General features: G+C 37.3%; 1 protein-coding gene across 2 annotated transcripts; it reads left to right on the forward strand.

The window, feature by feature from the left end:
- Positions 1–11,601: 11,601 nt before the first annotated feature.
- DBX2 (developing brain homeobox 2) lies at positions 11,602–61,982 on the forward strand. Of its 2 annotated transcripts, XM_037846615.1 has the most exons (4): positions 11,602–12,301; positions 26,409–26,504; positions 42,509–42,696; positions 59,406–61,982. In XM_037846615.1, the coding sequence occupies exons 1-4, from the start codon at positions 11,899–11,901 to the stop codon at positions 59,736–59,738; spliced, it is 1,020 nt and encodes a 339-aa protein (XP_037702543.1). In that variant the 5' UTR covers positions 11,602–11,898; the 3' UTR covers positions 59,739–61,982. The 2 variants fall into 2 exon arrangements, with proteins under 2 accessions (XP_037702543.1, XP_037702544.1); XM_037846616.1 differs by lacking the exon at positions 26,409–26,504.
- Positions 61,983–144,179: the final 82,197 nt, after the last annotated feature.

Consider the following 144,179-nt stretch of genomic DNA (forward strand, 5'->3'; position numbering starts at 1 on the left):
TCTCTAACAGTTCCCTCTTTCTCTTTTTTTCTTTGCCATGTATTTATAGATGAAATCAGTTATTTGCTGTCTATCCATAGAGATTTCAGGGGTCCTTCAGCAGGCCTGTCATCAGCCACTTTTTCTGCCATGTGTAGGAAGGCGGTTTGACATCCTTGGTAACTTCAGGGTCTGTGTGGCTATTCCACCTTGGCCTCAGATGTCTCTAACCTTCTCAAGCTCACTGACTCTGAATTCCTGCCACTTTAGCCTCTCATTCCCATGGCCCTAATCTTGGAATGTTTCATCAATGGGAACTCCTCTGTCTCTGAAACCTTAACTCTCATAGCCCTCTCACTGATCACAATTCTTTCTTTCATAGTACTTACTATGGTATTCTTCATAAATGTTTTCATACACTATTGAGATTACTGATCTCCTAACCTCTGATTTAATACACCTCCAGGTATACTAACTTCCTCCTATGTTCCCTCTCCAGCCTAAACCACAAGATCCATATTCTGAGCCACAACTATTGCTCCTTGTTCCTTTCCCCAGTCTACCTGCAGAACTATCATTTATCAGTCCAAATATTTTCCTTCTACTCCAAGATCCTTCTGGAGAGTATTAGATCTCAGCTTCAATGCCACCTGGCACTTTACTCTCCTATTCCTTCTATGGCTATTCCAAATCTTCCCCTAATTCCTCTTCTCAAGCCCTGACTCAACTCTCTTGCCCTCATTCCCAGTAGGCCTCATTTGAAAAAAATTTTAATGCATTTTTATTGAGCTATATTTGCATAACATACAATCCTTCAAAGTGTACAATCAATTGTTCATAGTTGTGCATTGATCACCACAATCTTTGAACATTTTCATCACTCCAAAAAATGAAACAAAAATTAGAATAAAAAAGAACATCCAAAATATTCCATTCTCATCTTCCCCCCATTGTTCATTTACTTTTTTTCCCACGCTCATTCATTGTTTTTTAACTTTATCAAAAAATTAAAACAGAACAATAAAAAAACATTTCAAACAAAACCAAAACAAAGGAGTAAGAAAAAATAAATAACCTAAAATTGCTATATTGCTTCCAACATGTTCCTACCCTACCCCAAGAAAATAAACAGACTATAACCCAAAAAAAAGGAATAATAAAAACACAAGTAACTTAAAATGACTACATTTCTGTGAACTTGTTCCTATCATATCCCCAGAAATTAACAAACCATAGTCAATCCTGAGCACTCCCGGAACATTAAGTTTACCCTCCATAACTTACCCGTTCTTATTAGATTATCGTTCCCCCTTCACTATTTGCTGTCTATCACTAGGTCCCCTATATTCTACAATATAAACCATTTATTTTACATTTTTCACAGTGTTCACATAAGTGGTAACATACAATATTTCTCTTTTTGTGCCTGGCTTATTTCACTCAGCATTATGTCTTCAAGGTTCATCCACATCGTCATATGTTTCACGACATTGTTTCTTCTTACTGCCGCATAGTATTCCATCGTGTGTGTAAACACATTTTGTTTATCAATGCATCTATTGAAGGACATCTGGGTTGTTTCCCTCTTTTGGCAACTGTGAATACTGCTGCTATGAACATTGGTGTACAGATGTTTGTTCATGTCACTGCTTTCAGATCTTCCAGGTATATACCAAGAAGTGCAACTGCTAGATTGAAGGGTAACTCTACATCTAATTTTCTAAGGAACCACCAGACTGACTTCCAGGGTGTCTGTACCATTATATAGTGCCACCAACAATGAATAAGAGTTCTAATTTCTCCACAACCTCTCCAGCATTTGTAGTTTCCTGTTTGTTTAACGGTAGCCAATCTAATTGGTTAAGATGATATCTCATTGTGGTCTTAATTTGCATCTCCCTAATAGCTAATGAAGATGAACATTTCCCTGTGTTTTTTGGCCATTCATATTTCCTCTTCAGAGAACTGTCTTTTCATATATTTTGCCCATTTTATAATTGGGCTGTCTGTACTACTGTCGTTGAGTTGTAGGATTTCCTTATGTATGCAAGATATCAGTCTTTTGTCAGATACACGGTTTCCAAAAATTCTTTCCCATTGAGTTGGCTGCCTCTTCACCTTTTTGACAAATTCCTTTGAGGTACAGAAACTTCTAAGCTTGAGGAATTCCCATTTATCTATTTTTTCTTTTATTGCCTATGCTTTGGGTGTAAGGTCTAGAAAGTGACCTCCTAATACAAGGCCTTGAAGATGTTTCCTTACGTTATCCTCCAGAGGTTTTATGGTACTGTCTCTTACATTGAGGTCTTTAATCCATTTTGAGTTAATTTTTGTGTAGGGTGTGAGGTAGGGGTCCTCTTTCATTCTTTTGGATATGATTATCCAGCTCTCCCAGCCCCATTTGTTGAATAGACTGTTATGCCCCAGTTCAGTGGTTTTGGGGGCCTTATCAAAAATCAGTTGAAAGTAGATTTGGAGGTATATCTCTGAATCTCAATTCGATTCCATTGATCAATATGTCTATCTTTGTGCCAGGACCATGCTGTTTTGACTACTATGGCTTTATAATAAACTTCAAAGTCAGGGAGTGTAAGTCCTCCCACTTCATTTTTCTTTTTTTAGAATGTTTTTAGCAATTCAAGGCATCCCTTCCAAATAAATTTGATATTTAGCTTTTCCAAGTCTGCAAAGTAGGTTGCTGGAATTTTGACAGGAATTGCACTGAATCTGTAGATGAGTTTGGGTAGAATTGACATCTTAATGACATTTAGCCTTTCTATTGATGAACAAGGAATATTTTCCCATCTTTTTAGGTCCCCTTCTATTTCTTTTAGTAAAGTTATGTAGTTTTCTAGATATAGGTCTTTTACATCCTTGGTTACGTTTATTCCTAGGTACTTGATTTTTAGTTCCTATTGAGAATGGTATCTTTTTCTTAAGTGTCTTTTCAGTTAGGTTATTTCTAGCGTATAGGAACATTACTGACTTATGTGCATTAATCTTGTATCCTGCTACTTTGCTGAATTTGCTTATAAGCTCAAGTAGCTGTGTCATCAATTTCTCAGGGTTTTCCAGACATAGGATAATATCATCTGCAAATAATGACAGTTTTAATTCTTCCCTTCCAATTTGGATGCCTTTTACTTCTTTGTCTTGCCAGATTGCTCTGGCTAGCACTTCTAGCACAATGTTGAATAATAGTGGTGACAGTGGGCATCCTTGTCTCATTCCTGATCTTAGAGGAAAGGCTTTCAGTCTCTCACCATTGAGTACCATACTGGCTGTGGGTTGTTCATATATGCCCTTGATCATACTGAGAAAATGTCCTTCAATTCCTACCTTTTGAAGTGTTTTTATCAAAAAAATGATGCTGGATTTTGTCAAATGTTTTTTGAGCATCCACTGAGATGATCATTTGATTTTTCCCTTTTGCCTTGTTAATGTGTTGTATTTCATTGATTGATTTTCTTATGTTGAACCACCCTTGCATGCCTGGAATGAACCCCACTTGGTCATGGTGTATGATTTTTTTAATTTCTTTGGATTTGATTTGCACATATTTTGTTGAGAATTTTTGTATCTATATTCGTTAGGGAGATTGGCCTATAGTTTTCCTTTCCTGTAGCATCTTAACCTGGTTTTGGTATTACAGTGATGTTAGCTTCATAAAATGAGTTAGGCAGTGTTCCATTTTTTTCAGTGTTTTGAAAGAGTTTAAGTAAGATTGGTGTCAGTTCTTTTTGGAAAGTTTGATAGAATTCCTCTGTGAAGCCATCTGGCCCTGGGCATTTACTTTTGGGAAGCTTTTTGATGACTGATTGGATCACTTTGCTTATGATTGGTTGGTTGAGGTCCTCTATTTCTTCCCTGGTCAGTCTAGGTTGTTCATGTGTTTCCAGGAAATTGTCCATTTCCTCTACATTATCTGGTTTGTTGGCATACAGTTGTTCATAGTATCCTCCTATATATATATTTTTTAATTTCATCTGGATCTGCAGGAATGTTGCCTCTTTCTATTATTTTATTTATTTGGGTCTTCCCTCTTTTTGATCTTGTCAGTCTAGCTAGGGGCTTGTCAATCTTGTTGATCTTCTCAAAGAATCCAGCTTTGGTTTTACTTATTCTATGATCTTTTTGTTGTCTATATCATTTATTTCTGCTTTAATCCTTGTTATTTATTTTCTTCTACTTGGTTTAGGATTAGTTTGCTGTCCATTTTCTAGCTTCTTCAGTTGCTCCATTATTTCTTTGATTTTAGCTCTTTCTTCCTTTTTAGAGCTTCCATTTAGAGCTATAAATTTCCCCCTCAATTCTGCTGTTGCTGCATCCCATAAGTTTTGATATGTTGTGTTCTCATTTTCATTCATCTCTATATATTTAGCAATTTCTCTTGCTACTTCCTCTTTAACCCACTGATTGTTCAGGAGTGTGTTGTTTAGCCTCCAGATATTTGTGAACTTTCTAAGTCTTTGATGGTTATTGAATCCTAATTGTATTCCACTGTGATCAGAAAATGTGCTTTGAATAATTTCAATCATCTTAAATTTATTGAGGCTTGTTTTATGGCCCAGAATTTGATCTATTCTGGAGAAAGTTCCATGAGCACTAGAGAAGAATGTGTATCCTGGTGATCTGGGATGTAATGTTCTATATATGTCTGTTAAGTCAAATCCATTTATCAGATTGTTTAGGTTTTCAATTTCCTTATTGGTCCTCTGTCTGCCTGATCTATCTAGAGGAGACAGTGATGTATTGAAGTCTCCCACAATTATTGTAGAAACATCTATTGCTTCCTTCAGTTTTGCCAATGTTTGTCCCATGTACTTTGGTGAACCTTGATTGGGTGCATAGACATTTATGACTGTTATCTCTTCTTGTTGAATTGTCCCTTTTATTAGTACATAGTGACCTTCTTTGTCTCCTTTAAAGGCTATTTTATCTGAAATTAATATTGCTACTCCTACTTTCTTTTGGGTGTAGCTTGGATGGAATACTTTTTTCCCATCCTTTCACTTTCAATTTCTTTGTGTCTCTGGGTCTAAGATAAATCTCTTGTAAGCAACATATTGATGGTTCAGACTTTTTAATCCATTCTGCCAATCTGTATCTTTTAATTGGGGAGTTTAATTCATTCACATTCAATGTTATTACTATAAAGGCATTTCTTGAATCAGTCATCCTATCCCTTGGTTTTTATTTGTCACATATATTTTTTCCCTCTCTCTTTATATCCTTTAACATATCCTTACTAAAACTCTTCAGTTCTGAGCCTTTCTCCATACCTCTCTCTCTTTTCTTTGTTTCTCTGCTGGTAGGGCTCCCTTTAGTATCTCTTGTAGGGCAGGTCTCTTGTTAGCAAATTCTCTCAGCATTTGTTTATCTGTGAAGATTTAAGCTCTCCCTCAAATATGAAGGAGAGCTTCGCTGGATAAAGAATTCTTGGTTGGCAATTTTTCATTTTCATAATTTTAAATATGTCATACCACTGCCTTCTTGCCTCCATGGTGGCCACTGAGTAGTCACTACTTAGGCTTATCTTGTTTCCTTTGTATGTGGTGAATTGCTTCTCTCTTGCTGCTTTCAGAACTTGCTCCTTCTCTTCAGCATTTGACAATCTGATCAGAATATGTCTTGGAGTGTGTTTATTTGGATTTATTCTGTTTGGAGTTCATTGGGCATGTATGACTTGCATATTTATGTTGTTTAGAAAGGCTGGGAAGTTTGCCCCAATAATTTCTTTTAATACTCCTCCTAGACCTTTACCCTACTCTTCCCTTCTGAAACACCAGTGATTCTTATATTTGTTTGCTTCAGATTGTCCATCATATCCCTGAGATCCATTTCAAATTTTTTTGAGTTTTTTCTCCATTCTTTCTTTCATACTTTCACTTTCAAGCCTTCACTCTTCCAGTTCACTTATTCTTTCCTCCACTTCCTCTAATCTAGTACTGTGTATATCTTTTTAGTTTGATCAACAGTTTCTTTTATTTCCATAACATCATCTATTTTTTTATTTACTCTTGCAAATTCTTCTTTATGCTCTTCTAGGCTCTTCTTCATGTCCTTTATATCCTGTGCCATGATCTCATTGTTTGTGATTACTTCTTTGATTAAGTGTGTCTCCTCTGATTTTTTGATTTGGGTGTTTGAGTTTGGGTTATCCATATCTTCTGGTTTCTTCATATGCTTTAAAATTTTCTGTTGTTTTTGATCTCTTGGCATTTGCTTATATTGATAGGGTTCTTTTAGGGTATGCAGACTTATTTGAACAATTATCTACAACTTGTTAGAGCTACAGCTTCGTGAAGTGCACTTTCCCTAACTTACCAGCATATGGGTTCCCCAAGTGACCTATTATCCTCAACCCAGTTTTCCCCAACTTCGTCTATGCAGCAAGTGGGGGTCTGAATCTTGTGGGTGTCCAATAAATGCACCAAATTTCTGCGTGCAGTTGGTGCAGCCATCCCTGAGCGTGGGGGATGTGCCCTGTGCTTTTAGGGAGGGAAGCTGGCTTTAAGACTCAGATCTCCCAGCTGCTCTTTGAGACTTAAAGCTGTTGCAAGAGTTCAACACTTCGGCTCAGATTCCCCACAGTCTCTCTCGCTGTGGACACACAAGTCCCTGGGACTGGTGTAGGGCCCTTGGGACTTCTGTGTGGGACCACCTCCAAGGAATGTCCTCCACGGGCCTCCGCAGGAGGAAGACTGTACAATGTCACCAGCAAGCGGAATCTGCAAGGGTAGCTCTGGGCCGCGGTGCTGCACAGGGGCAATCCCAGCCCACTGAAAAGATGGCTGTATGGGGAGTGGTAATTTCCCACTCCCATGGACCTCCACCTTCCCTGCTCTAGGACAATTAGCTGCATGTGTGTACACGGCTATTGTCCATGCCAGATACTGAGGCGGGTGCCCGGGGTGTGGAAGGCACTCCCCAGTACGCTCAACTGTGCAGCTCTTGCTGTCATATCGCAGCTGCTTTTGGGGTTTTTAAACTAACTCGCCTCCAAATGCCGACCCCAGTTTTCTCCCCATGGCAGTGTGGCTGCCGTTTCCCCAGCAGCTTCACTCACTCATTTCCGAACACAGACTCTAGGTTTCACCAAGTGCACAGTCACTGTGGATGTAGCAGACCTTGTCCAGCTAGTACAACCGTGGAACTGGTATTCTGGAGCACTTTCTGTCTTTTATCTAGTATTTTTCATGGGGAAGTATTTTGCTCTGTCTTTCCTAATCCACCATCTTGGATCGTCCCTTAGACCTCATTTTTAACTTTGTGTTAATAATGATTCTAATCTGATTCCCTATTAAGTGCTAGGCACTAAGCAAGATGCTTTGAATACATTATCTCATTTACATGTCATAATAGCTCTATGAGTTAGGGATAAAATTATCCCATTTTGCCAAGGAGGAAACTGATTCTGAGAGGTTAAATGATTTATCCATGATTGTCTAGTGTGTGAGTTATTATTTTTGAATAACAAGCTATCCCGTCTCACCGCTTTAAAAATAACAATTATTTTCTATTTTTCATGAGTTTTGGGTCCATCGGCTGGTACTGCAGTTCTGTCATGGGTTTGCTCAAGCTTCTGTTATCAGCTGGCAAGTCAGCAGGGATCTGGCTCATCTAGGATGGCCTGGTTGGAACAATTCAGCTGTGTTCCTTGTGGTCTTTCTTTGGCTATCCTAAGTTTATTCTCATGGGGACTGTAGGAGTTCAAGAAAGGAAATGTAAACACCTATGCACATTTTTAAGACTCTGTTTGCTGTCCCATAGGGCAAAGGAAGTCACATGTCTGAGTCCAGTGTCAGAGTAGGAAGGGACTACAAAGTTGCAGGGCAAAGGGAACCCATTAATTTGGGCTAAAAATGGAACCTATCTACCACATATAACTAATAAGCAGTAGAGATGAGTTTCAAACCTAGATCTCCCTTAACACAGAGTCCATTTTCTTTTCTCTATTCTCCACAGCCTCTTCACCAAGAAAACAAGCAAAAACGCTATGACTTTTCCTCCTCTCACCAACAAATCTGTATCCTTCTATTCTTACTTCTTTTCCTCTCATTTCAGGAAAAAAGTTGTCTCTTCAGTTTTAGTTGTCCCATTTGGACTCTGGGTCATACTTCCCCCTGTCTAATCAAATCAAGGACTTTGATCCTTCAGCCACCTCCATCTCTCCTTTATCTTTAGCCTGCTCTTTGTAGCAGTACTTCTTTTCTCTCATCATATAAATACACTCATCTTTTCTTTTAACCCTTTGATTCTCTTTAGTTTTTCCCATTTCTTCAACTTCTACTTCCCCACTTTCTTACCATCTATTGACCTTCAATCCTGCACAAACTGGTTTCTGCCTCCCTTGCCTCCCATGAAAAGGTTCTTGTCCAAGTCACTAATGATCAAGTTGCTTTTTTTTTTTTTTTTGGTCTGAAGCATTTAAAGAATTAGTAAATTCATTGAGGTAGGTAACAATGAACTATGGAATCCAATTTCTAAATCTCAGTGGCATACCCAATGAAAAGTTTAGTTTTGCCTGTACGTCATGATCTAATAATGCACTTGTTTTTTGGCATTCCATGTGATGATTCATGGCTTTGCACCCCTTTCATTTTGTGGATCCACTGCCCCTAGGAACTTAGGGTCCTCCATGGGACCCCTGCATCTAGCAGCTGAAGAGAAGTGTGTGGAGGACTGTATGGATTGTTAGTAGAGGAGGGATATAGATTTCACGTCTGCTCTAATCCCATTCGCCAGAAGAGAGTTTGCAAGGGAGTCTGGAAAATGCATTGTTGCTGTCTGTTCAGTTGGGTAAAAACTGCTGAGTATTTAGCAAACTGCAAACTGCTCATTCTTTTCAACATGGATTGCCATCCCTCCTTTCTGAAACTCTCTCCTCTCTCTTCCATGACATCATTCTTTCTTGGTTTCCTTCTCATCTTAGGTGCTTGTTTCCCTTCTCCTTCATAGTTCCTCCTTCTTTTCTCCATCCCCTTAACTGTTGTTGTTTCCTAGCATCCTGTTCTTGACTCATTTCTCTGGAACTAGAGCATCTCTTTCTTTCCGTTTGCACCCCCATGTAAAACCTGCTCCTTTTCCTGTAAGTCTCCTTCTGAGGAAATGGCATTACTATCTATCCAGTTACTAAACTAGAAAACTGGAAATGATCCTACATTCCGCCCCCGTCCTCTACAAATGAAGTTTCTCAACCTTGGCACTAATGACATTTGGGGCTGGATAACTGTGGTAGGGAGCTGTCCCTGTGCATAGCAGGATGTTTAGCAGCTTTCATGGCTTCTACTTACTAAATGCCAGTAGCACATCCTCCAGTTGTGACAACCAAAAATGTCACCAGACATTGCCAGATATCCCCTGGCTGGGGTGGGGGTTGGGTGGCAGGGATCACTTCTAGTTGAGAATGACCACTCTATATCATCATCTAGTCCTAGAGATGTGACTTTCTCAACATCTATCCCCTCCATTTCATCATTCTTGTTGCTAATTTTATTAAATCTCTCATCATTTTGCTTTGGATTTCTCCAACAGCCTCCTATCTGGCTGTGGCAGACCCCACAGTCATTCCCAACTCACACAATCCTTGCCACCTTCCACTAAGGAAAAGTGGAATTCTTGTTTTTCAGCCTCCCTTGCATCTAGGGATCGCCAGATGACACAATTTAGCATGGCAAACCCAGGTTCTTGAAAAGGGAGAAAACTGTACTTTAAAGCTAAGAGCAAAATGTTTGGAATCATCCAGCCTGGGTTTTATCTTAGCCTCACTACTTTCAAAGCTGTGTAGCCTTAGGAAGGTTACTTAAACTATGCCCTGTTATTGACGTTAGGATAACATAACAGTGCCTACCTTATAGGATTACTGTGAAGATTATATGACATATAAAGTGTTTAGTACTGTGCATGGCTGAACATACACAGTGGACAAATGGTGGCCATGATGATGGGGATGGCAGTGATATCTCATATCCTGTCCCCAACAACCACTCACCTTTTAAGACTCAGTTCAGGGGAGACATCCTCTGGGAAGTTTTCTCTCACTTTTCCTTCCAAATAAGAAGCCAGGTGTTCCTTGTTTTTCTCCCCCATCTTTCTTCTCTCTCTATATTTCAAGTAGCACAGTACAGTGACCAATCAATATGAAATGCTAAGTAAGTGTTGACTAAATGAGTAAGTGAATGATAGTAGTAGTATACATCAGCCTTGAAAATAACTTCCCTTCCAATTAGCTGGAAGTGATATAATTGTACATCAAATTAGAAAAGAATTCTAACTTTATCAGTTTAGCTACCCATGCTCATCTTTGGGGAAGGTGGACCTTTAAAAAGCTTTAGACAGAGTTAATGTAAATTAAAATTCACCAAAAGATGATTTTTTAAAAAGGAAATTTATTTCATTTGAAAGCATCTATTCCTTACTAGCCTGGCAACTCCAGCCAGCTTTTAAGTAAATTGAAGCCAAGGACCAAATCATTCTTAGTCTATAGAGGAAAAAGATACATTCTTCCAAACTTTGCAGCATCCTTAAAAAAAAAAAAAAAAACTTATTCTAAATAAAATCGTCTAAATTTGGAGAGGAGAGTGACAATTGGGAGCGTTAACTGACAGAGTTAGTTTTAACACTCCATTGATACAGACAGTTTCCAAAAGGAGGAGTTTTCAAAGTTGTTTTGTGGTTAAAGGACTTTTAATTGCATGCACAGGCACATGCACATGCAATCTTATGCTTTTCATCCATCTAGTCTCCATTTAATAAACTTAATAATATTGAAAAATACTTAAATTACCAGAAAAAACAAAGAGCATCTGTAATCTTAATACACTATTTCCATCCCCATCTCTCTGAGGAGGAAGGAGTACCCAACCTCAGCTGGTTAGGAGGACTTGGTGGGGCTTTTCTTCCCGGATTTTGGACCCAACCCAACTCTGATTAAGAAGCCCCTTCTCTAGATCAGAATTTATTGGATCACCTCTTTTGGAGTGAAGGAGTTGTAGGTATCTCTCCAGATTCCTAAAAGAATTATTCTTGAAAGATGACCGGAAATAAATCACTGGAAATTGAGAAATTTCTTATAAGGTCTCCAAGAGAAACCCAAGTCCATTAATCATTAAAAAAAAGGGGGGGGGGCTCGTCTAAGATGCAAACAACCCAGTCTTTAACAGGTACTTTTCACTGGTCCGATCCCATAGTCTCAATGACACTTGGGACTTTCCCTGATGACAACAGCCATTCAAATTATTATCGACTCTCTTCACTTTCTGTGAATCCCCGTCGGTTTGGGAAGGATTGAAACCAACGCGGTAGGGCAAGGGTCGCCCAACAGGCGGTAAGTGGAGCGATCTTCCTAAGCGAGCGTCGCCCTCCCGCATAGCGCTCCATCCCGGCGTCCACCCAACCTCGCGCTTCGGAAGCTGCCCGGGCTCCAGAATGAGCGCCACGGCTCGGCTCGGCCTCTGAGAGCCGGCAAGCGCGCCTCCTTTCCGTCGCCTCCACGCCCACCTCCTCCCGCTATGAATCCCCTCCCCTTGCCAAAGCACGGACTCTCGGGGCCGCACTTATTGTTGGCCGCGTCTATCACTTTGTGGGCCGGCTGACAGGAATGGATGGGCTTGACACACCTTCCAGCCTCCTAGAAGAAAGCCGTCCGGATCTGCATAGAGGGAGGGAGAAACTACCCCGCCGTCCCCAGAACCTACGCCCCGTGGGCCGGAGCAACGCACAGCTTCCCCCTCCTACCCTCACTCCTCCCATCCCTTCAAAAAACGCCCAATCCAAATAAATAATATCGTTCCAACCTCCCATCGTCCTTGGTCCCCTCTCCTCCCCTCTGGCTCAGTGCGCTGCAGCCCTGGGTGAAGAGGCGTCGAGAAGCTGCCGCGCTAGCTGGGTGCAAACCGAACCCGCAAGCGCCGCACTATGTTCCCCAGCGCTGTAGCCGCCCACGCCGGCGCGTACTGGGACGTGCTGGCTTCCTCCGCACTTCTTAACTTCCCCGCAGCGCCGGGCTTTGGCAATCTGGGTAAGAGTTTCCTCATCGAGAACTTGCTGCGGGTAGGCGGCGCCCCGCCGCACGGGCTGCAGCCGCCCCCGCCCCACGGTTCGGCAACCGCGGTAGCAGCCGCCTGCGCGCAGGTTCGGGCCCTGCCTGCTAGCCCCGTTCCCCTCAAGCTGTGCCCTGCGTCCGAACAAGTCAGCCCCGCTGGGGCGCCCTACGGCACGCGGTGGGCTTTTCAAGTGCTCAGCCCCACGGCGGATAGTGCGAGGCTGCCTGGCCGGGCGCCGGGGGACCGAGACTGTACCTTCCAGCCTTCAGCTCCAGGTGAGCCATCTTCTCTCATCTCTAGCCCGCCGGCCCACTTTGGCTCCTCGGCCCCGGGATTTACGCGCGCGGCCGTGCGTAATGCGCCGAAGGCGCCCAAGAACCTGCGCCGCGATTTCAGAGCCGAGGTGGGATGCGCCGAGAGCATCTCGAGCTTTAGTGGAGGTGCCGCTTTGGGAGTAAGGAGGGCACCCCAACTTTTTGTAATTATTTCCCCCCGTTTCATACCACCAGCTTCCAGCTTCCTTCCTATTTCTTTCTTTCGACAAATGGCAGGGCTACCTTGACTTTCTGGCCTTTCTGGGGAAACCCAAAAGGCACCCCTGTGTGGGTCGGAAAAGCCGCTCCAGACCCGAGATCTCTGGGCTCCCCGCACCAGTTTCACGGCAGTTCCCAAGTTCTGCATTTCTGGCCCGCCAGCTGCTGTTCCGCAGGCCGCGAGACCCCGGCTCCCTGGAAAGCTCTTGCTAGGGAGAGCTTAGGCGCAGCGCTGGGTTTTGCCTTTCTAGCTGTTGAGACCATCTGGGCCAGTCAGGAAAACACGCAAAGATCTTCGGAAGGAGAGTTGCGCAAAGTTCTGGTTCCATCTCTCTTACATTTTGGATTGCTTAAAGCTCAAAGAAATCAAGGCAGACTTTTTCTCGTGCAGAGTTGAGACAGCCGACTTGGCAACTGGAATAGGAAGTACACCAAGAGGGTTTGTTTTAAATAAATAGGAATTTATCAAAAGAGGGGTAGTTTTGTTTGTTTTAATTACTGCGTAAAACCTAACTAGAGAGAAGAAGGATGCTGACCGTTTAGTCAAATATTAGCCAAAGCTTATGGAGGGACTGCTGAAGTTGGCTATGATAAAACGGAAGAGTCCTTAGAGACTCAGAAACTGAGATCCAATAGGAATCCTTTTTGTTTTTTTTTTCCTTTTGCTGTGTCCTTAGACGATCTTAACTCATTCACTTAATCCCTATGGATTTGTCCAGAATGACTAATAGACGCTTTTTCAGCAGATTCCATTATCCAAGCAAGCTGCCGAATCAAATTTATTGCTAATGACTTTATAGAATTTAACGTGTTTAAAACCTGTCCTGGTCTTTCGGTTTGAAGTGGTTACTAGTAGAATGGAACAAATATAATCTAATTATATGAGCACCAGTCTCATTCACATAGTGTAAAACTTAAATTCTACAAACCCTTTCGCACCCTGGGAGAGGAAAAAAGACAATTAAGGGAAAATTTCTGTACCTGGGAAATTTTGGCTATTTGGCTCTTTTGGAAGTATTAGGAAAATTAAAAGTCTAAAAAACAGGTTCATGTAGAGAAGCTAGTAAATACTGTCTCATAAAAATAACATTTTAAAGACAATTTGGGGATTTGCATATATTTTGGTTACTTGGCACCGTGTTCATGGAGTTTATTTTTCAAGAATTCTTAAGTTGTAACTGATAGGGATTTTGGTTACTCAACAGTGAGAAGTTTTAGCCGTTGTAGATTTTACGGATTAAATTTAACTAAACTAAAGGTGAATCAAATGTAGATGTTTCAGTAACCCTCGAAAATAGTTTCATACACCTATTCATTTCATTCAAAATGCTTAATGGGCAAAGTGTTTCCTAACTGCAGTCTTTATTTTCAAGAACATATTCATTCTTATATATTTATTAAAGACGGTTTCTTGGAATAATTAGGAGGGTATAATAATTTATATTATTTTATTAAATACCTGAAGATTTAATGTTCTCCTGGGTTCTCCGAGGATATTTAATTTTCATTTGAACAGCCTTTTATTTTTTTAAAAAAACAATCTTGTAAAAATGTATTTGATTTTTGAAACTGGAAAAATATCTAAGGGAGAAAATTAAAAGCTTGTACTACTTCAGAGTTTACCAAGGATTTCACAATTGCCAGCTCCTTTAGGCCTCATAATAGGTAGGTGAGGTAGCTATTGATATCCCAGTTTTTTCTTTAAAGATTATTTCACTTGCCAATTTTGTGCCCACAAATATGTTAGTTAAAACCAGCCTTTACATTCATTTATTTTTATAATTGGACAAAAAACTATTTTTTGAGCGTTACTCCAGTTTCATTTGTGATAAATTCTTGCCTTACCAAATGTTGTGGGAATTCTTTACACATTCTAGAATTATGAATTTATAATGAGTGCCAACAGTTTTAGCTGTCACCTGGAAATTAGGTGAAGATGAAATAGTGATTGATGTGCTATAGAAATTATAAAAGAGATAGAAAAGCTATGTTATATAAATAATCTCTCTGAAATGTTTATGAACCATCAGTTCTGATCTTTTAAGTGTTAACTTGGGAAAGCATCACAAAGTGAGATTTTTAATAATTTTGGCATATCGACCACCCATTTTTTCCACTTTAATTTGTTGAGTGCACCAGTCTAAATGTTGAGTAAGAGATATAAGAAAACCTCAGACCAATGATTTATTTTTAGGTGCTTTGCTTAAATATAGCACTATTTAACTGGGGTTTTTGTGCCTCTACATGGCATTTCAAGTTTATTTTTTCTTATCCACTATTAATTATATCCTATATTTCATTCAGTCAGCAAATGCTTACTGAGTGTCTCTTATGTGTAAGGCTCTGTTTTAAGCCTCATGATAATATGTGATCGAAACATACTTTCCCTGCCCTTGTGGAATTTACATCCCATGTTCTGTACTACTTCAGAGTTTACCAAGTATTTCACAATTGCTAACTCCTTTAGGCTTCATAATAGGCAGGTGAGGTAGCTATTGATATCCCAGTTTTTTCTTTAAAGATTATTTCATCTGCCAATTTTGTTTCTCAGAAGTGTCAGTTTAAACTTCTGTGGACATATGATAGAGAAAAGAATTGCCCCATATCTTCATGCTCCTACCTTAGTCTTTCTCTGAATGTGAGAAACTAATGAGGGATAATGGATAACCAATTACATATTATCACAATAACAAGGCAGATTGTGACTTGTATCTCAGCTCATAAAGAAAGAAATTAGCTCTCCCCTTCAATCGTGCTATAAGACGTGTCTGAAAAGTGGTGACAGTTAAAACAGTAACACAGATTTACAGGTCATGAATGAAAGTATAGCTGTCAGTACTTCATCCCTAAAATTGGCAAGTCTGACTATTTAGAGCAAGAAAAGAAACATTTCATAGTTATATGTTCTCAAGTTTTTTCTTTATGTAGTCTAGTTGAAGAATTTTACTTTAAAAATCAAAGGGCATTTTAGGGCTTGAAAGAGGTACATTTAGCACAGTTGTGGGTAGTAAGCAGGTTCACCTCCAGGGATTGTATCTGAAAAAAAAAAAAAAAAGTTTTTGGATCTATTAGAGTTTATTAATGGAAACCAGGAGGTTTTGCCTGTAAATTGCAATCATTGGAGATTCTTCCTGAGAAGTTTGTTAATTTGTTATTAGGCAAATCTTGGGGTAGATTAAAATATTTATATGTTTTTATATATAAAAGAGGGTCTTGAATTTTGATCAAATATTAACTGAGTAAATGTACAAAGCTGAATAAATATAAATTTCTCTTGGCTATGCCATCAATTTTCTTCAAAATAAGTAGAACAAATAGTCTTGCTTTTTAAATAATATTTTTTATTGTAAACATGTTAGAAAATGTTTGACATAAAAATAATTTCCTGAAAATAACTTCTTTTATTGCCTATTAAATGTACTCCTCATGCTACATATTGGTTTTTTAGGTCAAAATAAAAGGATTGGAAAGCAGATGTTCATTCTGGATGGGCAAGTTGTACTGTACTTTTTTAAAAAAGTAATTTTGTCAAGTAAATTGTACCGTGTAGCGTGGAAGTGGAACCAGATCCATAGTATTTTTTCTTGGAACTCAGGTTGTCACCATTAATATCTAACGTGCATTCTAGTTTTCTTGTCCATCGCCCAGTCCTGGTTATTGTTTACCTAATAATCCTTGACTCTCTTTTGAACTACTTGCACTTAATGTTTTGGGTTCCAATTGGTAGTTTTCTCCTTCTTCATTGAGATATACTGAAAGTGTGCAATAAAAGAGGTTCTCTTACCCTTTAGGGACTAGGGAAATGAGAGGGGTGGCTCAAAGGAGGATTCCAGTTTGACCAAAGACTTTGTGATCTGATTTATTATGCCAAGATTTGTTGTTTTTGTTGCTAGCACCGTGCTGCAGATTTGGTTTGGCAGATGAAAATCACAGAATCTTAAATGTTGATGCTGCTGGTCAGAACCAGGAGGACAAGAATGGGAGATTCAGGGCAGGACACTGATGGAAACCATTAGTGATTCCCTGCTCAGGCCATCACCCCAGCCTTGCTTTGGTGGAATTTGTAGATCGTACCAAATCCATGTTTGTATTATATCTGTATATTCCTTGTAATCTGTTTAACATGCTTTATGTTTAAATTAACATATTAAAAACATTTACATAGTTCATGAGTATCCATCTCTGATCAAATTGTTTTATGGTCTTTAAGTTAAGAAACTTAAAAGTTCTTGGAATGAACAAAACCAGTAGAACTTGCTGACAGTCCTTTTCTGGTACTGATTGAATAGGCCACAGTCCTTACAAAATGATATCTAAGCTGGAACTACATTAGGGTAGCGACTGCTGAGCATTTAACTTAACTCTGACTTTAAAACCTATTCCTCCTCCACCCAGCAACATACACTTCTCTGCATCACTTCAAGAACAAGCGAATCTGAATCTGTTAACAGGTATTGAAGCTATTGAGGCTTAATAGTAAAACAGGAGTAAATCCCACAGACAAGTAGGAACATTTTAGAACATTCCACTTATTTCTTATTCACTTTAGGAATTTGAGGGTTATTTTAAGAGGCACAGTGGTTTGAATGCCCAGAAATGTGAGTATGGATTTATGCAGATTTAGATTTAGGATTCAGAGAGTTCAGGGTTAGATACACGAAATCAAAGAATGTCATATGGATGGGCAATTTAAAGGGATTATCAAGGATGATTTTAGGTACACTTGTTTGTCAATAAATGTGACCCAGATGTTGTAACCTAATCTCTGCGCTAGACTCCTTTGTATTCCTCTTTGGGTGTGCCACCCTACCTGTACTTGTGTCCACCAGAAAAAACCTCTCTTTGCTGTAAGAAGACATTTTTACAGTTAGGTTTGTTGCTGAACAATAGGGATGGTAGCAACTCAAAAGTAAGGGAAACACCTTCCTTGTGTTATTTCTATTTAATAGTTGTGTTCATAAAATGCTTTGAGGTACTTAGCGATGAGAAGTTTTTACAGAAGTGAAATGTTATCATCTTAAAAATATTTAAACAAATATGTCCTTATGTTAGAGCAGATGGTAAGTACTTCATTTAGTCTGAACTCAATCTATTTTCTACCACCATATTTCTGTTATTGACATTGTCCATAACTTCAGATCCATCTTATACCTTTTCAAGGGACTTGATTTGTGACCCTTAATACAGTGTTTGTCCTCTTAATCTTGGGATAACAGAGGATCTATATAAAGTTTTTTATTTTTAATTACAATGATTTTTTTCTCCATAATGAAAGTACAAAACTTTGAAGTCAATTTGAGTAACTTCAAGTTTTCATTCAGCTGCACCTGGAGTCTGTCAAGAATTAAAAGGCAAATTATAAAAAGAAACAATATGATTTTTATCTAGGAACGCTTGTTAGAATCCTCATTAGAGCATGTTTCTATTTTATTCTTTCTTGGTAAGAAATTGGATTTTTGCCTTAACGCATAACATGCTTACCAGACCCTTGTATATTTTATTCCAAAATATTTTGTTTTACTTTCAGTAATGTTTCCACTTTTAATGAAATCTCTGCCTTTCATTCTTTTTAGCCTCCAGTCAATACTTGATTTGGCAATGCTGATTGATTCATCACTTTACATACAGTTACCTTAACTGATTTCATTTTTAATAGCATTATTCATTTTGTCAACCAGCTATTCGTTTGGAATATGTCAGGGGCACACTTTTGTGAGTTATGTGAATAGTAAATTTAAGGGACTAAAATTCTCTCTGAAGTCTAAGATCAAAAAGGCTCTATAAGTTTTTAGACTTTTCTTTTAGTACCAAAGCATCCAGAAAAAGAAAAAAAAAAAAAAAAGCTCACTCAGTCCTCTGGATGTCTTTTTCCATATATTGCTACGCCTTTATTTATAAATATCTCAAGGATCAACTAGGATTTCCAATTTTCTGTTGTGTCTTCAGGCAGCATGCCTTGACAACCTTAATTATATTAATTCTAAGCCATTATCAGAAATAGATATACAGTATATACATTTTGTAGTCCTCTTGAAAAGAGAAAATTTCTTCTTTAAATCTCTAAAATATTTAAAAAATTAAAACATGTAAAGGAGTTAGTAAGTTATTCTTTGGGAAATTTTATGTCCATTAAGAACAGAGTAAAATCCATGCCTGCTGGCAAAATTTTTAATAGACTAACCTAACTCTAGATTGAGTTTAGGTGCCTTGAACAATTCTTCAGTCATATTGGATCTGAAATGAAAAGACAGTGTGATTCTTCAAAGCAGGAACACAGCCTCGCCTATTTGTTTACATATTTCCTATAGCTGCTTTTGTACTATGGTTGCAGAGTTGAGTAGTTGCCACAGAGATTGTATGGCTTGCAAAGCCTAAAGTATTTATTACCTGGCCCTTTATAATGAAAGTGTGCCAAGGCCTGCTCCAAAACCAAATGGCAAATTGGGTAAGTTTTAAAATACTTTGTAGTCTTCTAAAATACTGTCTAAGCTTTAGCAGCATTTCTATAATTTTAAAGTTTAAAGTGTAAAGTCTTTGTATTACTAATTGCATAACCCTAAGCAACTCATATAACTTCTTTGAGCTCTCTGTTTCCTCATTTCAAAATGAGAGCAGATCTTAGTATGAGCATTTGACTTCTAAGTACATACTTTGAAAATCCTATTAATAAGATACAACAAAATCTGTGAAAGGTTCCCTTCTACCATTCCCCCACAGGTAAAATATTGGGGAAAGGGGTTTGGCAGTGTAAGAAACCATCCTGAAACTTAGTGGCTTAAAGGAACAACTTATTTTTTTCTCTCTCAGTTTTGTGGGTTAACTGGGCTCAGCTGGGAGGTTCTCACTTGGACTCTCACACCTTCGTAGTTAGCTGCTGGACTGGGCTCGCTGTCCAAGGTGGTACACTCATATGGCTGGTAGGTAATGCTGGCTGTGATGCTGGATGCTCATCTAGAGCTGGTCATTGCAACAGCCACTGTTGGCCTCTCCATGGGAGGAGTGCCAAATAATTTGCATCCATTTTAGATATGCCGAAGGGTGAAATCACAGTAACCACCACTGGACACAATTCCAGCTAGGTCTGTCTCCTGCTGGAGTAGACTAAGGCAGAAATAACCACATAGAGTGGTACAGCTAGGAGCTTGTTGCTGTTTGCTAATGCTGCCATTATGCAAAATACCAGAAATGGACTGGTTTTTATAAAAGGGTTTTATTTGGTTACAACTTTAGAGTTCCAACGCCATAAAAGTGTCTAAACTAAGGCATCAACAAGAGGATACTTTTACTGAAGAACAGCCAATGGCATCCGGAACACCTCTGTCAGCTGGGAAGGCACATGGCTGGCATCTGCTGTTCCTTTGTTCCCAGGTTGCGTTTCAAAATGGCTTTCTCCAATACATCTCTGAGTCTCTCTTAGCTTCTCCAGGGCAAACTCTGGGCTTCATCTCTTAGCTTAGCCTCCCCAAACGTCCTTCTGTCTGCATCTCCAATCATCTCTAAGTGTCAGCAAGCATCTGGGTCTGTGTTGGCTCTTAGCTTCTCTCTTAAATACTCCAGTGAACTAATCAGGACCCACCCTGAATGGGTGGGGCCACACCTCCATGGAAATAATCTAATCAGAATTATTGCCCACACTTGGGTGAGTCACATCTCCATGGAAACAGTCAAAAGTTTACACCCTAATCAAAAGACTAATAAGTCTGCCCCCACAAGATTGCATTAAAGAAAATGGCTTTTGGGGGGCATAATATATCCAAACTGGCACAGAGCTCAAGGAGCCTCCACAAAGTTTTGAGAGTGGTAGGTACTATTCTGTCATGATATTCTCTTCTGTGACATAGTCTTTATAATAAAAAGAGCAAGGGATTTCCCCAAATTGAAATTTTTTTTCAGAACCAGCTTCTTGAGGCTCCTCGAAGACAGCAGAGGTGCAGACCCTGAGCACCTCTGATGGTTACAATGAACAAGGGTCCCCAGCTTGGGGAGAAGTTCCTGAATGCTGGCCAGACCCCATTCTCCTGTTGCTGTCGTCATGAGAATATATAGAAGATACTGGTGGAAGCATCAAACAAACAAATTACCTATCAGCAGATCATTACTGCAGTAGCAGCCTACCCTTTAGCCCCTCCTTATTCTGCTACATCTCATCCAACACTGCCAGGAGAATTTCCCCCCCAAAATTCTTGTCATATTACCAAGCTACTCAGGAAAACCTTAATGTTTCCCATTTATCAGATCAAATAAAAATACTAAATTTGGCCTTCAAGACCATTCCATCAGCCGCTTTGAACTCTTCTCACTTCATCACTAAAGTTCACCATTTAGACATCCCCCCAGCAGCCAGGCTGGTCGCCTTAACGTGCACCAGATGCCACCACTATCTTTGTCTCCTTTTTTTTGTTCATGGGATCTTTCCTTCCTTTGCCATATACCTTCCAAGTACTTTCCAGGTCAAGATCCAGATTAAGATTTTTCTCCTGCTTAAAGCCTTCTTTGACCAAGACTTCTTAACAATATTATTTTCTTTTACTTGCTTCTATATCTTAGAGAAGTCTGTACCATACTGCTTTTTTCTGTGCTGTCATAGAGTTGGTCTCAAATTATATAGTAATGATGGTAGTAAAGGCTAATATGTATTGAGTGCTTGCTATATATGGCATTTTTTTGTGTGTGTTTTCAGTGGTCTAATCCTGGTTACACATTATAATCTCCCATGGAGCTTTTGAAAAAAATGCTGTGCTCAGGACCCCATTCCTGGCCATCCTGATTTAGCCCAACTGGGGTGTAGCCTAGGCAGATGTAGCTTTAAAAGCCCCCAGATGATTCTAGTGTGCATTCAGAGTTGAGAACCATTGGTTAAGGAAACTGGCATTGGGAATATTTTCAGATCTCATCTCCTTCTTGGGGAATGCCTGGGATTTGACAGAACAGAGTTGGACTTGGAGTACTGAAGAGTACTGAGGAATTTACGTTTCATTTCTTAGCCTGCAGATTTGAATCTGTATGTTAAGGAACATTAAAATATAAATTCCTCCAAGAAGAGAAACAATCCTTTGTATCCTCGTCTTTATAGTCCCAGCACATAGTGCAATACTTGGCACTTTAATAGATATGCAACAAATATTATTTGTATAGAATTAAAAGGACAGACTCAAACAAGGAGACACTACACTTGATTTATCCTCCCATGAGCTGTACTTTGGTTTTCTGTCTCTAAACTTCTCTTGAGGTTAAAAAAAAAAAAAAAAAAAAAATGCTGGCTTTTGTTGTTTTCTAATAAGCAGAAGAGTAAGGATAAATTTACCTAACTTGCTTCGCCTTGTGATTGAAAGCAAGGTTTGCAATTGGATCACATAAATGAAAATTTAACTTCCATACTTACTGAGTGATAAAGTAAAACTCCATTAGATAATTCATACTTCTTAGGGCCAACCACTCAAGACAGGTGATTTCCATACCACAAAGTCTCGTTTTTTGGTCCAACCTGTTCCAGACAAACTCTGTTCATTTTTGTGCTCTTTTCAGGTCATAAGTTTAGAGTGTTTTTTTTTTTTTTTATTCCCATTGACCATGTACCCAACACCTGAAGGAGATTATTAAAACCATACCTCTGAAATTATTTAATTCCCTGTTACTCTTCCCCAGAGGTATTTTTTGACAGTTTGGTTTGCCATAGTAAAACATCTTGAAATCTTCTCTCATTCCTCCTCATCTGTCTTAAAATGTGCTGCCCGATCTTCATAGCATTGCAGTAAGGAAGTTCTTGAAATTTGTTCTAAGGTTTTATTGGTGGTCTTTAGTATTCTTTCTTTGCAATATCAGCTCAAGTCAGTTAGTACCATGGTTTACATTGACAATAAAAAGAATTTCATCCCATTCAGACACCTCTTATTCTGCCCCATCAGTAAAGAAGGGCAAAAAAGACAAAAAAAAAAAAAAAAAAAAAAAAAAAAAAAATCAATTATTGTTTTCTGGACAACAGAATTTTGAAATTAACGTTTCTGTCTTTATGCTTGTAACCATCCTTGGCTTTGGATCTAGTTGTTTTACCTCAGAACCATCTAATTAGTTAAGCTGAGAAACATGAGGCCAGTCCTCCATTAGGCTGGCTGCAAGGTTCCCCTCTTGTATATATTCACAATAATTGTTAGATACTTTGATTCTGTGTCTTCAGATAAACCAAAATGTCTGATGAAGAAGTGGAAAGTTCATGAAGTTTTCTGTGAATACGTGATTTTAGTTATTTGGACTCCCAGTTTAGTGCCAAAAATTTTAAGTCATTTGTTTGTAACTTGTAACAGTTTCCCAGGGAAACTGAAAGTGAGATTTGTTGGCAGTGCACAAAATTTGGAATATCCTGAAGTGTTATGTACTAATAGAACATAACATCATGCTGTAGAACCTGACCAGGGTGCATTTTTCCTTAGGAAAAGCTATTTGTTTTTCTCTTTTGGAAAGCTTGGAAGATTCGTCCCCCAGAAAGGGCTCCAGCTCTTACTGAATAACTGGCAAAGTGACATCCTGTCACTCACAGCTAATTACTAAATATTAAAAACCTTTATTGTTTCCCCTGCCTTTCTTTTTGAAGTTAGTTAAAAGCTGTCATCATAATCACTTTCCAGATGCATGCCCACTGGAGGCTGAATGTTAAAGAAAGATGAGCTATTATGTGTTAAACACTTAGTCCACTGCCTGACACATACTAGGCAATCCCTAAATATTATTATCCTTACAAATGTTGTTTGGTAAGCTTACAATGTATCAGTCCTAACATGATGAATGATGAAGTAACCTCATCTAGATTGTATTCATGTGTTTTGAAATGCATGTCATCCAGAATGAAATTGCCTTGTTGTCTGCCTTTTTCAGAGCATCTTCAAAGTAGTTCTTAATGGCTTGCAAAAGTTTTAAACATCTGTCAACCTGTCACTTTGTTTTCATCAAATTTGAGTTTCTACTTTTGCTCATTGCTTTAAAAAGTATGTGGTTTGCAAACGTTTAAAAATATAATGCACACATATATAGGAATAAATGTAAATATATATATCAAAATATTTTAAAAAATATTTTAATGCATTGCACTGTGTTAAATGGTTACTTCCTGAGGCCATTCAGCACTCCTGCAATCACGAGCTCAGCTGGATTAGCATTTGATTTATGTCAAAGTTGGAGCACATAAAAAAAAAATGGAGCACTTAATTGGAATTTCACAGTGATTTCCACATAAACCAGCTTAAACAAGGTGTATTTGTGTATAGCAATCAGGAATTGACTAATCGCCTGTGTAAATATATGTGTGTCAAAGAGGTGATTTAGAATGGTGAAGAGATTCTGCACAATAGAACTTCAAGCCTGGATTTGTCACAAAATATAACAAACAGTAATTTAGCCAAAATGGATTGTTACTGTATGTAGCATGATACTTTGATTACAGTGCTACTATATTAAGATAGGGTAAATTGTGTAATGTTCAATTAATAATGTTTTTCTGGTTAAATTTAACATTAAGATCATACATTTCAGAACCTCATTTATCACAAACTATTTTACATTTTTATCCTTTATCTTTCCATTTATAAGTCCATTGGGCTAGACTCTGAAAAACATTTTGGCTAGAATAGGAAAATTTGCAAATTAAACATATCCTGTATCCTTATTTCTGTGGTATCACTAGGGTACTATCTTAGTTTCTATGCTCTGTATTTAGCAAAAATGGTTCTCTATTTGTATTTTTAGCTATCATGGTAAATGTTTAATTTTCTGTGGATCCATGTAAATGCAACATTGCTGAGTCTTTTTCTTTTTTCTTCTACCTTAATTTTAAAAATGCCAAACAGCACAGCAGCCATAATTTCATTATCTCTGGAGTGCTTATTTTGGAAGTAAGTTAACTAACAGAGATGCTTGAGAATAAACGTAATGAAGTGAATTTTATACTTAGAAATGTGTTTCCATATATCCATGGAAATAATGAAAAATATAAACCTGCCTAAATAATGCTGAATTCTTGTAATATAATTTAAATTCAATGAAATAATTTATCATTTCTATGATGGTTTTATAATCAGTGTAAAACAACTTATGATAAACCAAACTTTTTGAAAAATCATGGAACTTTTTGAACACAAAAATGGGTCTCCTTTTCACACCATTGCTTAGTTGTCAAATTTAAAAAGCAGCATTGAAACAGTTTGCTCTTTAAAAATCAAGATATTAGAAGACTATAAACATTAATACTGACAACTTCAGTTTTTTTTCATAAGAAGAAAACTATATTTATCATTTATTTGTAATTCCAAGGCATTCAGAACCCTTAGACACTGTAAAATTATTATTGGGTGATACATGTATTTTGAATATCCTTCAATGATATGGGTGAAATACATGCTTGTTAGTTAGGTAAAATAACAAGCCTGAAATTACTGCATTCTTGAAAAAGGTATGTATTCATATTGAAACAGTGTTTACTGTATGTGCTTAAGAAAAGGAAGAAGGTGCCACTTGAATATGAAGAGGAAGTAATAAAAATATTTATTTTCAAGTCATGTTCTGTATTTCAAGGTCATCTGTTATGGAAGCAGTCAGGAGACAAGGAGCAGGTGAGGAGTTAGTTCCTGATCTTTATTCTTTACCTCAGAAGAACAATAGCTAGCTTAGTTTGCAAATCATTTGTTCATTTACCAAAAATGTATTGACTGTTTAGAATGTGCCAGGCACTCTGCTGGGTATGTTATGGTAAAAGCAAGTGCCTACTTTCAAGAAATCTCAACCCATATTTATATTGTATTAAACCCATCATATTAAAGGACATGGTGTATTTAAGGTACTTAACCAAAGTCTGGCATATAGTAAGTGTGCAATAAGGGAGAACTTTTATTAATGTTCTGTGCCATCCTTCCTAATTATTTTTCATCTATTGAGAAAAGAAGTTTAAAATTTCACTTGCTGTATTTACAAGAGTAATGATAATTATTCCATGTGCATCCACTGAAAATTTTATTAATTGCATTCTTTAATAAAATGAGCAGAACAAAATTACATGGTAACTCCCTATGCTATAAACACAAATGCTTTCAGGTTAACTAGATTCGTTTGAGATAAAATGTTATTTCTAAATACTTTTAACATGTAAGTGTGATCAAAACTATGTTTGTAAAATACCACTTTTTGTTTATGAGGTTGCTTTTTAAAGAAACTGTTGCCATCTTTGGGATCCAGCCAACTATACGTTCCAAAGAACTTCTGAAAAAGAAACGATAGAGTGATATCTCTCTAAAAAAAATTAAACATAAGCACGTAATACTCAGATTTTTTCTTGGTAAGCATAATACCCAGAGCTGCACTGTTCAGTATGTTAGGCCTTGTCACATGAATCTATTTAAATTTAATTTAATTGAAAATTTTATTTACCCAGTCACACTAGCCATATTTCCAGTGCTTAGGAGCCACATGTGGCTAGTGGATATCATATTGGACAGTGCTGATATAGAACATTTCCATCATCGCAGTTAGTTTTATTTGACAGTGCCGACTTAAGAGTATTTTAAGTAAAGGAATATTTGATATTTATAATTATGGCCATACAGAAAATGAAGTAGTAAGTCTGGTGTTTGATTCTTTGAGTCTTTCTACCACATATTCCAAATCTTGATAAAATTATTTGGCAAGCTCTTTGTTAGAGCCTATTTAAGATGATTTTAACTTCAGTAAAATTATAGCTAACTAGCCAACTAACTGACTAACGACTGAGAAAATGAAGTGCTTTTCCTTAATGGCTTTTAGGGAACTGGAGTTTTGAATATTGTCTAAAAGAAATGGATAATCAATGAGATCAATGCTTTTTCTGCAGCGCCTTCCAAACCTTTTTTTCTGAGTGCCCCGCCATTCTGCTCGGCTTGCTGCGGTGGGTCCTGTCGGCGCCCTGCATCCCCCACTGCTTTTTCAAGTAAGTTTTTATGCTTCATCAGCAATGCCTCAGTTATTCTGTAAACCAAAGCAGCAGGATTTAATGTGCTCTGGAAAACTAATTGGTAATGCAATGGCAAGGAGCTAATTTCTCACTAAAAATCACAGCAATCCTATTCAGGAGGTTTGCAGAGATTTATCAGACCTCGGCACACTGAGCAATTGTGAGTGATTTCTAATGGCATTGAAAACCCAGGGCTGACACACCAAGGAAAGCTACTTGTTTTCCATTTGATATAAAAGATCTTGGAGGCACCAGTTTGGCTCTTTTTGAAACATGTAGCAATACTTGTTTAAAGAAGAGAAAAGAAAGGAAAGAAAGGCTAAGAAGTTGTGCTGTGTAAAATTTCCATTCAGCTTAAAATATGACATTGAAAATCACTAGGAGTCTCTTGAGAATAATTTAACATTGTCAAGATTTGAAAAGGAGATACACATCTCCTCTTTATTATCTTGAAGAAAGTCATCCATAACTTAGAGCCTTAGGAATTATTTTCACGAGAACTCTTCTCCAAACGTTATAAAAGCAAAATCGTAACATCTGAAGGGGTGGAGTGAGAATGACAAACTTTCAGATACTGGTGGAGCACGCACATGCATACACCCCCAAAGAAATACGTATTTAGCTAAAACGTAAATAAAGTTCACCATAGTCTTGAGATTTCTAGGTCAGATAAGAATTTATAGGCAGAGAATTTTAGTTTATGATAAGGAAGTCCAGTGGAGAGGAATCTGTTTGTTTCAGTTGCCCAAGAGAAAACATGTATTCAGGTTAACAGCTCTGTCAGGTGAAAAGTGAAAGAGGAGTGAGTCATTCTGAAGTACGGGGCTCTATCACGGTTGAATTCAGATCCCTGCTGCCTCTGTGCATGTGTTTTATGAACGTTTCAGGAGAACAGTTGCTCCACAGAATGATTCCTGACAAGTGAGGCAGCAAATGCTGGCCGTTTAATGAGCTGCAGGCCTCTGAGCGTCTTTTTAGGGGGCTGATACTTTCCCACAGAGAATTTCACATGGCTGGGACCGGTCACAATGGACGGCAGACCCGTGACCAATCGTCACTTTCACTTGACTCATCCACACGCGACCTCACCACGATTTTTCACTGTGCAGATGAACTTTAGGAACCATTTCACATGGAAAAGGCTTGGGCAAGGGTCAGTTGCCCTTTTGTATGGTCATAAAGCAAGGCTCTGTGTGTCAGTCTTTTCTCCTGTCTCACATTCCAAGTGAATTTCTGGAGACCATTTAAAGCACTTGACTGAAAAATAAAGCAGTGAATGAAACTGACTTTTATAGACTCATTCTAGCTCATCTTCCCATATAACCCTGTCCACCTGAAAAGGGATTTAGTGGATGAGCTGAGTGTATACAGGGACTTGCTGAATACATAGGGTCCATTGTCAACAGCAGGGATTGTTTATTAACCAGGACTGATACACTGCTATTTTGGAAGTGACCTATTAATTGTCCATTTAACTTGAATGTATTGAATTCAAATAGAAAAATAGAAACCATGACTAAACCTTTTACTCGCTCCTTCAAGGTGGTCTCTGATGAGGGCAATTGAAAGCCGTTGTGCAAATTAAAGAGACACTTATCAACATGCATGAGGGTATCAGGAAAAGACTTCTGGTGTGAAGATTCAAAATCCAGATATCTGATGCCTCGTCATAGTGGCATCTGCACAGAATTAAATCTTTTGGTTTTAAATTCCAGCAGTGGAGATTAAAAGAGGTCCCACAGTTATTTTCAGTTATTTCATCCTGATATAATAAGTGGTCTTTTACTTTAGAAAGTCTCTGGCAATGTAGTTCAGGTAAATGGAAATGGAAAAAAAAAACTTCCATGTAACAGGTGGACTTTCATGTGTGTGTGTGTATGTATTTTTATAGTGGTGTTTTAAGAGTCACTATGACATAAAAGTATACTAATATGTGGATCAGCTTAGTAAACAGAGAAACATCTAGAGATAAATTTCCTAGATAACTTGATCTTCTCAACTGCTTGAATAATTACTTTAACCAGGTCTCATTTTCCTCCATCTGCTTCTTAGTTCTTCTGTTTTGTGCCTTTTGCATAACTGGTATAAATTGTGGTGTCTGTCCCTGCACTGCAGGCTTATAAAGTTCTCCATTTTTCTTTTTTTTTTTTTTAATAAAATGTACAAGCTGAAAATCAGCACAGCTGAGATAAGGATAGAAAATGCCATGTCTGGTTTGTCTCCATTCAGAAGTTGGCATTTACAAATACTTTAGAGATGCCATGAGTGTATTTCAAAAACTGTGGTGTCTCATGTTATTAGTTATACGTCTAAAATGAATTTCTGATTTTCTTCTTTACAATCTTCATTCTTATTGGCATCAAATAATAAAGAAATGGCAGAATGATGTTGTCAATAAAAAACAATTAGTAAGAACAGTTAAGAACATTTATAACTATACTGTAATCCTTTTTACTTAAGGCATTTACTAGATTTTTTTCATTTCCTTTTGTAATAAGAATGATTTTTATGCCTAAGCATTTAAATTTTTTTCCATTGTACAAAAGAAGGAAAAATGAACTGTCCAAATAAACTGGCATTAGGTTTCAGCATGGACAACCATGTAGAATCAGATCAACAGGTCTGTAACTGTGCAAATGAAATACCACTTTGACTCTTTTAACATGATTCATTGGTTTAATGTTGATTTAGTTTTCCTTGTTAACATCTTACATTTATAATTGACTCGTTGCAATGTGGAAACAATCATTCATCCAGTGCGCTTCTCACATGTAGTAAATAGTTTAACAGGCTGTTTAAGCACAATTCTTACAGTGGGGAAAAATTAAAAGGCAGTGGTAAAAGTCTTCCCAACTCCCCCAAAACAGGGTATGGAAAGCCTTTGAAATTACATCCATAAGGTTCTTTTCAATATAACACTTTTCTCCTTGGCTAAAGTGAAATGGAATTTATGCAGATAATAATAACCTTGCAAAAGCTACCTGAAAAAGGATAGGAGTCTTAAGTACGTAAACCAGCTAATTGGATTAATCAGATAGTTCTTTCCGTTTATCTTTGAATGCCCAACTTGAATCTGATGTTTCGAGGATTTTATATCTAAAAAGCCAAAGCTTAAATCTGGACCATTATTGTTAACCTCTGAGCATGGAAAATATTCTTCTGGGACAAACTGCGTGACCTTTTTCTAAGGAGGTGGACTTAATATTCTACATTTTGAAATCATGTCTTCCCTTCTTTGTTAAAACTTAAAAGAGCATAATATATAGTCCAAGCTTGGATTTAGGATTTCTGTTGAAGAAATCAGGGGAAAGTCATCATTTTTATGATTGTAAATCTGGATTGTTCCTGTGAGTTTCATTGTCAAAGGTGGGTAATGATGGGATTAGTTTTCTTGCCACCTGGCCTCCCTGAATTTCTTTTATTGCTCTAACTAGAGTGGTGAGTCAGCTGAAGAAGTTGACCAAGACGTGTGGAAATTCATAAAAGTTTCTTTATGCAGATTTAACTTTATCACTCTAAGATCTTCAGGGGACGGCAGCATTTTGCTCTAATAGAGAAAGAAGCCTAATTATATTGTCTAAAATGTTAATGGAGTTTGTGCAGTAAATTGAAAACAGGTATTGACTTCTCAGTAGTGAAGGGAGGGGTGTTTCCTAGATAAATGACATTTGGTCAACCAGGAGGAGTGTTTAAAGGAGTCAGAGACTCAATGACAATAGGTTTTCTAAGTTGATGGCTCTATTCAGCAGCTCTAAAGAGACAGTAATGTTGCCAGTATGGAGTTCCCTTTCTCCCTAAATGTTCATAAACAGTTGGGCTGGGGGACTTCTTAGTGATACATGGTGCTTGTCCCCGAGCTTGTCTATAGCCCTTGTCTGAATTTAACATGAAATCTAATAGGGCTGCTTATAAAGTCCTGATTTTAGGTTCCCAAAACCAAATGCACAAGTACAGGATAGGAGAGAATTGGCTGAATAGAACAAAGGAAAGGGATGTACTGCCATCCCAGTATGCTTCTACTGAGTGATATGGGATATTGCGTTGTGCTTTTAAAAATAGAAGATCCAGAACAAGGGCGATCATAGTCTCACTGGACTCTGTAATGGTCAGACTGCCTACACCGTTTGGTTCTGGAGGCCCACTTTAAAAGACACATTAAACAAATTGCAATATAAAAACCAGGTCAGGAGGTAGGCAGCAACTGAAACGGTGAAAGATCTGTTTGATCACGAATGTTTGAAAGAAATTGAATATGTTTACTCTGGAGAAGAAAAATATTAGGGATAACATGAGCATTATGTTAAAATTAGATATTCTGTATGTAATATAGATACAGTGGGTAGAATTAGTGGAGTTTAGGGGAAGTTAAATTTAGGATCAAAATAGGGAAAAGATTTCTAGTACATCAAGTTGTATAACAATGAAATATTATCACATAGGATTCCCCAATACTAGATTTATATAGAGATTGGAGGGTAGACTTCTAGAGTATCTTCTCTCTCCAAACTTCAGATCCACAGAAATTACACAAAAATACATAAACACACACAGACATTCACACACATACACCATCCCCATACCACATCCCACACTTGAAAATAAGAAATGTAGCAAAGCTTTTCATAGAAGAGAAATTGAAAAACCCCTAAAAGATAGGAGACAGGAAGTTGTAGCTGTTGAGAGTTTTGCTGCAAAAAAGAATGAACACACAGACAAGAACCATTCCGTATTTGAAGAAAGCTGACCCCAGGTAGGAGAGACACAGACTCAAGGTTTGAAATAACTAATATTTGAAGAAGTAGTTAATGGATGCTAATAGAGTTTCAGCTGGCCTGTTGGAGAGGCCTGGAATAAACAGATGGCCACTCATGTCTTCTAGCTCTGAGATGCCATTGAATTTACATAAAAGGATGAAAGAATTCTATTTCTGAAAGGTTTGTTGGTAACCTCTAGCTGAGTTCTCATTAAATAATCTTGAGAGATTTAGATTTGGTGGTGCTTATGGACTTGTGCTGTAGCCGGTCTTACAACATCAGAAGGACATTGGGCTATAGATTAGCTTTTATTACAGAAAGACCAGGTAAACTCAGCAGTAAAGTCTTAAGCAAGATGGCTTATTAGAAGTGACCTTCATAAAGTGCTACTCCTTTGTCGGCTGTGACTCCAATGTAGCCCAGATTGGAAGTAGAGGCTGAGCAGGAGAACATTAACCTGAGGGCAAGGACAGTCCCATGACGAGGCCTAGAGACCACAATGGAACACAGGGTTGCACTGGGCATGCATGGTCCAGAAGCCTTTACAGAGCTCCCTGAAGCAATAAGGTGAATGGGGGATATGGGACAAAGGAAGCTGCCTAAATGGGATCAGTAATCCAGAGATTGCAATGAATCAAGACAAATCTAAACATCACACACATAACTTGCCTACTGTTCATGAGGCAAGACTCTGTAGGACAGCAGTGGTAGCAACACTGGGCAGAGATATAGCTATTTGCTCTTGGATCAGTGTCCAGAAAGTGACTTTATCAGGTCTCCCTTTGTTCTCTAGGACTTCCTGGCTGCTGTAAATGGCAGTGCCCTCTGGCTTCAGAATTAAGACATGCTTTCTGGAGGTCAAGGCAACAGAGAGGGGTAGAAGCTTCCATGAGTTTATCTAATGCTGTGTTTCTCTCCCTTTGCCCCAATATTATTCACCCATAGCAGACTTAAATTAGTAACATCTCTCACTAGGCCCCTTACACACAAGGAATCTCTGGGGGGATGGGATTTGGAGGAACATCTCAGGATCCAGGGAATTAGGCCTTTGAAACAATTTCTATCCCAGGTCATTCTGACATTTTAATATGTCTCTCTCCCTGACTCTCGTCCCTTTCCCAGCTCATTCATAACTTTGATGGTCTTCGGTGTCATTTTCTAGAGCATTGGCCTCACTCTGCTTTGATATGTGACCACAGTAGCACTAGTTAACTTTCTGGAGCCTCAGTTTTCTTCCCATGGAAAATGGGTGGCATATCTACTTCTGAGTGTTGTTGTAAGGATTACATGAGATGAGTTATGAACTTGGCATGTACATCAGTATGTGTTGAGCCTCTAATATATACATAAGCTGTATTGTAAACTAATAATAATAACGATATCCCCAAATTGGTTGAGCCTGTAGCTCCTTGAACCGGTGGCCTCAGCTATTTATTTATTTATTTATTTATTTATTTAACATTTTATTCTGAAATACCTTTAAATTTACAGGACAGTTACAAAAATAATACAAACTCCATGCAGAAAACTCCAACATGCTCCCCGCCAATACCTAGATCCACCAATTTTAACTTTTGCCACATTTGCCACATCACTCGATCTCTCTATCTATCCATTTTTCTGAACACTTGAGGGTAGGTTTTATACAGTTTGCTCCTTGAACACTTAATACAGCCATGTACATTTCCTAAGAACAAAGATCCTCACTTATGTAACCATCTTAAGTATAATTATCAAATTCAAGCGATTTAACATTGATATAAAGCTTATAGTCTATTCCAGTTTTTTTCTACATGGCCCAATAATGTCATGTTTTTGTTTTTTCTCCCCTTTATTAGAGAAGTTGACTTTTTTCCTCCCTTCCTAGATCCTAGTCAGTATCTGGTATTGCATTTAATTGTCATTGTCTCTTTAGTTGCTCTTTCTCTTTTCATAATTGTGGGCACATATATACAATATAAACTTCCCAGCTCGAGCACTGCCAGGCATATCACTTAATGGAATTAATCACATTTACAATATCGTGGTACCCTCACCACCTTCCATTACAAGCTTTCCCATGTCCCCAAACAGAAGCCCTATACCTATTATGAATTAAATCCCTATTCCCCCTTCACCCCCTGTAACTCTAATTTCTGGCTCTATGAGCATGCATAGTCTCTGATATTTTCTTTGTAGTTACCATGGGGCTTAACTTTAACTTCCTAAATCTATAATAATCAACTTAACTTCAATAGTAAACACAAACTATGTTTCTATACCTCACCCCCCCCACAATACTTTCATGTAGTTCTTGTTACAAATTACATGTTTATTTATTATGTATATAATATATAATATAGTACACACTGATTTATCATTACATTTTATGCATTTGCCTTTCAGATCCTGGAGGAATTAAAAGTAGAGTTACAAACCAAAAATACAATAGTACTGGGATTTATATTTACACATGTCATTACCCTCACTGGAGATCTTTATTTCTTCATGTGTCTTCGATCTCTTCTCTCTTGTCCTTTCCTTTCAACGTGCAGAACTCTCTTTAGCATCTCTTGTAGGGCTGGTATAGTGGTGATGAACTGCCTCAGCTTTTGTTTATCTGGGATTGTCTTAATATCTCCCTAATTTTTGAAAAGCCCTATAGTCCTTTTAATTATAAGAAATTATCACTATTCATATGGCATCTTGATATATACTGTGACATAACACATTAACACATTCATCTTATTCCAAAGGAGACATTTGTTAAAATAATAGGTTCAAAGGTAACCTTCAAGCCAAGCTGATAATCCAACTTTCCCAGGCTAGGTGTGCATAGTTAAGAAAACTAGTAGGACAGAGAAAACAGCACTTACGTATTAAAACGTAGTTTGTGAGAACAAATCCAATGTATGAATGCCGGCTACCTGGGACACATTTAGTATTCATATTTTATACAGGATGTTTTATGCAAATTTGTCAACTATTCTTTTCAAGCTCAGGTTTTCTTTGGAATTTAGGTAAGAACTGACACTTATATTAGACAAATATGTTATATAATAATTCAGTTGTTTCAACTGAAACACCACTTTTTAAGGATAATCTTAATACTGTCCTAGGAGAAAAAAAACTGTAGATGAAGACTGAAGAAGCCAAGTAGCAATATAAATCAGATTAAGAGAAGGCAGACTTCAGTTTAGTACCTGAAATAGTTCATATCTCACAAAATAAGTCTGTATTTTTTAAAGCAATTCTCCTAAGCTGGCATTTATTCTGCTGTGTATTCAGGTCTCTTAAATCACACTAAAGGGGAGAAAGATAAAACAAGTCTTACCAAAAATTTTCCACTTCAGTAGCCAGCTCTCCGCAGTTTTAGTTCTTCCTTATGTAACCAGAAGTTTTTGAGGCTCCCTGGCATGTGATCCATTGCTTCTTTCTTGTAGTTTTCAGAATTTCTATTTATCTTTGACATTTGACCATTTGTTATAATATGCTGTGGCGTGGGGCTGTTTGGGTTTATCCTGTTTGGGGTTCATTGAGCATCTAGGATGTGCATATTCATGTCTTTTGTTAAATTTGGTAAGTTTTCAGCATTATTTCTTTGACCCTTCTCTCTGCCCCTTTCTCTCTCTCTTTTCTCCTTCTGCATGTATTGGTACTCTTGATGGTGTCCTACAGGTTCCTCAAGCTGTTTGCTTTTCTTCATTCTTTTCCTTTCTGCTCTTTAGACTGAATGATTTCAATTGTTTTATCTTCAAGTTCTCTGATTCTTTCTTCTGCCAGCTCCAATCTGCTGTTGAACCCCTCTAAGGAATTTTTAATTCCCGTTACTGTCGTCTTTACCTCTGTTTGGTTCCTTTTCATAATTTCCATCTCTCTATTAATATTCTGTTTGTGTTCATCTATCATTTTCTTGATCATCTTCAGTTCTTTGTCCATGTTTCTCTTTAACTCTTTGAACCTATTTAGGACTGTGGTGGTTTAGAGCTATGTACCCCGTAAAAGCATGTTCTTAAACTTAATGTATTCCTGTGGATGTGAACCCATTGTAAATAAGATCTTTTGATGAAGTTACTTCATTTAAGATATGGCCCTCCTCAATCAATATGGGGCTTAATCCTTCTACTGCAGTCCTTTTTAAGTGGAATGAAATTCAGACAGAGAAAAAGCCACTGGAAGAAAGAAGCTGAAGGTCAGTGGAACCTGGAAGACAAGGGAGAGGCTAGGAGAGGCCGCCATGTGCACTGCCATGCGACAGAGGATCATTCATAGGATCTCCGGCAGCCAGCACCAGAATGCCAGTATTTGCAAAGAAAACATTACCTTAATGAAGACTTCATTTGGACTTTTTCCTAGCCTCAAGCCCATGAACCACTAAATTCCCATTGCTTAAGCCAACCTATTGCATGGTATTTACATGAGCAGCCTGGGAAAACTGAAGCAAGGAGCATTTTTTAGAAGTCTTGGATGGTGTGTCCCAGTTCTGATCCTCTTCAGTGGTGGTGTTTAATGCTTTATTTAACCTTCTCCTTTCCGTGGGCCATCGCTTCCTGTTTTTTTTTGTTTGTTTTGTTTTGTATGTTTTATACCCTCTTCTTGAAATGTGGACACTTTGATGTTTAATATCTTACTACTGAAATTTAGACTCTGCATCTGTTCCTTATGCTTTTATCCAGCTAGTGGTATGACCAAATTTTTCTTGGATGCCAGGAGCTAACCAAAAAAAGGAAGAAAGAAAAAAAGAAAACACCTTTTCCAGTCTTTGCAGATTGACCTGTGCAAGTGTTTTCCTTCAGTGTTACCATACAATGGGTTATATGAGAATAGCTCTGGTCAAAATGTAAGGGCCTTCCTGCTACTTTCTGCACATGTATTTTGTGTTGGGCATGTGCTTGTGGCCTTAGGAATTCCTCCATTTACATGGTTCTTAATGTCCCCTCTTCCCCATGGAAACAGTTTCCTCAGAGTCCAGGGCACTGTATGTCCTGCAGCAGCAGCTGTACAATCCCTTGCCCCAGGCATATGACTTGACTTTTCTCCCACAGCATTCTGTAGGAGAGTTCCGTGAGCTGCCTTCTACTTGCAGGGCAAGTTCTGGGATGGTGTGTTCCTCAGACAAGTACCAGACAGATTGGACCAACTTACGTGCTCCCAGCACATGCATGAGGGCAACTCTGCTCTTTCTGGAACAGGGACCAGGGATGCTCATTGGGAACATGCACAGAGCTGGTGATGGGTGTGGGAGGGGCCAACCATTTTTAAAAAGAACACTTTTTCTTGATTCAGCCCTCACCCTATTACTGCAGTCCTTTATCTGTTTAATGGAGCCCTAAGAAAAATGTTTTGGCCAGTTTTTGCTGGTTGTTCAAAGTTTCTTTTAGGAGACAGAGCCCTGAAGCATCTCACTCCCCCATCTTGATCGTGGCAATCCTTGTCCCACCTTTTGAAATTTCTTTCTTGATCTATGCGTTAAACTCTACATCTGTTTATTTATTTGTTTGTTGTTTGTTTGTTCTTGCCACCTGGGTGTTTCCAAACAAATCAGACGTTTGTCTTGAATTCAGGAATAGTTGGAGGTGTTTTTTTTACTAAGAGCTAATTAATAGCTTGTGAGATGTTTTCAAGTCACCAGCAAGTTCTCAAGGTCCGTATGCGTGTTTTGCAGGTATAAATCTGAGCATTTATTCATATACTTAGAAAATACAATAAATAATATAGATTCATCAGTTTCATGGATAGATCCAGAGATGGCTCCCAAAAGACACATGGTTGAGACATGGGGAGGAGCCCCAGTGGTATGATAGTAGTATCTAATAAGCTTTCTGGAGGAGCCTGAGGCAAATTGCTTTATGAAAATAAGCATGGTTTGTGTATTGAGAGCAGTGCTAAGGGAAACCAGACAGCTTCCAAAGAAAGAAAGAATTTAATATTCTTTACCATTGTAATTTTTTTTTGTTGTTGTTGTTTTTTTTGCTTGTGCTTTGGGTGTGTTCATGTGCTTGTTATAGGGCACTGGAATCTGAGGGTCAGATCTGGGAGTTAACCCTTTGGCCCCCATAACTGCTCCAGGTCTCTACCTTAGAGATTGAGATCTAGTTTGAGTCCATGACTCCCAAAATATTAGTATTACTACACTGGGGAGAATAATATATTTTTAATTTCCCCTGATGGGAGTCTTCTCTTTCTCTTTTCTTAAAAATAACTCTTTACGAAAACCTGTTGGTTTCTACTAAAAATTTTAGGGGCATTTATGTGTTTTATTTCCCTATTGTTTCATTTTAATGCGTGGATCTTGGTGAAGAAGGGGCTAAAAAGAGTGAAGTCATAAACCCTATCTATAAAACCTCTACTTAAAAAGATATATGTAGATTTTTTTGCCTATCTTTATAGGTACATAGTTTGTTTTGGGATTTCTATATAGATACAAAAAGTTTCGTTAGCTCAAAAAATATTTGCCTTTCTCAAATGCTGCATTGGTCAGGTCTTTCTTAAAAGGCTTCCCACTGTGACACGTTATAATCTAAAATAGTTGCAGTCATCACTGACCCTGTTCTACTTTTTCAGCTTATCTGTGGCCATCTTCCCACTTCTACCCTGCAATCAGGAAATACCAGACTGTAAGCGATTTCTAGATCCACCATGTTGCACACAGTCTTCACTGTACCTCATGCTGCTGCAGATGTTATATCCTTGGCTCTCCGTTTCCCTAGGTCGCCAGCCAGAGAAACTGCTACTCTTTCAGCTACTGCTGTCTTTCAGGTCCTATCTATTGGCCTCCCAGACTCAGCAGACTCTTATCTGGTGGCATAAATGCCCTCTGTGCGTTGGTCTGCTGATTATGGCTGTCTGTGCTCTTCTCAGGCATCTTATCAACTGGCAGCACCTTTCAGATGGGTTGGCTTCACCTGACGGTCATGTAGCAGCAACCCAACCACTCAGCCCACTGCCAGATTGTTTCTAAAAAGGCGGTTATAATACTTGTTTGTTTTCATTAGAAAATAGCACTAGATTTAAAATGTTGACATTGGAGGGGAATCATTTGTCCGTAATTGTACAGCAATAGCCCATCTTAGTGTTTATTTTTGTCTTTTCAATCTGGTTTTTCTCTGCAGTTTTGCTTAGTTGTAAGCATAGTGTTTATCTTATGTACCATGTTTTAAAAAATTATAGTATTTGTATATTTGCTGCTACTTGATCTCCATAGTCCTTATCTTAAAGGGTCCTTTAAAAGTTCACTGGATTTATACGGTGTTCCGGTTTGCTTATGCTGCCGTCCTGCAAAATACCAGAAATGGATTGACTTTTATAAAGGGGGTTTATTCGGTTTCAAATTTACAGTCCTATAGGGCATAAAAGTGTCCAAAGTAAGGCATCAACAAGATGATACCTTCACTGAAGAATGGCCGGGGGCGTCCGGAACACCTCTGTCAGCTGGGAAGGCTCATGGCTGGCTTCTGCTGTTCCTTTGCTCCCGAGTTGTGCTTCAAGATGACTTTCTCCAAAATGTCTCTGGGTTTCTCTTAGCTTAGCATCTCCAAGCATCTCTAAGCATCAGCCAGCATCTGGATCTCCTGGCTTAGCATATCCTCTTTTAGCTTTTCCAGAGCAAACTCTGGGCTAGCATCTCAAAGTGTCAGCAAGCGTCTGGGACTGTGTCGGCTCTTTTTACAGGACTCCAGTAAACTAATCAAGATCTACTCTAAATGGGCGTGGTCAAATATCCATGGAAACATTCAATCAAAAGGTCATACCCTAATCAGAAAGATTAATAAGCCTGCCCCCACAATATTGCATTAAAGAATATGGCTTTTCTGGGGGACATAATGTATCTAAACTGGCACATACAATATAATTTATTTATGCATTTCTTTACCTTTGGGGACTCAGGGTTTTTTCCCCCTAATTTTTAATACTTATGGCTGTAATAATGGTAGGTTGCATACATTTACACATTTACAGATTAAAAATGCCAGAATTAAAACATCAAGGATAAAGGACACTCTGGATTTGAGGACATGATTACCAGGCTATATAGCAAATGCCATTTAGTCCGGGCTCATAGACTGAACTAGGACAGGGTGCAGAAATCTGTAATCACAGACTGGAAACCCAGCTGTGTTTATCAGTATTTCTTCTTTCCCTTTCTTGCCAGTCATGCTTGGGGAAAGCAGTGTGAAGCAGAGGAAAGAACCCAGAGTTTTGATTCAGAAGGTCTTAGTACCAGTTGAGTTCTGTGACCTTTGGTAGCTTTGGACCTCAACTGCTCTCTACACTTCTCCATTTGCAGTGAAGGATGTTTTGTTGCATATGATTATTGAAGGATCACATGAAATCCATTAAGAGGAAGTAAAATAGACTTGTGGGATACTTACTATGAGCCAAGCACTGACATTTTCTCAGGCTATGTTACTGAATTCTTAGAGCAACCCTATAAAATAAGCTCAGAGAGGCTCAGCAACTTGCTCCAAGTCACACAGGTAAGCGCCAAGATCCAAACCAAGTTCTTCCATCCTCCAAAGTCCTTTGTCCTGAGGCTTTCCAGGGAGACATAATCTCAGTAGGTGACTCCATCCTCTGAAATAATGCAAAAGAGCCAATTCTAAATCTCCATCACAAAGTTCAGAGAAGAAAAGTATTTAGAAATAGATGAACATACCAAGATAGTCAGAATTTTTAAAATTATTGACCATTATTTCATAAAAACTACTTTCATCTCTGATAAAGAAACAGTGGATCCATTTGTCAAAGCCTGACTTCAAAATATGGTCTTGGCACAAGACAGGCAAAAAGAATCGGTACAATAGATGGGAAAATAAGCAAGATCCCTTTGAGGATGAATGGAAAGGGCTTCAAAGAAAGGAGACCTTTGTAAAGAATTGGGCTTGATTACCTCTCACAGGATATGGCACATGTAAGATGATGCAAAGGTTACAGAGCTAGGAGGAAGGAGGTCAGTCTTTTTTCGAAGTGTGAGGATGAATTGGAATGAGGTGTAACCCAAGGCTGAGTGATTAGCCAGATGTTTGCAGTCTTCTAGACAAATAAGAAAGGAGGTTTTAATATTACAGATGTAGAATTGACAAGGCTTGTTCATTTATTGGCATTTTCTTTCTAAAACACAAATTGGGTCATGTCAGTATTGTGTAGGCTTAAGAGCATTTGTTTTGAAGTTGGTTTTCCTGGGTTTACAACCCTAGCCATGTGACCTTGGACAAGTTACTTAACCTCTCTGAGCTTCATTTATTCATTTGTGAAATGGGGAGAATAATAGAGCATTCGTGGGTTAGATTTGTAGGCAATAATGCACACCAAGGTTTGACAAAGGGCATGGTGCAGAGTAAGTGCTCAGTATGTTTATTATCATGCTTCTTAAGTATCTTCTGTTGATCTCCATTCCTTGCAGTCCTTATCCTTTATGATCTGCTTCCTTTCCAACCTAATCTCTGTAACAGAGCTCCAAATGCTTTCAATAGCATGGCAGGTGAAAAGCATGCTAGGAGGGGCCTATGGCAACCTGGGGCCCCATGCCCTACCTAAAGGGGCCCTTGCTACACACCTCTCTTTTCTTTGTGATAAAGTGAGCCCAGTGTGGTTACCTTCAAAGAGATGTTGGAAATCTGGACTTCACATGAAATCTCCCAATTGTTAAATATGGACAACCAAATCAGAATTCTTAACCAACATTCTAAGACCAAACAAAGCCCGCCTACAGGTTGGTTGTAGTTGTGCAACCTCTGCTTCATGCCTGTCCCCAGCCTTACAGACTGCTTGCTCTTCCTTGGATAGACTTAATTCTTTTGCACCTTAATGTGTTTAGACATGCCAGTCACTCTGCCTGGAATGGCCTTGCTTCTTTCTGTCTCTAACTGGATCATTCTTTTCGACTTGGCTCAACCTGACCTCACTAAATTCATCGTTTCCTTCTTTGTGATACTGGAGCATCTTATAGCTCATTCTGTTCTAGTATTTAAGACATTGATTTATTTGTTCATTCAGCAAATAATTATTTGGCACCTAAATGCTACCAGCCATGACCGTGACCTAAACATGTCCCTGCTCTCCTGGCACCTACATTCTGGAGTGAACGTTTGTGCCCTCCCCTGCGAAGGTGAGCTCCTGTGGTGGAGGGATCGTGTGCTCCTTCTCTGGCTTCCTCAGTGATTACTGCAGTGAGCCTGGTACCCAGTGTATTAGTTTTCTATTGTTGCTGTAACAGTAGAATTTTGTGGCTTAAAATAACACAGATTTATTCTCTTACAGTTCTGGAGGTCAGAAGCCTGAAATGGATCTTACGGGGCTAAAATCAATTAGTAGGGCTTTTTTTGGGGGCTCAAGGGGAGGATCTGCTTCTTCGCCTTTTCCAGCTTCCAGAGGCTGGCCAACATTCTTTGTTTGTGACTCTTTCCTCCATCTTCAAAACCAGCAGGGGAACAACTTCAGATCTCTCTTAACTATCACCTCTTCTTCTGCCTCTCTTACACTTTGAAGGACCCCTGTGACTACAGGAGGCATACCTGGATAATTCAGAATAATCCCTTTATCTCACATCAGCTGACTAGCAACCTTAGTCACTGTTGCGCTGTAGCCTAACATATGCACAGGTTCTGAGGATTAGGACATTGGGGAGGGGGGACTATTTTCCTGCCTGCCATACCAAGAGGCAGAATGAATGAATGAGTGAATGAATCCATGAATGCATGTAAACTCCCAGAGGGTGGGAGCCAGTACTACCAGACACATAAAGGCTGAAATGGTAGTAAGTGTCTCTGACCTTATGGGGGTCAATTGAATTGAGGGAGTGGTAATTGGAACTACTCCAGCTCTCCCTTCATTTCTAGATTCAACATCTCTGACTCTTGCAAGCTTTCCTTTACGTCCCAAATTAAGATAGGACTCCTTATTTTGTGCTCCCAAAGCACCCCCCTTAGGTGTACTCATCAAACTTGTGATGCTAGTTCAGTAAATACCCTTTACTAGATTTTATAGGTGATAAGGGCAGTAAACCAGGCTTGTTTTATTTTTCACTGTGTAATGTTGAGCAGAGTGCCTGACATAAGGTAAATGTTGAAATATTTGTTGAAAGAATGAATGAATAAGCAAATGAAAAATTAGAGATAAGTGTGCAGATTTCAGAGAAGAGACAAGTTGTCCATGGTATACAGTAGAAGCATACTGTCCTGGGAAAGAAAAATAATTTTCTCCTTTCTCAATCTGATTACTGGGCTATGAATCTTTTCCCTCCTCTAGGAGAAGAAACCGTGCTGCCTCTCCTGACACAGGACTCTAATTCCAAAGCTCGCAGGGGCATTTTAAGAAGAGCTGTCTTTTCTGAAGACCAGAGAAAGGCTCTGGAGAAAATGTTTCAGAAGCAGAAATATATCAGCAAAACAGACCGAAAGAAACTTGCCATCAGTTTGGGACTAAAGGAATCACAGGTACTAATAAGCAGGAAGATGTCTACTGTTCCTAATTTCTGAACGAATATACTGAAATCTGTTCATTTGCTTATTGTACTGGGCACTGTGTTGGTCCCTTAGATGATATTGAAATGATTTTCATAATATAATAATGGGTGGGAATGTATGTCACAATTCCTATTTGGAAATAGTTCCATTTGATGATAGGCCTAGGTTTTTTGCTATTGGGCTGATTAATTCTTTCCAAATGAAGAGAAATACTAAGGATTTGACACTTACATTATTAAATTGTTTGCTCTGTATTGAGAGCAGCAGGCTAAATAATCCCTTACAAAAGCAGGAACCAATTTTCCTGTCTTTCTCTTAGTTTCCAATCCAAAATCGAAGCGTGAATGGATGACTCTCATAATTACCTCTTAATGGACTTCATTATTTTGGCTTTGGTTTTTATCAAGTACAATTAAGTTCACGTTTGCAAACTTTTCTTGTACAATGATGTTTCATATAATTTTGAGAGAGACTTTTTTGGGCCATTTAAATGTTGGCCTACTTATAAATAATTTACACTGTAAAGCATGAGCATTTTCCTATTTAATTTTTAATATCACCATATGAAATAAGCACTATAGTTAGTCCCATTTTCTAGATGAGGAAATGTAGAGACGTGAACACAGATCCAGTGACACATAGTGACGCTCCTTTGGAACTGGGCTCCTAAACTCTGCAGCCTGACTCTGGGGTTTGTGCTCTCAACCTAGAGCCACCATCACAGTTGTGGGATGTTCTCTGCACAAGGGCACCTAGTCAAGGAAGCCGGCAGCTGCTGAAATGCAGAAGGTCCTTTGCTTGCCAAACTGGATATCCTTGGGCAGGGCTATATCATCTGAATTTTTAGAATTAGCTTAAAGGCATTGAAGGGCTAGCTATTCTTTCCTCTCTACACATGGCCTGGTTTCTGTATTTGGACCTTATTAAACCAGTTATTATTGGATGAAGGTTTCCTTATCCTTGCTTCCTTTCCAGAGGGAAGTTATTTGCCCTGTCCTCCTCCCCTCATTATTGAGTATGTAGCAGTGTACAGTGTGGTAAAGGGTAATTGGCCATGATCAGTCAGTCTGTGCTCTCCTCCCTGTGTAGTACTAATGATTCCATAATGCTAATTAAGGCAATTGACTGTTCTCTGCTTCAGTTTCTCACTTAAAAAAAATGGGAACAAATTTAGGTATACTGTCTATATCACAGAGCAGCTTTTTTTGTATATAGTAGATGAATTAGTAGCTATATCTTGATGGTTGACTGTGTGCAAGACTACACTTGATAGGCACTTAGAGGGAATATTGATAAGTACTGATTAAGATACCCGCACCCAAGGAACTTATACACCCAATTGGAGAAGTTAATGAAAAGTTAAATAACAATATACAACCATAATACAAGGTGGGGGGGGGTGTGTGTGTGTGTCACATAGTAGGTTAGATTTTCTGTCACCTAAGGGAGGTAGATCAATGGTCCTCAGTGCTATGTGTCTCTCTGAAGCCTTATGTTAATCTCCATCTCTAGAAAGGACAGCTGTGGACTGGGCTATATAAGCCCATAAGTCAGGTGCTAGAACCATGTGATGCCCAGAGTAGCTGTTGGGCCAGAGTGAGGACTACACGAAGGCTCAGTAGACCTGGCCTGAATCCCATCGACATGGACAGGAACTCCCATGGTCCAGGAGAAAATGCAAGGTTGGGAGATTGGGGAGCCTACAGCTGAGTCAGAACTTAAAGTAGGTGTTAAAAGAAAGATGGAAACTGGCTAGGTTACATCTAAAAGCCCTCTGAAAAAGTGTGAAAATCTCTGTTAGTATTTATCATGTTCTTAAAAATAGAATTCTTAAAAATATTACATTGAAAAGATAATGCAACAGCCTATTTAAGAAAATATTTATAGAGGTAACCAAATCTCACCACCTCAAGAAAACCAACTATTTTCCTATTTATATGTTATCTTCCAATTCTTATCCACAGGCATATAGTTTTATAGAGTCAGTTATATTGTTTTTTAAAGTTTAAGTGGCTCAGGAATGAATTCTTTTTTATCTTATTGAATTTGGTGGAAAATCTCAGAAGTAATTTTAAATTTTCTTATTTTCACATATATTGAATTACGTATGGTAAATTCAAACAAAAGAAAAATCAGTAAAGTTAAAAATGTAAACTCATCTACTCCCCTTCTAATAAATGCCTTGATTAGCAACATCTTTTATAAGCATCTCTTATTTGAATTTATTGAAATATCATGTATTACTTTTCAATTAAATATATACATATATGCACAAACATGTAATAATACAAACACTTGCAAAATGCATTTGTGTCCTTAACATTTAGTAAGCCACTTAACTCTTACAATGACAAAGAGGTTTAAGTACTTTGATTATCTGTATTTTACAAATGAGGAAACTGAAATAGAGAATTGTGTGCGTGTGTATATATATATATAAATCATACTATGCATATATATGTATTAACATTTTATTTTGAAATAAATTCAGTCATACAAGAAAGTTGCAAGAATAATACAGACACAACATACAGGACTCCAATGTAACCCTCACCCAGATACCAAGATTTACCAACTATTATCAGCTCACTTTTTGCTGGTCAGGCAGGGAACACAGTACCTTGCACTTTTTTTGGAAATACTTTCAAACTTCAGGACACTTAGAAAAATATGCAGTCCCCACACAGAGAGCTCCAAAATACTCACACCCTCTCAGACACCCAGATCCACCAATTTTAACATTTTGAATCATTTACAGTATCATTTTATCTATCCGTCTGTCTGTCTATTTATCAATCCATTTCTGAACATTTAAATGTAGTTGTATACATCATGCTTCTTGAACACTTAATACTGCCATGTACGTATCCTAGAAGAAGGATATTTACTTATATATTCACCTTAAGTGCAGTTACCAAGTTCAAGAAGTTTAACATTGATATAAAGCTTATAGTCTGTTTTCCAATTTTTCCTGTGTCCCAGGAATGTCTCTGAGCCTTTTCTCCTTCCTTGCTAGACCCCATTCAGTATCTGGTATTGCACTTAATTGTTATTTAATTGTCACTGTCTCTTTAGTTGCTTTTTCTTTTTCTTTTTCTCAAATTGTGAGAATATGTGTACAATATAAATGTTCCTATCTCAAGCATACCATTCAGTGGGATTAATCACGTTCACAGTGTTGTGGTTGCCTCACCACCTTCCATTACTAAAGCTTTCCCATCTCCCCAAACAGAAACCCTGTCCTGTTATGAAGTAACTCCCTATTCCCCCTGCCCCCCACCTCTGGCAGCCGGTACTCTAATTTCTGTCTCTGTAAGCTTTTACATATTCTCTGGTATTTTCTTTGTAGTTACCATGGGGCTTACATTTAAATTTCTAAATCTGTAAAATTCTTGTTTGTTTTCATGGCAATGTAACTTCAATAGTATATACAAACTATGTTCCTATATTCCTCCATCTCCCCACCTTTATTTAATTATTGTTACAAATTACATTTTTATATATTATGAGTCTAAGACCACTGATTTATCATTACGTTTTATGCATTTGCCTTTTAGATGCTGTAGGAAGTGAAAAATGGAGTTACAAACCAAACATAACAATGGTTCCAGAATTTGTATTTACCCATTTCATTACCCTCGCTGAGATCTTTATTTCTTCCTGTGACTTTGATCTCTTGTCTATTGTCCTTTCTTTTCAACCCGCAGAACTCTTTTTAGTATCTCTTATGGGGCTGGTCTAGTGGTGACAATTCCCTTAGTTCTGTATTATCTGAGAATGTCTTAATCTTTTCCTCATTTTTGAAAGGCAGTTTTGCCAGATATAGAGTTCTTAGTTGGCAGTTTTTGCTTTCAGCACTTTAAATATGTCATGACATTGCCTACTTTTTTTTTTATTTTATTGAGATATATTCACACACCATACAAACCATCCAAAGTGTATAATCACTGGCTCATAGGATCATCACATAGTTGTGCATACATCCCCATGATCAATTTTGGAACATTTTCATTACTCTAGAACAGAAATAAGAGTAAAAAATGAAACCCATATCCTCCTCTATTCCTTATCCACCCCCCATTGTTGACCTATAGTATTGGTATAGTAAATGTGTTACTGTTGATGAAAGAGTATTAAAATATTACTATTAACTATAGTCCATAGTTTGCAATAGCTGTGTTTTCCCCATATACCCCTCTATTTTTTTTCAATTTGTAGTCTTTCATGCAAGAACTTACTTATATTTGTAGTGTTAATCAATGACATACATTACTTTAAACAACCACTTTCAATCAAATTAACTACCATATGGCACTATTACTTATAACCCAATAACGAGCTACCATCATCTCTATCCATTCCCAAAGATTTAACTTCAAACTCATTGACAATTCTGTACATATTAGATAACCACTCCCCCTTCTCTAGTTTCTGTCTATCTCTAGGCACTCTGTATTCTACATTTTAAGACTGAGTTTACATGTTCTAGTTAGTTCGTATTAGTGAAATCATACAATATCTGTCCTTTTGTGTCTGGCTTATTCCACTCAGCATTGTATCTTCAAGGTTCATCCATGTTGTCACATGCTTCAGAACCTCATTCCTTCTTACTGCTGCATGATATCCCATCAGATGTATGTACCACATTTTGTTTATCCACTCATCTGTTGAAGGACTCTTGGATTGTTTCCATCTTTTGGCATTTATGAATAATGCCACTATGAACATTGGTGTGCAAATGTCTGTTTGTGTCCCTGCTTTCAGATCTTCTGGGTATATACTGAGTAGCAGAATTGCTGGGTCATAGGGCAACTCAATATTTAGTTTTCTGAGGAGCCGCTAAACTGTCTTCCACAGTGGCTGAACCATTTTACATTCCCACCAGCAGTGGAGAAGTGTTGCTATTTCTCCACATCCTCTCCAACATTTGTAGTTACTTGTTTGTTTAATAGCAGCCATTCTTACAGGTGTGAGATGATATCTCATTGTCATTTTGTTTTGCATTTTCCTAATAGCTGTGAAGATGAGCATCTTCATGTGCTTTTTAGCCATTGGTATTTCCTCTTTGGGAAAATGTCTATTCATGTATTTTGCCCATTTTATAATTGGGTTGTTTGTCCTTTTATTGTTGTGTTGTAGGATATACTGAATATTAAACCCTTATCAGATGTATGGTTACCAAATATTCTCTCCCATCGAGTTGGCTGCCTGTTTACAATTTTGACGAAGTCCTTTGAGAAACCGAAGTGTTCAGAACAGTCTTGAGGAGTTTCCATTTATCTATCTTTTCTTTCGTTGCTTTTGCTTTGGGTATAGTTTCTTTTTGCTACCTCCTATTACTAAGTCTTGAAGATGTTTCCCTATATTTTCTCCCATTGCCTTCTTGCCTCCATAGTTTCTGATGAGAAATTGGCACTTAATATGTTGAGGTTCTCTTCTACGTGACATGTTACTTTTCTCTTGCATCTTCAGAATTTCTATTTATCTTTGCATTTGGCTGTTGATTATAATATGCTGCGGTATGGGTTTGTATTGGTTTTATCTCAACCTTTCCAACTGAGATTCTTGGATGTGTATGTTCATAACTTCTGTTAAATATGGGAAGTTTTCAGCCATTATTTCCTGGAATATTCTCTCTGCTCTTTCTTTTCCTCTGGTATTCTTATAATGCATATATTGGTGTGCTTGGTTGTGTCCCACAGGTTCCTCAGGCTCTCTTCACTTCTCTTCATTTTTTCCTTTCTGCTCTTCAGACTAAGTGAATCCAGTTGTTTTATCTTCAAATTCTCTGATTCTTTCTTCTGCCAGCTAAAATATTCTGTTGACCCCCTCTAGGAAATTTTTTATTTCTGTTACTGTGGTCTACAACTCCGTCTCTATTTGGTTCCTTTTCATAATTTCCATCTCTCTATTGATATTCTTTTTGTGTAAACCTGTTGATTTCCTGATATCCCTTAGCTCTCTGAGCATATTTAGGACAATTTATTTGAAGTCTTTGGTATGTCCCAGTTCTGGTCCTCCTTATTGATGTTTTCTAATGCTTCAATCTTTTCCTTTGTTTGGGCCATCACTCCCTGTTTCTTTGTATTGTAACTTTTTGTTGAAACTTAGACATTTTCATTTCTTGTCTTTATTCTTTTTTTACTGTTTTTAGAGAAGTTATGGGTTTATTGAACAATCATGCATAAAATACAGTTTTCCCATGTATCACGCTGTTATTAACACCTTTCATTGATGTGGAACATTTGTTACAATTGATGAAGGCATACTTTTATAATTGTACTATTAATTATATATTAACTATGGTCCATGGTTTAACTTAGGATTCACTGTATAGTGCAGCCCCAAGGTTTTTTTTTTTTTAATTTTTATTCTGTTACTATATATATATAAAACCTTACATTTCCCCCTTTTAACTACATTCAGATTTTATTTCCGTTACAGCCACAATGTATTGTGGTGTTACATCACCACCATCCGTTACCAAAACATTTCCATCGTTCCAGACAGGAACCCTGTACATTTTGAGTCTTAAGTTCCCATTCCCTATCCACACCCTGTCCCCTGGTAACCTATATTCTAGGTTCTGACCCTATGAGTTTGCTTATTCTAATTATTTCATAAGAGTGAGATCATACTTTAATGTGATATCATTGGAATTTAGACTTTGAGGTATCTGTTCCTTAAGCTTGTATCCAGCTAGTGTTATGACAGAGCTTTCTTTGATTGCCAGAGCTAACAGAAAAACAGCCTTTCCCGATCTTTGTAGATTGATCTTTGCAACTGCTCTCCTCCGGGGCTTATCCATACAATGAGTTTAGAGAATGGCCAAAGTGTAGGGTCCTCCCTGATCCTTTCTGCACATGTATCTTGTCTTAGGCATGCACATGTGGCCTTAGGAATCCCCCATTTACATGGTTCTGAATGTTCCCCTTTTCCTAGGAAACAGTTTCCTCATAGTCCAGGGCACTGTACTATATATGCTAAAGTCCCTTGCCCCAGTGCATATCTTGATGACTCTCCCACAGCTGTCTGAAGTAATGTTCTGTGAGCTGCCTTCATCATGCAGGGCAAGTTCTGGATTGGTGAGTTCCTCAGGCCACCAGTGGACAGATAGGGACAGACATATATGCTCCAAAATGAGCAGGAGAGTTAACTTGCACCCTCTGGAACTGTGACCAGGGATCCACACAAAGGAGCATGAGCCAGCTCTGCTATGCATATATTTTGACATTTTTCTGAAATACAGTACAGATCACCTGTATAATTAGTACTCGGATCAAGAAGTAGAACATTATTACCAGGCCAAAGCCCTCTGTATTCCTCCTCCCAGTCACTGCTCACTCCTTCCAAAGGTATCTACTACACTGAACTTTGAACAGCATAGATTAATTTGCCTGCATTTGTACTTTATATAAACAGAATAATTAGTACATATTCTTTTTTAAATAAATGGTCTTTTTTTGCTTAACATTATGTTTGTGAGATTCCTTTAGGTTGTTGTATATGGAAATAGCTTATTCATACTCATTGCTAAATAGTATTCCATTATGTGGTATGCTACATTGTATCCATTCTACTGAAGATGGATGTTTGGAATATTTCCAACTGGCTGTTACGAACAGTGCTTCTAACTGTGCCTGTGATTTGCACTTCGCTTTCTTTTTCATTCACTCGAAATTTCATGCCCATGTTTCGATGTCAGTACATCCAGATCTACCTCCTTCTTTTTAGTAAATGCCTCATAATAGACCGAGACATGGATATATCATAATTCATTTAGCTATCCTCAAGTTTAAGTTACCTCCAATTTATATGATTACATATCTTTATAAGCTTTTTTTTTTACTTTTTATTTTGCAATAAATTCTAACTTACAGGAACAGTTGCAAAAGTAATACAAACCCCATACACAGAACTCCAGCATACATACACCAACCCCCCTCCACCGATACCCAGATCAACCATCTTTAATATTTTGTCACTTTACCATTTCTTTCTTTCCCTCCCTCTCTCCTTCCCTCCCTATCATCCATCATCTATTGCTGTCTTCTGAACATATGAGAGCAAGTTGCACACATCCTTGAACAAATAATATAATTCACATGTACATTTCCTATGAACAAGAATATTAATTTATGTAATCACATTAAGTGTAGTTAAGTTCAAGAAATTTAACATTGATATAAAGCTTACATTCTGTATTTCATTTTTTCTTATGTCCCAATTGTGTCCTTTTGAGTCTTTTCTCCTCTATTCTTAGATCTCATCCAGGATCATCTATGGCATTTAATTGTCATTATCTATTTAGACTGTCTTTTTTTTTTTTTCATTTGTGGAAACTTATATACAGCATAAATCTTCCCTTTCCAGCCACTCCCAAGCATTTCATTTAGTGGGATTAATCACATTCACAATGTTGCAATGCCATCACCTTCCCACCATCCATTACTAGAAATTTCCCTTCACCCCAAACTGAAACCTTACACTCATTTCTTATTAACTCCCCCTTGCCCCTTCCCCCACTTCTTGTAAACCATGCCCTACTTTTCATCTCTATGATCATATTCTCTGATACTTTCTTTATGTTTACCATGGGGCTTAAATTTAACATCCTAAATCTATAACAATCTTGTTTTCTTTGATACCAACTTAACTTCAATAGGGCACATAAACTATGTTTTTATACTGCTCCATTCCTCCACCTTTATGTAGTTCTTGTCAAAAATCACATATTTTACATTGAGTCCAAAACCACTGATTTATCATTACAGTTTATGTATTTTAGATCCTGTAGGAAGTAAATAGTGGAGTTACAGATCAAAAATACCATAGTATTGGTATTTATATTTACCATACGATCTTTCCTGGAAATCTTTATTTCTTCATGTGGTTTCAGTCAATTGTTTAGTGTCCCTTCCTTTCAGCCTGCACATTTCCCTTTAGCATTTCTTATAGGACTGATCTATTGGTGATGAAGTCCCTCAGCTTTTGATTATCCGGGAATGTTTTCATCTCCCCTCATTTTTAACCCTCAGGTGTTTGTGAATTTTCTAAGTCTCTGATGGTTATTGACTTCTAATTGTATTCCATTGTGGTCAGAGAATGTGCTTTGACTAATTTCAGTTTTTTTAAAATTTATTAAGGCTTGTTTTATGTCCCAGCATATGGTCTATTCTGGAGAAAGTTCCGTGATCACCGAAGAAGAATGCGTATTCTGGTGATTTGTGATGTAATGTTCTATATACGTCTGTTAAATCCAATTCATTTATCAGATTGTTTTGGTTTTCAGTTTCATTATTGGTCTTCTGTCTGGTTGATCTATCTATAGGAGAGAGTGATGTGTTGAAATCTCCCGCAATTATTGCAGAAACATCCATTGCTTCCTTTAGTTTTGCCAGTGTTTGTCTCATGTGTTTTGTGGCACCATGATTGGGTGCATAAACATTTATGATTGTTATTTATTCTTGTTGAATTGCTCCTTTTATTAGTATGTAGTTGCCTTCTTTGTTTCTCATAACATCCTTGCATTTAAAGTCTATTTTATCTGAGATTAATATTGCTACTCCTGCTTTCTTTTGACTCTAGCTTGCATGAAATATTTTTTCCATCCTTTCACTTTCAATTTCTTTGTGTCCCTGTGTCTATGATGAGTCCTTGCATGCAGCATATTGATGGTTCATATTTTTTGATCCATTCTGCCAATCTATAATATCTTTTAATTGGGGAGCTTAATCCATTTACATTCAAAGTTATTACTGTGAAGGCATTTCTTGAATCAGCCATCCTATCCTTTGGTTTATGTTTGTCAGATATATTTTTCCCTTCTCTTTCTTATTGTCCTTTAATGAGCCAATATTGAATCTCTTTAATACTGAACCTTTCTCTATACCTCTTTCTCCTTTCTTTATTTCTCTGTCTGTAGGGCTCTCTTTAGTATCTGAAGTAGGGCAGGTCTTTTATTAGCAAAATCTCTCAGCATTTGTTTGTCTGTGAAAAATTTAAGCTCTCCCTCAAATTTGAAGGAGGGCTTTACTGGATAAAGTATTCTTGGTTGGAAGTTTTTCTCACTCAGAATTTTAAATATGTCATGCCACTGCCTTCTCTCCTCCATGGTGGCCACTGAGTAGTCACTGCTTAGTCTTATGTTGTTTCCTTTGTATGTGGTTAATTGCTTTTTTCTTACTGCTTTCAGAACTTGCTCCTTCTCTTCAGTATTTGACAGTGTGATCAGAATATGTCTTGGAGTGGGTTTATTTGGATTTATTCTATTTGGAGTTCGCTGGGCATTTATGCTTTGTGTATTTATATTGTGCAGAAGGTTTGGGAAGTTTTCCCCAACAATTTCTTTGAATACTCTTTCTAGACCTTTACCCTTCTCTTCCCCTTCTGGGACACCAATGAGTCTTTATATTTGGACATTTTATTTTATCTATCATATCCCTGAGGTCCATTTCGATTTTTTCTATTTTTTCCCCATTCTTTCTTTTGTTCTTTCATTTTCCATTTTGTCATACTCCAGGTCACTGATTCATTGTTCAGCTTCCACTAGTCTTGCTCTATGAGTATCCAGAATCTTTTTAATTTGGTCAACAGTTTCTTTTATTTCCATAAGAGCATCTATTTTTTAATTTACTCTTGCCATTTCTTGTTTATGCTCTCTAGGGTCTTTTTCATGTCCTTTATATCCTGTGCCATGCTCTCATTTTTTGTCTTTAGTTCTTTGATTAATTGCTCCATGTTCTGTGTCTCCTGTGATCCTTTGATTTGTGTGTTTGGGTTTGGGTTATCCATATTGTCTGGGTTTTTCATATGCTTTAAAATTTTCTATTGTTTTTGGCCTCTTGGCATTTGCTTAAATTGATAGTTCTTTTAGGATATGTAGGATTATTCAGACACCAATCTCTAATTTGTCAGATCTGCAGCTTGGTGGTGTACACTTTCTCTAACTAACCAGCAGATGGCATCCGCGAGTCACCTATTCCCCTCAAGTCAGTTCTTCCCAACTTTGTGTTGTGTGGGGGGTCTGAATCTTCTGGGGTCCAGTTGGTGCACAAAGTTTGGGTGTGTTGTTGGTGCTTTCCGCCTTGAATGTGGGGCATGTGTCTGGATGGTTAGGGAGGGAGGGCAGATTTAATAATGAAACCTCCCAGGTGTTCCTGGAGATTTAAGGCTGTTGCAAGAGTCTAAGCCTTCATTTCAGTCTCACCACAGATTGTCTCTGCCACTAACCCACAAGTCCTTGGTATTAGCGTATGGTCCCTGGGATTTCCAAGTGGGTCCCTCTTCCAAGCCATGCCCTTCTCAGGCCTCTGCTGAGGGAAGGCTGTGCTATGTCACAAGTGCGTGCCGTCCCTCAAGGAAAGTTCTGGGCCACTGGGCTGTGTAGGGGTGTTCCCAGCCTGCTGTAAAGATGGCTGCATGGGGCATGTTAATTTCCCCCTTTTCTCACAGCTCCATCTTCCCAGCTCCAAGACAATTAGCTGTGGGTGCGCAAAAGGCTATTGTCCACACCCGATATTGTAGCGTGTGCCACGATGCTGGAAATACTTCCTGTCACACTTGGTTTTTTGACGCAGCTCTGGGTTGTGGCACCTGCGCTGGACAGGAGCGTTCCCAGCCCGCTGGGAAGATGGCTGCAAGGGGCGTTGTTATTTTCCCCTTTTGGCTCACCTCTGTCTTCCTCGCTCCAAGACAATTAGCAGCAGGAGTGCAAAAGGCTATCTTGCATGCCAGATATTGAGGCGTTCGCGCAGCTCTTTCCTGCCATGCTTCACTGTGCGGTTCTCTCTGCCATATCTGTGGCCACTTTTGGGTTTTTTTAAAAGGGTACTAGTCTGCCTCCAAACACCAACCCACAGTTTCCCCACACTGCAGTGTGGCTGCTGGACATTCAGCAGACTTACTCACTCGTTTCAGAACGCAGACTCCCTATTTCACCAAGTGCACGGTCCCTATGGATTTAGCAGACCTTGTCCAGCTGGTGCATCACTGGAACTGGTGTCCTGGGTCACTTTCTGGCTTTTATCTTGTATTTTTCATGGAGGTGTTTTTTTGCCCGGTCTCTCCTAGCTGCCATCTTAGGTTCTCTCCTTTATAGGCTTTTATAAATATTTCGTTAAAATAGGGAACTAGAAGTGAGATTTATGCATTAAATTTTATGTACATTTTAAATTGTTACGGATTAAAAATTCCTTTCCAAATGCAGATTGTATCAAATTAAATACTGAATTATATCAATCATTGTCACTTTTAGTAACAATCACTTTTTTTAACACTCACTTTTTGCACACTCTGTGCTATTTATCATTTTTTAAATGTTGCTAATCATGTTCACAATGTATTATTTTTTTATTTGAATTTTCCTAATTGCCCAAATTGAGGGTCTTTTAGTTGTTTTCCTGGCCATTTGTAGTCTGTGAATTGGCCTTCCCATGGGTGAACTTTTTTTTCTATCATGTAGTCTTTTGGTCAACATGTAGCAATTATTTTGGCTGTTAATCAAAACATATGGGAAATTATAGCTATTAACATTTTCCTGTTGCAGATGATGGAAAATCTTCTCCAAGTTTATGGCTTTTTTATATTTATGTTGTCTTCAGTTGTATAGAAATTTAAAATTTTTATGTAGTCACATTGATCTTGACCTCAGTGTTTCTGTCATGCTTAAGGAACATTCATGTCCCCAAGACTATAAAGATAATCTCTTATACATCACCAAAAACAGAAATCCTGTAACAATTAAACATTAACTCCCCATTCCTACCCCCAACATGGCCCCTGGTAACCTGTATTCTAGTTTGTGACTCTATGAATTTGATTATTGTAATTATTTACTGTCAGTGGGATATTTTGTGCCTGGCTTATTTCACTCAACCTGATGTCTTCAAGGTTCATCCTTGTTGTCTCATGTATCAGAATATTCTTTTTTATAGCTGAATAATATTTCATGGTGTGTGTGTCTATATATTAATTTGGTTTTTTATCCTTCTATGGACATCAGTGTGAAAATATCTGTTCAATTCCCTGCTTTCAGTTTTTTGGGGTATATACCTACAAATGGGATTTCTGGGTCATGTGGTAATTCTGTATGTAACTTTCTGAGGAACCACCAAATTGCTTTCCACAGAGGCTGCACCATTTTATATTCCCACCAAAAATGAATCAGTGTTACTATTTCTCATCCTCTCCAACATTTTTTATTTTCCCATTTTTTAATAGTACCATTCTAGTGTCTGATTGCATTTGCATTTCCCTAATGGCTAATGATGTTGAGCATCTTTTCATGTGCTTTTTATTCATTTTTATATCTTCTTTGGGGAAACTATTCAAGTCTTTTGTTCATTTTTAGCTGGGTCATTTGTTTGTTGTTGTTGAGTTGTAAGATTTCTTTATATATTCTGATCTGGATAATTAACCTTTTTAGATATGTGGTTTCCAAATATCTTCTCCCATTTTATGGGTTGTCTTTTTACTTTTTTGATAGAGTCTTAGATGCACAAAAGTTTTAAATTTTGATGAAGTCTCAGTTATCTGTTTTTTCTTTTGTTTCTCATGCTTTTGGTGTAAAGTGTCTAACAACTACTGCCTAACACAAGATCCTGAAAATGCTTCCCTATGTTTTCATCTAACAGTTTTTAGATTTTGATACTTATATTTAGGTCTTTGATCAATTTTGAGTTAATTTTGGAATATGGTATGAAGCAGGGGGTCTACCTTCAATCTTTTGAATATGGATATCAGCTTTTCCCAGAACCATTTGTTGAAGAGGGTATTCTTTCCCCTTTGAGTGAACTTGTCAGCCTTGCCAAAAACCAACTGGCCATAGATGGAAGGTTTATTGCTGAACTCTCAATTTAATTTCATTAGTCTATATGTTTGTCCTTGTGCCAGAACCATATATTTGGATTACTATAGTTTTGCAGTAAGTTTTAAATCGAGTTGTGGGTCCTCCAACTTCATTCTTCTATTTCCAGATGTTTTTGGCCATTCAGGGCATCTTACCCTTCCATATAAATTAGATGATTGCCTTATCCATTTCTGCAAAGAAGACTTTTGGAATTTTGATTGGGTTTGCATTGAATCTATAAATCACTTTGGTTAAAATTGATATCATAATGATATTTAGTCTTCCAATCCATGAACACAGAATGTCTTTGCATTTATTTAAGTCTTCTTTGATTTCTCTTATCAGTGTTTTGTAGTTTTCCATACACAAGTCCTTTAAATCCTTGGTTCAATCTATTTAAATAAATAAGAAGATATTTTATTCTTTCAGTTGCTATTGTAAATAGAAATTTTTCTTGATTTCTTCCAATTGTTCATTAATCCTGTATAGAAACACTACTGATTTTGAGTGCTGATCTTGTACCTGCCACTTTACTGAATTTGTTTATTAGCTATGATAGCCATCATTCCCTTGAATATTCATTTCTGAATGAATTCTGCTTCTTTCTTTCTTCTCTTTTCAGGGACTCCTATAAGGCATATATTGGTGTGCTTGATGGTATCCCACTGGTCTCAGGCTCTGTTCACATTTTTTCATTCTGCTCCTCAGCCTGAAGCATTTTAATTGCCTGTCTTCAAGTTTGCTGATTCTTTATTCTGCTAGCCCCAATCCACTGTTGAACTCCTCTAGGGAGTTATTCATTTCAGTTGCTGTGGTCTTCAACTCCAGTAGTTCTGTTTGATTCCTTTTCAAATTTCTGTCTTCTTTATTGAGATTCTTATATTATTCATCCATCATTTCCCTGATGTCTTTTGTTTTGTTCTCTGTGTTTTCCTTTATCTCCTTAAGCATATTGATCATTTTTCAAAGACTTTGTCCAAAGTCTGGCCTTTTTTGTTGAAGGTTTCTAGCTTTTTATCTTGTCCCTTGGATGGGCCAACATTTCTGTTTCTTTTTTTGTCTTGTGATCTTTTGTTGCACACGTACAGTTTCATATTTTAATGTTAACTCTGGTATTTAATCCCTGACCTGCCTGTTTCTTGAGTATGTATCTAGTTTAGTGATATGACAGAAATTTCCTTGAGAGCCAGGATATAAAAAAAATAACAAAACCAATTTAAAAGCATCTTTCACAGTCTTTTAAAATTGGGGTTGCTGTGGCTGCTGCTGTCTTTCAGAGTTTAGCTTTCCTACAAGATCACCTAAGGTGAAAGTGAAGTGCAGAGTCCTCTCAGTCTTTTCTGAACTTGCCTGTTGTCCTGGACTTCTGCTCACTCATGGCCTTAGGAATTCCCCCATTCACAGTCCAATGTCCCTGTATTCCCTATGAAATAGAGTTCACTCCTTCCCAGGAGCTCTCTTGTTTATCTTAAACGTGGCAGTCCTTTGCCCCAGACTGCTTTGACTTAATCATTTCTTACACTGATTTAGCTGCCTGCAAGCTGCTTCTGCCTACAGGGCACATTCTGAGAGTGTGAGCCTGAGATGAGTTTCCTGTTTCAGTCTTTCAGGCTGTCACCTGATAAATTGGCACCATCATACAGGCACCCCCAATATCTGTATAGGTGTTACTCTGCTCCTGGAACAGGGCCCTGGGAGCCACAATTGGAGCACAGGACAGTTCTACACCATGCATGGCAGGGGTAAGGGAGGGCCAGCAAGTGTGTCATGAGCTTCTCCTACCATTTTTAAAGCTGTGTTTTCTTGATTCAGTACTCATCTAGTTTCTGCAAACCTTTAACTGTTTTCTGGAGTTTTGAGGAAGATGGCTCTGCTAGTTTTTGCTAGTTCTTTAAAAATACTGTTGGTGAATGTCTCCTTGGAGGGTTTTACACCACCATCTTGAATGACTGGGTCACCTGTGATTGGCTTTGAAGATATTAGGAAACAAATTGTGAAGTTTTCCGCTAGGTCACAGTTGATTACACCATGGATAAAGAGGGAGGTTAACAAAAGAGAGAGACTCAAGTGAGGTTCAGTTGGAGGGGAGGTATGACTCAAACTAGGAACCACATTATAAGCACTTTTTGCTTAATTACAATCATTTGTTCCTTACTGAACCTAATTCTTCAAGGCTGATAAATCCTGGGAGTAATCCAAGCTTGGAATCTGTTGAAAGTCTACAGTTTGTCAAAGCATTATAAATTGTGTGCTTAATTTAGTCTCCAAAAGCTCCTTACTAGGTCTGGGTATTTGTAAGAGCCTGGGCACTGGAGTTGGATAGTTGTGGCTTCCATTTTACTAGCTGGGTGACCTTGAGTTGGTGAATCTCCCAGACCTCAGTTTTCTCACATGTGAAATGAGGACTTCTTGCAATTTTTGTGAGGATCGAATTTTATAATCATGTAGAGTGCATGACCTGATGCCTTACACATCATAAACACTCAGATGCTCTTACTAGCCAATTCATTTCCTTTGAATAAATAATTTAGCACAGGCTAAATGATGTTTTAAAATATCTAGGACAGTTAAATCAGCTGTGAAAGTTGTCATACTTACAGGAGATAATTTACCACAGTTGTTTTGCTTCAGAAATTTCTATGGAGATATTATGATAAATAATTTCTCAGATATTTTTGAAGGAGTCCATATGAAAAGCCACAGGGACTTTTCCAGGTTGGCTTATAATATAGTGTTCTCTAGAAGGAATAGTAGAAGAAATTACACTTTAAAATGCCAAAATGAATAATCTTAAATAAGTGTTCATTTTATCCAATTATTTTATCAATAGGTGAAAATTTGGTTTCAGAACCGAAGGATGAAATGGCGAAATTCCAAAGAAAAGGAAGTGCTTTCCAACAGGTGTATCCAAGAAGTAAGCCTCCAAGAGGATCCCTTGTCAAGATCAGCTCTGGGTTTCCCTTCTCCATGTTGTTCAATATGGGAAGTCTCCCAACAGCACTCAAGTCCAAGATGGAGGGAGAATTCGCCAGAACCTTCAGAGAGACTAATCCAAGAGAGGCCAAGGGCACCACCTCCAGAAGCCAGTTCACTGCAAGATGCCTTGTATTTGTGTCCTGAAGAAGAAGCTGGAGACAAGGGTATACTTACTGCAGCTGTGTGAGTGGCAGCAACCCTCCACGTGATTTTAAAAGAACACTTAACTAATAATATTGGACTCTAAAGCCAGCTAGCTAAAACCTCTAACACCTTTGGAATGATGCAGGAACTAATGCTTTAGGAAATCTGCTCCTCTTTTCATGCATTTGACTCTAGGCCCAGGCTTAATTTGTAAGTGAGATAGATTCTCCTAGGAGGTGGGACGGAACTGGAAAGAGCGAGAATAGTAGTTGGCTCAGTCCCTGCTCTGAGTAGTATAATGTGTATATATGCATGTGTCTCTGTGTGTATATATATAAATATTCATTAAAATACCTTAGTAGAAATAGTTCCTCTTTAAATATTACATTGAGACAAATTAATCTCCTTTTATATGAAGAAAAGTAAACCGTTGACTGAATATTAATTTTTTGAAAACAATGTAATATTTGGACTTTAGCCCAAACTTTTGTACCACACAAAAATGTTTAGAAAAATTCTCTATTTTCTGATTTCTTTTGGTATCCAGCAGTTAACGAATTTTAACTACTCAGCTCAGCAATTCTAATCAAATGGCCAGTTATATATACCTACACTGAAAGTACATTAAAAATTAATCCCATTAGCAAATTAGAAGAATTTCTGATTATAACTAATAGTACCTTAATTTCCCAGTCCCTTACACTTTATCATGTCATCAGTGAGTGAGGTGCATTCGTAACTAGTGACTATCTTTTGAATCTCTTCTCTGTAAGGATGGGCCTGGACCAGAGTTTGCAAACTAAAATGTCTTTAAGGGCCTGTCAGGTAAATAGAGGTCATGACCACCTAAGGATCCTTGAGTTCAATATTGTTTAAAAATATTGTATTGGCCAAGTAAAACATCTGTGCTGAGCAGTTTGCGACCTGTGGCCTAGACTAAAGAAAGCACTGGTGTCACATTTCATAAAATGCTCCCAACTAAACTTCAAAACACAAAAATGATGGAATCTATATTGATTTCTGTTTGTACTTCTAGTTATAAATTCAATTTTCCAGTTAGGTGGCATATACTATATATTAGGTTATTTTTATATATTAACACACACCACAGATGTTTCATGTTTCTTGACTACCCTAAAATATTATAAAATTGCATTTCTGGTAATGATTTGCTCAGTTAATACAGAAATTTTTATTCCAGTTCCAAGAAGAAAGTGTTTCACTTTGAAGGAAATGAAGCAGAAAAAGGAAATGATGTGGTTTTGAATTAGGTTATTATTAATCTGTGGACAAGAAACATTAGAAGTTCATTATGTGGTTTTTTGTTAGAAAGCTACATGATGATTGTGGCTTCTAGTTTGCTTACCTTCTTAGCTATAGATTTTGAAGGTTTAATGTTTAGAAAAGAATATTTCAGAAGAGAACACTTTTAATCAACATCAGGAAATTATTTTATACAAATGGAATTTGAGTTGGTGTATGTTAGCCTGTGTCTTTATCACAAGATCTTTTACTTAAAAGTCATCTCAGAGGCTTATGTCAGTGCCTCACTGTGGGGGAAGGAAGAATGGGGATCTGCTGACAACAATTTAAATTTTAAAACCTGTCTTAAAATGACTTAAGACATGGTTTCTCTTCTTTATATAATATTAATACCTATTTACATTTATCAGGTGCTTTCCATGTGGTAGAGATTGTGCTAAACTTTTAGGGAAGATTAACTCATTTAACTCATGACAATAACCCTGTTAGGTGAGCCTTTTTACTGTCATGATTCTTGTTTCACAGACAAGGAAACTGAGGCAGAGTATGGTTTGGGTGATTGACCAAGGTCATGAGGTTATTAAATGGTATTTGGCCCCTGGCAGTCAAGTTTCAAATCTTGTAATCTTTCAAGCTATGCAGGGTGTGCATACCAACGTGGAATTGTATTCACCCAACTACGGGATATGTTGTATGAGATACATTTGGGGGATTGCAGTGAGATTTATTAAAGAATTTTAGAAGTGCATTGTATTTTCCAAGTCTCTTTTACTTTGTGAATGGTTTTCTCTTCAGTATTCTCTTCTCTATTAGATTTTGAAGTTCAGGTAAAGTAAAGGATTGCAAAAACCTTCACACTATTAAGCCTCTATAATAGAGTAGTTTTGTGGGAGTGTTTAAGTGTGAAATGGAAATGTATTTTATTTGTCATTCACCGCTAAAAAATTTAAAATATCTATGCACAATCTTTCTTGAAAGTAACTTGAAATCAAGTGAGAGAAACCTATGTCATGGCCATCTGATTGCCAGTGTTTTTGAAGTGGGCTAATTAGATCTTAAATGATCTTCCCCAAAGGTTTTACCTGGGGGGTGGGGGTGGGGGTGTCCTAGAAACAGCAGAGGCCTCTGCAAAATTGGACTGATTTTTGAATATACAAATCAATATTTTAATGGACTTTCACTTAGGAATTCATTAAGTCTTTGGAAAAGTACACTTTGGATGAATATATTAGTGATATTTAGGAGACACACAAACCATACACCTGGTACAGACATATTCCTATTTTGCCTGTACTTTGCCTTCACTTACCCGACTGGTTGAAGGGAGTTGCTGAGTCCCATTATCCTCACTGTCAAGGTGTCCCCTTGCTCTCTTAACTTCTACTCTATTAATCATCCTTCTGCCCCCTCACTGTACTTACTTGAATTTTTTTTTATTCGTTATCTAGATGCAGACTACTTTTCTCCATGACATCACATATTAGTATATTTGTTATCTGCTTTCCAGGCAAATAATTGTGCTAATAAGCACCAGAATCAGAAGTCTGGAGACAAAAGCATTTTAAATTTTTAAAAAAGAAATTGTCAAACATCTCAAGCATATGAGAAGAAATACATGATAAGCATCATTCCCTAAGCTTTTACAAAGGTAAATATTTGGGATTGGGTGTATATAAGCAGTTTCTCAGTGATCACTGGATCCGGAGATAGTGAAGTCTATTTTCACTGATGTGTAATGGGTAGCCTTATTTTCTTAGTAAGAAGGTGGTTTTAATGAAAACCTAGTTGTTCAGTCCAGTATTTCTCAAACTTTAAATATCCATACATATGCATATACCATAATTTCCTTCCAACCAGGTTTTTTATGTGCTCAGATTTAGAATATTCTTCATACACTCTCCTTCAGTATCCACTACCTACACCCCCAAGAATCATCAATACACAGATTTTTACTTCACTTCTCAAATATAAAATCATAATTAAATTGTATTTATTACACATGTCCTTTCTGGCCCTCCATCATCCCACTTTCTGATGTATCTCTTTAAAAGAGTCTACATACTTCTCAGTGTATTCCATACCCCAAATCTTGTTGACCAATGATTTCATCAAGCTCAGTTGGCCTTTATATCCAACAAAGCTTCCTCCAGTTTTGATAAGACCGTTAGACACTGTGTCTGCATAATCTGAAATCCACAAAAACTTTTTTCTTTGTATATTTCAACACTTGTTGGGCACAGTGTGTGTCACTGTACTACACTCTATGAGGGAGCACATGGTCCTTACCCTCAAGGAGCTCCTAAGTTAGTCTTATTCCCAAGCAACTTTTGAAATATTCCATGCTGCCTGTGGCTGGATCCAGTGAATTTGGGGCAAAAAGTAATCTTTTGAAATCTTCCCAAAACCTCTCTCTCCATTTTTGGTGGTGGTGGTGGTGGTGGGGTTGTTAAATGCCCCAGTATACAGAAAAGTACAAGCTGCTCAGCTTGCTACCCCTCCTCCATTCAAGCCACAGTGGTCCCAAGAGGAGTCAGAAAGAGTCTAAGGGCAGTATTCAGTAGCTTCCTTTTGTTCATAGTGTACTCTATTTTCTGTTGTTTGTTTTGTTTTGTTTTGTTTTTCTTTCTACCCATTCAGGCTTTGATTAACCTAAACCCATGGGGTTGGGAAAAGAAAAGAAAAATAATGCAAGCAGGGGAAGATCAGAAAGACTGAAGTATTTTTCAATATGTAGGGACAAAATTGCAAAATTAATTTCTATCCTTCACAAATCATTTCTGAAATAAGTAACTACCCTAATGATTTAGTATTAGCCCCAAAAGGTGGTTCTTAGCTTCCAGCTGTTAGTTGTGTTCCATTACATTATTTTGATTACAAAAGTAATACATGCTCATTATTAAAAAAAAAACTCTTGAAAATATAGATAACAGTAAAATTCCTGTTAATTTCACTATTTGGTAATAGCCAAATTGGCTTTTTTTTTGAAAATTTTCTGAACTTTTTTGTATGTGTGTGTTTTAATTTGCTAGGCTGCTCCAAGAAAATACCATGAAATAGGTTGGCTTAAACAATGGGAATTTATTAGCTTACAGTTTTGAGGCTTTGATGTCCAAATCAAGGCATCATCAAGATGATGCTTTCTTCCTGAAGACTGACTGCCAGTGACCCTTGGCTCCTCCATCACCTGGCAAGGCACTTGGTAGCATCTGCTGGTCTCTTCTTTCTCTTCCGGATTTCATTGATTTCATCTTCTTGCTGTGTGGCACTCTCTCTCTCTCTTTTTCTGTATTCATTCCATTTATAAAGGACTCCAGTAATAAGATTAAGACCCATCCTGAATGAAGTGGGTCACACCTTAACGGAAGTAGGCTCATCAAAAGATCCTACTTACAGTGGGTTTACACCCACAGGAATGGACTAGATTTAAGAACATGTTATTCTGTGGTACATACAGCTTCAAACCACCACAGTGTATATATGTGTATGTGCATATGTTTAAACAAATTTGGATCTTAGTGTATATCCAGTTTATCCTGCTATTTTACTCAAGCTTGCACAGAGAACATTTTCCCATGTAATTAAAAATTCTTTGAAAATATTTATAATGACTGTGTAATATATTGTAGCTCCTACACTTCTTGAAGTGAATCAAGGGATAGGGGGGAGGGGATGGCAGGGCATGGAAAGAATGATCATGGGCACCTGTACCATGAATATACATTAGAAAAATAATCTAATGCCCATTATCTTTTAATATTAAGCCTTATCAGACATAAAATTGGGGAAGTTTGGGTTATAATTTTGTAAGATTGGTGACATTGAATATCAAAGAGTATCAAACATACAAAGAGGAGGGTGACTTCCAAAAAACCGTCATGAAGCTTATCAAAGCATTCTCCCCTATTCAAAAATACAAGGTAGTATACTCAAACTTTCACTACATAGCAATCAGGGAATCTACTAATGTAGTATAATATTCCACCTCTCTAAATGCTCTCTACAGTCAGACTGATACATTAGTTCAGCTATTTCAGGTATCTCGTATTGTCTACAAAGTAGGCAGGAGTCAAGCAAACCAACAGGGATTTAGCATCTGTCACTCCTTTGAAGGCTAAGGTAATAGGGTTGATTGGCCTATTGAGTCTAGAATCCCCCAGCTCTCACAACTCTATGGATTTCACTCAAAGTTGCTTAAACAATGGAAATTATGATTGTCTTTTGGAATCAGATCATTCAGAGGAAAAAAGGGAGCTGGGAAGTCCTTAATGTAATTTGAATCCAAAGCAGAACTATAAAGTGCTAGTCAAAAAAGAAAAAAATCAGTCATGTCCAGTTTGAATGAAATAGAGTGATATAAATAATTCATAATGTCCATCTAATCCTGTTAATTCCATTTTGACCAATATTCTACAATATAGGAGTAAAAGTCTAGAATAGACAAAAATGAAAGACTCAGGCTCCCATGGCAGTCCATGTAATGGAATTTAACTTACATTGATTTGACTTAAGCTTTTGTACCAAACCAAATGAGGAACTATTTGCAAGAATATCCGGGGCAGGGACATTTTTGGAAAAAAAAAAAAAAAAAAGCCTCCATTTTGGATTTCTACACTGAGAAAGTTTAAGAAAATGCAATGTAATTTTTTTAAAGCTCCCATATGGATTCCAGATGTTGACCATTTAATCCCAGAAGGTGTTTCCTTATTATACAAATATGGTGCATATCAAAAAATTGGCATTGTTTAATTTATAGCTCACACATGAACCATTGTTTTTTGTGATGTAGTTATTTTAAATGATTCATAAACTAAACAATGCCTGTATTTAAGACACATACAGTATTTGTATAATGAGGAAACACCTTCTTGCATTAAATGGTCAACATCTGGGATCCATGTGGGAACTTCTTTGAAATTTTGCATAAAGACAAATTAGAATGGCATTATTTTCTCAGAGATGCAACTAGCCAGTAATCAAAAGACAGGTTGATCTTGGTACATATTGTGGTTAAGAAAATGGGACTGTTGACAGAAACATCCAATAATGTTTTTACAACATTATTTTGAGGATGGGGTAAATGGAGGTGGAATGAAATGCAGTATGGCCAGTGCTAAGTCCAGGGTCAAAGATCAATTCAAGTGTACTCTCAAACACTCTGTAGGAGTGTTAAGTTATTAAAAACTTTCTGGGAGGGCAATTTGGAAATACATATCAACAACTTGTTAAATGTGTTTGACTAGACAATTCAACTTACTGGAATTCATCTTATAAGGAAATAATTAGCAAACAATTTTATATACAAAGATGTTCATCATAGATTTTTTATGACAAAAAGGGATAGATTAAATCAGTTTTGACAAATTCAGATCATGAAATCCTACACAGCCACTGAAAATAATGTTGTAGAAGAAAGATGATTTGTAAAAATGGCCATGATTCATTGTCATGGAGAAAAACAAATTACAAATCAATATATTAATAGCCAAATTTTGTGTGTGTAGGTCTAGAGAAAAGGCTGTACAAACATTTGTTAACTGTGGTTGTCTCTGGGTATCAGGATTAATGATGATGTTTGCTTTATTTTCCATGTTCTCTATTTTCCAAATAATCTACTACAAACCGTATTACTTTTTAAATAAGAAAACACACACACACCTCAACTTTAATGTTTCACAGACACCTCAAAGTCAAGTGAGCTCCTCTTTTGCTTCAAATCTATTTCACCAGCATTTCTTCTTCCAGTAAATAGCAAAATAGAATAACCAGTTGCTAAATTCAGTAACTTGGGAGTCATCTTGACTCCTCCCCCTCTCTTCCCTGGTATATAATCAATTTCCTAGTCTTACACAATCCTCTAATATCTCTTCATCTCTTCAATCTGTCCCCATCTATCCATCTCCACAGACATAACTGAATGCCAGACAACCATTTTCTCTTGCTTGCACTTCTTGTTTCCTAGAAGTCTCTTTAAATTCCTTCTAGCTTCCTCCCAACTCCTTCTTCAGACTCTAGTCAGAGTGATCCTTCTAAAATGCAAATCTGATCATGCTACTCCTCTGATTGAAATCTCTCTTCTGGGCCAACATTATCTTAATACCAAAGCCAGATAAAGATATCACAGGGAAAGAAATCGACAGACCAATTTCTCTTGTGAAGATAGATGCAAAAGTCCTCAATATAATACCAGCAAATTGAATCCAATAGCATATTAAATAAATTATACACTATGGTCAACTGGGATTATCCCAGGAATGCGAGGCTGGTTCAACATAAGAAAATCAATCAATGTGATGCACCACATTAATAGAATGAAGGGCAAAAATAATATGATCATTTCAATGCAGAAAAGGCATTTGACAAAATCCAATACCCTTTCATGATTAAAAAAAAAAAAAAAAACTCAGAAAACTAGCAATAGAAGGAAACTTCCTCAATATGAGAAAGGACCTATATGAAAAACCCACAGCTAACATTATGCTAATGATGAAAGACTGAAAGCTTTCTCCCAAGGTCAGGAATGAGACAAGGATGCCAGCTTGCACTACTGCTATTCAACATTGTAGTAGAAATCCTTGCCAGAACAATTAGGCAAGAAAAAGAAATAAAAGACATCAAAATCAGAAATGTAGAAGTCAAACTATACTTATTCACAGTTGACGAGCTCTTTTATATAGAAAATCTCAAAGAATCCACAAGAAAACCTACCAGAACTAATAAACAAATTCTTCAATATTACAGGCTATGAGATTTACATGCAAAAATCACTAGGATTTCTATACACAAGCAAAGAGTATTCTGAAATGGAAATTTAAAAAAATAACCCCATTCACAATAGCTCCAAAAAGAACAAAATACTTAGGAATAAACTCAACCAAGGAGGTTAAGGACTTGTACACTGAAAAGTACAAAACACTGCTGAAAGAAATTAAGGAAGACCAATATAAATGGCAAGACAACCTGCATCCCTGGCCTCTATTCACTATCAAAGCCCCTCCCCGCCCCGCCCCCAGTGATAGCAATAAAAAAAAGTCTCCAGACATTGCATTTGTCCCCACATGGAGAGGAGGGGTGAAATCACCCCTAGTTGAGGAGCACTGCCTTAAAACATGGATCTGATCATATCGCTCTCCTCATAATATTTCACTGATTCCTTATTTAATTCATTCAGCAAGTATGAATTGTGTCAAGCTCTGTACTAGGTTATAGGAATATGATGGTGAACAAGGCAGACATGACTATTGCCCACACAGATTATATTCTATTTCAGTAAGCAGACAAATCAAAGTAAACAAAAAATGATAAATTGTAATAAGTTCTATAAAAGAAATAAGGTGGGGATAGGACAAACTTTACTTTGGGTGGTGACATTTCAGGTGCATCCTGAAAATGAGAAAAAACTAGACATGAAAAAAGTGATGGGAGGAACATTCCAGGCAGAGGAAAGATCATGTTTAAATGCTTTGAAGCAGGAAAATTTGCTGTGTCTGAGGAACTAGCATAAGACCTAATGGATAAGCATTTGTCAGCAAGGTGAAGAGTTTACAGAGTTGGGCAAGGTCTGGATCATGCTAAGCAGAATAAGATGTAGTAAGGAGTTCAGATTTTATTCTAAGTGCAATAGAAAGCCATGGAAAGATGAGGGAATAACCTTATTAATAGTTTGGTAAAAATATTTCCTGCTAGGTTTGGAGTGGAGTGAGAAGAGGACAAGTGTGGAAAAAAAAGACAAAATAAAGGCTATTAGACTAGATGAGAAATAATGGTGGCCTGGACAAAACTGGTGGCATTGTAGATGGAAAGAAATAAACATAGTTGAGATATGTTTTGAAGCTAGAATTTGATCCAATGGGTTTATGTGATGGATGGACAGAAATGAAGGGATCAAGGAGATTCTGATACTTTTGTGTTGAGCAATGAGCTGGAGAAGACGGTTTCCGAGATGGTGAAGGTTAAGGGGGACAGGTTTTCAATTTTGGACTCTAAGTTAGTTAGACATTCAATTGGATGTTGGTTAAAATTGGTATCTGGGATGGAGAGGAGATCTCTGTACTGGAGATATAAATTTGGGAGTCATCAAAACATAGATGGTATTTGAAACTATTAGATGAGATCATCTGAAGAAGAGTATAAAGAGAAAAGAAAAGAACACCCTAGAGTGATTCTAAGGAAAACCAACAAATAGAGGTAGCAAAAGAGAGTGAGAAGTCGTAGCTTGTGAGGTGAGAGGAAAAGCAGGAAGGTGTTGTGTCAGGGAAGCCAAGAGAGATCATTTCAAGAAAGAGAAGATTAACTTCATTTGGAACTCTGTGGAGAAGTAAGATAAGGACAGAGAAAAGTCCTTTGGATTTGCTAACGGTGAGGATGATAATGACTGATTAAATAGCCCTAACTGGAATGGTAAGGAGGGAAAGCCAGACAGGAGGTGGTTGAGGAGAGAATGAAAAGTGAGAAAAAGGAAATAGTTGTGTATAGAAAAAGCTTCAAGAAGTTTTCCTGTGAAGGGGAGTGGGGAGATAGTGTGGAGAAGGGAGGAATTTATGCAAGGAAATAAGAGCTTTTTCTTTTTAAGTTAGGAGCTACTAGAGAATAATATTAGGATAACAATGGAATGATTTAGTTGAGAGGGAATGATGACATCGGAAAGGGAGAGAGAGAGAGAGAGAGAGAGAGAGAGAAGAGAGAGAGAAGAGAGCGCCACCGTGTGGAGAAGGGGCTTCCCTAGGTAGAGGGAACACTTCATAGAATCAGAGAAGGGTGCTGGTGCAGATCAGTTTGCAGGTAGATGGTGAAAAGATGAGTCTTTTCATTTATGGCCTCTCAATAAAGTATGAGGCAAAGTCATCAGCTGAGAGAGAAGGCTGAGGAAGAGTATGAGAGGTTAGAGGAAAAAGGAGGTAAAATGAAAGAGGAGCTGGGAAAGTAAATCTATTAAAGAAACAGTAGGATTTGTGAGTCTTGTTAAGTAACCTTTTGTAGCCTATGATGTGAATTTAAAGTGAGATAAGAAAGTATATATATATATATATTTTTTTTTTTCTCTACCAATGTTCAGACATTAGTGCATATATAAGGAAAGCAGATGTAACAATTGGGTTTTTTTTTCAGGATAGAAGTATAGAGGGATAAAAAGGAGCTGAGAGTACCTGTAAAGAGCATGATTGTGATGGTGGAACATGGGATGTGGGCTAGACAAGGGAGAAATGAGGCATGCAGGGGCTGACTGCTAGTGCAAAAATGGTGGGATCAGTGTATTGGAGGTCTTGTAGAGATGAAGATTTTTAGCTGTGCAAATACATAAACAAGTGATCTTATAGTTAGAAAGTGTAACGTTTGAAATTAAGATTTCAGAAGAGATGCAGCTTCTTGTGTTAATGAGGTCTAGGATGGGACCATAGGGTTGGGTGACAAATAGGGTGAAGAGAAAAGTCATTGGTGATAAAGAGGTCTAGGAACTCAGAGGCTGGAATGTTCCTGGCAGAGAAAAGATCATGTACAAATGCCTGGAAGCAGGAGCACTTGTTATGCTGGGGAATTGAGGCAAGAAATATAGAGCACTTGGTATTGTTTTTAGGATCAATCTAAAGTCTTGTATAGGACCTACATAAATCTTTGTGAAATGATCTCTACTTCCCAATCCAATCTCCTTATTCACAATCATCTCTTCACTCTATTCTTTCAGCTTATTTGCTCTTTATACTCTATTGCCTCCAGGTCTTTGTATAAATTTTTGCATTCTGCCTCAAACACTTTAATCCCAATGCACCCGCCTCCCATTCCCTGATAGTACACATCTTTAAAATTTCCTAGGTAATTGCTTCATTCATTAATATAGTCATGGCCATAAAATTCTGGGTTAAGACATTGCTTTTCTTGGTGTCAGACAGACCCTGTACTTCCTGTTTTGTAATTGCAAGTGTGTTTCTACACTAGTCTGTATAATGATGATTTTTTTTACATTTGTTTAGAATTGTTTATAGTAGAATAGTACATGATCAAATTTTGTAATTATTTCATTTGTGCTTTGAGAAGAATGTGTATTCTCTATCTATTGGATACCGAGTTCTATGCATGCATTCATTCATTTTTTCATTTATTCATTTAGCAAATATCCAATAAGTGTGTACAATCTGCCAAGAACTTTTTTGAGGTATCTGGGATGCTTCAGTGAACAAAGAGAAGTCTTTGCTCTTCTGGAGTTACATTCTACTGGGGGAAGATAGATAATAAACAATGAATTATAGTAAATAAGTAAATTAGGAGTGTGTAAGAAGGTGAGAAAGGCTACAGTGGAAAAAGTATTGTAGGGTAGAAGGGATATAGTGGGGTGAGGGTAATTCTTGCAATTGTGTACTTGGAGGTCATGGAAGGTCTCACTGGCAAGGTGAAATTAGAGCAAAAACTTGAAAAAGGTAAGGAATTAGTCATGCAGGATCTAGGGGAAGAACATTTTAGGTAAAGGAAATGGCTTGTGCAAGGACTCTTAGAGGGAAGTCAGAGTATATGGATGCATGTGTGGTTAAGTGGGAGTTTGTGTGGTATGTTCAAAGGACAACAAAGAGGTAGCGTGACTGGAGGGGTGTAAACAAAAAACGGTAGTAATAGATGAGATCAGATAATTAGGAGGTGCAGATCATTATAAGGCTTTTGGATTTTACTTTGAGTGAAAGGGGGAGAAGGGAAGTGGTATGATCTGAATAACGTCTTCAAAGGGTCACTGAGACTACTCTGTTGAGAATAGATTAAAAAGGAAAAGGATGGAAGCAGCAAGCCCAGTTACAAGAATAGTTCAACAATCCAGGGAAGAGATGATGGTAACTTGGACCACGGTAGTAGCAGTGTAGGTAGAGAGAAGTGGTTGAATTCTGGATGTATTTTAAAGATAGAGCCAAAATACTTCCTGAAGAAATTGAGGTGATATGAGATAGAAGGGGCAAGATGATTCCAAGTTCTTTTTATATATTTTTTTAACCTGGGCTTATGGAGGGATGAAATCATCATGTAGATGGTAAGTGTATGAGTGAGCTAGGTTTTGGGGGGTGGGAGGTAAGATCAGAAGTTAAGATTTAGACATGTTGAGTTTGTGATGTCTATGAGCTCTCCAAGTGGAGATGTTGAGTAGGTAATTGGACTTCGATTTCAGGAAGCAAGGCCTGGGCTGGATATACACATTTGGTGGTCATTAGGATATAGATAGCATTTAAGCCCTGAAAATAGATAAAGTCAAGGGAATGAGTACTGGATGAGAAGAGGATGAGGGGCTGAGCCATGAGACTTTCCCAAGTTAAGAGATCTGAGAGGAGATGAGAAACCAGGGAAAAAAGACTCAGAAGGAACAACCCTTGAGGTGGAGGAAAGCCAAGGGAATGTGGAGTCCTGGAACCCAAGTGAAGAAAGTATATAAAGGAGGAGGATGTGCTGAACCGGCTCAATGCTGATAATAGTCCAGTAAAACAGGAACTCAGAAATGACCACTGGAAATCTGTAAGAGACCCTGACAATAACAGTTTCAGTAGAGTGATGGGGATGAAAGTCTGACTAAACTAGACTTGAGAGTGTATTAGTTAGAGTTCTTTAGGGAAACAGAACCAACAAGAGATATCTATAAATATGAGACTTTAAAAAGGTGTCTCACACAACTGTGGGGATGCACGGGTCTAAACTGTGTAGGGCAGGCAGCAAACTGGCAACTCCAATGAAGGTGTTTGACGAACTCCTCAGGAAACACTTCACTGGTTAGTAGAAAAAGTAAAGGTCCTCTGTCCATCTCGCTTAAAAGTCCTCAACTGATGGGATTAAATCCAGCTGATTTAATTCTCTCATTATGGAAAACATGCTGTTTGTTGATGTAATGAGCCACAGCTGCAGCCAGTTGACTGATGATTTAATAAATCAGCCTTCTGGTTTATTAACCAGCCACAAATGTCCTTGCAGTAAGGGTTAGGCCAGTGCTTGCTCGACCAGGCACCTGGGCACCATCACCTGGACAAGTTGACACATGAACCTAATCATCACAGAGAGTATCAGAGGTACTGGGAGACAGATCCTAGTTTTACTGCAAGGGAGATCCCAGAGGAAGGGTCAGTGTTTACCTGGGGGATGGGTCATGCTAATGGAATGCTAATAGCAATGATCCAGCAGAATGAAATAGGAGGAAAAAAAAGGACTATTGGAGAAAGAAGGCTAGAAGGGACTAATCTTCTGCATGAGGGCAGGGAATGGCTTTACATTGGAGAAAAAATAGTTCACCTATAGTAAACATGGAAAGGCAGAGTATATAAATGCAGATGCTTCTAAGTGGGTCGATGTGGTAAAGGGAGTCTGAGAACATTTTTATTACTTGCGGGCTCTCAGTGAAGTAACAAGGAAATTGTCAGCTCAGAGAGAAGATAAGGAGATACTGGAGGTTTAAGTAGAGAAATTCTTGTGAACTATTTTCTTAGAGAGTGAAGTGTATGGAAAAAGTTTGAAATGTATATGTATATTACAACAAGTTTGTTAGTAGAATTGCCAAATCTTTAAATACTTACTAATTTGGGGTTTGTTTGATCCAATTATTGAGAAAGTTATGATAAAATTTTACTATGAGAGAGGATTTGTCGAATTCCTCTTCTGCCAAATTTTACTTTGCATATTTTAAAGTTATTTTATTAGATACATTTGTTTAGATTTGTTTTGTATTGCCAGTGAATTGAATCATTTGTCATTAAGCAGCAAATCTCTTTCACTTTGGTAATGCTAATTGTCTTTAGAGTCACTTTTGTTACATCATCTTTCCTTTGGATGGTATTTTTTTTTTTTAAACTTTTACTTTTTTAATACTTTAAATGCAGTTTATTATATGTCAATAATACCTCAAAAAAGCTGTTAAAGTCAAACTTTTATATATAATCTTTTAATGTCATTATGTTTCAGGAGTGTCTTTTGTAAGCATAAGTAGTTACATTTTGTTTTGTTTAATACAATTTGATAATTACCATCTTTTACATTTATCATAATTACTGATATATTTTGATATTTCTTATGTGTCACTTGCCACTTGCTGCCTTTTCTAAGATTTCTTTTTTTCTTTCAGTGTGTGAATGTTGCCATGCTTTCTAGCTGTTTAGCACCTCTTTAAACCCTTACTATGTTTAGACCAATGTCTAGTCTTCTGGGCCCTGCCTCTCTAAGGATGAACCAGAAGGTTTGCTTTCCTCACATCTGGGTGGAAGCAATGTGACCTGAATGTCCCTAATCAGATTCAGCCCTGCTAGACTTGTTACTTCAGTTTCTGGAGGACTGTGCAGAATCTGTATTACTGGTGAGGGTAGAAAGAGAAGAATCTGACTTTTGAAGATGACAGTAGGTACATGATCACTTCCCTCCCACAGTGAAGTCAAATTCCTTTCAGCAGTGCAGACTCCAACATCTAGTGGCAATAGTGCAGTTTCTTCATAGCCCATTTCTGGTGTCTCAAACCTGGTTCACAGCCCTTTGAAAAGAATGCGAGCCATCTCAAATCCTTTCACAGAGATTTCTAGCTGCTCACCAAAATCCATGTTCTTCTCTTCTTTCTAAGGACACAGCTAGGCAACATTCCCAGTCTGCCTTGAAGTCAGGTGTGTCATGTGACAGATTTCCAGTCAATGAGACATGCATTACTTCCAAGCCTGGCCCACGTACACTTCTCGCATGCTCTTTCCTCTTACACAGAATGGCTGGAGACAACTTTGCTGAACTTGGAAGCCCTGTATTGAAGATTGCAGAATTTCTATCAGTCTGTGTCCCCAAATGACCATGCGGAGATCACTACCCCCTCCCCCACTTAGCAGTTTAAGATTTTCATATTGTGGTTCATTTGGTCACTCCCTCTGGGTTGCAGCCTGGAATCTGTACTTTCGCAAGATCCTAGATGATTGTGAGCCTTCACATTTGTGGATCAGCATTTGGAAGCTGCAGATCTAGACAGTAGTTAACCAGGGAACATTTTGCAATGTTTGAAAACATTTTTAATTTTCATGATTGGGGCAAGTGGGTAGAGGCCAAGAATGCTGCTAAACATGCTACAGTGCCCAGGACAGTCATTTCACACACACATACACACACACACACACACATGTACACACACACACCCTGCAAAAAAGAATTATCTAGCTCCAAATGCCAATAACGCCAAGGTTGAGAAACCCTGCTCTAGATAAAGGCATGTCTGAAAATGCACACAGAACTTTGAGCACAATTTCAGGGGTTTCAGGAACTTCTAAAATCAACTGATCTCAGGTCAAAACTTCTGCTGGAAGCCTCTATGTAGTGCAATTTCAGGAAGAAAATCAGAATTCTCTGAGTTTCATTTCAAACAACTGAATTAGATTTCAGAAGGGTATCAAAAAATGTGTTTAATAGTTTAGATTCTTTGAAATAAAGCACACATTTTTACAAAATCTTTCCACTTTATTTTCAAGTCAATGTGTATTTTAAGCCAAACATGATACAGATGTTTTTGATTCATATATTAATACATCAAGATGTTGTTTTGTATGGGTCATTTGATGTTAACAAAATTGGGTGAACCTTCTTTTTAGGAAGTCTCTAAAAGGTCATTTAATTTTTAAAGGCAGGAGGTCATATTTTTCCATTAGGAAATTCACTAACATGGGTTCAAATCATGTTCAAGTACACAGTCCCATTAGGTTTTGGTGGAAACAAGTCATCTCTTCCTTATTTCATCATGCTTATCCAATAAGCAAGTGCTTGTGGAATGACTTAAGTGGTGGCTAAATGGATCTTTGTTCTATTATATTGCCAATAAAGTTTAGGCTTTAAGCCCCTCATAACTGTTGCCTCATTAAAGCAGTTGAAAGTCCCAGGAAATGGTGTAAAGTTCTTAGATGAACAAGTGTGCTAATAACTTTCATAACAATCTCACTAATTTGGAATTTTAAAAACTTTCTGCTGCAATCTAGGGGTTCATTAAAAAGCTGATGATATCAGCCCTGCATATGTGTTAAAGACACATTTTACTAATCATTCAATAATGTGTTCTGACTTCAGAGCATATTATTAAATACATGCTATTTACCATTCATCATTCTGAGATTGAAAAGCAGACAGGTTTAAGAAAAATGCACTCCAAATCATTGAGGAGTCTACATTTTTAATGCCATTGAACAATATAAATGCCACTCCTTAAGCTTTTAACTTTAGTTTGCATGTGTTTTTGATTGAAAATGAAGGCATATTATTTGTACCATTTTTCCTCTGAACATGGAGCTTAAAATCCTAGGAATGATGATTATGGTTGCATTAAAAATGTTCATTTATGATTATATTAGTGTTTAAGAAGTGAAATGGAGTACTGAGGCAACTATTCAGGTTTTTAATCCATTTATCCATTCATTAAGCACCTTTTATTTGTTGCAGTCTCTGAACTAGGAATTTTGGGTTATATAAAAATAAATTGAATGTGGCTCATCTCTTCAATGAGCCAACAATTTAGACTGGGAGACGGGGCAAGCCATTCATTCATTCAACAAATGTGTAATGATCACATTGGGTTACAGACAGAGTTCTAGGTTCTGGGGATCCATCAGTGAATAATACAGATAGAATCTTTTCTTTTATTGAGCCTAAACTGAGGGAGGAGAGTATTGGGAGGATATGACAAGAGAATAATAGGAAGAAGGCTGTTTTTTGGTGGAAGAAATACATGAGTAGAAATATTTACAATCCTCTCCATTTGTTTAGCATCTATCGTGTGCCAATACTTGATAGGCTTATTTAATTCTCCTAATTCCAGTGAAATAAGTAACATATTTTCATTTTACAGATGAGTAAACTAAGGATTCAAGTGGCTAGATAATTTGTTCAAGATCATGATCTATATATATTACTTATTGAACTTGAATAGATTTCTGTCTGATAATCTTCAGACCAAGACGTCTGTTCTTTATTATGCTGGTATCGAAGAGCCACTGTAGATTCTTAATAGTTACTTTAGGAAGCTTAATTTGGATGAATAGCAAGGAAGCATACAATGACTATGTTTTTTCTCAATAACTCTCTCCAACAGAGTGATCTGGTTATCCATGGGCAAAAAGACAGCTTGTCTTTTATAGCTTAGCACCTTAGTATATTTCACACTTTATTTTATGGTATCTTGCATATATGTCTTTGAAAACATTGACGTCTTCTTGAAAGTCTGTATAAAAAGTTTGTGGTTTTGTCTGCCCAGCATCCATTATATCATTGACAAATCCCATCTATTCTTGAGGAAAATTCATTCCATATGATATGAGCATGGGTGAGCCCATCTACCAAATGCAGAAGAGGACACATGTCCCAACCCTGACAGATTTGAGCACCTCGGTCCCCTGGCTGTAGTGCTTAGTTGAAGAATGTTTGTCCCTGGTAATTGCCAGAATTATTGGGAAAGTTGCTTTCTTTCTTTGGGAGTTGTTAAGCCAGCATGACATGGGTCTTTGTAGGCTGTAGCTATTCATTGAGAGGGAGAGAGAGAGCCATATATGAGCACCTGGTTCCTGCTGTGCCTGAAGCTAGAAACCTATAAACTTTTCATTTATTTAAGCTAATGAATTCTCTATTTTTCTTAAGCTATTTTGAGATGGGTTTCATCACACACAATTGAAAGAGTCCTGACTATGGGGATGACTGTGACATTGATTTCTCTATTATTCACAGTCCTGAGCACAAAAACCAAATTGGTGAGCCCCAAAATTGTTTAATTCAAATAATTAGAAATACATAGACAAAAAAATGTAAAAACATTTAATACTTTAAAGCTTGAACAACTGTCTTAGATATCTACTTCATATTTCAAGGAAAGACACCGCATCTTAGAATTATCAAGTGATGAAGAATATGGTAGTAGATTTTTGCTTTTAAATATAATGCTGGCAAGAAACCAAGATGGCGGCTAGGTGAGATAGGGCTAAGGAACACTTCCGTGGAAAACACTAGAGAAGGACCAGAGAGTGACCCAGAATACCGGTTACAGCGATGTGCCAGCTGAATGAGATCTGCTAGTTCCCAGGGGCTGTGTACTTGGTGAAACTGAGAGTCTGCACTCTGAAACGAGTGAGTAAGCCGGCTGGAAGTCCCGCAGCCGCATGGCGATCTGGGGAAGCCAGGGTTTGGAGTCTGGGAAAAAAAAAAAAAAAAAAGAATAAAGGGGAAAACCCAGGAGCGGCTGCAGGTGCGATCGTGGGAAACGCAGTAAAACACAGCAAGAGGGGGCTGGGCCGGCCTCTCGGTGACTGGCCTGGAAGATAGCCCACTGCAGATATCCCTGGGGCCGGGGGAACGGAGCGGAGAGCCAGAAGCCGAAAGAATCCCCGCGGCTAGTAGCTCGCTCCCTGGAGGGCTGGACAAACTCCTGCCTGGGGCCATGCCCACAGCCCAGAGCCCCGCCGGTTGTCCCAGAGCTGGGAAGGAGGAACTGTGCGAGGAGGAGGGTGTGGAGACGTTCCGTTTGGCCATTTTTGCAAAAGGCCGAAAGCGAGCCGGCTGGGCCCAGAGGCCCAGGGCTTCCCTTGAGGGACGGGGCGTGCTGATGAAGTAGTGCAGCATTCTCTCAGCAGTGGTCCTGGAGGAGTGCGGCTGGGCAGGGGGACCTGCTCGGAGATCCCAGAGACACTAGGTCAAGTTTGTGGGACATCAAGAGAGAGGGGCAGGGGCTGGGGCTGAAATGAAATGAAGGCTTGGTCTCTTGCGGCGGCCTTGAATCTCTGGGAACTGGGGGGATTTGAATATTGAGGCTGTCCTTCCTCCCTGACCACCTGTACAAGTGCCCCGCATTCAGGGCAGACAGCTCCAGCAACACACCCAGGCTGAGTTCTCTGGCTGGACCCCACAAGAGGTGGAGAACTGACTTGAGAGGTATAGGTGACTCACAGAAGCCATCTGCTGGTTAGTTAGAGAAAGTGTATGTCACCAAACAGTGTTTCTGAAAAATTCGATAGTTTTTTTTTTTTTTTTTTTTTTTACAAATTAAAAGAACCCTGTTGAGCAGAGCAAATGCCAAGGGGCCAAAAACAACAGAAAATCTCAATGCATATGATAAAACCAGACGATATGGAGAATCCAACTCCAAACACATAAATCAAGTTATCTGGAGAAACAAAGTTCCTCGCAGAATTAATTAAAGATACACAATTGAGGAACAAAAGCATGGCAAAGGATTTAAAGGACATCAAGAAGACCATGGCCCAGGATATAAGCTACATAAAGAAGACCCTAGAAGAGCATAAAGAAGACATTGCAAGGCTAAATAAAAAAGTAGATGATGTTATGGAAATAAAAGAAACTGTTGGCCAAATTAAAAAGACTCTGGATAATCACAATACAAGACTAGAGGATGCTGAACAACATCTCAGTGTCCTAGAAGTCCACAGAACAGAAAATGAAAGGACAAAAGAAAGAATGGAGAAAAAAATCAAAAAAATTGAAATGTATCTCAGGGAAATGATAGATAAAATAAAACGTCCAAACTTAAGACTCATTGGTGTCCCAGAAAGGGAAGAGAAGGGTAAAGGTCTAGAAAGAGTATTCAAAGAAATTGTTGGGGAAAACTTCCCCAACCTTCTACACAATATAAATAAACAAAGCATAAATGCCCAGCAAACACCAAATAGAATAAATCCAAATAAACCCACTCCGAGACATATTCTGATCAGACTCTCAAATACTGAAGAGAAGGAGCAAGTTCTGAAAGCAGCAAGAGAAAAGCAATTCACCACATACGAAGGAAACAGCATAAGACTAAGTTGTGTCTACTCAGTGGCCACCATGGAGATGAGAAGGCAGTGGCATGACATATTTAAAATACTGAGAGAGAAAAATTTCCAACCAAGAATACCTTATCCAGCAAAAAACTCTCCTTCAAATTTGAGGGAGAGCTTAAATTTTTCACAGACAAACAAATGCTGAGAGACTTTGCCAATAAAAGACCTGCCCTACTTCAGATTCTAAAGGGAACCCTACAAACAGAGAAACAACAGAAAGAAGAAAGAGATATAGAGAATTTTAACAGAAATATATAGTACCTTACATCCCAAATCACCAGGACACTCATTTTTCTCTGGCGATCGCAGATCTTTCTCCAGAAGGGACCATAAGCTGGGACATAAAACAAGACTCAAGAAATTAAAAAAAAAAAAAAAAAAAAAATTGAATATACTCAGGGCACGTTCTCTGGCCACAGTGGAATACAAATAGAAGTCAATAATTTTTGAACTGTAACTCCACTATTTACTTCCTACATGATATAAATTACACTAACCCTAATGACAAATCAGTGGTTTTGAACTCAATGTAAAATATGTAATTTTAGACAACTAAATAAAGGTAGGGGAATGGTGGAGTATAGGAACATAGTTTATGTGCACTATTGAAGTGGAGGTGGTATCAAAAAACAAGATTGATATGGATTTAAGAGGTTAATTTTAACCCCCACAGCAAACAAAAAGAAACTATCAGAGAATGTAACCATAGAGATGAATTGTAGAGTATGGGTTAAGAGAAATGGGGGAAGGGGCAATGGGGAATTAAGAAATGAGTGTAGGGTTGCTGTTTGAGGTGAAGGGAAATTTCTAGTAATGGATGGTGGGAAAGAGCATTACAACATTCTAAAGGTGATTAATCCCACTAATGGAAGGCTAGGGAGGGGATGGAATGGGAAGATTTAGGCTGTATATATGTTCCTACAACCAAAAAAAAAAAAAAGACAGTCTAAATAGATGATTGAATGCCAAGGATGAACTAGGATTGAATTAGAGGATAGAGGACAGGTGGCTCAAAGGGACACAGTTGAGACATAAGGTAAAGGAAATATAGAATGTAATCTTTGTATCATTGTTGAACCTGTTGTACTTCTTAGCTGTGCTTAATGGGATTGCATAAAAGAATGTTCTTGTTCATGGGAAGTGTATAAGTGAATTATAGTGTGTGTTCAAGGATGTGTGCAGCTAGCTCTCATATGTTCAGAAGACAGAGCAATAGATGATGGATGATAGGGAGGGAGGGAGGGAAAGAAATAGCGATGTGACAACATGTTCAGGTTGGTGGATTGAGCTATCGGGGGAGGGGGGTCAGGGTATGATGGAATTCTTTGTATGGAGTTAGTATTGTTTTTGCAACTGTTCCTATAACTTTGAATTTATTTCAAAATAAAATAAAAATAAATAAATAAATATAATGCTGGCATTTGAGCTTCTGAGGTGATTGTAATACAGTTTTTCAAGAGAAATCTAGCAGTTCAGATAGATCAGAAGCTTGATAGAAATTAGGTTTATGAGAAGCAGTTTAAGATGTTCATGTTCTGAATCACATCATTTTCATTCAAGGCAGAGAAGCAACTAATATCTCATGAACCAGAAACCCTGTGTAAACTTCGGAAATCACAGAATCAATATCACAAGTATTATAAGGACAAGCACAAAGCCTGATGCGGGATCGGGATAGGGCACTGTGTTAATAAATTGATGAAACTCTGAGATGAAGCAACAGGTGGAGGCAGCTTTGGGAGTTAAGCCATGTTTACACAAAATCATTGCTTTCTTACATGCACAGAAGGATGAGCCTTGGGTAAAACTTATTTGCCACTTTTCATCAGCATGTTTGGTTTGATGTCTGTTATATTGGTGTGCTGAAAGAAAAGTACTTAGAAAGCTGTTGCAATGCATGTGAGGAATTGAACAGGTATCCCAGTGTCTTAGTAGGACTGAATGATTTCCACAAAGAAAATGTTAAGAAATGTTTCCATGAAGTCAGAGACCATGGCTTTGGAGCTGGGAGTAGTAGATCACTAATGGTAGTTCTTTCATCTCCTGGAAAAAGAGAGATGTTTACTCCACTTGTTAAGAGTAGGTAAGCAGTCAGCAATATTTGCTTAGAATTAATTATGTGTATCCAGTTTGTTTTTCTCTCCTCTTTTCCACTGCAAACCATGCTGTATGCCAATGACAAAATATTCATGAGAGCTACTACAGGTTGAGCGCTTAATTGGTACCAGGTACTGTACTGGTACATATATTCTAATCACTGTACCAACTCTGAAAAGTTGGTGTTCTTAAAACAATGTTATGGAGAGACACTTGAGGCTTAGAAATGCTAGGAAAGTTCTCCAAAATCACCCAACTGTAAAGTTGCAGAGCTGGAATTCAAGCCAGGACTGTCTGATGCCGAAGCTCATGGTGTCATTTTGTCACTCTCCTACTTAAAAACATTTGATAGATCCCCATTGATTCCAAGATAAACAGAAATCATACAGAATGTATCAAAACACCTTGATGGGGTCCTCAAGAGTCATAATCTGATTCGATTTTCCTTTATGTATCATTACTTTATGTATCATTACTCCCTAACAACAACAGCAACAACAAAACCTCTACTGGTATAATTCAACTTTAAAGATGGAACTTATACATTCATATGCTTTAAATACCATAAAATTATTCTCCAACCTAATCTAAATCCAGTAGAAACTTCAGGAATCTATCCTTGAGAACTACCTTCCTACAGTATTTCACAATTCAAGTGCTAGAATATCCATCTTTCCCACTCAATCAACTAATGTAATTGGTCTTCACATGCTTCAGAGTTTAGGCTACATCCCTGCCACGGGGTTCTATAAGAGACTTCACATTCCATATCTACTTCTAGCCAGATAATCTAGGACCCAAGTTTATCCATTGTCTGCAGTTTAAAAATTATTTTTAACAGCTTTTCTGAGGTATAATTGATGTATAATAAATGACACATACTTCAAGTATATAAGCTTTGAGATACTTTTATACTCATGGAAACATAATCACAATCAACATAATAAAAATATCCATCACCCCAAAAAGTTTCTTTGTGCTCCTTCCTGTCTTTCCCCATGATCTCCGGGCACCATTCCCAAACAACCATTGTAGTTCTTCCCTTTAGTTTGCATTTCTATTAACTTGCATTTTCTAGAATTTTATATAAATGGAATCATACAGCATGTATTCTTTTCAGTCTGTTTCCTTACACTCAGCATCTTTGAGATTCATCTTTGTTGTAGTATGTACAATAATTCATTCCTACTTACTGCTAAGAAGTATTATTTTGTACGAATACCTCACCATTTTCTTCTGTGTTTACCTATTGATATACATTTAGCTGTTTCAATTTGTGGCTATAAACATTTGTGTCCAAGTGTTCATGTGGATATATGCTTTTATTTCTCTTGAGTAAGTTCCTATGAATGGAATGGCTGGATCATAGCGTAGGCAAGGCTTGTGTTTAATTTTTTAAGAATCTCTCAAACTGTTTTCCAAAGTTGTTGTCCATTCATACCATCAGTGTAAGAGAGTTCCAGTGCCTCTACATCCTCAACAACACTTGGTATGGTCGGTTTGTTTAATTTTAGATAATCTAATAGATGTATAGTGGTCTCTCATTTTAATTTGTAGTTCTGTAATGACTAATGGTGCTGCACATCTGTTCCTGTCCTTATTTCCCATTCATATATCTTCTTAGTTGAAGTGTCTTTTCAAATCTCTTGCTCATTTTAAAAAAAATTGTGTTGTTTTATTAATTTTGACTTTTTAGGGTTCTTTATATATCCTGTATAAAAGTATTTTTCAGCTATGTGCCTTGCAAATATTTTCTACCAGTCTGTGGCTTATCTTTTCATTCTCTGAATAAAGAATTTTGATGATCAGAAGCTTTTTATTTTAATGGACTAAAATTTATCCACTTATTTGTGGATTGTGCTTTTGGCACATCTAATAAATTTTTGCCTAATCCAAGGTCACAGAATTTTTTTCCCTATGATGTTTTCTAGAAGTTTTTATAGTTTTAACTTTTACATTTACATATGTGATCCACTTTGAGTTATTTTTGCATATATTGCATGATATGGATGCATGTTAATTTTTTAAAGTACAGAACCCAATTCTTTCAACACCATTTGTTGAAAAGACTATCCTTCCTCCACTTAATTACCTTTGCATCTTTGTAAAAAATCAATTGTGCATAAATGTGTTAGTCTATTTCATTTTAACTCTTTATTTTGAAAAAATTTTTCAAGCTTACATGACAAGCTGCAAAAATAATACAAACCCTATAGAGAGAACTCCAACATACCGCCATCCTCTCGAGATATCTATCTATCTATCTGTCTTTCTATCTATCTATCTATCTAGTCTAATCATCTCATCCATTTTCTAAACTTGGCGAGCAGGTTGCATACATCATACTCCTTGTACACATAATACTTCCATGTTCATTTCCTACAAACAAGGATATTCACTAATGTAATCACCTTAAGTGCACTTAACATATTCAAGAAATTTAACATTGATAACTTACATTCTATATTCCATTTTTTTCTTATGTCCCAGCAATGCCCTTTCAAGCCTTTATCCTCCATTCTTAGATCCCATCCAGTATCATGTATTGCATTTAGTTGCCACTATCTCTATAGTTATCTTTCTTTCTCTTTTTTTAATTGTGGAAACATACATACGACATAAATCTTTCCATCCCAAACCTTCCCAAGAATGCTATTCAGTGGGATTAATCACATTTACCATGTTGCAGTACCTTTACCATCACTCATTACTAGAATTTTCCCATCCCCCCTGTTCTGGTTTGCTAATGCTGCCAGAATGCAAAACACCAGAAATGGATTGGCTTTTATAAAAGGGGGTTTATTTGGTTACACAGTTACAGTCTTAAGGCCATAAAGTGTCCAAGGCAACCTATGAACAATCGAGTACCTTCACTGAAGGATGGCCAATGGTGTCCGGAAAACCTCTGTTAGCTGAAGGCATGTGGCCAGCGTCTGCTCTGGGGGTCTGGTTTCAAAATGTCTTTCTCCCAGGACATTCCTCTCTAGGCTGCAGTTCCTCAAAAATGTCACTCTTACTTGCTCTTGGGGCTTTTGTCCTCTCTTAGCTTCTCAGGAGCAAAAATCTGCTTTCAATGACCGTCTTCAAACTGTTTCTCATCTGCAGCTCCTCTCTCAGCTCCTGTGCATTCTTCAAAGTGTCCCTCTTGGCTGTGACTCCTCTCCAAAATGTCACTCTCAGCTGCACTCAGTTCCTTCTGTTTACCAGCCCATTTATATGGCTCCACTGATCAAGGCCCACCCTGAATGGGTGGGGCCATACCTCACGGAAATTATCTCATCAGAGTTATCACCTACAGTTGGATGGGGTGCATTTCCATGCAAACAACCTAATCCAAACGTTCCAACTTAATCCCCACTAATATGTCTGCTCCACAAGATCGCATCAAGGAATATTCCTTTTTCTGGGGACATAATACATTCAAACCAGCACACCCCCCAAAGAAATCCTACACTCATTTTGTTTTAACTCCACATTGTCCCTGCCCCCTCCTTATTAACCTGTATTTTCTGTTTCTATGTATTTGCATATTTTCTGATATTTTCTTGGTGGTTACCATGGGGCTAAATTTAACATCCTAAATCTATAACAATCTTGTTTGCTTTGATATTAACTTAACAACTTCAATAGTACACATAAACTATGTTCCAATATCGTTGTGCAGTTCTTGTCACAAATTACATATTTATACATTATGAACCCCAAACTATTGATTTATCATTAAATTGTATCCATTTGCCTTTTAGATCTTGTAGGAAGTAAGAAGTGGAGTTATAAAAAAATTAGTACTGGTATTTATATTTACCCATGTCATTATCTTTGTTAGAAATCTTTATTTTTCATGCAGCTTTGATCTATTGTGTAGTATCCTTTCTTTTCAACCCGAGGAACTTCTTTAGCATTCTTGTAGCACTGGTCTAGTGGTGAGGAAGTACCTCAGCTTTTGTTTATCTGGAAATGTCTTCACCTCTTCCTCATTTTTGAAACATAGTTTTGCTGGAGATAGAATTCTTGGCTGGCAATCTTTTGCTTTCAGCACTTTAAATATGTCTTCTAACTGCCTTCTGGGCTCCCTGGTTCCTGATGAGAAATCAGCCCTTAATCTTATTGAGGTTCCCTTGCTTCACTCTTGTGGTTTTCAGAATTTTCTCTTTATCTTTGGTTTGGCAGTTTGATTATAACATGGTGTGGATTGGGTCTATTTGGTTTTATCCTGTTTGGAGTTCATTGAACATCTCAGATGTTTATATTCATGCCGTTCATTATATTTGGGGAAATTTAATCCTTATGTCTTTGAATATTCTTTCTGCCCTACTCTCTCTTGCTTTTCTTCATTCTTTCTTCTTTCTGCTCCTCAGATTGGATGATATCAATTGTCGTGTCTCCAAGTTCTCTGATTGTTTCTCCTGCCAGCTCCAATCTGCTGTTGAACCCACCCAAGGAAATATTTAATTTCTGTTACTGTGGTCTTCAGCTCTGTTTTGTTTCTTTTCATAATTTCCACCTTTCTATTGATATTCTCTTTGTGTTCGTCTATCATTTTCCTGATTCCCTTTAGTTCTTTGTCCATGTTTTCCTTTAGCTTTTTGAGCATATTTAGGACCATTTTTTGACGTCTTTGTTTGGAATGTCCCAGACAATCCTCCTCATTGTCTATCTGACAATAACACACTGTCTTAATTACTCTAGTTCTGTAGTTCTTGAAATTAGCAGTGTTTGTCTTCCAATTTTGTTCTGTTTCAGGGGTATTTTGGCTATTCTAGATCTTTCACGTGTACATATTAGTTTTAGAGTCAATTTGTTAATTTCTATATAAATGGCTGCTGGGATTTTGATTGCAATTGCATTCAATCTAGATATCCATTTGGGTCAAATTGACATCTTTTGACTACAAAAGCCATTTATTTTTCCATTTATTGAGACCTTATTTAATTTATCTCAGCATTGTGTTGCAGTTTTCAATGGACTGGTCTTTCACAAATGTTATCAAATTTATTCCTATTTATTTAACAATCTTAAATTCTATTAATATTATTTTTTAAAACTTCAATTTCTGATTGCTTGGTGCTACTATATAAAAAATACAATTGATTTTTCTAGTATATCGATCTTGTATCCTGCAACTTTGATAAACTAATTTATTAGTTCTAATAAATTTTGTATGTTCAAATAGATTTTCTACATAGATAATTATGTCTTTTGCTTATAAAGACTATTTTACATCTTCCTTTCCAATCTGGATGCCTTTTACATTGCCTCCTATGTTGCAGAGGCTAGAATCTCCAGCATATGCTGAATAGAAGAGCCGAGAGTGGACATCTTTGTCTTGCTCCTGATCATAGAGGGAAAGCATTTAGCCTTTCTCCATTAATATGATGTCAGCTGTATGTTTTTCATAGATGCTCTTTATCAGATTAAGAAAGTTGCCTTCTATTCCTGTTTTTGCTGAGATATTATTTAATCAGGATTTTGTCAAACACTTTCTGTGTATCTTTTGAGGAGATCATATGATTTTTTTTGAAAGTGTATTAATATGATGAATTATATTGACTGGTATGTGAATGTTAATTTGACCTTGCACTCCTGGAAAACCCCATTTACTCAGGATTTGTGTGTTTTTAAAATATATTGTTGGATTCAAATTGCTACAATTTTGTTGGGATTTGTGCATCTATATTCATGAGGAATATTGATCTGTAGTTTTCTTTTTTTTTGTAATGTCTTTGTCCATCTGGTATCATGATAGTACTGGCTTTCTGGAATGAGTTGGAGAATATTTGCTTTTTTGGATCAGGATTGTTACTATTTCTTCTTAAACTATGTGGTAGAATTCACTAGTGAAGCTATCTGTGCCTGGAGTTTTCTTTGTGGGAAGGTTTTTAACTGCAAATTAAATTGCTTTAATAAATATGGGGTTTTCAGTTTAGCTATTTCTTCTTCTGTGTACTTCGTGTTATTCAAGGTATTTGAACATTTCATATAAGTTTTAGAATTTATTAGAATAATATTATTCATAATATTTTTTATTATTCTTTTAATAGCCACAGAATATGAAGTGATGTCACCTCTCTTATTGCTAATTTGTCTTCTCTCTTTTTTCTTGATAGTTTGATGAGAGATTAATAAACTGTATCAGTTTTCTTATGATACTACCTTTTACTTTCTAATTTTATTTACCATTTTTCCATTTTACGTATCACTTCTTTTTTCTGCTCAAGTATTTATTTCATCTCTTCCACTTACTTGGGGTTAATTTTTCCCATATTTTAATTTTTAAAAAATTAATTTTTAAATTTTAACCTTGTTTAATGTACAATTATGTATCATTAATTACAGATGCAGTGTTGTGCTACCATCACCACCAATCATTACTAAAACTTTTTCATTACTCCAAACAGAAACTTTGTACCCATTAAGCAATAACACCTAGTCCTGTCCCACCACCTCCCCCCAGTCCCCAAAAATCTGTAATCTACTTTCAGTCTCTATGAATTTGCTTATTCTAGATATTTCATATAAATGGAATCATACAATATGTGTCCTTTTGCATCTGTCTTATTTCACTCAGCATTATGTTTTCAAGGTTCATCCATGTGTACCATGTCTCAGAACTTTATTCCTTTTTATTCTTAAGTAATACTCCAGGTTATATATACACCATATTTTTTTTATCCATTCATCTATTAATGGACACTTGAATTGTTTCTACCTTTTGGCTATTGTGAATAATGCTAGTATGAACATTCGCACAAAAGTATCTGTTTGAGTCTGTTTTCAGATGTTTTGTACATATACCTAGAAGAGGAATTGCCAGATAATACAGTAATTCTATGTTTAAGTTTTTGAGAAACTTCCAAACTGTATTCCATAGCACGAACAACATTTTATTTTCCCACCAGCAATTTACGAGTGTTCCAGTTTCTCCCCATCCTTGCCAACACTTGTTATTTTGTATTTTTTAAAATAACAACCATCCTTATAGGTGTGAAGTGGTGTCTCATTGTGGTTTTGATTTGCATTTCCCTAATGGCTAATGATACTGAGCATCTTTTCATGAGCATATCTTCTTTGGAGAAATATCTGTTCAAGTCTTTTGACCATTTTTTAATTTAGTTGCTTATCTTTTTGTTGTTGAATTGCAGGAATTCTTTATATATTTTGAACATTAAACTCTTATTAGATATACAATTTGCAACTATTTTATCAGATATACAATTTGCAACTATTTTTTCCCATTCTGTTGGTTGTCTTTTCACTTTCTTGATAATGATAATGTCCCTTGATGCATGAAAGTTCTAATTTTTTATGAAGTCCATTTTATTTTCTTTTGTTGCCTATGCTTTTGGTGTCATAACTAAGAATTGATTGCCAAATACAAGGTCCTGAAGATTTCATCTGTTTTCTTTAAGAGTTTTATGGATATAGTGCTTACATTTATATTAACTTTTGCATGTGAATATCCAGTTTCCCCAGTGCCATTTGTTAAAGAGACTGTACTTTCCCCATTACGTGTACTTGACATCCTGGTCAAAAACCAACTGGCCATAGATGTATGGGTTGCTCATCTTTTTCTAGTGTCTTTAGCTGGGAGTTGAGGTTATTTACATGAAACTTTTCTTCTTTTGTATTACAGGCAGTAGTGCCATAATTTCCCCCATAGACTTTCTTTGGTTGCATACTACAAATTTACATATATTATGTTTTCATTTTCATTCGATTTAAAATACTTTTTAATTTCCCTTTTAATTGCTTCTTTGATGAATGGACTTTTATGATGTGTATTATTTTATTTCTAAATATTTGGAGATATTCCAGAGATCTTTCTGTTATTGGTTTTTAATTTAATTCCATCGTGATCAGAGAACATACTTTGCATGACTTAAATCCTTTCAAATTTATCAAAAATTATTTTGTAGTGTAGAATATGATTTATCTTGGTAAATGTGCCATGTGCACTTGAAAAAAATATTCATTCTCTTTTTGTTGGGTAGAGTGTTCTATCAATTCCAACTGGATTAAGTTGATTGACGGTATTGTTCAAAGCTCTTACAGCCTGTTTTCTGTCTACCTGCTTAAAAGCTTTGAAGAGTGGCTATCCAACTTCTCTAACTCCTTGAAATTGCTGTAACATGGCTATAAGAGTGATGTGTTCATCTATTGTCCCCATATCAGTTTGATTCTGTTTATTCCCACATTGGAACCAAGTTCTAAGTTATAACAATTTTGGGTTGTAGTAAATAAACACACACTCAGAATATCCTATGGGAGGTTACTTTAAGGAAACATGGGAAATTTTGAAAAAGCTGGAAGTAGCAGCACACCAGGTTTTTTGGAAACTAGAACACGGTTCTTTACTGTTCAGCATGTAACAGTATGTCTCATAGTCAAAAGGCAGGTTTTAAGACCAAATGGCCACTCTAGTTTCTGCCAAGCTGTTGCTGTGTTCTCTGATACTAAAGAAACAATCTCTAATTTTCTTTCTCTGTGACTTGATGCTTCTTCTCACACATTTCTACTATTTCTTAGTTCTACTTTCTCTGGGAATGTCTTTCTACCTCTGGACTACTATATCATTTACATTCCTCTCAGCCCTTCTCATTCATACACTTGCAAAGAGCCTCTTGCCTGTCTTGTTTGTCACCATTTGTAAGATCACTCCTCTTGCCTAGAGCTCCCATTCCCACACATCACATATGTCACCAGCTTTGAAAATAATTTTTAATTATTGGCTGCCAATTACCTTCCTTTATGATTAAACCACTTTTAGGTGCCCACTCTAAGTATGAAATTCCATCAATATTTTAGTGGAAAAGATTGATAAACTTTTGTAGTTTAGTGTATTTTCATTATAATGTATTTTCTTTCACCCTATAAGAAAGTTATAGATAGTTGTTTCAAAATAATGCTTTCAAAATAAGAATTACGAGGATATATATTGCAAATTCAAAATATGAATTCCAAATATTGAATATTATCAATAAAAAGCTGTGAAAATAAAACTTCCTTTAGTATAAATATCCTTTAATGACACCATGTTTACTTGCTTCTCAAAATAAATTTAGCTAGGCCATGTTATGGATTTAACATGAGAAGATATGAAATACAAATAATTTCATCACATGGGTACATAAAATGCATTTAAAATTCAATATGCAATTTCCACTTACAACAAAGATGTAGTAACTAGTACTGGACTTAGCATTCTGTCTGAATAATAGCAACAACAAGAAAAATCACAACGGACAAAATACATGAAATAATGGTTTTAAAGACACTGGGTAATAGGCACCAAAGACAGTGATTCCCGAGAGACTGGAGAGAACTGAGGTGAGTCCCAGAGTTTCCCAGCTAATGCCCTGAGAAAGATTCCAGGAAGCTGCACAGAGAGTAGGAACTGAAAAGCAGTCTGACAGACTCCTTGAGTTGGGATGTTGGAGCTGAGAGACCATGGAAACCACAGCAGCTAGAGCCCTTAAGACAGAGAACTGGAGAGGAGAGGGCTGCCCAGAAAGAGTATTCCAGAGATCTAGAGAGGGTTCCCCTTGGTATTCAGGAGAGTACCAATGAACATACATGTGTGAGAAAACGACCTGAGGTGGAGAAAGAACCATACAAAAAGTTTCGAATGTATAATGCTTAGTGCTCACACAAGACCAGGAATCCTTTCCCCCATCAGCCAGACTGGAAAACCTCATGACTCAAAGGGCATTGGGTGGAGTATTTAGGAAGATTTTGCCTTGGTGGTGGGGGGTTATGACCCCTAGTCTGCTCTGAACCCTTCTAACAAATCATGAAAGCAAGACCCAAAAGAATCAAATGCTTTCCACATAACTACATCCCAGAACAAAGCTCAAGATCATTTATAGGAATACAAAAACAGCAGCACCCAGTGGGGCCAAATTCACAATGTCAGGTAATCCAAACAAAGATTGCCAGATATACAATGAAGCTGGATATATAACCCACAATGAGAAGAACAATCAACCCCAGTAGGCTTGGTAGAAATTAACAATATGATTCTGAAATTCACATGGAAATGCAAAGGACGTAGAATATCCAAAACAGTTCTAAGAAAAAAGGACAAAGTTAGAGGGCTAACCTACCTGATTTCAAAAATTATTATAAAGCTATGTTAATTAATGGTAGTGTAAATACAGACAATAGATCAATGACACAGAATAGGATCGTCCAGAAATACACTTACACGCATATGAACAACTGGTGCAAAAGCAATGCAGCAGAGAAAGGGTAGTCTTTTCAACAAATGGTGCTGGAAGAGTTGGAGATACATATTTTTTTAAAAATGAACTTGCATACATAGTTCTCATAAAAAGTTAGCTAAAAATGGCTTATATACCTAAATGTAAAACCAAAAATTATAGAAGGAAATAATAGAAGGAGAAAATCTTTGTGACCTGGGTTAGGCAAAAATTTCTTAGATAGGACATCAAAGGAATAGTCAATAAAAGAACAAATGGATTAATTGTACTCTGTCGAATTTTTTGAAAGTTTGCTCTTAAAAGGATACTATTAAGAGAATGAAAAGACAAGTTAAAGACTGAGGAAAAATATTTGCAAAACACATATCTGATAAAGGACTACCATTCAAAATATATAAAGATTCTCAAAATTAAACAAGAATGAATACAATTTTTGAAAAATGGACATCAAAGGATATTGTCAAGCAAGTGAAAAGACAACCACAGAATGGGGGAAAAATAGTTGCAAATCATATATTTATAAGGGTTTAATATCCAGAGTATATAAGAACTCTGACAACTCAACAACAAAAGGACAAGCAACCCAATTAAGAAATGAGTAAGGGGGTTGAATAGACATTTCTCCAGAGAAGATTTATGTATGACCAATAATCACATGAAGGATGCTCAGCAGCATTAGCCAATAGGGAAATGCAAATCAAAACCACAATGAGATACTAGTTCATACCTACTAGGATGGCTATTATTCTAAAAATGGAAACTAAATGTTGGCAAAGATATGGAGAAATAGGAACCCTTGTGTATTGCTGGTGGGTATGTAAAATGGTGTAGCCACTGTGGAAAACAGTTTGGCAGTTCCTCAAAAAGTTAATAGATTTACTACATAACCCAGCATTTGCACTTCTGGGTACATACCAAAAACAATTGAAAATGAAGACTCCTCACAGTTACTGTTACACTTATGTTCATAACAGCATTCTTTACAATAGCCAAAAGGTAGAAACAACCCAATAGATGAATAGGTAAACAAAATGTTGTATATACATACAATGGAATATTATTGAGCCATTAAAAGGAACGAAGTTCTGATACATGTTACAACATGGATGAATCTTGAAAACATCATGTTGGGTGAAAGAAGCCAGACACAAAGGGACAAATATTGTATGATTTCACTTATACTAAATACCTAGAATAAGGAATTCATAGAGATAGAAAGTAGATTACAGATTATTATGGGCTGAGGGGTGGGTGGCAAAGGGAAGTTAATGCTAAATGGGTACAGTTTCTCTTTGGGGTGATGCAAAATTTTGATCATGGTTGGTGGTGATGGTAGTACAAAATTGGGAATGTAATTAATATCACTTAATTGTGCACATGAAAGTGGTTAAAATGGGAATTTCGTGTTTTATATATGTTACCACAATAATTTTTTTTAAATGGCAAATATTTGAACAGATACTTCACCAAAGAAGATACATGGATGGGAAATAAGCACATGAAAATACACTCAACATGACTGCTGCAATTTGCAGTTGAGAAAATGTAAATTAAAACCACAATAATTTCTATATAATGTGGCAAATTATAAACTAGGGTTTTAATCTCTTTTTCATTCTTCAAGGTTGTCTCTCATTCCTTAAGACATCACTTCTAGAATGCCCTTCTTGTACCTCAAGATTGGGCTAATGGCCTTATCTATGTACCGTCAGACTATTGCACACCCTTCTCAAATATTTACCATATTTTACTTAAATCATTTCTCCTATGTTTCTTTTGCACATTTTACTATAAGCTTTTTGAGAGTAGGAGCTATGTGTTATTTAGATTTGTATTCCCAGAACCTACCATATTGTCTGGCCCAAAAAATTTCTTAATAAATGTATTAGGTTCCTAGAGCTGACATAAAGTACAGTAGGACCTAGTTTTATGCAAAATCAACACATGCAAATTGAGGAATGTGTGTGGCAATGGAAAAAAATAAAGGGAAAGAGAGAATTAAATTTTTAAAAAATTATTTCTATGATTAATTTTATTTACTTATTATACTAGAGTGTTTATTTGCCTTATTTATAAAAATGTGTGATAGGTGTATTTGTATAAGAAATACTTATTAAATAATGGGGCTCACTATTAGGTGCGATTTTCAGCTTACACAAAGGGTCTTGGAACGTATTGATCGGGTAAGACGAGGTCCTACTGTACCACGAATAGAGCATCCTCAAACAACAGAAATTTATCATCTCACGGAACTGGAGGCTAGATGACTGAAATCAAGGGATCAGAGGGCTATGCTTCTTCCTCTGAAGTCTGCAGGGTTCTGGCAGTGGCTTGCCAGCAATCCAGGGCATTTTTTGGCTTGTGACGTAACTCAATTTCTGCCTCTGTCACACAGCTGTCTTCTCTGTCTGTCTGTCCATCTGTGTCCAGATTTCTTCTCCTACTAAAGACAGCAGTCACATTAGATTAGTCCCCACCCTAATCCAGTTTGGTCTCATCTTAACTAATAACATTTTCAAAGATCCTAGTTCTAAGTGGGAATATGTGGATGAAACCAGGGTTAGGATTTGAGCATATTTTGGGGGGATACAGTTCAATCCATAAAAATAAGTCATTACTGATCTAATAATAATGGAAATGGATGTAATCTTTAAAAAATTATCTTGCTGTATAATACCATGAAGTTCATAAAATTTTTTCACATACCTTATTTTACCTTCAGAACAACTACAAAATCCAGATCCTGTTATTACTTCTGTTTTATAGACAGAGGAAAAAAGAGTCTCATAAAACTAGTAATAGACTAACCAAGGAAAATCTCTCATCATAGGATCAGTGTTTCTTTTCTTTTCTTTTTTTTTTTTTTTTGCACATTATGCAAAAGTACTTTGTAAACTGTAAAGTGTATAAATACATTAGTACCATGCGTATGCACCATATCACTTTAAATTTCTTTTCTGCTTCTATTTGCTTGGCTATTTTGTCACCCTCTTTTCTGCCCCTTAGTAGTGTGGGAAGAGTTCACTCTTACCACTTCAATACCTGTTAAGAAATGGGGGATTTGTCACTCTGATGAGATGAACTCCCTACCAAGCAAGGGGAATGGATTTTCAAGTCAATGAAATGAAAATTTAATTATACACAGAGGTTAAACAGCTACTTTTTAAGCGAGGTTTTTGGATGACAGCAGTGAACTGAACACAATGAGGGCTGGCTGGCTTACCTACAGGCCTCTTCTGAGGAAAGCTGCCTTTGGAGAATAGTGGCTGCAGCCAGCCTCTTAAACATAGAGTACTCTACTTTGTACCATGTGACTCCAGGACTTGGGTTTCAAGTGATCAGCTGAAGGATCAGCATCCATCTTGGAGTCAGACATTCATAGGTTAATCGTGGCATAGAGAGTGCCCATTTATTTACTGACCAGGTAGTGGATATTCAATGAGATCCTTAGTCTTCATGGATTTGAAATGCAAGTGTGCAGCATTTTATCTCAACACATTCATCATTTGCTTTCTATCTGTTCATTTCTGTCAACTAGAAGGCAGCCTGTCATACTATCAAATGTATATAGTGTCAAAGGTATATATCACATTATGACATAGACCTGTCATAGTGATAGAAACTTTTGTGAGCTGCCTTGACATCCATCTTACTTCAGCTGCACTGATCTAGTTAATGAACAGCTTTCCTTGACAGCTCTGGGGTTTAAACCTACCCAGAGCTCAAACCCACATCTACGGTTCCCACTCACTCCACCCACCCACCTCACCCAAAACCCATAATGGTCTTGAATGATAAGCTAACCATCCCTACCACCCTCAGACCCAGCCCCATCATTTACCTTTTCTCATGTTTGCTTTAAACTAGCCAATACCTGACTCCTGCCGGAAAATCTGCCCATCTCTACCCAGCACCACAATAAAGGCGCCAGTCCACAGGTCCCTCTCCCTCTGCTTGTGTGCGCCCCACCTGTTGGTTGAGATACCCGAGACGACTGAGTGTCCTGGCGACCCCTCATGGCACCCCTCCCTCCCTCTCTGGGACCTGAGTGATAAACTATTTTTCCTCGTGCATTACTGTCTAGATTTCCCATTGTGTTGCACCTGACGTCTACCCAGACCCAAATTTAAAATTCAACTTAACTAACTCAAAACACTACCCCATAACAGAAGCAGAAACAAGGACCAAAGAAACTGCTCCCCCAAGTTTGAGACCAAAGTTTCTGATGCTTGCACAAAGAGCCCCTCCTTTTTTTTTCTGCTCTGAAAGATGAGCTGAATCTGGAGAACAGGAGAAGAAAATAAAGGTGCAGATGGGTTACTGGGAGGAGTAAGTGTGAGGAGTGGGTTCTCCAGTTGAGAAGGAGAAGGGCCACAAGGGTAGGCTGAATTATTTACCCGATTTAGACCTGTTCTTAATCACTATTTACATCCCTGGGGGTGTGAACCCTTTGTAAATAGTACCTTTTGAAGATGTTCTTTTTACCTAAAGAGTGACCAAATGAAGCAGGGTGGGCATTAATCCATATTACTGGAGTGTTTCATAAGCAGAGGAAATTGATTGTAGAGCGAGAAAGTCTAGGGGCGGAGCCAGTAGCCAGAAGTCAGCAGGAACCAGGAAGAGAAAGGAGAAGACCTCGTCCTCTAATGTGAAGCAGGGGTTCCAGCCGGGAACCACCAAGATTGCAGCAAGTCAGCACTGGAATGCTACCAGACCGGGGAGGAAGTAAGTGTAGCCTCCAAAGTAGTGAGACACCAAATTTCCATTGTTAAAGCCAACCCATAGTATGGTGCTTGTCATATCAGCCTGGAAAACTAATAGGCATTAAAGTGAAAAAGACTTGAGCCAAGCTGCCCTTGAGTGTGGAACTCTCACTCATGTGCTGTTTGAACTCAAAGCAAGGTTCAAGAATCTTAGACACTAGCTAGACCTCCAGAACTTGGAAGCTTGCACTTTTTATGTGTGGATGGACACGCACTGTGATGGAATGGAAACAAGCAGTTGGGAATTTCCCTGTGAGCTGGGGCAATGGGAGACTTATTCTGGTTTGCTAATGCTGCCATTATGCAAAACACCAGAAATGGACTGACTTTTACAAAGGGAGTTTATTTGGTTACAAAGTTACAGTCTTAAGGCCGTAAAGTGTCCAACATAAGGCATCAACAAAGGGTGCCTTCACTGGAGAAAGGCTATTGGCATCCGGAAAACCTGTTAGCTCAGAAGGCACGTGGCTGGCATCTGCTTGCTCCCAGGTTGCATTTCAAAATGGTGTTCCCCAAAATGTTTCTGCATCAGCTTCTTGGGACAAACTCTGGGATAGTATCTCCAAAGCGTCAGCAAAAGTGTGCTTTCAATAGCCATCTCCAAAATGTCTCTCTTAGCTGCAGCACCGAGCTCTTTCTTTCTGAACTCTTATAGGGCTCCAGTAATCTAATCAAGACCTAAGATGAAAGGGTGGGGCCACACCTCCGTGGAAATAAACTGATCAAAATTATCACCTACAGTTGGGTGATTCACATCTCCATGGAAACAATCCAAATATTCCAGGAGATTGGATTAAAAGATCGTGGCTTTTTCTTGGGGGACATAATATATCCAAACTGGCACACTTATTTTCACAGAAACCTTATAGATAGACAATTGTTGCAGGGATGGTAGAAGCAGAGAGATGGAGGGTAAATGAAAGTCCATAATGGGAGAGCACTTACCTATCAATCACAAGGTGACTGCTACTGAGAGGACCATAAGGAAACCAAGTGCTGCCATGTGTCCTGAATCCATAAGGCTTGGTTCTACAGCTACTGGGGCTGTTTTCTCCAACTCCTTACTTAGTTCTATATATACCGTTACAATAAATGCTCATTAGCTAAGTAACCAGGGAATCTCTAGTCTTTGCAAACTTCAAGAACCTAATTAACATAGTCATCTTGAATAAAATATGGTAGGAGAACAAGTAAGAATAGGCTTGGTTATGCTGTGGAAACCATATACAACCCTGAAACCTTAGTGGTATAAAATCCCAGGGTTTATTCCTTGCTGTGTGCCCATTGTAGGTAATGTGAGGGCTCTACTCTGAACTGTCTTCTCTCCAGGACTCAGACTGATGAAGCAGCTCCAGTTGGGGATTGCTGGTCACTATGGCAGAAGGAAAGAGAACCAGGCACTCTTTATTTTTATGCTCTGGCCCTTGAAGCTTCCACCTCACACTTCTGCTCACGTTTCACCAGCCAAAGCAAGTCACATGCTCACATCCAACTTCAAACAGTCAGGGAAGGGAATCGTTTTGTATGCCCAGGAGTTAACTAGAAATGTTTTCTGGACAGCAATGGTGACTGGAGAAGGAAAGGGATATCTAGTTGTAATAGGATTCCAGTGAATTTTAAATTCTTTTTAGGCAATGAGATATTATCATTTTGAATATTCATTTTTAAAAAATGGGCTGTTTGTGCTATAACAGAACTTTTTGATTTGCAGAGTTATTATTTTTCTTGAAACAATACTTGTATTAAGATGGCATTTTGCAAGGAAATCTACTAAGCTTTCTTGGCTAACATCTCATTCCCAGGGGACCAAGGACCCTTTGCAGTGATAGTGGAAAAACTGTGACCATGTGGTAATGGTCTGTTTTCCTAGTACAGTTAGCTTGCTGGATGATAGATTTTATATAACATTTTATGATCTTTACATTTTGAAACCTCAACACAATGGCTACAACTCTGAGATATGGCCAAAAAGAAACAACAATTCAAAGGGGATGTGATTAAATTAGCATTTTTTCTCCCCAAGAAAACTCTTTCCAATTCATTTAGCACTTTATAAATGACATCTTGAAGAATTGTTGATTCATTCTAGATTTAAGAAGATACTTTGTAGATGTATCATGTATTTAAAAATTTTGAAAAATATGTTTATCATATGAAGATCTATAAAAATTATTATGAGATCAAATAAAGCAATTGAGCAAAACTAGCTTTCACATATATTTTGAAGTCACACAATAAAGTCAAAATTTAATAATGATCATGAGAATTCCAGTGTGGGGATAAAAGGACTTTTTTCTTATTTCCACTGTTAAGATGTGTTTAATGAATAGAGGTCTGAAATTACATTTCCCTATCTCCAAACTGAATTAATTCATCATTGCTAAAAGAAGTCATGATTTAAGAATCAAAGATTCAAACTTATACAGCTTATATCTTTAACAGACCCTTCACTAATTGCAGACCTCTTTACTGGGTGTGCCAGATGTTGTCTGGATGTATAAACCACACTGGTATCATAATGTTTTACAGTGAAAAAAATTCTTGGCACACACACAGTCCTTTCTTCTGTAGGAGAGCTGTGGGGAGAAAGTAAAAGAAATGCATTTCTAGAGAGTGAAATTCTTAGAGATTTTCTGCTTAATGATTTTTATACAAATTCTCCCTACCAACCCATTCCATTCTTGCAGAGATTACTAGGAAAAACCTTAACCTTAATCCTTGTAAAAATCCACAGAAATATTGTGGTTAAGTATTTCAAAGCTCTTCCATTAATGCAGGAAACTGTTAGTGTGCTTTGAACATTCACTGCTTAGTTTTCTAATTATTTCAGTTTGTGCTTTGAAAGTTTACACAAATGTTAAAGGACACAATTGGCCTAAAGATATATGGGAGCCAGTGATGACGTTGGATATTTCCATACTGTTAATAAGAATATTCCAGGTTGTTGATAACTTAGCAAAGAGACACTTTGTTTAGTGTGTTTGTCTGTTTACACTTTAAATGAGACTTACATAGATCTGTAATGTCTCCCTGTTTTTCTAGGATGATGATTCTTTAAAACATTTTATTATGAAAAATGTCAAAATTGAAAGAATAGCATAATGAACACCTGAATAACATCATCTAAGTCATCAGCTGTTGACAATGACACTTTTATTTCTCCTTCTTTCTTTCACTTCATACATGTGTTGTGCATGTGTGTGTACATGCTTGCACATGCATGTGTGTGTTTATCTCAGAGAGTCATTTAAAAGTAAGTTGCAGGCTAGCATGCCACTGTATTCCTATTTCAGCATTATCTCCTAAGAACTAGCAAATTTCCCTATATAACCACAATAACATTATTACACCAATTTTTTTTGTGTGATCCACTTATTTTTATTTTACTAGAGAAATCATAGGTTTTGAGAAAAATCATGCAGAAAATATACAATTTCCATATACTCCCCTCATACATGCAGTTGTTCCTATTTTTAACACTTTGAATCAATGTGGCACCTTTGTTACAATTGATAAAACAATATTATTATAATTATACTTTTAAATGTAGTCCATAGTTTACATTAAGATTCACTGTTATACACTTCCATGGTTTAAAAAGTTTTTATTCTGTTAACATATAAACAACCTAAAATTTTCCCTTTTAATCATATTCAAATATATAATTCAGTGGTGTTAATTATATTCACAATAATGTGCTACCATCACCACCATCCATTACCAAAACTTTTCTATCACCCTAAACAGAAACTCTTTACCAATTCAGCGTTAACTCCCCATTCCCTACTCTCACTACTGCCCCTGGTAACCTGTATTCTAGCTTTTGACTCTATTAATTTGTTTATTCTAATTATTTCATATCTGTGAAATCATACAATATTTGCCCTTTTGTGTCTGGCTTATTTCACTCAACATGATGTCTTCAAAGTTCATCCATATAGTCACATGAATCAGAACTTCATTCTTCTTTATGGCTGAAAAACATTCCATTTTATGTTTATACCATATATTGTATCCATTCATTGATTAATGGACACTTGGGTTGCTTCTGTCTTCTGGCAATTGCGAATAATACTCCTATCAAAATTGGTGTGCAAATATCTCTTTGAGTCCCTGCTTTCAAGTCTTTTGAATATATACCTAGAAGTGAGATTGCCAGGTCATATGGTAATGCTGTACTTAATTTTATGAGGAACTGCTAAATTGTTTTTGGGAGAGTTTCAGCAAGGCTGTTTTTAATTCTTATTGGAATGTTTGGTAAAATTCACCTGTGAACCACCTGGTCTGTGCTTTTCTTTGTTGGGAGGTTTTTGATGACTGACTCAATATCTTCACTTGTTATTGGTTTGTTGAGATCTTCTATTTCCTCTTGAGTCAGTGTAGGTAGTTGGTGTGTTTCTAGGAATTTGTTCATTTCATCCAACTTATTGAATTTGTTGGCATATAGTCATTCATAGTATCCTCTTATAATCCTGTTTATTTCTGTGAGGTTGGTAATGATGTACCTCCTTTCATTTCTGATTTTAGTTATCTGTGTCCTCTCTGTTTTATTCTTCATTAGTCTAATTAAGATTTGTCAATTTTATTGATCTTTTCAAAGAATCAACTTTTGGTTTCATTGATTCTCTCTGTTGTTTTTGTATTCTCAATTTCATTTATCTCTTCTATAATCTTTATTATTTCCTTTCTTCTGCTTGCATTGGGTTTTTTTTGCTCTTCTTTTTCTAGATCCTCCAATTTTGAGGTTGAGTCTCTGATTTGAGATCTTTTCTTCTTTTATAATGTAAATATTTGAAACTATAAATTTCCCTCTCAGTATAGCAATTGCTGTATCCCATACATTTTGGAATATTGTGTTTTCATTTTCATGCACCTCAAGATATTTTCTAATATCTATTTTGAATTCTTCTTTGACCTATTGGTTGTTTAAGATTGTATTCTTTAATTTCCACGTTTGTGAGTTTTCCATTTCTTCCTCTGTTATTGATTTCTAGTTTCATCCTATTGTAGTTTGAAAATATACATTGTATGATTTCATATTTTTAAATTTATTGAGACTTGTTTTGTGACCTAATTTATGGTCTATGCTAGAGAATGATCCACGTGAACTCGAGAAGAATGTGCATTTTCTTATTGTCGAGCAAAGTGTTCTGTATATATCTGTTAGGTTGTTTTAGTTTCCTATGCTGCTCAAGCAAATATAATGAAATAGGCCAGATTAAACAATGGGAATTTATTTGCTTACAGTTTTGAGGCTAAGAGAAAGTCTAAATCAAGGCATCATCATGGCAATGCTTTCTTCCGGAAGACTGTGGCAATCTGGCACTGGCTGCTGGTGATCCTTGGTGCTTAGCTCGTTACATGGCAAGCACATGGTGGCATCTCCTGCTCTCTCCTTTCTCTTGTGGGTTCTATTGATTTCAGATTCTGGATGCTTCCTCTGTGACTTTCTTTATATGTATCTGAATTTTACTCCACTTATAAAGGTATCTGGTAACAGGATTAAGACCCATCCTGATTGAGGTGGGCCACGCCTTAGCTCAAGTAGCCCCATCAAAAGGTCCTACTTACAGTGGGTTCACACCCATAGGAATCGATCATATTCAAGAACATGTTTTTCTGAGGTATATACAGCTCTCTCCCTTCAAATCTGTCAGTATTTGCTTCATCTATTTTAGGGCTCTGTTATTAGGTGCATGTATATTTAAAATTGTTATGACATCTTGTTGAATTGATCCCTTATTAGTATATAATGATTGTCTTTGTCCCTGGTAACAGTTTATGACTTAAAGTCTGTTTTATATATTATATAGCTACCTCAGCTCTCCTTTGGTTACTACTTGTGTGGTATATGTTTTTCCATCCTTTCATTGTCAACTAACTTATGTCTTTGAATTTAAGGTGAGTATACAGTTGGGTCACGCTTTTTTATCCATTATGCCACTATCTGCCTTTTGACTGGGGAGTTTAATCCATTTACATTTCAAGTCACTACTGATAATATTGGACTTTCTTCTGCCATTTTGCTATTTAGTCTCTGTAAGACTTATGCTTTTTTTGTCCCTCAATACTTCCCTTAATGCCTACTTTCATTTTTATTTGATATTATGTATTGTACCATAGTGAGTCCCTTCTCATTTCTATATGGATATATTTTTCATATATTTTCCTCATGGTTACCATGGGGTTAAAGTTTAATATCTTAAATATATAACAGTCTTATTTGATTTTGATACCAACTTGACTTCATTAGCATTACATACACTGTTCTTATATACCTCCATCCTCTACTTTTTTTGTATTCTTTCTTGGGTGTTTCATGCAGGACTTAAAGCAGGTAAGTCTTTGTTCTAGGCCACCTACCTCAATTGTTTTGTAAACTACTTTCATTGTCTCAAGCTGATTTTGCCTGGAGGGCAAAATCTGGGATAGTAGGCTCATAGGAGAGGAGTTTCCCAATTCACTCTTTCCCCACTAGGACAAGGCCAGGGACCCACAAAAGTCAGCTCCAACATTCCCTGGGGAAGGATGAGGGAGGGACAAGGAAAGGCACTAGGAAATTCTTCCATGGCTCCCTGAAGCTATGCCTTCTTGCCTTGGCACCTGCCCAGCCAATGCAGCCCTTAAACTGTCCTTTGCAGCTTTGAGGAAGTGTCCTTTCTTTAAGTCTCCTCCACAGCCTTTGCCCAAGATGGGTTGGAACAATGGCTTCCCTCAGACCTCAGGCCCCCAGTAATCCACAGTAGCTAATCAAAAGTAGTAATCAAAGATAAGACTGCCTCTGGATCTTGAGGAACTGAATTTTTATGTCTCTTTCTGTTACCAGCAAGCTACATCAGGAACTGGATCCCACTGCTGCTTGCCTTGAGAGTGAGAGATTGGCGATGGTAATTGCCACACAGAGAGAGCAATTTACTGGTATTTACCATAATTTACCAGCATCTTCCTCTGCACTTCTCTGGTTGCTTTGTAGTGTGCTACTGGACTCTGAAGTTTTGAAATAGTTGGTTCAGACAGTTCTTGCCTGTTTAATGGTTTTCCTGGTGGTGAGACTGACATCTGGATCTTCCCACTCTTCTCACAGTCCCCTTTTAATCTCTTCTTAATCCCTTTAAACTTGTTTCTTCATCTGAAAACACCATAGGATCATTGGTATTTTGAAACAATGTATATAAAGGGACATATTAAACAATTAATAAATCATTATAAACGATAGCCATTGTTCAGGTTTGTTAATGCTGCCATTTTGCAAAACACCAGAAATGGATTGGCTTTTATAAAGGGGGTTTATTTGGTTACAAAGTTACAATTCTAAGGCCAAGATAAGGTGTCAACAATCAGATACCTTCACTGGAGGATGGCCAATGATATCTGGAAAACCTCTGTTAACTGGGAAGGCATGTGGCTGGCATCTGCTCCAGAGTTCTGGTTTCAAAATGGCTTTTTCCCAGGTCATTCCTCTTTAGGCTGTGGCTCCTCAAAAATGTCACTCTTAGTTGCTCTTGGGGCATTTGTCCTCTTGTAGCTTCTCCAGAGCAAAAGTCTGCTTTCAAAGGCCATCTCCGAAATGTCTCTGTAAGCTGCAGCTCCTCTCTCAGCTCCTGTGCATTCTTCAAAGTGTCCCTCTTGGCTGTAGCAAGCAGCGAGCTCCTTCTGTCTTAGCTTTTTGTATGGCTCCAGTGATTTAATTCAGACCCACCCTGAATAGGTGGGGTAAAAGCTTCATGGAAATTTTCCAATCAAGGTTTTGTCCACAGTTGATTGAGTCACTTCTCCATGGAAACAATCAATAGGTTCCAAAATCTAATCAACAATAATACGACTGGACCCACAAGATTGCATCAAAGAACGTGGTGTTTGGGGGACATAATACATTCAAACTGGCACACCATTAATGATTGGTAAATATATGATAAATCATAAATAATTATAAATCATTATTCTGGTTTCCTTTTATCTTTAGGCTTAAATTCCTGCTCTTAAGCCAGACTGTTAATACTCTCCATACATCTCTATGACCTCCACTCTAACCATATGTCTTTGTCTCCCACTACTTCCTTCTGTCACAGTCCTTTTTTTTCACTATACCTGACACATAGCAGGAACTATGTAAGTGGTGAATGAGTGACTGAATGTGTTAATTTTTATCTTCATTTCTTTGCTCTTGTCACCTGTATTAGTTAGGGTTCTCTAGGGAAACAGAATCAACAAGAGATACCTATAAATATAAGATTTTATAAAAGTGTATTACATATCTGTGGGTATGCATGAGTCCAAATTATGTAGGGCAGGCAGCAAACTGGCAACTCCAATGAAGATGTTCAATGAACTCCTCAGGAACAAACTGGCAACTTTGATGAACTCTTCAGGAAACACTTTGCTGGTTAGCTGAAGAAGTGAAGGTCCTCTGTCTCGCTTAAAAGTCTTCGACTAATTGGATTAAATTCAGCTATTTGCATTCTCTCATTGTGCAAGGCATGCCCTTCATTGAATGTAATCAGTCACAGCTGCAGCCAGTTGACTGATGATTTAATAAACCAGCCTCTGGTTTATTAACCAGCCACAAATGTCCTTGCAGTAATGGTTAGGCCAGTGCTTGTTTGACCAGACACCTGGGCACCATCACATGGCCAAGTTTTCTCATGAACATAACCATCACATTGCCTAAAAGACATTTGCCTTTTGTCAACTAATAAATCATTAAAAGATCCCGATTAAATATCTAGTAGTGTATTACGGGTACTGTGCTATGTACTTTAGTAGATCCAAGGATTAATCAAATGGGAATTCTTCCCTTTCTGCTCTGAATGAGTTTACAATCCTGTTGAGATGATAGGATATATTCCCAAATAACAATAACACAACAGAGAAAGTGATGGGCTACAAGAGAGATACAGGAAAACTTTTGAGAAAATTAGAGGAGGAAAATGTTATTTTGTGGTGGTGGCAGTCCTTGAGATATGTCTTGGAGGGTGAATGGGACTGGGTCAGAGACTGGGCAATGGTGGTAGAGAAGGAAGATGGGAGTGAATGGTCTAAGTGCTAGGTAGAAGAATCACTGGGATGAACAAAAGTGCAGAGGTAGGAAGAACAAGTGGTTTAGTTTAGCTGGTGCAAAGTGTTCATGAAGGGGAGCAGTGGAACATGGAGATGGAAAGGCAGATTGGAATCTATCTTGCTTGGCTCCTTCAAGTGGCCTTAGCACTGAAGTATCCAGATGGGAAGGAAGAAAGGGAAAAAATGCAGGAAAGAAGGGAGGGAGGAAAAAAGGAGGACTGAGCAGTTTCTTTTTAAATTTTTTTATTGGGATTGTTCAGATACCATACAATTATCCAAAGACCCAAGGTGTACAAACAATTGCCCATGGTACCATCATACAGCTGAGCATCTATCACCGTAATTAATTTTTGTTCAATTTTTAGAACATTTTTATTACCTCAGACAAGAAATAAAGACAAAAAAAAAAAAAAAAAAAGAAAAGAAAAGAAAAGGAAAGAAAAAGAAAAAGAAAAGGATACTCAAATCCTCCCATATCCCTAACCACCCCCCCCTCCATTGTTGACTGGTAGTATTGGTATAGAACATTTGTTACTGTTTATGAAAGAACACTGAAATACTACTAACTGTAGTATATCATTTGCAATAGGTATATATTTTTTTTCCCTGTATGCTCCTCTATTATTAACTACTAGTTGTAGTGTCATACATTTGTTCTGGTTCATGAAAGAGATTTCTAATATTTGTACAGTTAATCTCAGACATTGCCCACTACAAGGTTTACTGTTTTATACATTCCCATCTTTTAACCTCCAACTTTCCTTCTGGTGACATACATGACTCTGAGCTTCCCCTTTCCACCACATTCCTGCACCATTCAGCACTGTTAGTTATTCTCACAACATGCTACCATCACCTCTGTTCATTTCCAAAAAAATTCTCCTTCATATTTGAAGGACAGTTTTGCCAGATATAGGATTCTTGGTTGGCAGTTTTTTCTTTCAGTATCTTAAATATATCACCCCACTTTCTTCTTGCCTCCATGGTTTCTGCTGAGAAATCTGCACGTGGTCTTATTAAGCTTCCTTTGTATGCGATGGATCGCTTTTCTCTTTGCTGCTTTCAGGATTCTCTCTTTGTCTTTGACGTTTGATAATCTGATTATTAAATGTCTTGGCATAGGCCTATTCAGATCTGTTCTGGTTGGAGTATGCTGTACTTCTTGGATCTGTAATTTTATGTCTTTCATAAGAGAGGGGAAATTTTCATTGGTTATTTCCTCTATTATTGCTTCTGCCCCTTTTCCCTTCTCTTCTCCTTCTGGGACACCAATGATGTGTACATTCTTGTATTTCATTTTTTTCTTAAGTTCCCAGAGACGTTGCTCATATTTTTCCATTCTTTTCTCTATCTGTTCATTTGTGTGTAGGCTTTCAGATGCCTTGTTCTCCAGTTCCTGGGTGTTTTCTTCTGCCTCTTGATATGTACTGTTGCATCTTTCCATCATGTCTTTCATCTCTTGTGTTGTGCCTTTCATTTCTATAGATTCTGCCAGTTGTTTTTTTGAACTTTCAATTTCTGCCTTATGTATGTCCAATGTTTTCTTTACAGCCTTTATCTCTTTTGCCATATCTTCTCTAAACTTTTTGAATTGATTTAGCATTAGTTGTTTAAATTCCTTTATCTCAGTTGAAGTGTACATTTGTTCCTTTGACTGGGCCATAACTTTGTTCTTCTTAGTGTAGGTTGTAGTTTTCTGTTGTCTAGACATCTGACCTCCTTGGCCACCCCAATCAGGTTTTCTCAGATGAGAACAGTCTCAGGTCCCAGAAGGAGAAAATATTCAGTATCAGCTTCGCTGATGATATGTCTTAGAGGATTGACACATCCTGTGCTTTTCTGCCCAGCAGGTGGTGCCTGTTAGCCTTTAGCTCCAGACTGGTATAAGGAGGTGTGACCCGTGGCTGTTTTCCTCCAGGCTCTGGGGTCTCGTTCTGAATGGAAGGCAGGTAGTAGAGCTGGATCCCATCTCTTTCTTCTTGGGAAGACATGCCCCCTAGAGAGAGTTCATTTGCATATAAATAGGTTCTTTGTTTCTCTGACTCTGCTATCTCCACCCTGTCTGGGTCAGAGTGCTTCCAGTTTAAAATGGCTGAGGCTTTCTCTACTGTAGAGCATTGTGAGCTGAAAACGGTTGAGGCTTTCTCCATTGAGCTGTCCAGGTTGAGAGAGAGAGAAAGGGACAGAAAGCCCCATTTCAGGGTCAGTCTATGGCCCCCAGATTCACTCATTGGCCAGAGATAGCACCTGATCCTTTGGGCTCCCCATCCTAAGACAGATATGTCCCCTGACTCTCCAAGGTCAGTCATCACCAAAAGCCTCTGTCTGCTTGTTGGGGATTCACAGTCTTTATTGAGCAGCTAACATTAAAACCCCAGTTGGAGCTGGGCTGAGGTATATTTACTTGTTCAGAGAGTGCTGCTCTCTAACACTGCAAGGCTTTGCAATTCAGGCTGCCATGAGGGAGGGGCTCTTGGTGAGGATCCGCAGTTTTTACTTACAGATTTTGTTCTGTGATCTTGGGCATTCCTCCCAATTCAGGTTGGTGGATGATGAGTGGACAGGCAGTTTGTCTCCCTACAGTTAATCCAGTTGTTCCTGTTGTTTATTAGTTGTTCCAGGGGGACTAACTAGCTTCTACTCCTCTCTGTGCCACCGTCTTGGCTCCTCCCCTGACCAGTTTTTAAATGGGACTAAGTGAATATCTTTTATACTAAATCTGTGTAATAATGTTTTTGTTCATTCTTTAACCCAATTACTATTATGTTTACCTTGTTGTTCTAAAGGCAGTTTTTCATGCTTAATGTGAAAAATGTAAACAAAAATATCACAAACTAATGAATGAAATTACTTTTCTGCTTGTATTCTCCACAGAATGGTTAGTGGCAAACACAGATATATAGGCAATATATATGCTTTTTGCTCTTTAAAAAAATATATCTTACCTCTCTGGCATCTGTTCCTATCATAGGTAAAGAAATGCATATGATAACTCCCGGGGAGGAATCTGGACCTGGCATCATGGGATGTAGAACATCTTCTTGACCAAAAGGGGGATGTGAAATGAAATGAAATAAGTCTCAGTGGCTGAGAGATTCCAAAAGGAGCCAAGAGGTCACTCTGGTGGGCACTCTTATGTACAATATAGATAACCCTTTTTAGGTTCTAATGAATTGGAATAGCTAGCAGTAAATACCTGAAACTATCAAACTACAACCCAGAACCTTGAATCTTGAAGATGATTGTATAAAAATGTAGCTTATGAGGGGTGACAGTGTGATTGGGAAAGCCATGTGGATCACACTCCCTTTGTCCAGTGTGTGGATGGATGAGTAGAAAAATGGGGGCCAAAAAAAAAAAAAAAGCACCCAGTGTTCTGTTTTTACTTTAATTGTTCTTTTCCACTTTAATTTTTGTTCTCATTACTTTTGTGTGTGTGGTAAAGAAACTGTTCAACAATTAATTTTGGTGATAGATGCACAACTATATGGTGATACTGTGAACAATTGATTGTACGCTTTGTATGACTGCATGGTATGTGAATATATCTCAATAAAATTGAATTATTAAAAAAAGAAAGAAATGCATATGAAGTACTGATTATTAATCCATAATAAGATCATTGGTTACTGTTTTTAAAGTGTTTGTAATCTAGTGTGGGAAATAATACATATACATTAAAATACAAGTTGGATACAATAGATTCAAGGCATAATAATATGGATAAAAGCATTGAAGGAATACAAAAAAGGGAGAACACTGTGGTCTAAGCCTAAAAATTATATATATAGGCTGTTTCTCGACCATATCAAGTCTTCTTAATGTCCTTTCATGTCACAGCAGAAGTGTAGGAATTTTATATAACGACATTGTGCCAGGCATTTTACCTGTATTCTTATTCTTTACAATGGCTCTTTAATGGATATATTAATATCCCCCTTTTCCAGATGAGGAAACAAATGTGGATAAGGGTAATGTACCTAGGTTTATATGGCTAGTAAGTAGCTAAGCAGGAATTTAAAGTCAGTTCTGCCTGGCCTCCAGATATGTATTCATTCCTCCACATTGCACTATGCTTCAGGGGTCTTTTATCCTCCAGGGTTTCCCATCCTGAGGCTTGTGGTGTTAGAACAGGATGTTCCAACTGCTCTAGATTGCATTTGAAATCAAAGTTCTCATAGAATGGTTTGTCTTGAGTGGCCTGATTTCAGTGCTTTATTTCTTTTGTGGTGGAACTGTCAACCGGAGGCCACACTGTTTTTATTTCTGGTTTCAGGTATTTTGATGTTCTGGTGGAACAGTCCAGTAGCAGCTCATTTGCATGGAGACTGAGAAGTTTTTTGGGAAATAATTTAAGTTGTGTGTCCACTTGTAAGGGTTGAGATACATGAGAGAGAGCAACCCTTTTCCTTGTGAGAAAATAATTCCTAAAACAGAAGTAATGTTTTATTCCTCAGAAAAGAGAAGTGATTCTGAAAATAGCTTAGTGACTATAACTTAACTCACTATTAGTATGACTGACTAGTTGCTTTTATTACTCATTGGCTCAGCCACTGTACCTATGTCTGACCTTTTACTCTCATGTTTACAACTGATCTGCTTTTTTTCTCTGCCAATATGTGAACATCTTGTGTTGTCGAAACCAAGTTTGGAGAAACTCATTACTGGTCTTCACCTTACAGAATAATAAATGTGCTTGTTACCTGCTCTGAAACCAATAAAAAAAGTACCATGAATAACTACACTGAAGGCCTCACATTATTTTTAGTCAATAAATTTGGCATCTTGTTTTCTCACAGATGGTAAGTGGAAAATTTTTTTTGCAAAGAATTCTTGGGAATTTTTTTTGGTATTAAAAAACACAATTATATTTTTTCTTTTGATTTTATTTTTCAATTAAAAAATAATATATGCTTGTGATGAAAAACATGTACAAGTAGAAGGAGGAAAATAAAAATGACACAGAATTTTATTATGCAGAGACAACTGATATTAACTTTTTGGTATATTTGATTAATTTTTTCTCAATGAATTTTTATTATATACAGTTAGTATTCTATTGTATGAGTGTATGTAAAACACATACACACATAATAGCATAGGAATATTCTCAAGTCTTAGATGAAAGATAATATGAAGAGAGGTTTGTTGAGATATCATCTTCATTGCATTTTTATTACTATTTCTTAATTTAAAAATATCCAGGATATTAAATCTGGGTTTTAAAGATACAGAAATAATTATCTGCATTCCTTGGAGGCTTTATGGACCCCAGAAAAGTATGTTTTTAAAGTTACTCTATTCCTTGGGTATGGACCTATTGTAAGTAGGATCTTATGGTGAGTAGAATCTTAAGGTGTTGCCCACCTCATTCAAGGTGGGTCTTAGTCCTCTAACTGGAGTCCTTTATGAGAGAAAGCCACAGTAACAGAGATAAAGCCATGGAAGCAAGAAGCTGAAAGCAAGGGAACCTGGAAGAGAAGGGAGAGACCAGCAGATGCTGCCATGTGCCTTGCCATGTGCCAGAGGAGTCCAGGATGGCCAGCAGCTGGTCTCCGGGGAGAAAACATCACCTGATGATGCCATGATCTGGACATTTTTCTCAGCCTCAGAACTGTAAGCTTGTAAGTTCATAAATCCCCATTGTAAAAGCCAACCCATTTTATGGTATCTGCGTTTTGGCAGCTTTAGTAAACTAAAACACTTGACAACAAAAATAATAATGATGCTATCTATACATTTCTAACTTTGTAAAGGGGATCCCTGTCTCTTGAGATACCTGAAAATAAAGTTTCTGACAGATAATTTAAAACAATTTGCCTTAATTGAATTGAATGTATTGAATCATGTCCCCCACAAAGAATGTTCAAGTGCTAAACTCGGGCCTTGTGAATGAATTCATTTATAACAGGATGTTTGAAGACCCCGTAAATTAAGATGGGACCAAACTGAATCAGGATGGGCCTTAATCCAACATGGCTGGGATCCTTATAAACAGAAGCTGTTTGGACACAGGAGGAGGAAACGGATAGGGAGAGAGACAGCCAGGTGATGGCGGCAGAGACTGAGTTAAGGGATGTTGGCAAGCCCCTACGACAGCGCTACAGAATTCAGATGAAACATGATTCTGCTGACACCATGATTTTAGACTTCTAGCCTCCAAAACTGTGAGACAATAAGTTCTTGTTTAGGCCAGTCAGTCTGTGGTCCTTTGTTACAGCAGCCCTGGCAAGCTAAGATACAACTTAAACACTAAATAATTTCCTCATAAAAACTAAAGAAAAGTAGGAGATTTTTTCTACTAGATTTTTAGTCAGTTCTAACACCTTCTTTGGGGCCATGTCATATTGACATACAGAGCATTTAAATTACTTGCGGAAAATGAATTTATGAAAAGATTATCAATGAAATAACAAAAAGACATAGACAATGTTTAATTGAATGTAAATATCATTAGCATTTAGCTATCTTATTTTCTTCTTTATATGAATTATTGCATTCAAAGTCATCGTCTTGCTTAATGATGTTCTAGATTCATGCTATTTAACTGTAATGAGAGTGTCACATTTTTCTGATTATTTCACTGGAGTAAAAAAGTGACTTTTTTATGGGTTAATAATTTCTATGTTTACTGCAAAAATTGCCTTTTACTGTTTCTTACTCTGATGCCCTTACTGTGAAGTTAACTGACTTCTTCCCATCATGATTTTTGTTTACAGGTTTAAACTACACTCAGGAAACATCTAAGTTCAGAGAGCATGATTTTAGAATATCTGAACACTTCAGTATTACGCTCTAGTGTATCAATGCCCATAAGTAATATTGAACTCTACATTAAAGGCATTTAGAACAATTTCACTTTTAGATATTATGAAACTCAGCACTTGGAAATTTGGAATCATGCATTCACTAAAGTTGTTGATGTAATTAATACAATTCAGTTATTTTGGGTAAGAGATGTTAGTTCATTACTTGATATCGAAATAAATCAATTTTATAGCTATTTGAATTTCAGGCAGCAGAGTAATTTAAAAGTTTATTCTTTATAAAACCCTGTTATTCCACTGAAGAAAATTTCCTTGTATTAGTAAGGTTGACTGGGTTTGAGAAAAGAGGCAAGTTGAGTAAAGATCAAGATAGATAAACCATACGGACTATTAGTACCCACACTCCTTTCTTCTTTCTTCCAGTCTCTTTCCATCTCTTTCCTTTTCCATTTTCCTCTTCTTCCTCTCTCTCCTTCAGCCACCTCCTTTGGCAGGGACAAGTGGCCACACCTTGTGATGCTTGAAGGAGGACTATGATGTCAAGTCTTTCCTTTTCTTTTCTTTTCTTGAGATATAGTGTGTCTGCGAACAACAGTCATGAAATCAGCACCAGAGTTTTTATAACTGGCTATTTCTGAATTGTTTGGAATTTTGCCTTATACTAGTGGATTGGTGGGAGTTGAAGGGGGCCTGAGCTGGTTTGGAGATCAGCACAGTGACTTAGCAGAGGTACAAAGAAGAACGCATGAGCCTTGGAGTCAGAATGGTCTAAATACAAATCAGTCTCTGTCATTTATCAGCAGCTTGCCTTGGACAAGGTCCTAGAGCATTCCATGCCTTACTTCACTTACTGGTGATTGCAGAGACGCATACCTACCCAGTTTGGAGACTCTCACAGCCCTGTTGAACCCGTTTCACTGTTAATGCTGCAGGTTCCTCCTTCGCAGCACAGTCTGCCCCATACTCTAAGGACTCTCCGTGGCACAGCCTCTAACACACTGTGGTCTCCAAAGTCCAAGAAACACATCACTATGACCCTAGGACCAAGTGCCTCAAATGCTTATTTTATTCTTGCATTGATCTGGCTGATATAGGACCAAAGACTAAAAGGCGATACCTGATCCCTAGATTCCCAATTCATTAAGAAGCAGCATATCACTCAGTAACATCTCTTCCTGTGTGATGCTGTGTGACCAATCTCCTGCTTGATTCCTCTAAACAGAAGCTAGACTAAAGTAGAGGCTAGGCTCAAGAGTAGATCTTCGGCATGGGTGTCATGATGCCTGAATTTTGTCACTCCCTGTTGTATAGTTTATCAGTGAAAGAATGTGAAGAATAAGGCATGTAGGTTTAGTCCTCCACCCAAATATATCATCTCCACCAACCAGTTGCTGACATGCAAAAGCTATCATTGAAATATTTCTATTAGGCATTAGAATCCCAGTTCTACCATTTGCTAACTGTGGGACCTTGGACAAATAATTTTTTTAAATGCAATTTTATTGAGATATATTCACATAACATACAACCATTCAAAGTGTGCAATCAGTTGTTCACAGTATCATCATATAGTTGTGCATTCATTGCCACAATCTTTGAACATTTTCATTACTCCAAAAAAATAAAATAAAAATGAAAATAAAAAGTTTCCAAAACATCCCCTTTCCCTCCTACCTCTCCATTTTTCATTTACTTTTTAAAATACAGTTTTATTGAGATATATTCATCCACCCTAAGTCATCCACAGTGTACAATTGATTATTCACAGCACCATCATACATTTATGCGTTCATCACCTGAATCAATTTTTGAAACTTTCCTTACTCCAGGGTAACAATAAAAGCAAAAAAGAACATCTATATCCTTCTGTCCCCTCCATCCCATCCTATTCTTCATCTAATTTTTCTTGGACAAGTAATTTTAACCATATGAGGCTCAGTTTTGTTCTTAGAACTATAAGGAGTAAATATACCCCCAGTCCAGCCCTTACAATTTTCCCCACCCTATTAAGGAAAAGTACTTTTAAAAAATTCTAATACCCTTGATCATCAGAATCCAATAACCTAACTAGACAATAAACGTAAAGCTTATCAGAGTTACTGACTGGGAAGCAGCGTGGCACAGTGGTTAAACGCAGCAGACGTTCTCTCTTTAATTGATATTTTTCTTTCCACTTCACTAGCCACTCCATTTTTAAAACTGCAATCATATCCAAACTGGTCTCTTCTCACCTTTTTGTGAGCATCTCCAATCTATATTCCTCATAAGAGCCTGAGCAATTTAAAAAATACCAATCTGATCATGTCTCCCTTAAATATTTTTTTTGATTGTACAATATTTTTCTGATACTCACCAATTTCCCCCATGTTTCTCTCTTTCCCTCCACTCTAATTCAAGAGCATATAGAAGGTAGTTTTGTATTTTCTGCTTCAGGGAAGGGATATGGAAGGAAAGGAGAAAAACATCTCCCTGGTTTTGATTTCCAAAAGTCCATGCTTATTAATGAGATCATACTAGGTGCCTCTTGACAACAAGAATGAGAGTGAAGCAGCATAAAGTTAAGAGAAGGGGCTTTCCCTCCCCACTTAGAAATGATTTTCTGGGTTAGGGACGGTGACAACCAAGGAGACACAGTAACATCAGACTTATCAGCGAGTTCCGAATGGATGGATCCAATACCTTGCTTTTAGCAAGCAGAATCCCAGGGAGCTATCAAGACCTCAAAGAAGGAAGTGTGTTTATAAAACTGGGCAATAGTCCTGTGCCCCAGAAGCATACACAAACAGCAAAATAGTTCCTGCTCCTTTATGCCTGGCATGAACTCAGCAGAGTCCCCAGACTAATAGGGTCCAGGTAGACAGGAATAGGAGACAAGGCCAGGGCAGTAACTTCCCTTAGAAAGAACTGTGGGGAAGGGAAAATGAGGGATGGTGATGATTAAAAAATTGGTTTTGTTGAAATTAATTTTACAACACTCTGGAGAAATGACATGTTAAAATAGGAAATGAATTGTGTTTTTATTCAAGTATTACATGCAAATAGTTTTAAAGGCAAATAGCATTAACAGGCTTATTTTTAGAAGTCCCTTATTTTCTCCTCTTTTCTTTTCCTGTTCCCTAACCACAGGCAATCACTTAAATACTTTTGGCTATTCTGTGCCCCCCCCCCCACTTCTCTTATATTGTTTTAAAAATAATTTACTGAGGTATAATTTTAAGTGTATAATTTGGTGAATTTTGTCAAATGTGTACACCAAGGGCACCACCTACACAATGAAGATACAGTACATATCCATCACCCCCAAATATGTCCTTTGGTCCCTTCTCAGTTAATCTCCATTCCCTACTCATGGCCCCAGGAAACCACTGGTCTGCTTTCTATCAGCTTAGATTACATTTGTCTAGAGTTTCATAATTTAATATATAGTCTTTTGTGTCTGGCTTCTTTGGCTCAGCTGCTTGTTTTAGAGATTCATTCATGATGTTGAATATGTTATTTTGGTTTGTTTCCTTTTATTGCTGAGTACCATGCCAATGCATGAATATACCACAATTTGTTTATTCATCTGTTAATGAATATTTATGTTGTTTTTAGTTTTGCTATTATCAATTAAGCTGCTATCAACATTTATGTACAGAACTTTGTGTGGACCAATGTTTTAATTCCTCTTGAGTAAATTCCTAGAGATTGACTTACTGGGTCATATGGGAAATGTATGTTTACCTTTATAAGAAACTGCCAAACTGTTTTCCAAATGTACCATTATACATTCCCATGTGCAATGTATGAGAATTCTAGTTGCTCCACATTCTTACCAACACTGAAATTTTGAACAATTTATTGATTCCTGAAGGCTCCATTTACTCTCATGTAAGTGGAGAGAATCACAATTCTATCTGGCATATATGTATGTGTGTATTTGTATATAAGTAACAGGATGTTAGCATTGAAACTTTGAGACAATATAAAATAAAACTGATGCTGCATACTGAAGTGAGGTCCCATGTAAAAATGCATATTTTTGAAGCATGTGAACAAAAACTGGTTTCATGACCTTAGATCTTTCATGCACAGATAGGGTTACCAACTGTCACACTTGGCCCAGGATTGAGGAATTTCTTGGGATACAGCAATTTTCCTGGGACAGTCCTGGGCAATCTGGGAAGGCTGATCAATGTATTAAGGATATAAAAATGTAGAAAGAGTGAAGAATGGAGAGGATTTGTGAAAATATTTCTTAGGAGAAAAATTCTGTCATGTTGTTATTTCACTGTCTCCCTTCCAAGGATGTGTGGTAGGGGCTTTTTGCCTCCCTTATCTGAAGTCTGGAAAGAGAGGGCAACAGTGGAACTGCTCCCAGAGCTTGAAATATATATCCTGGATTTTGGGAGACACGGGGACTGAGTTGGGCCTGATTCCTACCCAGAAGATCTTAAGTGCAGGAGAGCCTGATTGTGAGCTGCTTTGTGGGAGAGTGAACAAAACTTGCTGTACCTGGGAAATAAACGCTTTCCTCTCCATTTGTGGGTTAAAAGATTTGTGAAAGTTCCTTGTGGACTAGCTATGATACATGCAGCAGAAAGCGCTTTTTACAGTGATTTGAAGTCCTGACCAAGAGCATTTCTTGGAAGAGACTGTGTGGAGAATCAACCCTAAAACCAGGGTCTGAGGGGAGACGGACCTGTGGAAGGAGAGGCACTCTGCCCCCTTCATTGAAGTTGCAGCCAGAGGCACCCAGCAGAGAAGCTTCTGATGAAGTAAAAGAGCCTTCTGTAAATATTTGCCTAGCTCAGGTAATTGAAGCCATCTTGCAACAGAATCAGTTCAAAAACGAGTATTGCTATCCTTTACGCCTCCTGAGTGGGAAAGTAGAGGATTGAACTGGGGGCAGGTGGACCTATAAAGGGTTTACCAAGAGAGGACCAAGGGCCAGGCTGGGGAATATGGGAAAGTAGGAAAGGGAAACTAGTACCCAGAGTCGGAAGGAAGGAACTTCTAGGGAAGTACAAAGACAACCAAACCTGGCCGATCCCCTTGTTTATCCTCTTGGTTAATCAATCAATAAATCAATTAATTAAAGATTTATTGAGAGTCTACTCACAGTGACAGGAACTGTGCAGGGTGCCAAGAACACAGATTGAACAGGTACCCAAGGAGATCACAGTTCAATTTAAAGGATAGGCATATATACACATAATTATACTGTAGTATGATGCATTCACAGACTAGGTAGATTAATCAATTTATTTTGTTTATATACTTGGGGAATCAAGGGTTCATTTTATAATGCCAAACTAGTAATTCTCAAAGTAGGGGACTTTCTGGTGAATCTGAAATGGGGGATGGTGGTTTGGACCTGAAGCCACAATGGACTTCCCTCCTCTGGGCTCTTCTCTTTTAATGAACAGCCAATCTGACTTATCTCCCAGTCCCAGGTGGAGAAGCCAGACCCATCGAGCCTTGAACCCAAAGACCCAACTTGGGGGTTCAGATTGCATGGAGCTTGGAAGAGCTAGTATCTATTTTAAGTCTGAATTAAGACATTTACAAATCAACCAGATTTTTATTCATTACATTCACATATTTAAGGCTTTACATACTTACCTTTCTGGCAAAAGTTTATCATGACATTTTTTCTATGTAGCTAATATCTGCACATAGGCCACTGCATAAAGGATAGATGAAAGATTTGACATTTTGAGATCAACATAGAAGAAGTGATAGTCCATGCTTCAAATGAGTGTGGCAGAACATTGGGGAAAGGTGGGAGGCTAGACCTCAGACAACAAAGCTTGAAGATAAAGTGAAGGGAGAGGGGACCGAAAACCTGAAGCTGAGAAAAAGTTAGAATAGAGGAAATGATCTCTAAAGCACAGTTTTAAATTATATAAGACTATATAAGTACCAGTTTCCTATTGCTGCAGTTAATAAATTACCACAAACCGTGTGGCTTAAAACAACACAAATTTAATTTATTATCTTACTGTTCTAGAGGTCAGAAGTCTGTCACAGGTCTTGCTGAGCTAAAAATCAAGATGCTGGCAGGGCTACACTCCTTTCTGGAAGTTCTAGGGGAGAACCTGTGCCCCATCCCTCACCCCCCCCCCCCTTTTCCAGCTTCTGGAGGGCGCCTGCATTCCTTGGCTTGTGGCACCCGTCTATCTTCAGAGACAGCATGGCTGCTCAAGTCCTTCTCCCAGCGCCATTTCTCTGGTTCTCTGACAACAGCCTGGAAAGTTTCTCCACTTTTAAGGATGTTTGTGATTAGATTGGACTCATCTGAATAACCCATGATGCTCCATCTCAAGGTCCTTAATCTTAATCACATTTGTAGAGTCTCTTTTGCCATGTAAGGTAACATATTCACAGGTTCTGGGGATTAGGGCAAGGCCATCTTTTGGGAGGGGGCATTGTGCTGCCCACCACAGGATAATGACATTTGTCATTCAGGCTGTTTGTTAACATTAAATGAGCTAAATTTATGAAAGTACCTAGCAAAACACAGTTGGCACAAAGAAAAAACTGAAAAAATGTGGTAATGATGAAGACCACAATTTAATTATCAGGTCAACCGTGAGGGTATAACCAAGAGTTGGCAGCACTAAGTAGACCCATCATAAGGGTAAAATATACTTTCAAAGGATGCCTCATATATATATTTTTGCTGAAGTAGAAATCATTTGGAACTGGTAATCAAGGGATGTCACATTTGGGAACTTACAAGGAGAAAACTTGGCTGGATCAAAGAGTTTACAGTTAAAGCTCAGACCCTGATATCCAGACACTTTGGGGAAATGATGGCATCTTCAATGAGTGAAGACAACAATCTGTCTACCTTCATATCTGAAGGTAATTTTGCTAATATTAAAAATAGCCACCATTTATTGAATGCTTCCTATATGCTTAGTCTGTATCAAATGAATTGTTTAACACTCACAATGATTTTTGAGGTATACTCTATTGTTACATTTTATAAGTGAGGAAACATGTTCAGAGAGCTTAAATAATTGGTTCAATGTCACACAGCTCATATGGAATGAGCAGGGTCTTAAACCCAAGACTGCCTGCTTGAAAGTCTGAACTCAGCTTCTGGAGACTTTTCCATATTTGGGAACTGACATTAAAAAGAGCCTTTACAAAGGTGACTTAGTTTTTTCAATATAATTTGGAATCAGTTTTTGAAGAACTAGTAATTTAAGTCACTCAATATAATCTGTCCTTTGGGTCAGCATCTGACCATCTTCTCAAATGAACTATATAAAAACAGGGATGGTACTTTATTTAAGCTGCAGTAAGGCCATTTCCTCACTTTAGGAGCCTAGAATGCTTAAAGGATGACTCTGTTGCATTTTAGAAAAAAATTTCAATTGAGAATTAGTATGACATGAGTTCTCCAAGAACTAGCAGGAATATAAATAGTTTGGAAAAAATAAGCGTATTAGTATCTGGCTTAGGTTTGACTATATATAATCAAAGTAAAATTTTACTAAATATTTCCATGCTAAAATAAAAACCCAATATATTTTTGCAGAAAGTTGTTAAAAATTAAGATCATTAAGACACAGAAAAAACTGAGACATTTAGTTATTAAAGCATCAGACCCTTTGTTTTCAGTTTCTCAGCTGCTAAAACAAACATCATACAGTGGGTTGGCTTAAACAACAGGAATTTTTTGGCTCATGGTCTTGAGGTTAGGAGAAGTCCAAAACTGAGGCTTAAACAAGGTGATGCTTTCTCTTTGAAAACTGTGGTGTTCTGTGGCTGGTTGCTGGTGATCCTTGGTCCTTGGCTTCTCTATCACATGGCGATGCACGTGGCAGCATCATCTCCTTTCTTTTCTGAGTTCCACTGACTTCTAGCTCTTGGCTGCTTCTGGTGGCTTCTCCCTCCATTTGACCTTAACTCTGTATGTGAAGAACTCCGTTAATTTGGATCAAAGCCCAACCTGATTTAGTTGGGCCACACCTTAACTGAAGTAACGTCTTGAAGAGTTTACTCTTCAAGAGTAATATATTTTTTCTTTGTGGTGAAATCAGGTTTATTTACTTAAATTCTATATCCAGTTTTTTAATGCCCAACTCTATTATAAGTATTCTCATATTAGGCATGATTTTGGGGTTGAGTTATTTTCCCTGCTAAATTTTAAGGTATTGGCTTTGTTGTATGTTTCCCTATCATTCATATAACTTAATAAAGTAATAATTGTATATGCCCATTTATATCTAAAGGGTATGCAGTGACTGGCATCATTTTAGAAAATTTAATATTAAAATAGAAATTCTGTTCATAGAGCATTAAATACTTGGTGTAATAAATACAGTCTGTGATGGCAAACATAATTTACGGAAGGAGTAATTTCCTAGATGAAGCTTACTATGTTGCCATGTCAATATTTCAGGTGCCATGAGTAACAAGTTTGTGCTAGTACACTTTAAAATTGCTTTATATTCAGTCCTTGGGTTGTTGAAATAATAGCTTGAATTTGGTTACTAGAAAAATAGTATGTCATTAAAATACTTTTTATATGCAACTCTGGGAACATATCCCATGCATAATGTATTCATAAAAAGTTCTCTTTTTTTACAGCTTATCATATAATATGGTATAAGGAAGCATAGTTTTGATGCACTTTAGTTGATTTATGCTTCTCTTTTTGACAGAATGGGGAAATACATTTGAAAGCATGAACAAACATCTTGAGCTACCTAATTTTTGAGAAGGCAGAGGGAAACACACTAACAATATTCTGTTATTAAAACATCTATGGCAATAGACATTTTGGAATCTAATAGCTGTTTGTTTTCTAAATTGTGTCCCTGAAATACTTTATGTCAAAACTTGATGACAGTGACTCTTAAAAATAATAAACTCCTAGAAAAATACTTTTCAGAGTTACTGTTTTATAATGTGGATATGGAAAAAAACAATCTTGCCTTTTATAGCATTGAATCCTTTGGTGTTTAATTCAAAGTACCTCAAAGATTAGTTTTTATAATTGACTGGTGCAGAAAATTCTGTGTTATTTCTTACATGGTTCAAGACTGTGCTTGATTTTGTGGAACAGAATGCACCAGTGGCATTTCAACATTTTTTCACAACAATATTCATAAATATTCAGTCAAATAAATTAATTTTTCTTCCTTGACCATTTCATTAATTTACAAATCAGTAAATAGAAAGGGTAGAATGCTAAACAGAGTCTGGACAAGAAATGGGAGGGATTCTATAATTCTTTAAGATGAGTATTGTGTCCATCTATTATGACATCTTTTAATGAAGTCTAATAGTGATATCTAATGTAATATCTGTGTGAACCATTTAGTATCCCTTGCAATTCTTGGACCACTAATGAATTCCTGCATCCCTCCTGCCATCCTGCCTAGGACATCCTGGAAACACATGTCCTAGGTCACTAGGGATTCCAGAGGAGAGAACAGATGGGTCAGTGGAAATCTATCATTAATATAGGGGAAAAAAAGAGGGAGAAAAAATCTCAATCCAACACTCCAAGCACATGCCTTGTTATAAAGAGGCCAGATAAAAGCTACTCTATTAGTTACAAATTGTGTATTAACTATTTTCTTGATTAGAGGATGGAGAACTCGCTTTTAATAGTTATTTCTTTGCATCTTGGGAGTTTTTCCTTGATAAGAATATTAATTAATAGAAACGAATGGAAAAATGGACAGAAATGTACTCCTCTTAGGGTGATCCTATTTCTATAGCCACATCCTCCATTAGGAATCTGAGTGCTAGTTCAGTGTCTCCAGACAGTAACTTGAGCCCACATCTTTTCTTATTAAAAAATGTGGCCCAAAATTTGTGGTTTTTTGAGAGCTATCAGGGAGAAAGTTATGATATGTAACTAACTTGGTATATTTGTGGGGTAAGGGCTGGGGAAAATTGACTTTAAAGAAATCTAAAGTTTAAAACCTAGGCTGAGGGTTTCACACAATTTAAATGCATATTAAAGTCAGTGTCCAAAGTGTCTAATGCAAAGATATACTGGACAGGAGAAACTTCTGAGTGGCAGCTGAGCCTCAGTGTCAGGTGGTGTGGTGGTTTGGAGCTATGCACTCCAGGAAAAAACATATTCTTAAACTTACTCCATTCCTGTTGGTATAAACCCACTGTAAGTAGGACCCTTTGATGAGGTTACTTCAGTTTACATGTGGCCAAACTCAATCAGGATAGTTTTAATCGTATTACTACAATCCTTTATAAGCAGAATGAAATTCAGATAGATAGAGAAAAAGCCACAGGAAGCAAGAAGCTGAAAGTCAAAGGAACACAGAAGAGAAAGGAGAGGCCAGGAGTGGCCGCCATGTTCATTGCCATGTGGTAGAGGAGCCCAGGACCAAGGATCACCAGCAGCCAGACCCAGAATGCCAGTCTATGGGAAGAAAGCAGTGCCTTGATGGTGCCTTGATTTGGATTTTCCTAGTAGCCTTGAAACTGTGAGCCAATAAATTCCCATTGTTTAGGCCAACCTATTGCATGGTATTTGCTTTAAAGACTAGGAAACTAAAGCAGGTGGGATTGGAAAAATTGAACAGGGAGCTGTTTGTGCTTGATGTTGGGATGTTTAACAGTGGAACCTCAAAGCAAAGACCATCACCAGGGAATGGGACTGTCCAGGGTTAGCTGGGTCCATTGTTCCTCTGACATTATCTCCTCCCTACCATGCTGTTTCTAGAAACTAATTCAGGATTAGGCTTTCTTCCCCTTGGAGAAACGAAGATACCAGCATGCAGATGAAAGTTCCATTTAGACATACTGGCTACCCCTGGAGAGGTATTAGGTAGGGAAGCTACAAGCAGCACACTTTTCTGTGGCACCTCATTTCACCATGTGTGGCTCTTATTGATCTGGAGTCTGGGTGGATCTTGACAGAGATGCCAGATTTTATTAAAGGTCATTGGGAACAGCACTCAGTGATACCACACAGAATCTCAGAGATTCCAACTGTATTAGGTTATATAAAAATAACCAATTTAACAAGTACAACTTCCTTTTATTTAATGCATTATACTTTTGAAGCACAATTTATACTGATCACTTTACATTCTCCAGATAAGAAAGGTGAGTTTTTATCTGAGGGATTAAATATATTATTTACTCATCACCTCATGCTAGTAAATCGCAATTCTGGAATTTCAATTCAAGTCTGTTTGATCTCGAAGCTTGTACCTGTTCTATTGTTTTTTCATTCTTACATATAACTGTTTCTCCTTAAGGGTAACATACTTCTTTGGGTATGTGTGAAAAGCTAAAAACCTCTTGGTAGGAAGATGTTTCTCTACTAAGCATTCCGGTCATTAATGACCTCGAAGGTATCTAAATATAGCTCCAAATCACAGAAGTCTATTCCCTACATCCTCAGAGTCTCTCTTTTAGCCTCAGTGCTGGGTGCTGATTGGTGCTCAGGATGTGAACGTCATCACATCGCTGGAGCTGTTCCCTCGTACGGCCCCCAGAGGGCAGACTGCAGCCAACGATCCCGTCGAACCCTCTCGTGGTCCCAAAGGAAGCTTAGCGTTCCTAGGAACATTCTTAAAGCCCCGCGAGTGTTGCCCAGGGAGGCATGGCTGTGTGACACCACTTAGAGTCACCCTTATAGCTTCCCTTTGGGTGCTCCTGGGGTATGTCCACTAGCATTGTCTCAACTCAAGATGACTTCTCCAACCAGCCAAGTGTGCTCTTTTGGATGCTACAGGGTAGATTCTATCACTAAATTTCAGGAAGAATCAAATACAGGTATCTAGAGGACGTGGCAGCAAGTCCAAAATTTATTTTTGTTTGCCCCTCAAAATGCACAGGGTATTTTCTTTAAATTGACTCCCAGAAGCAGCCCTGGATATCTTATACTTTCTCAAGGTAAATATTTAAATAACTTTAGGAACTATTTTAGGTCACATAGGGTAGTAAAATTATGATTTTCTGGGATGTTTTTGTTATATTTATAGAGTATAGTTAAATAACAGTTGCAAACCATACATAGTTTAATGCAGGAATGCTATCAGTTTGTTTTTCATGATATTAATGTAATTATGATGATGCATTACATTAGTTTTCCTCAATTCTTTAATACAATAACTCTAGATTATTCTTATCATTTTGAATATTAATTTATGAATATATATTTAAATATACATATATTTTAACAGGTGTATTTTGGTTATCAAATATAGATAGCACCTGTATCTATTTCACTCTCTCTCCTGGAATTTACTGATACAATTTTCTTATTGTATTTAAAATACACCAATTTATTTTGAAAAAAATCTGTTTTTATATAATTGTAATAGAAAATAGTTTGTATTCATGGAAAAAGATATAGATTCTTAATAAAACAGAAAATAATTTCCATTAGGCATATTGTTAAAAACCACCCTGTTACTCACTTGACTATTACAAACAAATCAATTATAATAAATTGATTTGTTGAGAAAATATTTACACGGTGACTCAATACAAAGTTAAATGCTGTAGAAGATGCAAATAGGAATATGCAATGATTCCTATTCTCAAAGTTGAGTGGGAGAAGTAAGCAAGTATCTAACTTTTAAAGAAGACAAATAACAGTGAAATCCCATCATCTCAGCAAAACAAAAGCAAACGAACAATCCCAGAAACAAAAAAGAGAGAAAAAAATTACAATTTAAATGGTGCTGGCAATACTGCCCACCATTCCTTTCAATGATTGCTTGGTTTGTCTCTGTTCTGGGTAACTCTCAAGTGCAAGCATATCACTAAGCTGAGTGTGATTCTAATTTTTAAAGATATGCATATATGCATTTTTCATATAAAATGGATCCTAAAAGCAAACCAACTGCTTCGTCTGGTGCTCAACCAAAGAAACAGGAATCTGTTCCATCCAGTGCTGGAGGAAAAACTGTGCCGAAACAACTCGTGGTCTCTATTGGATCACTTTTCCAAGGACTTTTCCAGGGTAATTTTGATTATTCATGATTTTCTCATTTCTATTTTAGAATCTGAGAGGTATGACTATTGTAAGATATGTATCATCAGAGAGATACAAACAGCCTGGAGAGGCTGAGATGCCAAGTTAGGTAGTTTGACATTATTCTGAAATACAGTAGGATGCTGTTAAAGGATTCTGAATGAAGAAGGTCATCACATCAGGTTTTGGAAGATTCATTTAGCAATAGTATTTTAGATGAACTAGAAGGAGGGAAAAATAGAGGCAGAGAGGCAATTAAGAAGCTATTATGGTTGTAGAGGTAAATAAGTAATGAGTGTCAGACCTAGGGTGGTGATAGAATAAATCAGCCTTTTTACCTGTCTAGGATGGATTGCAGATAGAGGTTTTAAGTTGGGGAACCATGAGATTGGTGGCTCCTTTAATTAGCATTAGAGAAATTGGGAGAACCGGTTTTGATTAGGAAGATGAGTATGATTTTAGGAGGTATGCGAGGTGACCATGGGCCATTCAGGTGGATGTATTCAACTAGGGATTGGATGTAGAAAGGATTCTAAAAATGTTTGGGTTAGTGTTTTATTCTGTTTAGGAATGGCAGTTTAAATCATGAGAGGAGACAAAATGACTAATGGAGATCAATCTTATAGAAAAAAGGGAGAAGTTCAAATGTAGATTCTTGGGGATTACCTGCTTTTAAAGCCAGAGGGAAAAAAGAAACCACTAAGGGAGCCAAAGAAAGAATGTTGAAGATAAACATTCAGGGTAAGAGAATTTTAGGAGATGAGACATTAAGTGTTGCTGAAAGTTCAAGAATTAAATAGAAAATAATGAACTAATTATGGAGATAACAAAAGATGTAATAGGAGAGGTGATATTTTAAAAAAATAGGACAGGGGTGAGATAATTTCGGGAAGAAAAGATAGAAAATGTTTTAAGTGTTGCTGAAATTTCAAGGAGGAATGGGAAATGAATTTGGAGAATTGGGAATTAAAACCCAAAATTAAGATATGTGGTGTATCAAAGGATTTTTTTTCCTGATTTTTAAATTTGCTGATACTAACAAATGTATAAAAATCAGCTCATATTTAATTGTACTAAAGATATAATGATATAATAAAAACATATAATATAATAACAATAAATTATATACAATCTGTAACTACTCTAGATGATTCAAGTATAGGAAACTGAGTTTTTCTCAGAAATGGATACCAAAGTAGTCATTGGTGACTTACAAGAGTGTGGGCTGAAGATAGACTGCAAGCCAAGGAGTAATTGGAGGTGAAGAAAAATAGGCTTAGGGTTAATCTTTCATTTTTCAACCTTTTTATATGCACATATTTTGAAATCACTTAATGTGTCACAAATTTTGTTTATGTACAGTGCTAATAAAAATCAAAAATTATCATACAGCATTTGCTGCCATGTGAAACTAGAAATATACAGAAACTGCATTTTAGTGCATAATCTGTAGAGTTCATGCAACAGTTCAATAGAATAAGTTGGGTTCCATGATTTCTTAATAACTTCTAAAGTATCTTCAAGGTTCCTTCCATTTGTGAAATGCTTTCATTCTCTGTACCCTAGGTCCCAAAGTCTTTGCAATAGTCAGGTAGAAGATGGAGACAATTCTATAGCAGAGCGATTTCCTTTATCAAACACCTGGGGATGGGATGATACTACAATACCAAACCTTCCTTGAGAACTTAGGCTCTGTTTGTGAGATATGACTTTCTCACCTGAGCAATATTTATTTTACATTGGTTTTTTTCAGGCACTTAAAACACTTACAGATCATAGAGAATTAGCTATAGCATTTAGAATATATTAGGTTTAAAGAGATAGCAAATGTGATCACTTTTCTTAAGGAATCAAGATAGCACAACGGGTGGGGAAAATGAGTTGGAAATCTTTGCTTCAAACTAATTAGCTAATGTGGGCAGAACATGCTATTCCAAGATAAGGAGTTACAAATATAGTAGTGATAGTACTTGCCACCTGATAGGATTCTAGTTCACTTTCTTATTAAAAATTCATAACATCCATATCACACAGAGCCTGGAGATGAGGTAAATTCCCTCTTTCTTATTTCTTCTTTTAAAACAAGAGTTTCTTTCTTCCAGACAGTGTTTCTTCCTTCCTCTTCCCTCAAAAATACCAGCTCACAGAGGTCCAGGGCATAAGACTTTTGATGATAAAACTCAGGAAGTTCTGGATAAATCAGGACAAGTTGGTCACCCCTATTTACAACAACCTTACCTGCAGTAATCTACAACCTCCTCCTCAATATTCCTCATTTGGTGAAGATTTTAACACCTGACTTATATCCTATTCATCACTATCCTTGGTTCATGTAGATAATCCATTCAGCCCCTCTTGTTTTAGTTCCTTTACCTTTTCCCTTAAAATCTTTTCCTCCCACCCCAAACTTAGCTGCCAGTTTTCATGATCAAACTGTAGACTTTGTTATTATGAATAACCACCACCCTCAAAATCTCAGTTTCTAACATCCCAGTCACCAACAATCACTTCTCTCTTTTTAGCTCACTGTCACTATGATAGTTATTTGATCACACTGGGGCTTCCAATCCATTGACTACCACCATTTTTATTGTCCACCACTCTCCAGTTCCTGTCCTCACTCTCTGCTTATCCAACCAGGATTCCATTGTCCAGTTACTCCCTGCAAACATACTTAGCATACTTGCTTCACTCTCTGTCTCCTTCAAATGGCAAAACACCAACTATATGCAGAAAGGTAGTATAGCTTAGTGGTTAAGCGTATGAGCTCTGAACCCAAACTGCTTGAATTTGGGGGTCCAACATTTACTAGCTATGTGGCTTTGGGCAAGTTTCTTGACAGTTCTGTGTCTCAGTTTCTTCATGAGTACCTATCTCAAGGGATTATTGTGAGCTTAAAAGTATCCGTTCCAAGGTAAGGCACTTAGAACAGTGCTTGGCACATAATAGGCACTCAGTAAATGTTTTCCAAGTTTGTAGTTGGTGGCTGAATAAAAAAACAAATCTCTTTTTAAATTTCATGACTGTATGTCTTAAGTGGGCCCTTAATACCATTGTGCAATTCAGTTGACCATATTTCCCATTTCCTTGTTGATTTACTCTCTTCACAATCAGAGATTACTATTTCACACCTTCTTTCTTCTCACACTTCCAATACCCGCTCCCTGTCTGTCACTCTCAGTTGATGACTTTGCTTCTTAACTAACTGAGAAAAATCACACAATCCGAAGATAACCAACCTATCCACCACCAAATAGCCTCCCCACATCTGTACGCTTCTGTTACAATGGAAGTGTCTCCTCACCAATTTTAGGAAAATCCCTTTTCTTGTATGCTGGATTCTATCTCTTGCCTCCTCAAGAATTCTGCTGCCTTTTTTCTCTTGCATCATTGCATTTATCCTTTCCTCTTTACTATAATGTGATTTAATATTAATCAGTAATCTTAAAAGGAGAGAGAAGAGAAACCTTCCTTACTTCCATGCCCCCTATAGCTACCACAAATATACTTATCATCCTTTATAATCGGCCTCACTTTCTTCACAGGTTCACCTTCCAACTTCATGGCAATTCCAATCAGGCTTTCATTCCCACTGTTATACTGAAATCATCGCAACTTTCATCTTGCCAAATCTAATGGTGGGTCCTCAGTCCTCATCTTTCTCTGTTTATCATCAGCATTTAGCATAGCTGATCACTTCCACTTTTTTTTTTCCTTTGGTTTGGGAACACTGCATCTTCCTGATTTATTTATTATCTTTCTCGTCAGTCTCCTTGACCAAATTCTCAAGACCTTTAAGTGTTGACTTTTTTTTTTTTGTATTCAATTTTATTGAGATATATTCACATACCATACAATCATCCAAAGTGTATGATCAGTTGTTCACAGTACCATTATATAGTTGTGCATTCATTACCAGAATCAATTTTTGAACATTTTCTTTACCACACACAAAAAAAGAAAGAATATTAAAGTACAAAAGAATACCCAAGACATCCCATCTCCTTCACCCCTCCCTATTATTCATTTTTTTTTTCATTTTTATTGAGATTGTTCAGATACCATACAATTATCCAAAGATCCGAAGTGTACAATCACTTGCCCCTGGGTACCCTCATACAGCTGTGCATCCATCACACTTAATTTTTGTTCAATTTTTAGAAACTTTTCATTACTCCAGACAAGAAATAAAGTGAAAGATGAAAAAAGAAAAAAAGAAAAGGAAACCCTAATCCTCCCCTATCCCTAACCAACCCCCCTCAATTTTTGACTCAGTATTGATATAGTATGTTTGTTACTGTTTATGAAAAAATGTTGAAATACTACTAACTGTAGTATATAGTTTGTAATAGGTATATAGTTCTTTCCTATATGCCCCTCTATTATTAACTTCTAATTGTATCATCATACATTTGTTCTGGTTCATGAAGTGATTTCTAGTATTTGTACAGTTGATCATGGATATTGCCCACCATAGGATTCAGTTTTATACATTTCCATCTTTTGACCTCCAACTTTCCTTCTGGTGACATATATGACTCTGAGCTTCCCCATTCCACCTCATTCACACACCATTCGGCGCTGTTAGTTATTCCCTCGTCTTGCTACCAACACCCCTGTTCATTTCCAAACACTTAAGTTCATCCTAATTGAACATTCTGCTCATACTAAGCAACCACTCCCCATTCTTAAGCCTCGTCCTATATCCTGGTACCTTATATTTCATGTCTATGAGTTTACATATTGTAATTAGTTCCTATCAGTGAGACCCTGCAATAATTGTCCTAATGTGTCTGGCTTATTTCACTCAGTATATTGCCCTCGAGGTTTTGTCATCGACCCACTTTTTTTAATATGGTTTTGTTCACTCACCATACCTTCCATCCCAAGTAAATACTCGATGGTTTTCTGCATGGTCATACATTTATGTGTTCACCACCTTCACCACTATCTATATAAGAGCATCTACATTACTTCCACAAGGCAGGAGGGAGAGTCAAAGAAGGTAGAGAGGCAAAAGAAAGAGGAAAAAAAAGAAAATGACAGCTAGGAAGCAGCAAAAGGAAAAATAACCTTAAATCAAAGTAGAATAAAGAATCAGACAATACCACCAATGTCAAGTGTCTAACATGCCTCTCCTATCCCCCCTCTTATCTGCATTCACCTTGGTATATCACCTTTGTTACATTAAAGGAAGCATAATACAATGATTCTATTAGTTACAGTCTCTAGTTTATGCTGATTGCATCCCTCCCCCAATGCCTCCCCATTTTTAATACTTGCAAGGTTGACATTTGCTTGTTCTCCCTCGTAAAAGAACATATTTGTACATTTTATCACAATTGTTGAATACTCTAGATTTCACCAAGTTACACAGTCCCAGTCATTATCTTTCCTCCTTTCTTGTGGTGTCTCACATGCTCCCCATCTTCCTCTCTCAGCCGTATTCATAGTTACCTTTGTTCAGTGTACTTACATTGTTGTGCTACCATCTCCAAAAATTGTGTTCCAAACCACACACTCCTGTCTTCTATCACCCTGTAGTGCTCCCTTTAGTATTTCCTGTAGGGCAGGTGTCTTGTTCACAAAGTCTCTCATTGTCTGTTTGTCAGAAAATATTTTGAGCTCTCCCTCATATTTGAAGGACAGCTTTGCTGGATACAGGATTCTTGGTTGGTGGTTTTTCTCTTTCAGTATCTTAAATATATCACACCACTTCCTTCTTGCCTCCATGGTTTCTGCTGAGAGATCTGCACATAGTCTTATTAAGCTTCCTTTGTATTTGGATTGCTTTTCTCTTGCTGCTTTCAGGATTCTCTCTTTGTCTTTGACATTTGATAATCCGATTATTAAGTGTCTTGGCGTAGGCCTCTTCATATCTCTTCTGTTTGGAGTACGCTGCGCTTCTTGGATCTGTAATTTTATGTCTTTCATAAGAGATGGGAAATTTTCATTAATTATTTCCTCTATTATTGCTTCTGCCCCCTTTCCCTTCTCTTCTCCTTCTGGGACACCAGTGATATGTACATTACTGTACTTTGTTTCATCCTCGAGTTCCTGGAGACGTTGTTCATATTTTTTCATTCTTTTCTTCATCTGCTCATTTGCGTGTAGGCTTTCAGGTGTTTTGTTCTCCAGTTCCTGAGTGTTTTCTTCTGCCTCTTGAGATCTGCTGTTGTATGTTTCCATTGTGTCTTTCATCTCTTGTGTTGTGCCTTTCATTTCCATAGATTCTACTGGTAGGTTTTTTGAACTTTTGATTTCTGCCGTATACATGTCCAGTGCTTCCTTTACAGCCTCTATCTCTTTTGCGATATATTCTCTAAACTTTTTGAATTGATTTAGCATTAGTTGTTTAAATTCCTGTATCTCAGTTGAAGTGTACGTTTGTTCCTTTGACTGGGCCATAACTTTGTTTTTCTTAGTGTAGGTTGTAATTTTCTGTTGTCTAGGCATGGTTTCCTTGGTTATCCAAATCAGGTTTTCCCAGACCAGAACAGGCTCAGGTCCCAGAGGGAAGAAATATTCAGTATCTGGTTTCCCTGAGGGTGTGTCTTAGAAAATTGCTCCACCCTTTGATGCCTCGGGTCACTGTGCTTTTCTGCCCAGCAGGTGGCGCCTGTCAGCCTGTAATTCTTGACTGGTGTGAGGAGGTGTGGCCGTTTTCCCCCAGGCTCTGGGGTCTGGTTCTGAATGGAAAGGGCCCCACCCCTTTCCTCCTAGAGAAGATAGACCCCTCAGGTGGAGGTCATTAGCATTTCAATGGTCTCTCTCTCTGCTTGTGCTGTCTCCACCCTTTCCGGAGTCACAGCCCTGGAAACTGAAAATGACTGGGGCTTTCTCCACTGAGCCAAAAAAGAAACAGATAGTCCCCTTCAGACCCAGTCAAGGCGACCCTCCGGCTCTCCCAGGTCGTCATCACCCAAAGCCTCTGTCTGTTTTTTGGGGCTGTGTACCTGTAGTGAGCAGTTCACACTCGCTGCTTAAAACCCCAGCTGGAGCTCAGCTGAGCTGTATTCGCTTGCTGGGAGAGAGCTTCTCTCTGGTACCACGAGGCTTTGCAGCTCGGGCTATGGGGGAGGGGGTCTCACGACTTGGTTCCGCAGGTTTTCCTTACAGATTTTATGCTGTGTTCTCGGGCATTCCTCCCAATTCAGGTTGGTGTATGATGAGTGGATGGTCTCGTTTGTCCCCCTGCAGTTATTCTGGATTATTTAGTAGTTGTTTCTGGTTTTTTGTAGTTGTTCCAGGGGGACTGCTTAGCTTCCACTCCTCTCTATGCCACCATCTTGCCCCTCCCCCTAAGTGTTGACTTTTAAATAATGGTGTGCTGCAGAGCTCAATCCCTGCTCTCTTGGGCTTGCTGAAGTGATTGGAGTGACTGAAACCAGGAGAAATTAATTGCAAAGTTTTCATAAAAGGCAGTTAGAACCATGTTAGAATTAGGGAATGGGCATAGTTTGTAGGAAAGAGAAAAGTAAAGTCATTTATGTTTATGCTGCATTCCACTAAATGTCGGATCATTTACTTGTGAATGTTCCACAAATGTTTTCTGAGCACTGGTAGTGGAAAGAGGAGAGGAAACTCAAAGATGAAGCAGATAGAATTCATGATAACATGGCTCTGTTAGTAGTCATGATATTATCCTAATTTAATTAATAGAAAATATAGGCCTAAATCAATACTAGAGCTAGAACCAGAATTCTTGGTGTGTTTCCAGGTCTCTGATTAAGTTATTTGCTTCCACAGATTAAATGCAATAAAGAATGAAGTGTGGCTAAATTACAAGTTTAAAAGGTATTCAAGTGGAAAATTGCTAGAAAGGATAGTAAGATAACCACAGAAATACAACTGTCCTTGGATTTTCAACTTACCTGTCTCAGAGCTCTTAGAAAATCTATTCTTGTCTTTTTCAATAAGATCTCCTGTTTTCTAGCCATCCACTACTAGGATTTTTGTATTGGTACAACTGGATTTTCTTTTTGGAAACTGATTTTTTTAAATGAGGAATAAACTAGATTGATGGATGGATAATTATGTATTATTATTAGAACCCCAAAGCTGACACTCTGGGCAAACTCATGATTTGAAAATATCTTAATAAATGATGTTGCTTAGAGGTTTTATAAATAGCACCAACAAAATTCAAGCACAGTTTTTCTATTTAGATTTGGAATTTGGTAAATTTTGCCAAGTTGTCAAGGTTAGAGGTTGCCATATGCAATTTATACTAAATTGCTCTAAATAATAATATAAAAATGAAAGTGCTAATGATGATAGCCACTTTCTATAGAGCAACTACTAACACTTGGCTACTCACATCTGTTATATCTTTTATCCCTTACTATGACTTGATGAGATGGTGTTTTATCATTCACAGGAAGAAACTGAGATTCAGAGAGGTTTTATAATTTTTCCAAGGAAATTAGAAACATGCTCACACTCCTCTTACTTCCAAAGGGAAAGAAGAAGGAGACTGTTAAGTACTAGATGTATGATTGGACATTTTGTGCAAATATCTTTAATCAAAAGTATGAGTTAAGAAATAGATTGCAATATGAACTTCATGCTTAGCAATTGTAGTACATCAGTAAAAGTCTGAATGGTATTTCAAATCAGATTTGTGGTGCATTTTAATGACTTGTCTCTGCTTCAGCATTGCATTTTATATGCAATGCTTAAATCCTTGACCCTATAGAAAGCTAAAAGAGTTGCTATTTTGCATCAAGATTTTCCCTCTTATTTAATGACTGTTAAAATATTTATTCTTTGCAAATCAATTTATGGAACTGTTAGTCCTCATTTTAAAATATAGCTGCTGGGATCAGGTTCTCAATTTGTATACATATGACATAATCATATCGATGACCTTCCCCATTTCAGTACCCGAGCACACAGCAAATGTAGGACATTTTGAACTTCTCATTTAACAGTGGTTTCTTTCGGATCTTTACATCCATTTGTTGGTTAAAAATTGGTAAGTGGTATTTAGTTCTTTCTGTGATCAAGAACATTGATGTGAATATCTTGAGATGATTGTTTAGCTCTTTTATGTTCATATTAAGAAGCACCCTGATGGCCTAGAGGAGAAAAATCCTAAAAATGCCCTAAAGTTGACCAGATAAAACAGAAATCAGATCTTAAGTTGCTCTTTGTTAATGATTTATCATAGTTTCTCTTCCTTTGGCTGCTGTTAACTCTTCTGTAATTAGGTGTTAATGTTTCAGGTAAGAAATAAAGTCAGACAGGTGTGTGAAGGGAAGCTAAGAGTTGAGAGGACAGAGGTGAAAAGGAGGAAGCAAGCACCAGTGTACCACACTTGGAAATTTAAGTCACCTTCTTGGATAATATTAATTTTTCGTGCTTTATTTATTTATTTTTTTAGTTCTCTATCAGTAAGCAAGTGGCCTCTTTAGATTTTTCTTTTCTTAAAGAAAGTAAATATAGAAAATTTTAGAGACACTCCCTCCCCTTCCCCCAATCTTGACAAGTAAAAAAACAGATACATGATACAGTTACAAGTTTCCTTTTATCCACTGTCCTTGTTTATTCAGGAGATGGAATTATAAAAGTAGAATCTGGGCTGAAATTTCTCAAATAACAACTTGGTTAATGATAATCTTAGAAATGAACCAGCATCACTATTGTCCAGCACTGACCTAGGTGTCTTAAGGAATACTCACATGATTCTGTACCCAGGAACTTATCATTTTAGCCAAACACAAATAATACTATAAATTATAACTGATTGTATTCAGTGAATAGGTTGAATGCCAAGTATGCACTGTGGTTGGTGCTAAGTATAAAAAGATGAATTAGTCTCTGTTCTGAGAGAGCTTACAGTCTTTTATTAGAAATAGGCAAGCTAATAATTATTAATAAACAGTAATTGCTATTAATAACTATTCATAAGCAGGTACATTCCATATTAGGTTATAGACAAAATATTATGGGACACAGAGGAAGGTGAGGGTGTTTAATTCTACAAAAGGGGCACTCTGTACACTCTATGTTTTCTTTGGTTTGCGTGGGATGTAGAGTTCTCTGAAAAGTACTTCGAAAGGTATGTTGGAATATAGGGTTTACCCAGGGTTCCACCATTGGGTGCAATCCACTAGTTTGGGAGACCAAGTGAAAAATCTTCTCTTTCTCACCCTTGAGGATTCTGTTCAGGGTCCTTCCGTTGTCCTCCCAGACTGGTCTAAGGGCCCAGACTGGCCTAAGAGCCCCCATGACCTTCCGAGCATTTCTTCTACCTTGAAATGACAGGTGTGCTTCACTAATCTCTATGTCTTGAAGTGAGGGGGACTATGGATATTATTCTGCTTTTTACTTACAGTGCCTAGCAAATGCTTGGCACATTGTAGCCTTTCAAATGTGGTTAATTGAACTAAGAAGAAAGAAGGAGATATGTGCTGTTTTGTTCCCACCCAAACAACCTTACCCCACGCCCCCCCACCTACTCCCTTATGTTTGATTATGGGTATTAAAGAATATGCTTCCTTAATAAATTCTGTAGAAATTGTGCCTTAGCTATTGTAAGGGTTTCCTTATTTCTCGTCCTGTAGAAAAGAAGGATGGAAAATCCAAACCTACAGCTTTATTTCCCATCCCTCACCCTTTTATCAGATTCCTTCTTTGGTTCTAAAACAACTTTCAGTAAAGACATTAAACTTGCATTTTCCTTTCTCCATAACCTATTTAGACACAAATCACCTGGTTTCTGTATTATATCCATTAGTCCTGTAGGGTAATAGTGTCTTTTGATGTTTGAAAGATGTTCCAGACAAAGCACTTTAAAATAATATACCATTAAATGAAACTAGAGTTGGTGGCCAAGAAAATTTAATTGCACTTCATTTCTAAGGTATGGAATCAAAGCATTTCACTAATTATGATACTTTTTCCCACAAGATGGCACTGTAGCTCTTCTGATTATTTGGAGTCTAACAGCCCAAGGTTTTGTTTTATTTTTTAAAGTGTTTCCCCTTCCATCTCTTTCTTTACATATGAAAGTGGCATATAACAAAAAATGTAAGAGCTTCACTTCATAAAAGCCTAGATTTACTATCTGATTTTGCTATAGAGGTCCATAGCAATGAAAGAAAGAATTATTATTGACACAAATCAATACACAACAAGCAATCGTCAGAAATGAGAGGCAGTAAGAGGCAATGATTTTTTTTCCCCAATTTTTTTCTTTAGCCAATTGCTTCTCAAGAGAAATGAAAATTGTTAAACATAGTCTAGCCTGCATATGAACCAGGAATCATTTTTTAAAGCTGTATGAATGGAATTTTAGTGTTCTTTCGTATTACTTGCAGAATGGGTGTGTGAAGATAACTGAGTTATTTAATTCACTGAATATTTTTAGAATTCTTTTCTAATGTTTCCAGTAAGTCTTATACCTGTGGGATTCCCATAAGTATCGAATGGTCAATTCTGTTAAAAAATATCCAATTCATTTCGTCTTACGTAGAAAAATATCTTAGATAATAGGACTTATTTTTGGACTAAACATTTTGGTGTTTAATTGCATCCTCAGATTTGTTCTAAATATTTTTAGTTCTAATTTTGGAGTTCAGACTTCAAAATATTGTAAATAAATTTGCAAATGCATTAGTTTATAATAATGATTTTGAGCATCTTTTATATGTGCAAAGTATAGTTTCAATTGGATCTACACAGGAAAGCAAAGTTTCACTATTGCTTTCTTATGATCCGCTAAATATGAAAAAAATATTGCTTAAAATATATTCAGAAGATGACTTAGATTTAAAATATTTGGGGAGTGAATTATTTTTGAGATTCACTTTGACAATACTGAGTCTATTTAATGAAAATTACATGCTGACCCAAAATACTAAGGATTTTAATCAAGGCCCTAACATAGTCTCCTGTTAGACTCTAAAATTTATTAAACAAAAAAGTCCAAGTATCAAGAGAAAACAAATTAGTATGTGCAATTCCTAATTATGTCTAATTACAACGAGTATGTAATGCATTCACATTCATAAAATCACTTAAGTTATCAATGTCTGAGACAACAGTTTGTGTTATGAATTGCACATTTATATGGAATGAATTAGTTAATGTGCTAATTAGACTACTCTGGCAAAAGAGAAGCCAGGCTGTGGTTTGGTTCCCTTTTATCTATTTACCTCTATTTGGATCTCTTAGTGGTGAGTGGGTGGAAAAACCATGTGTTATGTTTAAAATCGTTGAATGTATATTAGCAGATATGTTCATGCTTTTAGTTGGTGATTGAAGTACTTAAATCCATTTATACTAACTCTATTACTAAGTCATTTTAATAATTACTTTTATCAAAGGCCTACTGTGGGTCAGGCACGTCAAGCCTTTATTTAATTCACACAATAATCCTATGGAGTAGGTTTCATTATTTCTTTCACGGATGAAGACACTGAGGCTAAGAGAAATTAGAAAATTTATCAAGAATCAGGCAGCTGGTGAGTGAGGGTTGGGATCTCAATGTATGTTCCTTAGACTCCAAAACCTGTGCTTTTAACCACTAAACTATATTGTGTATTTAACTGCCATGTCGTGTAGTTTTTAGTGACATCTACCAGCTTAATCTGAAATGTCATGCTTTTAGTGTATAAGGAATAGCTTAAGCCTTCTAATTGTGTTGCCTAGGACAAAATAGGGATTTTTGCAAAAGAGGTTGGTCAAGTTATCATGATACAGGCAGCAGGTTCCAGATTTTTCACAGGATGGGGATGTGGCCAGCTCTGCTGGAGCAAAATGGAACCTCTCCTTCTTTCTTCTTTTTCACCCTCTAACTTTCTTGTACCTCACTTTGTTGATGTACAAAGTGCAAGCTAACCTAGGCTTTACTAGGTGAAACCTGATTGTGTAAGTTTTAAAATATTAAAAATACTTAAATCCCACCAAATTCATTACCTTCCAATACTTAGTCAAAAGATAAAATGTTTTTATTTCAAAATACTGCTAAACTCTTAAAAGAAAAGAATAAAGACTTCTTTACACTTGATAAACCAAAAGTGCAACTGAAGGGCTTTTTGAGACATTTGTTAGGGAAGATATTCCACACTTTATGTTGCTAAAATATCTAGAGGTTATTAAAGGAAGTACAGCTATGAATATCTTAAAAGAGTGGATAGGTGATCATCTGAGTGAGATGGGTTTGGGTAAAGGGAAGTCTTCATAGAGAAATCAAATTCTTAAGATTTATTCTAACTCTAAATTAACCCCAACCTTGTGTTCCTTGACTCCTTGATTGGTGCCAGAAAGACGAATCATGCAGAGCACTGCAGGAAGCTAGATGAGAGATGCGAAGCAGAGCAGCACGCAGACCTGGTGAGAGAAGGTTTGGTGAATTGAATCACTGATTGGCTGATTCATCCTTTCCTTCAGTCACTTATTCATCCATCCACCATTTGATGGTACTTAGTAACTGTATCATATTCAGTTCAATATTTATTGATCCCTGTGTTGCAGGCATTGTGTGAGGTTGAAGGCCTTAAGTTACATGGAAAATTAAATAATTCAATGTGTTTGCCTCAGCACACGATTATGTCTTTTATGGTACTGCTGATTCAACCGTTTGCGGTTGCAGTCCTTGTTTTTCAATTCTCAAATTGCTTAAGCAGGTGATAGTATGTCAATTGATAGAGTTGATGGAATTTAGCTATTTGGTTGACTTTAATGTAATTGATTTTTAAAGGATTTGGTTTGTGTTTTAGGCATAGGCATTCACATATTAGGAAACAAGATGCTCTGTCACATCCATTTGGTAGTCTGCTAGAAGTGGTAATAGTAGGAATAAAATAATGTTTATAATTATAATAGTAAGTTCTACTTCATTGGTGGGGCTCAAACTTTATTTGTTAGTGCTTTAAATATTCCATTGATGGTCTGTCATAGCAATTTCTTTATCTAGGAACACATTAAACACGTGTTACCTTGGACAAATCAATATCATCCCTGTCCCTCAGTTCCTTCTTAAGTATGACAAAAAAGTTGCCCTAGATGATCTCTAAGTTCAAGATCAACACTTAAGTTTTATAATTTTAGGCTTTGATTTTCCTTCTGATCTTGGGAATTCAAAGAATTATATTTTTAAATTTTACTGTTAGATAATGCCTAGCAAGGTAGCTTACACAGAGTAGACAATAAATATAGTTAGGGAATAAGATGTTTATAAAGTATTGGACTGATACCAACTTTACTTTCATTTAATACCTGTTAATTGAACATTGAGTGACTTATGTGCTGGGGGACCCGACAGTAAATTAAAACTAAGGTCCCAAACCAGGAGCTCTTAACACTATGATCAAAGACTGAAGTTCTCCATAGAATGACACAGTCACTCAATAGTGCTTTGTTTTTTCCTGACAGAGATAAGATGTGCCGGTTCACTGATGCAGTTTACACATAGTCCATGTTCATGTTGTGATTAAGAAATAAATAAATGGCTCAAAGTTTTAACCAATGGCTATTTTTTTCTAGAAAACAAAAACAAACTTAAGGTCCCCTTTTTCAGGTAGCTTTCAATCTAGTGGGAAAAAAAGGGATGAAAAACTTGGTAAATGGCAATAATTTTAGATAATAACAAAGGTTCTGCAGGGTAATGGGAGAGATGTGAGGTTGGTGAGGGTGTGTATAAAGAGGATGGTCAGGGAAGGCCACTCTGACAAGTGAAGATAGAGGGTAAAAATATTGCAGGTATTGAGAAAAGCTAAAGCAAAGATTTTACATTAGCTATGCATGTAGGTTGTGATTTTCAAGGCACACAAGTGAAGAAGTGGGCTGAGATGTGACTAGAGTTAGGCAGGGTTGAATTGGTGTTGGATCTTCTAGGACTTGGTAAAGAGTTTGGATTTTATTCAATTTGCAGTAAGAACATGGAGAAGTTTTAAATATAAAACTCATTCTCCTGTTATATAAATGTATATTCTGAGATTGTGGACGTTGAGGTACCCCTAGCCTAAAAATTCCTTTTCCATCCTTTGTGTCCATAGTGTTATTGTATTACTATCTTTGAAATGCATTTCTGAAATGACTTCATTAAAGCAGGAATGGCTTTCCCTGTTTATGAATTGAGGATTGCAATATTTTAAAAGGTCACTTTGAGAAATGAGAAGCATATACAATAAACTTCGAAAGGAAATGAAAAATGTGTTTGTAATCTATTTTCAGAAAATTCAGCATTTATAAACTTTTTTATTAAGTGAGATTTCTGGGACAGTAGGAGCCAGATTTCTGTTTTATGATAAGGACTTACAGATTTTTTTTATTTTTCCATTAATATACTTGATATTATTAATTAAGGAAGAGTACTGTTAGATTAATCACAGAAATACAGATTTTGCTTTACATGAGGGTAAAGGAACATTCTAAACATGATATCCTATGACAACAGAGAAAGAAAGTTATGAACTGAAGTGCACTGATATTCTTTTATAAGAGCTGTACTATATCATATGAGATGCCAATAACCCTTGAAAAATATATTGGGAAGTTGATTCACATCTACTATTAAAGGGAAGCTTACCTATAGTGAGGTAAAATTGTGTATGATGTTAGATAAAGTTGAGCTCAGCACAATTCTCATCCCCGGGAGTCATGTCCCATGTTGCCAGGGAGATTTATACCCCTAGGAGTCATGTCCCATGTAGGAGTTTACTTGCTAAGTGGGCTTAGAGAGAGACAGGCCACATCTGAGCAATAAAAGAGGTTCTCTAGGGTGACTCTTAGGCACCATTATAAGTAGCCTTAGCCTCTCCTTTGCAGTAACAAGCTGCATAAGTACAAGCTCCAGGATCGAAGGTTTGGCCTACTACAGTGGTATTCCCCAATGCTTGCGAGTATATCAGGAATTCCTCCGGTGAGGAAGTTTAATATTTCCACATTTTTCCCTAGTGCATCAATGGGGCTTTGCAAAAAGTTTTTGTTTTCTGCCCAAATTACTCTGGGATGTATCAGGGTTTCACACTAACCTGTACAAACCAACCAGATTTCACCCTCTAATTAAGGTTCCATGTAATTATGCTGTTTGAATAATGACTATACAATTTAAATTATGAAGTATGCTACAGAAAATACAGTTTTTGTACCAAATAAATATCTCTTCCTTTGGTCTCACACAGAAATTGAGGTTTTAGAACAAAGTCAATAACATCCTTTTCCCTTTGGTCTGGTTTACCAGTCTGGTTCTAATCAAGTCTATTTTGTTCATATCTCTAATTGAAGTCTGATCTCTTTTTTCAGAATCCTTAACATTTGCTGTATGGGGTAATGCTAACATTCATAGCTGCTGAACTCTGACTCTGAGTCTCAGGTGTCACACAGATACCCTAAGTTCCAGGGACAGACTGGGTTATACACAAGCAGCTCAGCAAGTCAGAATTTAGAGAAAACCTTTACAACTCATGAATAGATGTGACTGCTGTGAGAGCTTACAATCTAGGAACCTTTACCATAAGCCTTCCCCTGATAACCTATGTTCTTAGATTCAATTCTCAGAGTTTACACATTATGGTTACTCCATGTTAGTGAGGCGTTTATAATGTTTATCTTTTTGATTCTGGCTTATTTCACTCAACATGCTGTCCTCAAGGTCCATTCACCTAGTTTCATACCTCACAACTTCATTTCTTCCTGCTGTTGCTCAGTATTCCATTGTATGTAAACACCACAGTTCACCATATTGTTTATCAGTCGATGTACTCTTAGGCCATCTCCATCCATTGCAAATCGTGAATATGGCTGCCATAAACACCAGTGTGCAATGTTCACTCATGTCCCTGATCTCACTTCTTCCAAGTATATACCCAATATTGGGGTGTAGGACCATATGGCAACCCCACAGTTAGCTTCCTGTGGAACCACCACACTGCCCTCCAGCTGAGCTGCGCGATTCTACATCCTTACCAACAGGAAATAGGTACATCTCTCTCTCCGCATTTTCTCCAGCACTTATATCTCTCTGTTTATTTTTTAAACATTTTTATTCTCACACCATACAATCCATCCAAAGTAAGCAATCAATGATTCCTGATATAATCACATAATCAGACATTCACCACCACAGTCTATATGAGGACATTTCCATTTCTTCCACAAATAAAGAGTAAAAGGAGAAAACAAAATGAAGAATAAAAATATGAAAGATAGAAGAAAACTAAAACTAAAATAAAATACAATGAAAAGGTCAGACACCATCACCACCACCAAGAATCCCATATCACTTCCTTCTATCCTGCCCTTATAGACATTTAGCGTTGGTATATTGTCTTTGTTACAATTAATGGAAGTATCTTACAATGTTACCATTAACTGCAGACTCTAGTTTGCATTGATTGGATTTTTCCCCTATACCATCCAATTTTCAGCATCTTGCAATATTGACATTCATTTGTTCTCCCTCATTTAAAAACATTCTTATATTTGTTCATTTAACAGCATCATTGGCTACTCTAGGTTTCACTAAGTTACACAATCCCAATCTTTATCTCCTATCTTTCCTTCTGGTGTCATACATGCCCCTAGCCTTCCTCTTTCAACCATATTCACACTCGTCTTTGTTCAGAGTACTGACAATATTGTGCTACCATCACACTCTACTACGCTATCCATTCCATTTCTGGATCTATACAGTCAATCCTGTTGAACCTTCTGTACTTCTTCAGCATCAAATGCCCAATCTCTAACCTCTTTCTATCTCCTGATAACTTTTGATCTCAATGGTCAGATTTCACTCATCAGTATTAGTTCATATTAGTGAGTTCATACAGTATCTGTCCTTTTGTTTCTGGCTAATTTCACTCAATGTAAGGCCTGCTGTCTACCATTTTTGTCTTTTGGATTTTATGTCATATCTTATTTTATTTTTGTTTTTTCCTTCTCTCCCTCTTTTTACCCTTACTGATATTCTTCATTTCTACACTTTTCTCCAAACCTCTCTTTCCTGTCTTTTCCTATCTGCCTGTAGTGCCCCCTTTAGTATTTCTTGTAGAGCAGGTAGCTTGTTCACAAACTCTCTCAGTGTCTGTCTGAAAATACTTTAAACTCTCCCTCATTTAAAAAATTTTTTTTAAATTTTTTAATTGAGATTATTCACATACCATACAATTATCCAAAGATCCAAAGTGTACAATCAATTGCCAATGGTACCATCATACAGCTGTGCATCCATCACCACAATTAATTTTTTTTTTCAATTTTTAGAGCATTTTAATACTCCAGAAAAAAAGTAAAGACAAAAAAAGGAAACGCAAATCTTCGCATACCCCTAGCCACATCCCCTCTCCATTACTGATTCATAGTATTGGTATAGTACATTTGTTACTGTCGATGAAAGAATGTTAAAATACTAACTGTAGTATATAGTTTGCAATAGGTATATATTTTTTCCTATATGCCTCTCTGTTATTAACTTCTAGTTATAGTGTCATACATTTATTCTAGTTCATGAGAGGGATTTCTAATATTTGTACAGTTAATCATGGACATTGTCCACCACAAGATTCACTGTTTAATACATTCCCATCTTTTAACCTCCAACTTTCCTTCTGGTTGCATACGTAAC

Source organism: Choloepus didactylus, chromosome 8 (genome assembly GCF_015220235.1).
Source record: "Choloepus didactylus isolate mChoDid1 chromosome 8, mChoDid1.pri, whole genome shotgun sequence".
Taxonomy (NCBI): Eukaryota; Metazoa; Chordata; class Mammalia; order Pilosa; family Megalonychidae; genus Choloepus; species Choloepus didactylus.

What these genes read in the sequence shown, in the direction of transcription:
- DBX2 (XM_037846615.1), top strand. Translation starts at nt 11,899, where the DNA reads ATGTTCCCCAGCGCTGTAGCCGCCCACGCCGGCGCGTACTGGGACGTG. An exon ending in CTTCCAGCCTTCAGCTCCAG is followed by an intron (nt 12,302 to 26,408) that starts GTGAGCCATCTT and finishes CTTTTTCTGCAG; the next exon opens with CGCCTTCCAAACCTTTTTTT. An exon ending in TGGGACTAAAGGAATCACAG is followed by an intron (nt 42,697 to 59,405) that starts GTACTAATAAGC and finishes TTTTATCAATAG; the next exon opens with GTGAAAATTTGGTTTCAGAA.